The 121896-nt window shown below is 45.8% G+C and overlaps 4 protein-coding genes and 1 long non-coding RNA gene across 6 annotated transcripts; 3 read left to right on the top strand and 2 right to left on the bottom strand.

The window, feature by feature from the left end:
* Positions 1-442: 442 nt before the first annotated feature.
* Positions 443-8009, bottom strand: AHSG (alpha 2-HS glycoprotein). 2 transcript variants are annotated; one of them, XM_045811258.2, is made up of 7 exons: positions 7708-8009; positions 5356-5466; positions 4915-4999; positions 4383-4546; positions 3001-3102; positions 1774-1857; positions 443-1165 (listed from the first exon to the last, which is right to left on the bottom strand). In XM_045811258.2, exons 1-7 carry the CDS (start codon positions 7918-7920, stop codon positions 830-832), a joined length of 1095 nt encoding a protein of 364 aa, XP_045667214.2. In that variant the 5' UTR covers positions 7921-8009; the 3' UTR covers positions 443-829. The 2 variants fall into 2 exon arrangements, with proteins under 2 accessions (XP_045667214.2, XP_045667215.2); XM_045811259.2 differs by having other exon boundaries at positions 443-1150.
* Positions 8010-11273: 3264 nt separating this feature from the next.
* LOC148110217 (uncharacterized) lies at positions 11274-19152 on the top strand. The gene is made up of 3 exons (XR_015724158.1): positions 11274-12610; positions 13096-13166; positions 13946-19152. It is a non-coding gene; the product is annotated as an uncharacterized LOC148110217 (long non-coding RNA).
* Positions 19153-25124: 5972 nt separating this feature from the next.
* DNAJB11 (DnaJ heat shock protein family (Hsp40) member B11) lies at positions 25125-42835 on the bottom strand. The gene is made up of 10 exons (XM_045811218.2): positions 42557-42835; positions 39783-39939; positions 35083-35180; positions 33185-33317; positions 29568-29710; positions 28715-28797; positions 27993-28050; positions 26773-26884; positions 26357-26516; positions 25125-25588 (listed from the first exon to the last, which is right to left on the bottom strand). Exons 1-10 carry the CDS (start codon positions 42622-42624, stop codon positions 25524-25526), a joined length of 1077 nt encoding a protein of 358 aa, XP_045667174.1. The 5' UTR covers positions 42625-42835; the 3' UTR covers positions 25125-25523.
* Positions 42836-45569: 2734 nt separating this feature from the next.
* TBCCD1 (TBCC domain containing 1) lies at positions 45570-63308 on the top strand. The gene is made up of 8 exons (XM_045811216.2): positions 45570-45640; positions 48372-48750; positions 51671-51826; positions 55166-55532; positions 57387-57573; positions 57714-58211; positions 59237-59386; positions 61890-63308. The coding sequence occupies exons 2-7, from the start codon at positions 48415-48417 to the stop codon at positions 59364-59366; spliced, it is 1674 nt and encodes a 557-aa protein (XP_045667172.1). The 5' UTR covers positions 45570-45640; positions 48372-48414; the 3' UTR covers positions 59367-59386; positions 61890-63308.
* A 186-nt stretch (positions 63309-63494) lies between these two features.
* Positions 63495-71023, top strand: CRYGS (crystallin gamma S). Its single transcript, XM_087861479.1, has 4 exons — positions 63495-64335; positions 64607-64671; positions 69975-70217; positions 70656-71023. The coding sequence occupies exons 2-4, from the start codon at positions 64651-64653 to the stop codon at positions 70926-70928; spliced, it is 537 nt and encodes a 178-aa protein (XP_087717605.1). The 5' UTR covers positions 63495-64335; positions 64607-64650; the 3' UTR covers positions 70929-71023.
* Positions 71024-121896: the final 50873 nt, after the last annotated feature.

Genomic DNA, 121896 nt, shown 5'->3' with positions numbered 1-121896 from the left:
TGGATTGGCTAGAAAGACCAATCCTCTATCATGGAATGAAGTGTAGACAGTACAATCAACAGTTTTTGTAAACATACGTAATGAAGGGATATAATTAAAGCGAGGCTCCTGTGTTAATTACCAATCCCCCCCTTACCTGGATATTGGGGAAAACCAACGGTTGGTTTGTACAAAGTTCAGGCACTGTGTCCTCCTTTCACAATATTTTCTGACCCTCATGAAATGAAAAGAAGGATTTTCTCTTAAGGAAATGGGCTCGTTTTATGGCTTGTGAGCAGATCCTGGTCTAATTTTTTCCCCCTATGTATAATAATACAGCTGATTTTTGTTCCATTTTATTTCTATTTTCACTTAGATTTTGCTTAGGGACATTTGTGATATGGTTATTTTGAAGACAGATCACATGTGAGCTTGGAGGGAATAAGCAACAATCAAGATCACATTTCAGCTTAGAACCTTCTTTATTAAGGAAGGTCCTTCAGTCACTTTTATTAACAAGAAAATATGAGGTTGGCAAGAGCACCACTCAAAGTCCCAGTTCCAACTGTTTTTGTGAGGTCAAAGACGGCAGAGGACACAACGGTGGGGACTTAGCATCGAAACAACGGCCATCCAGTTGCCAGCCTTATACCTTCCGTGAGACCTACCACTGCCCCTCTGCTTCCATCCCCTGAAGAACGAAGAGAAGTTGGAATTGAAGACTTGATATTCATCTAGACCTGTGTAGCACCTGCTTTGATAGCAAACGAGGCCCCTCCCACACCCAGACTTAGACAAAATGGTGGCTATCTGTGTTCCTGGGCTAAACCTTCTCGTCTCTGACCTCCAGCTAGACCTTGAAGTATCGGATTCTCCCTGGGCAAGGGCGGAGCACTGGATCCGGAACAACAGCAATGCCAGGCTGCACCACCGTGGGGCCTTTCACCACGTGCACTGCTTCTCCTGAGGCCGACTCCACGGAGGCCGCCCCCGTGAAGGCGTGGCGCAGGTCATAGTGAGTCCGGTGCCCCGGCAGGAGGGCCTTGGGAACCGTCACCACCATGGGTCCCACCACCAGGGAGGCTACCGGCACGTCAGGCTGGGAAGGCACAGGCACCGCTGGGTCTGCCCCGGGGTCGACGGCCACTACTTCGGGGCCCTCCGGTTGGGGCTGCGGGAGCAAAGGCTGGAGGGAGGACCATGTCCAGGTTAGCTACCTTTCTCCTCACAGGCAAGGCCACTCATGCTTCTGGATGGAACCCCACCCAATTCTCTCACAGTAATAATTTTTATTGGCAAGGAGTCTGGCAAAAAAGAGCCACCTGGGTGCAAAGGATTGTCATCAGAGCCAGAAGGGAGGGGTCACTGGCCTGTGGTAGCCCCTTTCTCACCAGTGGTCTTGGGATCGGTGGACTGACACATATATCCCACGAGCAAAAGCACCCCCCCTTATAGCTTCCACCAGCAGCATCGCCTGCTTGTCACCTACACCTGCAGCCACGGGGAGCTGCCGGGCATGTCTGGCCACCTGTGCAACTCAGAATTCCACCCCCACCCCCTGCGGATAGAAAGATGGACTTGTCAACCTCACACTAGCATTGGCTCTTCCCTGCAGCCACTAGCTCGCGGGAGCGGAAGTATCCTTTCACTTGTTGACCATTCCATATACCCAGAGCTCTGGGTATATGTGGGGCTCAGAAGGACAGGGCAGCATGCCCTGTCAATACACTGCATACATGTTAAAGGATCGTTGTATTCTGAGGATGAGGGCAAGTGTATCCACGATGACCTTACCTGTGTTTGGAACACGGTGCAGGTCACGGCCACATCTTCCCCACCAATCTTCTCAGTGAGGGTTGCCTTACAGAAGCCATATTGCTGCCCACAGAAAGAGAAGAGTTATTTGAACTGGTTTAAAGAGTGGATTTTGTCCCCCAGTTTCACTGATACTCCAAGTCGAAGAAAAAAAACTTCAATTCTTAATTCCTTAAAAAAATTCTTTCCCTAAAGTTTCTAGTTTCTGCTTAGAGAAGATTATTACAATATGTAATTCTAAATAGAAGGCAGAAAATACAAGTAGGCTTTGGGATTGTAAGAGATCACCCATGAGGGGCGCCTGGGTGGTGCAGTTGGTTAAGTGGCTGACTCTTGGTTTCGGCTCAGGTTGTGAGCTCAGGGTCATGGGATTGAGCCCCTCATCGGGCTCCACGCTCAGTGGAGAGTCGGCTTGAGATTCTCTCCCTTTCCCTCCCCCTGACCCGCCTGCTCATGCTGTCTCTCTCAAATAAATAAATCTATAAAAAGAGAGAGAGAGAGAGTGAGAGAGAGATCACCCATCATCCCAGAAATTGTGGTGACCCAGGAAAACTTCTGTTAACATACATGTATTTCTTTTTTATTTTTAAACATATTAAAAATCATTTAAAGATTGGGATCATTGTGACTATACCATTTCATACCCTGTGTTTTTCACTCACTATAATATGATGACACCTTATATCACTCATTATTCTTTCAAAACATAATTTTTAGGGTCTATATAATTTTCTATTTATTGATGTACCATATTGTATTCATGACCCCCTCCTGTTGGATATTTGGGTCTCTTTTGGGCCACTTTGAATCAATAATAAATCATCTCATTAGCTATATTTCTGTCAAACATCTCTGATGATCTCTTTAGGCCAGGTTTCTAGAAATGGACATTATAGCACCAAGGACTTCAAAGATTTCATCTTAGAGGTGTATCTAGAAAATCTACAATGCACTCTTGGGACCTGGGTATGACTTGGCCTAATTAGGAAACAGCCTCTGTCTTTCTCCAAACTCCAGGGGCCTCCAGTGGGGAGATGACTTGGTGGCCGCTCTTGAGTGGGGAGGAAGGCCTGGCATAACCCAGCCCCACGGGGAGTGGGGATTTTTCACTGTCATCTCTTCTCCGAAGCCCCAACATACTAACTCGCTGCAAGGCCGCCCCGCTCTACGGCCAGTGTGGCTGCCCCCATGGCGTGGCCTGCTCACCTTTTCTGCCAGCAGGTTGCACTTGGCTGGGTCTGTGACGTCTTTAGCGGCACAGTCAGTGGCAGCCACGGCAAACTCCACATACGTGGAAGGTGGAAGAGGCTGAGGAGGATGAAGGAAAATGCTTATGAGGCAACATGACTTCACCAGGGAAGGCGAGGCTGGAGGGAAGGAGCAAGGGCACTGGGGTTGCGCATTCCAGGGAGCGCTGTATCCCTAGAACACACCGAGTGGCCAGGAAACTCGGCCCCAGCGGCTGCCACAGGCCAGTTATTGGGGCACTGTGCTCTGAAGTGCTTGTATACAGAGCTGAAGGAGGTAAAGGATCCACGGCCCACCCTTCCGAGCAGAGACGAGTCCAGAGCACCCACCTTAACAGACCTGAGTGGGAACCCAGGGCCCCACCCTCCTCTGGCCTTCCCTCTTTTTTTTTTTTTTTTTTAAGTTTTTTTGTTGCTGTTGTTAATTCCAGTCATTTAACATACAGTGTAATATTAGTTTCAGGTGTACAATATTGTGATACACAGCCTTCCCTCTCGGGGCTGCAATTTGAGTCCTAAGGTTCAGGTTACTCCAAGATGGGGTGGGCAAGTGAAGAGATTAACACCTCTCCCACCTACGGTATCATAGAGAGCAGGATCAAATGAAAAATCTAAAGAAAAGTAGAGAAGACACTTGTGCTTTTCTTTCTTGTAGTATATGGATGCTTACAACAATAAAATCGTCTGGGGTGGGGGTTTCTGAGAATCCCTCACTCTGGTTCGTCAGAATCACCAGCTACACGTACAGTGCATTTCCAAGTATGCCATGTCTGGTATCCAGAAGACCGGTTTTCTTAAATATTAGAATTCTGTTGTAGTCAAATGTGCTAAATAATCCACTATACAATTCGATTTTTTTTCAATGATCCAAAAGGCACTTTAGGGTCCTGCCACTACATGCCTATCTCTAAGTAGGCTCACGCCTTTACAAGTATCAGTTATGAGCGTGCTGACGATCCGTGGTGGTGCGCGACACGCACGTGCAAACCCGTGAATTACAGCGCGTGCTTCTGGATGATGCCGAACTCCCACCTGCTGCCCGGCGAGCCCTGGCGGTGATGAGAGCCGAGCAACCCGGGACAGGCAGCGGCTGGCTGTTTTATGTTGGGGTGACTCCACATGCGTGTGGTGCTGAGGGTTCCTTCTGGATCCTCGTGACACTCGGTGTCCTCCTACCGCTCATACCTCTAAGGCTCCCATCTTTCCCTTTTCTCCCACCGCCCGCCTTGCCTTCCTGTCGCTGCCCCTGCACCTGCTCTGTCCCCCACAGCTGTTTGCCCACCCCCATTCCCGAGGTGCCACCAAACCGCCCAAGGGTCTGTCCAAAGGTCTCAGTCTTACCACAAGCTGAGCCCGAGAGACTTCCAAGAGCCGGAAATAGGAGCCGTTACTCTGAGCGTTGAAGGCGGTCAGCGCGACGTCTACGGCGTGCACTACCTTGGTGTCGTTCAGCGGGGCCAGCAGGGGGCAGCCTGGGCACAACCTGCGCACGTCCTCCGCGGAGTCTGCGCACCGAGAAGAAAGGCACGTGAGTCGTCGTTCTCCACGGCGTTCATCCCGGCTCTGCTTATTTTGAAAGGCCTAGGACATGCTCCAAATGGCTTCAGCTGCTGTCTCTGCTTCTTACTAAACTTTCAGGTGGCTCCTGTCCTGCAGACATTTCTGCAGGAGCCCCTCTCATCGACGGGAATTTTCACCTCCTATGACAACAGCTCCTTACCAAAACAGTTTTACAATTCCAGATCCCCGGAAATTGGGCTCCTTCTTTTCCTCGCCAGCAGAGTGGCTAAAACTGCTTACACTGAAAACAGTTCAGGTCCCTTCCTCACTCTCTCCGCAGGGTAAAAATAAAAATAATAATCATCATCTCTACCTGGACTGGAATCGCATTTTGCAAACAATACAGAAAACTGGCCATCCTGTTTCAGCACCCGGAAATCACAGTCCCCTTCCACGGCCTGGAGAAATAAACCCACAGTGAGGGCTCGGGAGGGGGACTGGCCTTTCATTGCTCACTGGGAGTCCGGGGGTGGGGGTGGGGGTCCCTCAGACATGTTGTCAAAGATGAGCCTCGTGAAATCACCTTGACTGAGTGATACTGAAACATGATGCTCTCTGGTTTCAGAAAGGGCTACACGAAAGCTGCACTGTTGTAAAAATCCACCCCTGGGCAGTCAGCATCAAATGGTAATTTTAGCAACTGCACACGGGCTAGCCATGTAGGAAGAGCTGGGTAAAATGGGCCTGCACTTCGCAGAACCACCGGGGAACTGACTGGGGCGCCCCCTGCAGTCACCCTAGGAGGGGCACTCACATGCTCCACCAGCTGCCTCACGGAGCAGTTGGCCAGGGGGGTGGGGTCCAGTACGTGGCAGGTGGTTTCCAGCGTGTCTATCTCAAGCTCAAACACCTCTCCCATTGGCCGCTGTGGAGACACAGAATGAAGCGGTGAGCAGCCTATTCCTCCGGTCCCGCTGAGCGGGTCAAAGTGGGAGCCCCTACTGGGCTTGAAGTTGGCCCTGTCGGAGAGGTGAGGGAACAGTCATTCCTGTTAGGCGGCACCTCCCCCCAGCTCTGCCCTGGCCTGTGGACAGGACGATGGCCAGGGCTTCTCAGGGCTTCTCCTGTTGGCTGGGCAAGCTCTGGATGGTGTTTGCAAGAAAGAAAGGGCCATGGGTCGATGGGACCACAGCCATCACTCTGAGCTCTCTTTGGAAGCTAAAAATGAGCACTGTTACTTAATTTTTAAAATTTCACCCTTCAAACAGTGCTTTGCAAAAATCAGCTTTGGATTTTTCTTTTTTTCAGTCAAGTGGCAAAGTCGGGTGATGTAGGTTAATATCTTAGTGCCTCTTCTTCGTCTTCTCCACCCCCCCCCCACTTCTTTCTGCCTTCCCTCTCATCGTCTGCTTTCCCTCCTTCCCCATTTTCTTTTCCTTCCTAAACAGAAAGGCTGTCCTTGGCTTTTTGTCTTTGTAGATGCCTGGAGGCAAAGTTGCTGCTCTCTGCTGTCCCCTGCTGGGAACGAGAGGGCAGAGCGCGCCTCCCTTTGACCCTGAGTTGAAACTGGAAGTCACTGGTAGAGTTGGGGAAGAGTAGCAGGGAAGGCAGAGACAGGGGAGCTTGGTAAATCCTTGTCGTTGTTCTTGGCCGTTCATCTGTTTCTGTATCCTCTCCAAAGCCTGGAAAATCCAGAAGGTACAAGTATGTTGTTGTGGTGGTTTTTCTTTTAGTTCAGCTCTGCTTGCCTCTCATTCAGGTTCTTACTAGTACCCGAGGAAGGGTAGTCGAGGAGGAAGCTGTGTTTATGATGTGCAGACATGCTCAGGTTAAACCCTGAGAACACTCACAGCTGCAGTGACTAGGACCAGGTACTCCTGGTTTCTCTAGAAAAGCACCTCTCAAGCTCTGCCGTCAGCGAAAATTGCAATGTCCGTTCATTACTTTCCCGCAAATACACCTGTTGTGTATGTCCCCCCCCTCCCCAAATTAACAGATGTCTCCTCCAAACCCCCCTCCTGGGCTACAGGATGGTTGCAGCACTCCTAAAATCCACACTGATTTCAAATTTTTTGTCCCATTGTGAGATCAGATGTTAGTCCAGACGTCCTGATGTTTACCTTATTCTCCCCTCTGGATCGTAAATTTCTTGTGGGCACTATGTCTTTCTCACTTTTGTATCAGGTCGAACCATTAAAATGCCAATATTGGACTGCATCTAATACACAGAAATAGCAATTTCATATGGTTCACCTTAATATCTCTCGTGGCACCCGACACGGTTCTTACCCATGGAAGGCTGGTCATCAATGTTTGCTGAAAGAATTACCCCTCATCAGCTATAAAATCGAATTTCAAAGTCGGCAGTAGACATACACGTTTCCTCACTGCTCCAAAGCTCTCAACTGACCCCCAAGGCATATATATTTTCCAGCTTAATCTTTATTATCACGGGCTCCAGACTACATTGGTTACTTGTCTAGTGTGTGAAGAGGTAAACCCCATTCAGGCTGAGGTTTCTTTCTGGGATGTGGGTCCCTCTCTTTGGGAGGTAACTTGTGTAGAGGAAGAAACATGGGTCTAGAATCAAATCCCGGCCCAATGCTTCCAAATTATAGATCTTGAACAGCAACAAAACGTCCTAGTATGTCAGAGGCTCGGTCTCGTCTCATGGGAGACAAGGACAGTACCTACCACCCAGGACCGGGGGACGGGAGGGGGCAAGGAGATGGTGTGTGAGGAGTGGCCTGGCACTTAGTAGGTGGTTGTGAAATGCTAGTTTCATTCACTCTCAGTCTTCATCCAGATAAACAGAAGAAAAAAAGAGAAGTGAGTTCCAGTCAGCTAGAATCCCGTATCTTGTGCGTACGGTTTTCCAGCAAGCCACACTTTCTATTTGTGGTGTTCAAAATATCATTTGAAGCCATTTCTTGTCTTGCACACGTCCTCACCCATGTCCAGCACCCTCCTGAGACCCATGACTACAGCCCAGAACGTCTCCTCTTTGTCCCCCGCCCCCCTTGCTCCCTCCCTCCCTCCCTCCCTCCTGGGAAGAAACCAGAGAGTTTGCCCCTCCGCAGGTCCCTGGTACTGGGAGATGTGATCTTTGAGGCACCCAGCGGAGCTCTGCACGCAGCCAGGGCTCAGGCACAGCAGGATCACTTACCCGAGGCCACACTTTGACTTTGTCAATCTGGTTCAAGGTGTGCTTATAGCCTTGAAGCATGTGGCTGTTGATGTAATCCACGGCCGCCAGGGCTGCTTGCTCGGTTTCTGGGTCGTCACAGTTCGGTTGCCTATAAGCCAGAGCTGGCCCAAGTGGGACAGAACGGCAGCTACAGAGCTGAGCCAGGCAAAGGAGCAGGGCGAGGGACCTCATGGCTGCTCCAGAGAGGCCCTAGCAGCTGGGCAGATGGCTGGAAGCTTCAGGAACCAACCCAGGTGCTCCAAAAAGTAGGCTGGTGCCGGGCCGAGGGCTTTATTTATCTGTAGGAGCCTGCTGGAGGAATTGCATCAGGACGTGGGATGATTTCTGTTCTGGTTCCAAGTAAACCCCTGCAATCATCAGCTCTGGAAAAGCAAACAGGTTAGGACATCATGGGTCCCCAAGAAATCTGCCAAAGTCAATGCTGCTGGGGGCAGGTGGAGTGGGGGTGGGGAGGTGCTGCAAAGTCGGCTTGGAACATGGAGGGGATAAAGTGTGCGCCACGGTGAGGAGGGGCCGCCACGGCCAGCCTGTCGTGCTGTGACGTGGGCAGCAGAGGGAGTGGCCCCTGCTGGGACCAGGGCACGCCGTAGGGTCTGTGAGGGGAGAGCGGGGAGAGGCAGCAATTTGATAAAATCCTCTAACGTCAGAAAGAAGGAGCGCTGGGTGGTACACGCAACTAATGAGTCATTGAACATGACAACCAATACTTATGACGTACTATATGTTGGCTAACTGAACATAATGAAAAATTTAAATAAAAAAAAAAAGGAAGGAAGAATGATCTCCTCCTGGAGGGAAAACAAGGCCCGCCAATGTAGCAAAGATACAGATGTCTAGAGCAAGCAGGACAGAGCTAGCGGGGATGCTAAGATCTTGGGTAAGAGCCTTGAAGAAAAGAAGGAAGGAAGGAGATTTCTGCCTGAAGTGTGGAACAGGGGTGAGAGGAGGAGTTTCCCGAGGCAGGGCTGGGTGGGCTGCTCTGCTCCCGCAGACCACACTGCCGGGGCCTCTGCACAGACGGGCACCGACCTGGGTCTGCTGGATGGCTGGGTGTGATTGGTGCCCCCCATCAGTGCAGCAGAGGGGGGCCCTGGTCCAAAAGCCACTCCTTTAGCAAAGCTCTGGGTTCGAGTCCTTCACTGCAGACTGAGATGCTCTGGGGGCGGCTAAGAACACGAAGGCCTCCGCAATGCCCTTCGAAGCCCTAGCAGGATTAGAGTGAGTCTTCACGGCCCGAGCAAGGGGCCAGAGTGTTGGCTCCAGGCACGGCTTGTGAGTGGCCCTTGACAATCCCAGGTGTGACGTACAGGAGGGTGGGCAGGATAGTGAGAGGCTTGGAAAAAATCAGAGAAGGACCTGGCTTGGTTTAGCCGGGAGCAAAGAAGCCCTAACATGAAGTCCCACATGTTCTTCAAAGATTTAGAGGTCACCATTGAGCGTAGATGGACTTGTTCTGTTCTCTGATATTGAGAATAATATTGCATCTTGAAAAAAAGAGGGACCCTTTCTACAAGAAGGTGTCATCGTATTGATTTGCTGGGAGCCGAAAGGTAAGCAAGGGGGAAGTGCAATGGGCCAAAGAGGTAGATGGGAGGACTGTTTTCATATTTACTTGCAGGTGCTCCTATGGTCATCTGGAATCTTAAGGACGGAGGCTCAGCAGCTGGGGCTGGGGCTCCAGGTTCTCTCTCAGAGTGACTTCCTGGCTCTTCGGGACCCACAAGCTCTGGCCGTCTAGCAGGATGACCCTCAGGACACACGGTGACTTTCCATCCTTTTGCACCTTGGTGTGGATGCAATGCTTTTCTTTAAAGTAATCTTTTAAGATATAAAATGTGGTCATGACTAAAAATTTGGGAGTCACAAAAATATATGCAGGGAGTACATACTTCAGAGGTCATAAGCTCAGGTGTATAAAATACACCTTTATTTTCCACACACACTTGAATTTCTGAGTCTGAGCCCTCTTCTGTGAAATTTAATCTAGTCACTTATAGGTAACCTTATCTCCCAGATGTTTGGTTGCAATCCAGTCCCATTTAGGCTGGCCCCCTGGGGTCAGAAGGAAGCCTGGGGAGGGGAGTGGGGAGGGGGAGACGTATGCAAATACCACTTTACTGTATTTAGTGGGGCAGAGAGTGGTGTCTGCCTTTGCCTGTGCGGCTGGGGTCTGTGCTGGCCCCTTCTGCCAGGTAACCGTCTCTGCTGGTGCTCGAGTATATCCACCTGACATGTCCCCCTGGCCCCACAAGCTAATGTCCTGCTTGCCCCCATCTGGTCTATAGCAAGACATCCCTCCTGCATCCTCTAATCAGGGGTCCCTTTATCTCAGCCCTGGGACACTTTCTAGACCAAAAAAGGCCTTTTTTCAGCTAAGTACCACCTCCTTCTTAAACCTTGGAAAATTTGGCTATTGTGCCCACCCCAGGCGTGAGGGGCTTCATGAAGCTGCATTCAAGCCCATCCACGCAGACACTGCAGTCGTGGCCCCCCTACTGCTCTGCTGCTATCCCTGCACTGGGATGTCTCCCCATGCTACCCATGCGCCCCTCCACTGCCCCCCACCTCTGAAGCGAGGTTCACGTCTCCTCTGCCTTGGGACTCCGCTGCCACCCCAACCTAAGGGTGGAGAGGGGGGAGAAAAGAGTTCCCTTTGATCATTCTTTTTGCTCATTTTTTCTTTTGGTATCTTTGGTCTTAGATCTTCCATGGGTGACAGTTTCTAAAGCACAAGGTATTGTTTTGTTTCACTGATGCTAGAAAAACAAAGCCCGTAGTAAAGAGTAATTGATACCTCACCTGCCACCCTATCCCATATGAACAGCGCTCATCCACAATCTCATCTTCTAGAGGTAACGACGTCCATGTTTCTTTTTCTTTCTTTTTTAACGGTGTCAGTGGTCTGTTATATAGTCTTTTTTTCCATCTTGTCTTTTTTTTCTATGCAAAGAATTATTTTATATATAATTTAGATCACACGGCACATACAACTTTGTCTTCTTTTTTTCATTTAACATTGTAACTTGAATATATTCCCACGTCATGAAACTGACTTTGAAAACGTAATGACTGCCTAGGATTCTCTCGTGTGTGTCATAATGTATGCAACCACTTGCTTATTGCTTATTGTTGGGTATTTCTTTGTTCTCAGCTGATCGGTATCACATACGAACTGCAATGAACTTTTGTACTCGGAATCTTTGGCTATCTAGTTCTTTTTGCAGGATGGATTCTTACTAGTGGAATCATCGATTCAAATAATTTGGACATATTTAAAGCTCTCGGTTTTTCTGGCCCAATCATTGCCTGTGATCAGAAAGACCGTGCCGATTTAGGTCTCTACCGTTCAACTGGCGTAGGTCACGTTGGGTATTGTCTCTTTTTCTCTGCTACTCTTTCCATACTGATTTGTGTGGGAACTCAGATATGGGAAAATCATCAAAACTCTTTTTAAATGTATTTTATGAGTATCTTTGGTTATATCTCAACGACTTCATATGTCTAATACATAGAAACTGAAATACCTTTAGAGTCAAGCTGAATAAAATTGTCCCTTAAACTTTTTTTTTCAGTTTCCTTAGATAAAAATGTTGCCATTGACCTACTGACAATGAAGAAGAAAATAGACACTATTTTGGTATGTTTTCCAAGACACTTGTAGCAAAGGGTGTCCAAGGGAGGCTACAGGTACTCGCTGTGCCTGATGGCACCGATTTCAAACTGGGGAAGATTCTCGCATGCCGAATGCAGGCTCTTGTAAGTGATCTTGGGTTAGCTTCATCCACCTGGCTCCAACTTCTTTGCATGCCAGCAGGAGATAGGCATTTACTCCATTTTCTGCTCATTAGTCTCACAATTTTCATTCCTTTTCTGTGCATTTATCTGTGAGGCCCACATCAGTGTACTGAAGCAATAATCCCTCCCTTTACACTATGTCTGAATGTATTGAGGATATCAGAAGTTTGTTCAAGCTGGTTGAGGAGACCAGGCCCAAGGGCCCGAGGGCCAGAAGAGGGTCAACAACCTGCAGGACATGACCGCAGGGCGCTGGGCAGAGCTTGCTGGCTGGAGCCCCCATGCGGCTGATGGCGGAGTTCTCAAGATGGCAGCTGAGGATGGGACCAGGTCCTCTGAAGTCAAAAGTAGGGCTCTCCACAAGGGCAGCGATGCATGTGAACTCTTCTGAGGCTGACTCTGTGTTTAGAATTACCAATCAGAAGCCAAGAAGAGAAGGATTGTGGCGAGCTGGGGTCGGAGTTGCTGGGGGTCAGTCATGTTGGGGGCCCTGCAGGCAGACACGGGTCTTAGAGAGGAAGTGTAGACCTAGAAGGGGCTACAATACCAAGTCAAGCTTTGAGAACGGAGGTGAAAGCTAGAAACGCACCCTCTCATAGGACAGAACATGACAAGTGGACGTCAGCAGAAGCCAGAGGGACAATTGGTTTTCGCAGAGAGGAAGTCACAGTGGTTGGTGCTTTAATCCCTGGGCTGGATTTCTGGCTCTGCCCTTCTTGGTACTTAAAGGGCCTAGGCCCTGAGAGGCTGAGCATTAATTTCTGATAATCCTGGTGTTTCTTCATTCATATGGGCATTGAACAAATGTTTATCGAACACCCACTACCTGTGATGTCAGGGGCCTGGGCGCAGAGTGAGAAGAAGACACCATCTGCCCTAAAGGAGCTCACCTGGACTCATGTGGCCCAGCAACGTCTGACCAGCCAAGAACTATAAATTCTTATACAAAATTATCATAACATTTGTCTTGTGGAGACAGACTGGAATTTATTTCTCCAATGTAAAAACGTCGGTCAATGGAATGCAAATTACCCCTGTCCAAGGACCCATCAGGTTTTTTGTGAAGGTAACTTAGCCCCAGTTGCCCTGGGAGTAATTTGGAAAAGCTCTTTGTATCTGGTGCCAGCCCACCAGAATTGGGAGATGTGGACCTGACTACAGCATGGCCAAAATTATTAAATCACAGTGACCAGAGGTGATTAATTACTCCCTTTCTTTGGGTGGAGAAAGGGTTCTACGAGCTCTCCCCCAATCCTGCTCTCATAACCATGACCAGCCTCTGCAGATCTAAATCCCGAGAAGAAATTGTATTTGAGGGGACCACTGGGCGGCGGGGGGGGGGGGGGGGGGGGTAGGGCCTGGATTAGGGTGGGGCAAGGGAGAGGTGCACAGTTTAAGGAGGTGCTCGTTCTCAGGGTGGCATCTCCTTCAATTTTATGCCCTAGGCCTTGCCTGTGTCACACTTTAGTCCCAACCCTGGGGAAGAGGCTTAATCTAAACCCAGGACAGAAAGAGAAGTTTATACCTCATCACATCTCTCTACTCTTTCAGGGGAAGTTCTTGTATCCTTCGGTCTGGTGATGCTATGTGTGAAATCTGCCTCAAGCACAGTGATCCTTGTGGTAAGATTGTCATTATCACAAAAGGAACTCTGGCGAACCTTCCATTCTCTTTTGTTCAAAGGAAAACTTCCTACCATTCTTACTGTTCACTGTGGGCTTGACACCCATGCAAACGTCCTGTCTCACAAGAGGCAGGGTTAACCACTGTAGGGTTAAAGGAAGGATCAGGAGATTGGGCTTTCTGAGGCTGGACGGAATAGCTCTTCCTCAGGAAAATGTCATCATCCTCGCTAATGTTAGTGACTCCTTATTCTGCGGAGAGAGCGTTGTGCTTTAATCGCCATGACTTCCTGAGAGCTGTACTATTCTCATCTTTCCTCCTTTAGAGGAAGAAACAGGGGCTCAGAGAGGTTCTGCAACTTGACCACATCACACAGTGATGAAGCCTGGATTTAGCCCAATCATTTTTTCCTCTATTAACCCCAAACCAAAAGAATAGAGGGCCAAAGAGAGCTAGGAAGGTTGGCCGCTGTGCCTTGCTTATAAGTGAGCAAATCATTATTTTTAATAGTAGAAAACCCGGCTGTGTACTGTAGTTGAAGAAAGGTGAAAAAAATAGAAAACTCTACTGAGTTTGATTAACAATGAAAAGAATAAGTAGTTAGGTTATTCCCATAATTTCAGTCGGTGGAAAATATCTGGAAATCAATTTTGCAGAAGAGACTTTGACCTATTGCCTGAAGTGATGACTCAGCTGGTGTTGAAATTATCTTGACTTCAGGCTTAGAAGGTAAATAAAAGGTAAGATATTACATTATTTCTGGTTAAATGTTTTCCAGGGGAATGTGAGTCCATGGAGGAAATCATATCCATCGCTTCTGCTGGTTTCTGTCATCAACTTTTGATATCTTCAAAACAAGGTGAGTGGTACTTTCAGATGAGACGGAAGGTGAGAGGTGAAATGGCCATCTTCTAACAGGCCCCACGGTGTGCTTCCTGGGGCTCTTGGAAATGGACATGCTCAGAAGAGCTGTGCTTTACCACTGGAGGGTCAGGTGGTTCGAGTGAGGCCACTGAAGTCAAGTAACTCATCGCACCTTAGAAAATCGGGGCATTTCTTTATCTATCATGTAGATTACTGGGTTTGGAATGAGTCCTTTCAGCAGAGAGTCAATATTTTAGATTCTGTGGATCCATTTCTTGCCTTGTGTGGGGGTGTTGTGGCACTCAGTATGGAAAAAGTGGGGCACTCAAGACCACGGTGAACAGTAAGAAAGGGCACTCAGTGAATGACACACATTCATTAACTTCAAAGCAATTTCTTGGACACTTACATTGTGCGACGTGCGAAGGATGCACAGATGGGAGATACAATTCTTGTCCTCAGCTGATCACCGCTGGGTCTGGCTCTACAGGACCACGTTGGTTATTATGAACACACAAGAGAAACGTAAGCTGTTCCTGCCCTCAGCCTGCATTAAATCCCAAGGAACACAATCCCTGAATTGGAAAGGTTCTCACAGGACAGCAGTGTCTACGTGATTTTAAATGTCATATCCCTGCCACCCGCCTCCTGCCACCTGCCCAGCGCAGACTGGGCTCGCACACATGATTGCTGACCAAGAGGCACTGGGGCAGCTTCCCACTCAGCTCAGAGGCACCCTCCACTGTGTGGTGTCTGCTTGAGGGCATTTAGATACAGGAATCTCTCCGCCATGCTGGTAATGACAGAATCGCTCTAGTTACCAGGAAGCCTTTCCTTCATATTGGGTCAACACCTGCTTACCTTGTAACCTCACCAACGGATGCAGATTCTCCCCTCAGGATCTACACAGACTAAGTCAGTTCTATGGTCCATCTGTTGGGCTTTAGGCATTTAGAGGCATCCATGTTGTATCCCGCTACCCTTCTCTGACCTCCATCATCTCTTTCTTCAGGTACTTCTCAGGTGACTTAGTTTTGAGACCACCTCATCATCTTATTGGAGAGGCAAGCCTGGCACCAGTGGTTAAAAATAGGATGAATCGTCCTGTGATTGGGGGTCAAATGAATTTCATAGAGATCTGAGTGGGGGTGGACTTGTGCATGAACCTGTGTGCACAGGTGAAGGACAGTTCGGCAATTACTAGGCAAGGAGAGAGGCCACTAGCCACTCATATGACAGGAGGATTTCTCCTGGTTTCCGGGAACTTAATCCGGACTCTCAAAAAGAGTTAGCATGAGACCAAGAAACAGAGAGGCCATTCTAATCCATAGATTGCCTTGATTAGACTTCTTGAAAGTTGAGAGGGAAACTGTATGAGGTTAGTTAGTGGAGGGCCTGGAAGAGGGGAACGAGTTTCCATTCATCTTGAATCTGACAAAGCTCTCAGCTGGTAGCAGGTCTTCACCACTCGCTATCTAGATCTCTAGAAGTCATGTGGTGATATGGAACGTCATTGCTTCTGGCGTTCTTGTTCAAACATTAGAAGGCCACAACTCGAAATAGAGAAGGTGCTGATCCTATGGCCGGGGCAGGTAATGTGGGCAACGTTCTCTTTCTGTGCTGGGATTGTGCAACAGGCAGCCAAATCATTCGGCGGGTTAAGCAACAATTGAGTCTCCAGGACTCAGATTCTAATGGAGGCTGAGTCATGTAAGGATGGATACAAGCAGGAAGGTAAGGCTGAGTAAAGTGGAGAGGGGCCAGGTTGGCAGGGAGCAGGGAGGGGAAGACACGGGAGCAGCTTAGCTTGATCAGGAGCCCTGCCTTTGAAGCCAGGACCGACCCCGGTGCCACGATTTACTAGTGATGTGACCTAACGAGAGATTTAATCTTGCTAAGCCTTAGCTTCTCCATCTGTGCAATGTGGGCAGTAAAACGTGGCTAGTAGAGATGTGCTAAGGATTTAATGAGAACATTTGCAAATTCTCAGCCTAGGGCAGTGCACGGGGAACTATCAATAAATGGGGGCTCTTAATAACCCCCAATAGCCCACTGAATGCAAAAAGTGGTGCCGTGGGGGAAAAGAGACCAAGATATGGTCTTTGCCTTCAATTAGCCTACACAGAGGCAGCCCAGTGGCTAAGAGTAAGCACTCCTTAACTTTATCATCTTGGGAAGTTGCCTAACCTCTCTGAGTTGGTTTACTCATCTGTAAAAGGCATAATAACAGCAGCACATACTTCAAAGGATTAAGATCATTAAATGAGACAGTACACGTCACATTCCTGCAGCAGGTAAGTATCTATATTATCACTTAGAGTAAAGAAATAGAACAGCTGGGGGGCGCCTGTGTGGCTCAGTCAGTTAAGCAGCTGCCTTCCACCCAGGTTGTGGTCCCAGGGTCCTGGGATCGAGCCCCGCCTGGGGCTCCCTGCTCAGCGGGGAGTCTGCTTCTCCCTCTCCTTCTGCCTCTGCTCGTGCTCTCACTCTCTCTCTCTCTCAGATGAACAAATACAAAAATCTTAAAAAAAAAAAAAATAAGAACAGGTGGAAGAGTGTGACTGCGTTTTTGCCCCAGCATGCTGGCAGAGAGAGTGTGTGCTGGCAACTTCTGACAACAGGAGGGAAGGGAAAGAGACAGGGAGACGTAGTGGTATTGTGGAAAATAACCAATGGATTCTTCCCCGTTCCAGGTGCTAGTGGTCAACCCGGGAAGTCAACGAGGCAGGACTGAAGGACCGGGGCAGTAGGCATAGGACAGAGTGGCTGGGGGGCTCAGGGAGCAGTGCCCTCGGCTAAGTGCTGGAGAGGCGGAGAGCCAGGCAGGAAGGTGCTGGGGCGCCACACCGGGCTCAGGGAGGCAGACAGCTCAGGAGTTCCCTGGGGGGGATTTGAATGGGCATTTAAACAATCACGTTTGTCCAGTGGGCGTCACAGGTTCCCCTAGAGAGTCCCAGTCATCATTGGGCCAGCTAGCTGGGCGAGAATCCGGTACAGTGGCACGTGACCAGCACTTCGAAGGGCCCTGCCCTCGGTATAATACTCTGCTGCAGCCCTCCGGAAAAGTCTTAGTGAGTTTTGAACAAGGGGCCCTGTACCTTCACTTCACATCGAGCCATGAAATCGTGCAGCCGGGCCTATTAACGGTAAGTCGGACATAAGGAGAACCCAGTGCTATCAGCATTCACGGGAGAAGGGGAGACTCGTTCCCAGCTGAGGGTGGGCAGGGGAGAGGAAAGGAGGAGTCATGGATGAGGACACATTTTGAGTCTGACCCTGAAGGATGGACAGGGATCAGACAGGTAGAAATGAGAGTATGGCTGTCTGGTTGGAAGTATACTGGCCAAGTCAAGAGGTGGAGACGGATGGGCTGTGTGCAGGGAATGGTAAGAACCCTTGTAAGTGCGGAGCGCCTCTTCCTAGGGGCAGTGCCACGCTCAGCTGGTCTTTCAGGGGCAGCCTTTTCCCCGAGGCCTTTCTTAGTATTTCCTCCAAACGCCATTCTGCTATCTAGCAGGATGTCCAACCAGTAAACGAAATCTAGCCATGTTATTCGTAGGAACCAGAAAGCAAGGGAGAGGCAGGAATGGGGAGAGGCAGATATAACAAATAATCAAATAGAAACTAGTAATTGAAAAGTATGGTTATAGAAATAAAAATACTTAAGTAAAATAATAGATCAAATACAGACCAAGAGAAAATCCAATCTGGAATCCCCCGTGTCTAACTTGTCTTCCGTCTTTTATAATGCAAATTCTGCGGGGGCATTTGCACAGCAGGCTAATGGTGGAGGAGGAATTCTGACCAGGGTCCATGTCTTGTCCTCTGCCCACTACCCCACACGGCCATGGCCCCCATTTCATTCCATAGCAACGGGTTGCCCCAACGAGAAGCCTGGAGTGGTCCAGAAACAATGCAGGTGTTGGCATGTATAAAATCACCTAGAGTCCTGCCACGACACAGATAAGGGACAACACGAAAGGAAAAACGTGTTTTCTTTTAAACTTCTGTCTCGTCCTCAACCTTACTACCCTAAAATTGGCATTTATTTAAAATTTTATTTCTGTTAACATATGGATCATGAATGACATGCCAATATACATTTTGCAGTATTCCAGTGTGATTTGCATACAGACTAAAGTTTGCCCCTTGATCAACATGCTTTGATTTTTTGTTTATTGATTGATTGATTTTTTGATTTTTCTTTGCCCATGGTTTCTAAAAGTTGGAGGTTTCTCTCTCAAGTTCAATGGGAAAGAGTTCCATAGATAGCTCGTGGGTTCCGTGTGGCCCCAAAGCCTCAGCCTTCTCCCAGGCTGTCCGAAGACTGGTGGGACAGACAACAGGACACCATCTGTAGGAGGGGTGGGGGGCCTTCTGGGGCCAACTGAGCCCACCTCCCTGGAACAGAGCCAGGACTGAAAGGCCTGCCTGGTACTGAAGATTCCTCCCTGGTCAAAGGGAACAACAAAATATTGTCTGTCAGTCAGCTCTGTCTTCCGCCTGGTCCTGCTTTGAACTCATTGTCTGAGCCCCATTATGAGAAAGAACTGAAGAGGGGCTGTCCCCAGAAGACCTCAGGAAGTTCAAGCATTTCTGTTTTGATGCCTGTTGACAGCCTGTAACACAGAAGAGCAAAGAGATCTTCCTACCCTGCCCAGAACTCACTGGGGCCCTGGATGCTCCCAGAACAGAGCTGAGAGCAGGAAAGGCTGGTGTCTAGCAGTTGGGGTGCCCCGAAAGAGGGCCAGTGGTGCCTGGGGGCCAGCGGTGCTGGGGGGGGGGTGTCTTGCAGAAGAGTGTTGCTCTCTCAGAGCCCGTGTCATTGGATCACTGTCAGAAAACAATGTCCACTCACTCCAAATCACTATCAGACGGTATGTTTTGAGAGGTGGACAAACAATATGATATTTAACAAAAGACATGTGGGAGTATCACATTCCTTTAAAAAGGAATAGGAATAGGAAGTGGTTACCCAGGGCAGTTTAAACCAACAGAGAGCATGTCACCAGGACACTGGAGAGAGAGGGGGTGGCTGCATTATCTCTCTGTATAAAATCCAAAACTAACAGTTCAAGGCTGATTTACTTTCTGATGTAATAAAATGTAGGTCGGAAGTCAGTTTGTTATTCATACGTCTTCTGTCCATGGGCTCAGAGACGAGTGCGGGGGAAAGTTACTGACCAGGGAGCCTGAGACAGGGAGGGTGGGGGGCAGAGCCTGACCTCCATCAGCGACCCCCTTCCTTTGATAGGCCTGACTGCGGTCTCCTCTGTAGGCCATCAAATGCGACGTGAGTTCCACTTCGTGACATGTCAGCCGCCTTCCCTCTCGCCTCAGTCAGGCCCCCCTGAGCCCCACTGCTGAGGGGCAGTGTGACCCCGCAGGGCCTGCGAGCCTCCGTCCCGCCTCGCTCTGCCCCTCTGATGGTGTCAGGAACGCCCCGGAGCCCATGTCCCCACTGGGGTGAAGAGAACAGCCGTACCCCCAGGGAGGCTTTTTTGTGCTGTGAAAGGCAGTGGCAGGGTCTAGCTCTGAGCCACACACAGGAGAGGCACGCAATACCATTTTCAAAGAAGGAGGAGGGACCGGGTGATGGAGGCCATGGTCCAGGAGCGGACTCAGTGTGTCATTAGGCACAGTCTTCCCCAGAAGCTGAATGGTCTTCAGCAAACACTGGCCCAAGGTGCCTCCTTGTGTGCCCATGCCCTTGGGGACTGGCACGCCCCCTCCCTTCCCGGGGAAGCTCTGTGTTGGCGGGGAGTCTGAGCTGAGGCTCAGTGGGGAGGCTGTGGAGGGAACAAGCCTGCACCCCCACCCTCCATGGCTGGGTCTCCTCCTCCAGGGGCTGGCCCCTGACCGTGCCTGCGCCCCAAGGCCTCCAAAGGTCCTCACGTATACAGTAGCTCCTTAATAACTGTAATGAATCAATATTGTTTTCCTCTCCTGTTTCCCTCGGACAAAGCCTGCAATTAGTCCTAATTGTTTTTATACCAAATGAGGTCTGTGAAGTCTTCCGCGATCCAGCTCGCTCTCTCCCTTGCATGTAATTTTGCCCACTCCTTCTCGCCACCAGACACCAGTGGGCTTGTCTCGGGCTTGACGAGAGCACACACAGCCCCTGCCGGGGTCTCACGGGGCGGAGCAGGAGAGCTAAAATGACCTAGAACAAACTGGAAACAATGGCAGCCAGTCAGTCCGAATTTCCAGGCCTGACTCCTTAGTCCTCCGGTGGTACCACAGCCCCATCCCCCCGCGGTAGACAGCGCCCTCCCGTGGAAATGAAGAAACCTTGCGGGTGCTGGGCTCTCCCCTCTGGAGGGTTTTTGTAACAGGTGCCCGCAAGCTCGGACGGCCACCGGGCCTCTAAGACCAACCCGCAAGCCCGGTGCTTGCGTCAGCAATCAGAGCGGGCTGCTGTTCTAAACACAATAACACTGTTCCCAGCAACAGCTACTGTATTTCATTACATGAAATTAAAACCCTTAATATGTGTCTTAAGCAGATGCCTGGATCAAGACTCACAAAACAAATAACCACACAACAAACAGAAAAGAGAATAAAACAAGCGAAAGTGGGAGAACTGCACCAACATACAATCAGAAAAAATATTTTAAAAAGATATTTTTAGAGGACTTTAAGCCCAGCACCACGTAAGAGGCCTATATTCTTGGCATAAACGGATAAAGTTATTGATTAAAAGAAATGGAAAACTGGGAAATGAAAGACAATGACGTTTACAATTTATTCCTTTATCGTCAATGTAATAGACCAGGTGAATATATAACTTTTATGAAAGAAAGTCACTTTCTCCGTTTCCTATATAATCATCCAAAGTGGAATGTAGTTTTCAAGGCATGCCTATCTTTGAACAGGCCCGGGAGGGGCACGCCACTGGCCGGCCCCTGCACACACTCGCCCCGAACTAGTTGACCTTGGCCCTGCTTCCCTGGGCCTCCGTGCACTTTTCTCATGGACTGCGCCTTCAGGGAGCATTCTCCGGACTCAGCCTGGCTCTAGTCCCTCCGGTCCCTTCAGCCGTCCCTCTGTACCGGCCCACGACATAAATGACATGAGCTGCAGAGGCTTCTGTGCCAGCTGCCCCTTCAGTGCTGGACCTTAGCATGACCGACCATCCTGGTTTGCCTGAGACTAAGGGGTTTCTGGGATGTGGGACTTCCAGTGCCCAGGCAAATAGGGAGGAGTTGGTCACCCCAGTGCTGATGGGAGTCACACCACGTACTTTGGGGCTTGCCTGTCACAGCTGCGGGAGCGAAGGCCCAAGAGACCCGAGGCTTCCTGCTGTGTAAATGCCCTGCCGGTCGGCACTTGTCCAGGTGGGTTCTGGAGACACCTGCTTTTATCTCCTGTAAGGCTCTGGGGGTGTTTTGCTTTTTCCACCTTTTACTACTTAGTACATGTCCCTCCTAGCACCTTCCTCTGTGTGCCGGGAGCTGACTGAGAATGTAGTGCCAGTTCCAGTTGGTTCTCTGCAGAAATCCTTCAGCGATGCTCCTGTTTGTTTTCCAAAGTGAGGGGGGGGGGGTTGTCACAAGGCCAGAAAGCCGCACATGTGCAGGTCAATGTATGTTTTACACTATTCGACAGTGGGGAAAGCCAACCTGTTAGGGTTTCAAAAATATGTTTTACCAGAAACGCAAATCGCTTCAAAAACAGTTTAGTCACATTTATTACATAACAGCAATAACTCTTAGTCAGCTCAGGCTGCTGTAACAAATTACCATGACTGACACTTTATCTTTTATTTTTTATTTTGTTATGTTATGTTGGTCACCATACAGTACATCCTTAGTTATGACTGATGTTTTACACAATAAACATGTATTTCTCACAGTTCTAGAGGTTGGGAAGATAAGATCAAGGTGCTGGGGGCCCAGTGTCTGGTGAGGGCTCGCTTTCTGGTTCACAGACAGCTGTCTTCCTGTTGTGTCCTCACATGGTGGAGGGATCCTCTCTCAGGTCTCTTCTTGTAAGGACACTAATCCCATTCATGAGAGTTCCACCTTCATGCCCTAATTACCTCCTAAGGGCCCTCTGAATACACCTCTCAATGCCATCATGCTAGGGATTAGGTCTTCAAGCTATGAAGTTTTGGAGGGGGGCACATTCAGTCCATAGCAATAACTAATATTTAAAGAGTGCTTATGGGGCGCCTGGGTGGCTCAGTGGGTTAAGCGTTTGCCTTCAGCTCAGGTCATGATCTCAGGGGCGTGAGATGAAGCCCTGTGTCAGGCTCCAATCTGAGCATGGAGCCTGCTTAAAATCGTCTCTGCCTCTCCCTCTGCCCCCCCCCCACCCTCTCTCTAAAAAAATAAAGAGTGCTTGCTACACACCGAGTACTGTGGTAAGTTTCAAATACATCATGTTTGATTGTCAGAATATGAGGTAGGGGAGGAGACTGAAGCTCAGAGAGGTTAAATTCTTTATCAGGGGACACAGAGCTGTAATTGGCAGAGCCAGGATTTGAATCCAGACAGTCTCACTGCACAGTCAACACTTGGACTCAGAACTGCAGACTTGAGGGTGTCTGGGTGGCTCAGAAAGTAAGCATCTGCCTCTGGCTCAGGGCATGATTCCTGGGTCCTGGGAGCGAACCCTGCATCAGGCTCCTCTCTGCTTCTCCCTCTCCCTCTCCCTCTGCCGCTCCCCCTGCTTGTGCTCTCTGTCTCAAATGAATAAATAAAATCTTAAAAAAAAAACAAAACAAAAAAAAACCGCAGACTTGGGACTGAGCACGATCACGCTTGAGCAAACTGCCGAGAACCCTGCAGATTCACAGAGTGCCTTCTGGGCAACTGTGGGGCACATCAGTCAGGGGATCGTCTTCCTGGACCTGTGTCCAGATCACTGATGGGGCTCTCAGTTTCTACAGAGAAAGTTAGATCGAATGTATCTGTGTATTCTAGGAATTACCCAGAGTTTGGCCAGATAGTCTGAAATTCCATGATCATTCTGGATTCATATGCGGCCACCAAAATTCCAGGGATAACACGCCCATGGCTAGGAGCCCATAGCTACTTCACAGCTCAGCCAGTTCCTCTTGAAAATGAGCCACAGTGATAAGGTCTCAGCTTGAAACTTCAGATTCACCCAAAGGTTCATGCTTCAAAGGCCACCGAAGAAATAAAAACCTCATCGTGTGGTATTCTGTGGCAGTTTGGGTTTGTATCCCCTTTGATCAAATTCTCTGCATGCTGGAAATGACTGCCTGGCTTCAAGTGCCGGTCCCACCACTTGTAAGCTGTGAGATGGGACTTAATTTCCTCATCCGTACACCGAGGGTAACAGTCTCCCTTCCACATAAATGAGCTCATCTGTATAAAGTACTTGAACAGAACCTGGCCCATAGTAAGCACTCAATAAATATTTTTTATTCAGTAAGAGGACAACTTTTCACTGTTCCTCACTTGACAACTCTGTAATACATAGAACCTTCCGGCTTGAAGAGAACATACATATGACTGCTACAACCTTCAGAGCTGGGAACCCTCTCCGCAATGTCCCTGGACAGATGCTTACCTTCAGTCTACTTGGTAGGGAGCTGGCTGTGTCAGGGACCAGCACTCCAATTGTGGATGGCACTAACTTCTGGGAAAACAGTATTACCATAGTGCAAAAAGCTTGGGCTCTAGAGCCTGCTTTTAAGATCTCCCCATCATCTCCACCACCACCATTCTGTCCTCATGGTTCATAACGAGAAAAATCTACAGACCTTTGATACAAATCTTTCCATATTACAGTGTGCTTCAGATAAAGCTGAAAGTGAACTGACGCTCAAACGATCAAAGAATATTCTTTTTTAACTTCTCAAATCATGGTCATCTGGACCATGAATTAACAGCAGTGACAAAGCCCCATTAATACTCTTACTTGTAGCAAGAACATTATCTCTATGGGGTTACTAGCCAGGACTGGTACCTCAAGCTGTTAGTATGTGACTGACTCTTGCAAAAAATCTTAGAAAGAGGGGGACGAGCAAGTGCAGAGAACAATCAAGAGTTCTCTTGGGCTAAGAAATGTACGGGAAATGCTGATTATTTCTACAAAATGTTCAACTAGGTAGGTAACTCAGCACATAATGAACATCAAATGTACAAAAAGTCCCCTGAACTCAAATATGGATTTACATGGTTTCATTTGAATTCCAAAATAGATTCCCAGCATTTCAAATAAGCCTTTTAGTTTTGTTCTTTTCCTTCACAAGAGAACACACAGTTGTACTCAAGTCCAAATAGTATCTGACTGAGGTTGCAAGTGTGCTGCTGTTTTTCATCTTGTTCTTAACTGTTCTAAATCGATGACGTTTTCATTTTTTCCCCCTATTCCACTCATTTTTGTAAATCGGGGGTGAAACGCAACAAAATGGCAAACAGTAGCACTGGCTGCCTGAACAAAGGTGGGAATGCTGCTGGAAGCCCACGGATGATGGGAGGGCAGCTCCACACACCCTGTGACGGAAATCGTCCACCACTGTCGAGTGGCTCACTAGCTGAGGCAAGTAGCCCAAAAGTACACAAAGAGTGGTGTGACGGGCCTACAGAAGAGCGCGGGAGGTTCGAAAGTCAGATAGACTCAAGTCACGTGCTCTCTGGCTCAGGGGCCACTAGGGGAGCCAAAAGTAATCTGCAGGTCTGCCTCACATTCATTTTCTAGAGCGAGTGGTAATGCTAGTTCCTAACACAAATCAAAGGCTTTTTAATCGTGAGGACAACTGGATTGTATATGTGAATAGTGCTTTCTAAACAGCAAAGTATCCATATCAGCTTATTCTCATATCAGAGGAAATAAACTTTCTCGGGGACTGTTAGATCTTTGTGTAACCTTGACTCATGTACCCCAATCTCTAATCTACTCAGTTTCTTCAAGCTCTTTTCTAGAAGATACTATGTGTGTTTAATTGGGCATAGGGACTGGATCATTACCACCTTTTCCAGGTTTGTGTCTATCTTGCCTGATGGGAGGACAACCCAACTAGTTCACAGGAAGTCAGGGGGACACTGGGCGCACCGAGGGAAAGTGACCAGATGGAGACGGAAGGACAACAGGGTAGCTAAACCAACAAGAAACAGGAGTCAAGAAAAAAATAGCAACAAAATGTATTTAAAAACAGACTTCTCCAGTTGGCATTTTGAATGAAATAGCTAACAATGAACTCCAACCCTTTATGTTGTGTTTCTTTTGCTCCTGGAGTCCTCTTGCGGCTTTAATTCTTGAAACTCAGGCAGCAGCACCAGACATTAAATCCCCAAAGGGAGAGGTATTATTAAACCTTCTGCTGGCCATTCTTTTCTGAACACAAATGGACAAATTCTTAAGCCCTCTTATTCATCTCATGATGATCATTAGGAGAAAAAAATTAAGCCAAACTTGCATATTGAAAATAAGAACAAAAACACACACAAAAAAAACCCCTGTAGATAATAAATATCGCTGATTCACTTATTTTAAACAAAGTCCAATTTTATTCACTCTTAATATCCTTGCAGTCCATTGTATACCTTTTGCACTGATCCTTGGTTCAGCAGCTGTTTGATACCTAAAGGAAGAGGGAACAAGTGATTCCATCAACAAAAATGTGATTTCTCTAGAGTTTAAAGAGCAGGTTCCATTGCGAGGCTCACAAAAGGCCATGTGACAATCGTGGATCCCAATTAAACAAAGAACTACCCATGTTCGAGTTCAGTGCGTGGGGGTCACCTCCACCCCCCACAGGCACATGCATGTCCAAGATGGCCCCTGGTCTCTTTCTGTCTCTCAGGCACCAGATCACACACCTCCCACAAAACCCTATCAAATGAGAAATGAGAAGAGGCCATCAAAATGGAAATAAAGCTCTTCAGTTGTCTTCCATTCCTTCTTCTTTGTCCTCTTTTCAGTTTTGACCTCTTTCACCGTTCTCCTTCTTCTTCCTATTTAGGACGCACCAACTGGGCCCTTGCCTCAAGCAGCCATGGCTGACGCCACCCCTCTCAGCCTCTAGCCCTTCTAATGTATACCTCATCCTTCCCTTTATGGTTTGGTCCAGCTAATTTGTTTTATGTGATTCCATTTCACACTCACACCCACACACCCTTGGTTCCAAAGCCCAGCTCACACAGCCTTTTATAAAATAGTGACAGAAGAATTTTGAATATCTCCTTTACAGAAAGTCAAATTCATTTCCTGGTCCTGTGTTTGATGTCTGATGTCCCTGGAGGGTTTTGTTTGTATTGCCCATCCTCTTTAACCGCTGTTCTCATACTCACATACCACAGACACATAGGCACGCACGCTAATTCTCTCTCTCTCTCATTCGACTGCTCACCTTCTCTTGCTTCCTCTGTTAACTGTTCTTTTGGAAAATCCACATCGAAAGTGATTATCAAAGAGCCCTTGATGTTGTTGTTGTCAAAGTTGGGGAGCCCTTCTCCTTTTTTCCATAGCTTGGCTCCTGGTCTGGTGATCTTATCCCGGGAGATATGTACCTAGAAAGCAAAAGGGTATGGAACTGAACTAGGACTAGGACTGATACTCTTGAAATTCTAGTGAGCACTGGTGTCCAGAGCTCCTGTCACAGCTCAGCACAGCAGCAAGGATGAAGGGACAAGGGAAACACCATTAGGACATTGCAAGCCAAAGAAGTATGTTTTCAAAAGAAAAAGAAAAACCAAACATGTAATCTCCAAATCACCCGCGTGAAGGCTTTAAAAGGGCAGGAGGCAGGAAAATGGGTCTGTTTACCTTGTGGCCGTCCAAGTGAGGAATATCCATATCAAAGCCCACCAGAGACTCGACTAGTGAGATTGTCACATTTGTATATAAATCATCTCCTCTCCTTTCGAATATTGGGTGTCTAAAAACAGAACAAGGTAAAAATCATTAACTTCCATCTTCCTTTGGAAAGTGTTCAAAAGGGTTTTAGAAAAATCTTGCAAAAGGATGACTACCACTCCTTCAAACCATTAGCATTTATTAGATACTCCTTTCTGTGTAGTACTAATTGAAACTATGAAATTGTGTAAGATTTATTAAATCCTATGCTTAAGAAGCTAATAAATCAGGAGAAGGCAAAGCACATAAGTAAAACTATGAGTAATTAAGTTATAGAAAAGAGAAAGACAACTTCTGGCAGTGAGGGCTGGGTGATGGGCATCGGGAATGCGTTTGGGAAGGTCTCCAGAGCTGGGCTCAAGGCCAGGTCAGCTCTAGAGATGCAGGTAAGGTGGAAATGGGGGAGGCGGGGGTTGGGGTATGAGGGAATTCTGGCAAAGACCAAGACCCGAGAAGGTACCAGGTTTAATAGCATGTGTTCCAGTTTCTCTGGGAAGATGTGAGAAACATCAAGTAGGTAAGGAAAGCTGGGGAGAGTCCTAGAGGAAAGCAGAAGGGGAAAGTCCTAGGCAGTGAGGGCTCATTTCTCCATATTTATGTAAGAAACTTGTTCCAAGGAATCCTTAGAAGCAGAGGTATCACTGCTTTCCAAGGTGGTAACGAGAGAAATAATAAACCAGAAGCCCGAGTCCCGGGGAAAATTCTTGTATAAGCAGCACTTCATGCTGAAGAGAAGCTGTATATTATGTAATAGAAGGTTCTTTCTATGTAAAGTCTTCCATCCCTGAAGGGTGCCATGCTTCCTCAGTCGAAATCTCAGGTCTCCTTGAGTCCCATTCGTGTTTGCCTCTCTTTTACAACTCCTTACTTGTCTTGTCGATGCTTTCCTTCCAACACCTTTTGGATTTGTAGATCCGAGTAAATATGTTAACAGCTCAATCCTCAGCCCCAATCCCAAATTTTCGGTATTGATGCAGAGTTACAAATGATCATTTAGGGTATGAAGGGCACAAAAGGGCACAAAAGACGGAAAAGTTTAGCAGTGTCCTGGTGGCTATCCATCTGTCTCTAACCCAACTCATCTGAAAAGCGGGGGCTAATGAGAAGGCCTCCAGCATCCGATCACTTACTTGACAACTTTGATTCGGAACCGCAGGTCCCCTGGCTCTCCATCCACGTGAGGCTCACCTAGTCAGAAGACATGATGGCATGTGGTACGTCATACAAGACGCACACCGCAAATCTATCTGCAGTTCACGAGAATTTTTTAAAGCCACTACCTTAGGTGTGGCCTATCAAGTCTACCTGTGAGAGCAGTGTCTCTAACTGGTTATATCAAGTTTCAGACTATTAGTGAAGATCACCTGTGTCTCAGGCACAGCAATAAATAACTTGACCTGTTGCCTAAACAAAGAAAGATTCATTGATTTCTTGACCCTAAAGTCTTAAAGCTTCTTTTCTTTCAGAAACCTTAAAGGTGAGGTCTGAGAGCATCTTATTAATGCCAACCAGAGCTACATATCTTCTCTCATTGCTGAGTTAAAATTAATCCATTAGGGTCTGAATAACCTAAATTTTGATATAACTTAGTCTACTAGATAAAAAGTTACTACGTTGTAACTTTTGGCCGTGATATTCTAAAGATAAACTGTAGTGCTACGGTTTAAGGAGAACATCCACGAAGGCCATGAAAGGCTCTCTGTGCCCTAAAACTGATCGAAGAGTGTTGGAAATGATACACGCATTTACTTGGTGGCTGTTAGGATATGGTGTGAGGTGGGGGTGGCCGGTATTCACAAGCACACAGAGAACAGAGAATTATGACAGTAAAACATCAGTATCAGTATTTCACCTTCTCCAATAAAGGGGTACTCCATGCCATCTCTCACCCCGGGTTCTATTTCTACCTCCAGTGTTCGTTCTTCATTCACTAGTCTGAGACAAAGAGAATTTAGAAAGAAAAAAATGAAAATACAAACTAAACCCCACATACACATAACTGATTTTTTCTGTTCTATCAGAGTTTTTCTTAAAAGACTATTCCGTATCTCTAGTTGACACAGCCATCTGAGATCTATTTACATCTCCTACATGCCAAAAGCCAGGGCAAAACTACTATATATTATATAAACTTGTAACTGTTGCCTCCAAAGAAGCCTGCAGTAGACTGATTACTCTGAGCTGAGTGATTAATAACAGAGAAAACTACTCATACTTATGTAAATTTGCACCTGGAAGGACAGGAATCAGAAGCAAAGTTTATCTCATCTTTTTCCTGATCCCACAAATAACTGATCTAGTTTTGACATATATATAATGTACAGTTCAATTAAATAGTTACGTTGATAACATAATCAGCAAATAGTACTTCTCTAATCTGAAATGTTAGCTGGATATGTATGACTGCTCTGCTATTCCAAGCAGGAAAAATGAAACATTAACATTTGCTAAGTATATTCAGAAATAAAGGGCACAGCTTACTAGTTCAGAAACACAGAAGGAGATATTTAGAAGAAATACTTCTGGGAAAAATAAAAAGGTACATGTCTTTGCTCTATCCTTTGGTGGAATGTGAAAGAGAGAGAGAGAGAGAGGAGGGTGTGAGGAGATGGGGGGGAAATCTCGGTATGGACCATTAGCACTTTATTAGACAAGTGAGAGGATGCAAGTGTCTCTTGGTAGAACAGAGAAGGTGCTCCACTTACTTGACATTAGGGCACTCGTCACAGACCACCTCCTGGGTCATCTGGAAGCGCCCTGGGCCCAGCTGGGTAGTCCTCATCTCTTGCCGGCAGTTGCATTTTCGTTTGCCCGGAGCCTGCCTTGCCACGGGTTTGTTCCTAACTACCTAAGAAGTACATAGACAACATTAGCTTTTCTGTAAAAGAGCCTTTGGTTTCCTTAACTGATGAGGGCTGCACTCGTGCTGGAGCTGGAACGTTCCTTTCTCTGGCAAGCTATCCCCCAGGGAGACCTAATGCTGACAGAAGCCTTTGTACAGGAATGAAGCAAACGGATACTTAAATGACTCAACATCTGAAGCTGGAGAAGAGAGAGGCGATTAAGAAAGAAGAGAACCGAAAAATAACGTGTATATCAGCATTTCTAAGGCACAACCAAACACCACTGAGTTAAAGCAGTTCACAGAACTGCTATCTTTTAAGAAATCTGAGCTGTGCAAAGCACAACCCCTGGAGAACAACCAGAGCCTTGAAAAGCTGGTATTAGCTGCTGCCATATCATCAGCTATGATAAATCTAATGAAAACACTTCCTGGTTTCAGGCAACTCCATCTAGGACGGTTTCCCACTGCGATCTTGATTCAGATACTTAACAGGTGAGGGACACAACGATCAGCTCTCTGTAGCTGTGTGCAATGATCCCTCAAGGTTTGTGGGAACCAATACACATGAAGAAACGTATTCCTGGCTTTGCCTGTTTCATCAGTCAAACATCTAATCACAAGGCACGGGTTCATGCCGCAGGACGACACAAACGCTTGAGAGAAAAGCCCCTGACAGCCTACAAACACATGAAAGCCTAGGCCAACGGAATAAATGACAACAACAGTAATTAGAGTAGACACTCTATACCACTTACTCCGTGCCGAGCAATGCTCTGATCTTTTACATATATGAACTTGTTTGAGCCTTGCAACAACCTCATGAAGTAGATGCTGGTATGGTCTCCATTTTACAGGGGAAGTAATGAAGGCACAGAAAGGTTCAGGAACATGACCAAGGTCACGTAACCAATTCACAGCAGAGTCAGCATTCGAAATCAGGCAGTCTAGGTCCAAAGTCTGTGTTTTTAACTACTATGCTCTCTCAAGGTCATTTTTCCTTGAAAAAGAATTTTCCATGGGGCCATTTAAATGGCAAGGTCACTGACATCCTTTACAACAACTGGATTTTTGTTTAGGGACACACTAACTGCGAAGAGTGATGTACACAGTGTATTAGTGATGACTGCAGACAACAGCTCCGGAGGGAACATGGGAGCTCATTAGGCTCACCTCCTTCTCCCACCTCAGCAACCTATCTTGCTCTTGAAGAAGAAACGGCCCAAATACTTTCAGTGCCCTTTCCCCCACCCTTCAGTCTGAACCACAGTATTAGAAGCCAGTGCATCCTCTGTAACCATCCAGTCCTCTTCTTTCAACTATTAACAGCAAAAGCACAGCTAAAGAAAATGCTTCTTGTCAAACTGGTACATATGCATGGACTACTGGCTATCTCTTCCAAAATCCTCGAAAAACTAAAAGAAAACATGGATTCCAGGAAATAATAAACACACAACTGGTTAGAAAACTTGAGAGATGGAATGCGGTTTTGAACTGGCATGCGTACTGGCGGCTACACCTCGGCAGCTAGCAGGGCCGCTGCGGACACCCTAGAGAAGAGTATTTGAAGTTCTGCTTCCATCTCTCTCCTAAACTGCCTTGGGACAAGCACTGTTTGGCCCCCCTCCTCCAAAACAACAGACCCCAGACACTAAACAAAACCAAAAAAACCTCCAAGAATACAAATAGAACACAGTTAAAACCACTACTCAAAGGCTTGCCCCAAGACGCTTTCCCAGGGAAAGAGAGTTGCTGATACCCATAGAGGAAATACAAGCCCAAAGGCCAAAGAAACATCTAGACACCCGAGGAGTCCAACTATACGTCCCCCACTCCCCAGAAAAGACAACAAACTGAACAAAACATATATTTTAAGCAAATGTATTAGAGAAGACAACCGAGAATTTAAAATAAGCATGGTAATATTTAAGGAGATAAGGGAAGACATTAGCAATAAGATAAGAAATAATGTAAGGATCCAGGAGAGATATTATGTATAAAAACATGAATTGAAATAAAAACCAGACAATGGGGTATTATTTAGGATGGACACAGCTGAAGAATATAGTGAGCCGAAAGTCCAAAATAAGGCACTCTCCTAGAAGGAAGCAGGGAAGGCTGAAGAACTAGAATTGTTTTTGTTTTGTTTTGTTTAACATTTAAAAGAAAGTTAAGATCAGATAGAAGGAGAAATGCCAACAAAGAGGATTATATATTCGAAAAAATAACAGAGATAAATTTTCCAGAACTAGAAAGAGATGAATAACCTCAAATGAAAAGATCCCAAAATTTTAGTAGAAAATACAGGTGACTTGATTTCCGATTTTAGGGTAGAAAAGAATTTCTTAAGACACAAAAACTAACCCTAAAAGAAAAGACTGATAAATTTGGCCACCTTAAAATTAATGACTTCTGTTCATTTTAAATAAATCTTCAATATAATGAAAACAAAGTTACAAGCTGATTGGCTATATTTAGCCAACAAATGTTAATAGTAAGAATAAGCTATTCTTAGAAATCACTAAGAAAAGGGCAAAAAAATATGGGCAAAATATAGACAGACATTTCACAAGAGAGTAAACAAATATGGCCACTAAATATATGAAAGTGTGTATCCTAATTTTGAACTAAGAAAATGCAAATCAAGACCACAATGAGACAAATTCTGCCCACTTGATAGGCAAAAATGGAGAAGTCTAACAATTCAGTTTGAGAGAGGGGGCAGATCCACAGGAGCTCTCACAAACTGGCGGTGGAAGTGCTGGCAGTATTCAACTGAGAAAAAAATATGGAGTTACCTTGTACGAATGAACATTGGTTCATATTACCCAGCAATTCCACTCTCCCGTATATGCACCCAAGAGAAATTTTTGCTCACATGTACTTGGATATATGTACAAGAATGTTCGTAAAAGCACTGTTAGCAAGTGAAACAAAACCCGGAAATAACCTACATGCCTGATACAATGTTGTCATGATAAAATTCTGTTCAGCAGAATTACAGCGACAGCAAGAGGCACCAATCTTGGTAACGTAATAGTGAGTGAAAAAAGCCAGTCCCAGAAGATAAGGTATGGTATGATAGCATTTTTACAAAGTCAAAAACAATAAAAACACAACATTATTCAGGTATTCATACAGATATAATACAACAAACAAACAAGAGTGACAAGGGAACAATAAAGACAAAACGCAGGATAGTAGCTAGCTAGCTCTGAAGGGAGGCAGAGGAATAGAAGAGGGAAGCAGCATGTAGTAGATACAAGTGGTGGTCTTCTTGTCGTTCGTTCTTGGGCTGGGCGATGAGTTCATGAAACAATAACTGTGCATCATGAACTGAGGATTATGACGAAGACAACTCAGTACATCTGGTCACTCTCCCGACCCCCAAAAGAGAGAAGGTACTCAGAAATTTGTTGTGTTTAGTCAAAAGAACAAGTTCTGGGAGTTAATATAAATAGCCGCATTGTTTGAACTTACTTCCACAAAATTTCCTGCATATACTTCTTCCAAAGTGACTTCTAGATCTACGATAATATCACTGCCTCTTGGAATATTTCTGTCTTGCTGACGAGGGGTTCCTCCAAACATGAAACCAAAATCTCCAAAAAAGCTGTGGATAAGTGTAAAATCATCAGGAAAAGAAAGCAGAGTTCACGTCTTCAATGATTTAGTTTTCTTCACATGGATACGATATTGTGTCCTACCAACATATTGTATAAAACCTGACATTTTAATACATCAGAGTCATACATCATACACAATTTTTAATTTATACAATATCAACTATATTGCCCCCACCACAAAAAAATTTTTCCTTTTAATAAATATTGTCCAGACATATAGCACAGTGCATAGAGTGTGCTGATGAATTCAAAGTTGGGCTTTGTCAATGAAATAGTAATCTGTTTTAATATCAAGGAATATCAGGATATAATGGACTTATGGAGAAAGGGCAGAGTATATAGAAGCTCAGGCAATGCTGACTCTAATGGTAATTTTGAACATTTGTAGTGTTCACTTTGTATATTTAGAAACAAGTTTTAAAGAAGCTACTGTTCTGTATAAAACTCTTGGGTACATAATTAAATAGGCTAAAAAAGCATCAGCCTTAGTAGAATTCTGGGCCTTAAGGAAGTTCTATTCTCTACAAAACCAAAATCAATTTTTGTCAATAACAAAAGCATCACTTTGAATTAATACAAACAATGACTTTCAAATGTGCAGGTATTCAATCTTAATGTTAATTTTTGATGTTAAGAAGCCTCAGATGTTAGCATAGTGATGACAACTAGGTAACTCCCTCCCACCCCACTAACTAACCAAACTTGGCGAATAGATTCCCTGAATCTTAAACAAAAACAAAGAGGGAGGATTTGCCGGGGTGGAGGTGGAGGTGGAGGGGAGGGGGTGGCTGGTGCAGATGGGAGCTTTCTCTTTCTGGTATCACTTCTAATAGCCAAGGGGAACAGGACACTTTCCTAGTAGGCTACAACAATCAAATCAATCCTGGGGAAGAGAAGGATTTCCTAATCATATTACTCATACATCTCCACAAGTCCTGAGAAATCTACTGTCACCCCCAAATACTAAATGGGGGAAACTACTGTATGCAACAGGGACTTAATTCTTTTGGGAAAGGGTTCACAAAACACTTTAAGAATCTGAAGAAAGCCATAAACCCTCTCCCCATAGGAAAGTATACTCAAACATTTTTTTGTTTACAACTTGATTTGAAACCCCAGATTAAGATCTTCTATAGCTCATCCAGGCATACAGAAATTCACTAAGAGGGGTTCAAAGAGCGTGAGGGAAAGCGTGTATTATTCCAGCCATTTAGCACTCCCAGAATGTCATGTGCAACAGGAGATAAAGGGCCGCTACCCTAATTCCTTCCACCAATGCCGATGACCATAACTGTCCCTCTCTTGTTGATATATGAAAAAGAGGCAGTTCTCTTGTTGATAGAATGAAAAAGAGGCAGAGGGAGTAGGAATTTCTCTCTCTCTCTCTGTTTAGAATAATTTTGTGCATTAACAGTTTGCAGATTCTAAGACAGAAAAGAGACAACATATAGTGGTTTTCCAACATATAGGGAAACCGCATATAGGGACCCCCCAACATTGTCAGGGTCAATTTGGTTGACACAGTAAGCTGGATGGACAGCACTTTCAGTGCTACCTGTCTTTTTTGGAGCTTTACGAAAATAGAAGAGTGCATTCCCACGGGGAGGAGGATGATTGACCTTTTGGTCACGAATCAGTTGAGTTTTATTCTCATCAAAACCTCCTGACCAAGGGAGCAAGGATAAATCTTTCATAATCATCCAATGATCCATTCTCAGACACTAACACTTTGCAGATGGGCAAGTTACTTACTGTGAAAAAATGTCTCCATGGGAGCTCTGATGACCATCTTTTAATCCCTCTTCACCATAAGTATCATATTGTTTCCGTTTCTCGCTATCTGACAGAACCTGGGGACAAAAGCCCGTGGAGGAAAAGATCATGAGTTGGTAATATGCGATGAAGGTACATTCATATTTATGCCTTTTTTTAGAACTCTGATACTGTGTCTAAGATTTTTGTGGAATGCAGTTCTCATCATGTATGGTATTAAGACACGTACGTATTTTCTTCAGCAGACTACATTCTTTGACGCACTGTCCATTTTGGAGCTTCCACAGTGCTCAATTCATGTCTTTACCAAAATTGGCCCAGTCACATAAAAATGCCATGAGATTCGCAATGTGGCCGTGAAGGGGAGGGCAGCAACAGGAAAGACAGGAGATGAATTCCTCAGGTTCCTTCCCATGCAGTTTGGTTCTTGTGCTCGTGTTGTTCACCTGTACGCTACAGTAGCTCTCTGAACCATAGATTAGGATAGGACTGTGACAGACTGTCATTAGTGACAGAAGCAATAAAATGCGACAGCCTTCAAATCCGTTCAGGCCTACACGTCCACACCATATAGGTGCCTCCCCTCATACACATTAGGAGACTGACAGGTCAAGGGAATCCAATGATAGGCCCTTCAGAAAGGTCTATACTGCTATATCTTCATATTCCCTTTTCCATTTGGGGGGTATGTAGAAATCCTTTTGCAGAAGAATGCTGTCTGCCATATAAGTTTAAGTTTGTAACCTTCTGAGTCTGAATTAGAGAGAGTAAAACAAACAAACAAACAAAAACCACTGCTCTGTGAAGACTGCTCAAGGACTATTTCACAGCTTGAAAAGACTGGGCCCATTCCATTTATAATACTGAAGAATATAAAAACAAAATAAGCTTCCATACTCTTTAAAATCTGCTTTCAACATGCCAAAAAAAGTGAAAGTTTCCCATCTATTTAGAGAAATCTGAAGTATACCCACACATATAGTTTTGACAACTAAATAATTTTATACCTTTGTTATTTTAAATCTCCTATTTGGACAGCAGATTGAAGGGGAAGGTTATTTCAAACCCACACTTGCACTGGCTCAGGAAAAGAGAGGCTGGAAGGAGATGGGGCCTTGTTGACTCAGCAAAAGAAAGGGAAGACCTGCCTGGCATATATAAACAGGATACACTTTTGGCTCCAGGCTGAATGATGTGTAAGAAGCCACTGCAAAAATTTTCTTTTTCTAAATTTATCTTAAATGTTATAAGAAATTGAGTGTATGAGAGACAGCAATTCTTTTTTTTTTTTTTTAAAGATTTTATTTATTTGTCAGAGAGAGAGAGAACGAGAGTGCACAAGCAAGGGGAATGGTAGGCAGAGGTAGAAGCAGGCTCCTTGCTCGATCCCAGGACCCTGGGATCATGCCCTGAGCCAAAGGCAGATGTTTAACTGACTGAGCCACCCAGGCGTCCTGAGAGAGAGAGAGCATTCTTAAAAGCAGAGACAAATGGGTTAGTTCAAAAGTGGCTAAAGTACTTGACTAAAGGCACTATGAGAGTTCACGTGAAAAAAATATTTCGGTAAATATCCTTAAAAAAAATTAGCTACTTCAGGTAAGTAGAAATGGGCAGAGTTAACTTAAAAAAAAAACAAACAACACCCAAAACTATTATCATGTGATCTGGACTTCCAATATGTTTACTTTCAAGTCTCCTGTGGTCTTGTCTTGACAAAGAAATGGACCCCACATTTGGGTCTATAAGAAACACCACTCCAAAACCCCCAAACAGGGACACCTGTGTGGCTCAATCAGTTAAGCATCTGCGTTTTGGCTCAGGTCACAACCCAGGGTCCTGGGATTGAGTTCCGCACCAGGCTCCTTGCTCAGCGGGGAGCCTGCTTCTCCCTCTGCCTGCTGCTCCCCCTACTTGTGCTTTTCCTCTCTGACAAATAAGTAAATAAAATCTTTAAAACACACACACACACACACACACACACACACACACACAAAACCCCCAAAGACTATTTTAAAGCCTCTTTATGGAGAGCAGAGGATCCTGGAATAACCCCCCCAAAACTATCCTTAAAGTTATCTGTTACAATTCACTTCCTCCTCAATTTTTTTTGTTTTGTTTTTTGTGTGTGTCCTTTTTTTTTTTGTCCAAGGAATGTGATTTTATCCCATGGTCTTGGAAACTATTTTATTTTCAAAGGAAAATAAAGGTTCTTGGATGACTGTCCAATCAACCCTGAGTCTCAACTAATTAAAATGCAGCAGTAATCCTAGTTCAGTAGAGAAGACGGATCTGTATTCACAAAAGACTCTTCTACTTAACTGGGATTTTGATTTGTGAACACTAATTTATTTAAGGACCAAAGGCAATGAAGTGAGTGATACAAAGAAAAAAGAAAATTTGAACTAGTGACTAGAAAGGTTCTTAAAGTTAAATAAACTGCAATCTCATGAATGATTTATGTAGAGCTTGCTTAGGTCACAGCTAAAGAACATGGCAGACTCTTTAAATTTTTTTTCTTTTTTTTTTTTTTTTTAGAGACACACAGAGAGAATGAGTGAACATGAGAATGGTGGCTGAGCGGCTGAGGGCGAGGGAGAGAGAGAATCCCAAGCAGGCTCCACACTCAGCATGAAGCCCGATGCAGGGCTCGATCCCATGACCCTGAGATCATAACCTGAGCTGAAATCAAGAGCTGGATGCTCAACAAACTAAGCCACCCAGGCGCCCCAACATGGTAGACGCTTTAAAGAACATGACAAATTCTTAGCAACAGTTCCCTAAAAAACATTTTGGACTATAGGGTTCTTAGCAAAAATGGGAATATTTATGGGAAAAATAATGCAAAATATGGAAATCATATTATCAACAAGAACCAAAATGTTACATATAATTCAAGAGAGTCCACCAACGCTCTCAAATTTATTTGTGGGCCCTAGGTTAGGAATTTCGGTCCTATAGGATCCCTGAGGGTGTCAATAGAAGAAAGTGGGACCCATTAGCTCTAGATTTCTCCTGGGTATAAATCACTGCTTTAGTTCAGTGGATTCTTTAATCTAGGCTTTGGGATCCCTTCCTTTGGGGTTTTTCCCACTACTAAAATATTTTTCAGATTTGGTTCCAGCCTTCTCACTATCCAGGGATTTAACTTGAATTCAGAAGTTTAGCTCCATAACTTTCAGAGTTAAATTATTTTTTCCTGTGTCCTTTTAGAAAATGGGAATCACTAGAGTGATAATGCTGCAGTGTGTAACTGAAATCTGCTAAAAAAGCAGAACTTAAATGTTCTCACCATAAAAAGAAACAAATAAGTGAGATGCTGGATGTGTTAGTTATTTACATGGGCAGAGTCCTTTCACAATGTATACATATATCAAATCATCATGATGGACACTTTAAACATCTTATAATTTTGTCAATTATACCTCAATAAGGCTGAAACTCCTCCCCGACCAGGATCTCTTATTCTATTTCTAGAGGAAAAGTGAATTGCAACATATGAAAAATAGCTACCTCTTAATTTAATAGATGAAAGATTATTAGAACTTATTTATAAAACTTTTTCACCATAATGTTAAAAGAGTCTCTGTACAAGTTTTCCAAATAGTAAGTAATTTATTAAGCATTCAAAGAATATTCCTCGGTGTAATTAAAACTGAAAAAAAAAAGAAAAGAAAATGGGAATAAGAATATGCCCAGCTCTACTATATTTCATGGTATCCTAGTGCAGATTAAATGAGATGATACTGATGAAAAAGTATCTTCATCTCCTGATTAGAGGCTGCAAATTACAAACTGTAGTTGTGTTTTGTTTGATCTGCACAAAAAAGAAATTTTTAAATTGAATTCGTTACCAACATTTTCCAATCAAAAGAATTACATAAAAATCTGGATTTCCACTTCTCTTGAAAAACTACATGATCTGGCAACACTGTGTTTCCATTTGCACATGGCAAAAACTGGCTGGGGTTGAGTAACAGCTGTCCCCTTGAAAATGGGCAAGAAGGCTTCAGTTTGTCACAGTCCTCCTCAATCCCTGTTGATTCCCAACATGGAGGTAGAATATTCACTGTCATGTTCTCTTATAACTGCCCTGCATGTTATGTGTCTGGTCCATGCGGGCATGTGGATTTGTAATCCTCACTTAGATTTTGTTTCTATTTCTGGCTCTAGCTCCCACACTGATTGAATGATGAGCCATCTACTCATTAATCTATCAATATTTCTTTCTTTCTTTTTTTCATCTTTTTCACCTTTACTCTCCTTAATCAAACAAAAACTAATATGAAAAAATTAGGAAATAGCATATACTAATGTTAATTTTCAATACAGCACCCAGCACTACTTTTAATCTATTGCCTATTTTTAAAAAGAAGTGACCTGGGGCACATGGGTGGCTCAGTCGTTAAGCGTCTGCCTTCGGCTCAGGGTGTGATCCCACAGTTCTGGGATCGAGCCCCCCGTCAGGCTCTTCCACTGGGAGCCTGCTTCTTCCTCTCCCACTCCCCCTGCCTGTGTTCCCTCTCTCACTGGCTGTCTCTCTCTCTGTCAAATAAATAAATAAAATCTTAAAAAAAAAAAAAAAAAAAAGTGACCTGAAAGAAGGGAGTGTTACTTTGTGTTACACTGTCTTTTCTCTATCTGTAGGTTTTATTCATACTTCATCCTTTTTCCTGACTCACCTCATAAGCAGCACCTAGATCCTGGAATTTCTCCTGAGCTCGAGGATCATCAGGGTTCCGGTCAGGATGAAGCTGTAGGGCTAGTTTCCTGTAGGCCTTTTTAATGTCTTTTATAGAGGCACTGCGAGGCACCCCTAAGATCTTATAGAAATCTCGCCTGGGGAATAGGGAGGGAGAGAGGGTACTTCATTAAAGAGTTATACATCACATTTTTAAAAGTGAAATTTGTTCCTTTATATTTAGGTTTGTGTATGATCAAAAAGGTAGGAAAATGAAAGTATACATGTGACACACAAAAAAGAATGACTAAAAAGAGAACACATCAGAATTTGTCATGAGTCATATATTTAAGTAGTCACAATGAGAGGCTATGCACTTTTCGAACTTTGTTAGAATTATTCAAAACATCTGTGGTACACTTCTCTTAGAACTATCTTCAGGCAGAAAACTATTTTATTTATGGTCACACATTATTTTCAACCAATAACCGTATGATCAAATTAACTCTCTCTTTTTTCCTTCCCTCGATTAGTGACTTCCAATGACTTCTGGCTGTTTCTAAAGGTCAAATAAAAACCAAAGGATGATTTTCTTTATTCAAAAAGATTACATCACACAAATGTTCGAATAGTAGCTTTGTTTGGAATGTTAAACATGAAGCGACCGAAATTAACTTTAGAGGTTAACATAGAGGTTAAGCCAAAATCCAGTAAGAACCCTGAAGAAAGAATAACATCCGTTTGGATGTATGAGTTGTGGTGTTTTTTTGCTAAAAGTTAGAGAAAGTATCAATCCTGCATTGCTAGTGGTTATGCTGGTTTGTCTTGGTCAAGTCTTAATTATAGCCAGCTGCTGAAGCCCATATGCAGAAGCCTAAAAATCTCAGCAGCTACAAATACACATATGGCATGAGCTGGGAGATAAGGTACAGATTCACTGACCTCCTTGCAAGGGACTATGTTGGAACCAAATTAATTATAAAAGGACTCTTTGCAAGAAGGGCCAATGGATGGAACAGACTATAATAAACTTTCAGGGCAGAGACTGTACAGCCCATAGAAGACACCAAAAAGTAATCGTTGAATGAAATGAATAAATAAGCATGCTCACAAAAACCTACTCCTATTGCCAGCGTCACTTTAGCCATCAAAAATTATTCTGAAAATGCATTTCTCAACACAGGGGATGGGAAAGTTGTTCACAGTGGACATGCTAGTGTAGTAGTGATGGTGATTTTAAAATGCAGTGGGGATAAAATGCATTGGGGTCCCAGGTGATACAAGACAGAACATTCAAAAAATTATTTCAAGAGCTCTTAGTCTCATTTTGGAAAGTCATTTAATCATTTCAGGTATAAGTTTGTAAAAGTATCACCTCCAAGGGATTTCACAAGAATTAATTAGATGCTTTATCCTCCCCCCAAAAATCTGCAAACACCCCTGAGATCTCGAGACAAGGGCTAAATAAATCAAAAGGTTCACTAAAATTAATAACAAAAGAGCTGTTTAAAGAATGAGGCTTACTTAGAATATGCTTAATATAAAAATGGCTAAGTAACAGCCCAGAAAAATCAGGGAAAAGATGACTGGCATAGTTCAGCATCAATATTACAGTTCCCCAAAGACTTCTTTATAAAAAGGCTTGTGTTTAAAGCTACAGAATTAACAATATTCATAATGACATTTTGTTTAAACATCTTTGGATATGTGTTGCTTTAAGTGAAGTACTAACAAAAACATACTAAGAAAAACAATAAAGCATTACCTAGAAGAAATTAATTTTTTTTAGTAATTTAAAATGTTTCACAAGGAAAAAAATGACAAAGTTCAAGCATATATGCACAGGGAAAAAAACTTTTAAGAAATAACAAGCACTTTAAAGTTTAAAGCTTTGCTAAGCAGCATCTCCTCCAGTTACAGAAACTTACAAACTGTTAGAAGCTAAGACTACAATTTCCCCACATTCTAAAATATGAGCCTGGCATATCATATCCTGTGGTCACCAGACTTTAGGATCACAGATCTAAAGGCTGGAAGGATCCTTAAGAGTTCAGGTGGCCCTACTCCCTTCATACAGGGGGCACCTTATTATCTTCACGTTACAGATGAGAATTTAGGTGGCTCTTTCGGAGGCACAGAATTTGTAAGTGGGGTGGGGATGGGTGGTGTTGAATGCTAGTTCACTACCTGTTGGCGAAATGCTCTTCGCGTTCATAAGATCATAAAGCTTCTCAAGAATATACCATGGAGAGAGACAGTGAAGCATGATGAGGCTTAGGCTGAATTATCTCAAGAAGCTGAGAAGTACAAGAACTCTCCAAAGAGTCTGCCTTGCTCCCTCAATCCAATTTCTTTCAGTCCCAGCATGGCTTCCCTACCTTTTCTCACTTCCTCACTCAGCCTCCCATCATAACCCACCCACTTTAATGTCAGCCCCCCCCCCCCAGTGGCTTGTTGCAGGCTCAACATTGTATGGTCTTCTTCTGCAGCTCAGCAGCAACCCCACCCCCACGGGGTGTCTGGCACTGCATCCAAATCCCACTCCTTTGGGCAAATCTAGCTCTAAGGGCCTCTGGACCTAAGCCCCTCTCACTCATGCCACCCACTGCTCTCCTCTCCACCCCGCCAGCCTGGCCCACACGACCCATTCTTCTGCCCCTACCGCCTCACCTCAGCAACTCCCCTCTCCACTCACTCAGTCTGGCAATGCTCCCTCATCCCCAGCCAAGACTGACAGACTCACGGGCCCCGTGCCCGTGGGTGCCTGTTCCTCACCCGGCGATCACGGCCCCAAGGAGGTACAGCAGCAACAGGCAGAAGGTGCCCAGGTTCTGCGGGGCCATGGTTTCTCGGTGCCGGCCTCTGTGCCGGTCCCTAGCCCACACGCTCCTCACAGCCTCCGCCGCCGCCGCGTCGGCTCACCAGCCCACCCGGCGCTGAGAGGCCACCTCACACCGGGGTCTCCTCCTTGGTCCGGAGCGACAGCTAGCTCGCCCCCTCCTCTGCCAGTCCACTTCCCGGGAGTCCCGAGTCCCCGTGAGAGAAGCCCCCAGCAGGCGAGAGCCAATCGCTGGTCGGGACATCACACGCGGCCGGCGCCTCGCAGCCAATCAGCGCAGTACACTTCACCTCCGAGGCGGTGCGGGCGGCCAGTTAGGCCTCCGAATTGCAGCCGCAGCTCCGGACCAATTAGAGGAGGAAACGTCAGACAGTCGCGCCGCCGCAGGAATCCGCTCAGCCCCGGTAGCCGCGAGTCGTAGAAAATTACGTAAAAAGGCGGTGGGCGCGAACCGGTGCCAAGAGAGGGCACCCGAGGTACATGAATTCCCTCCCGCCCTCCACCTCGGACTCTCCACCAATCACAAGGCTCCTCCTCCAGCACTGACCAATTACGGGAGGGAGGGTTTATCTTGTTACAAGTCTGGGAATTTCATTCATATTGAGCTTTACGCTGGATGCGGGAGCGGAGGGACACGGGAGAAATGGGCGGAGACAATTACACGAAGGCGACCGGAGGGCGGACGCATTGCTTAAGAGATCTTATTTACCCTCTTGGAACAAGGCCGGAAGAAAATTGCCTCAGTTTCACCAAGAGGCCGTGGAGGCAGACAGATTAGATTCGGATTCAGCTTCCATCACTTAACGTTGAGAACATTCCCCTTCCCTTGCCCTCCAGTCTAGCCTTAGCTTTCTTTACAAACCTGAGGCAGAACATTTTACTGGCAGTGTTGTGAAATTTTAATGGGAGAAAAGCTGTAAACCGTCTAGCACAGCGTCTGACACAGTAAACACACAATGAATAACTATTATCACACTTAGGAGAACTCTTTGATTCCCCGCACCTACTGTTCATGACAAAATTCTAGGTGTCTTCCTTGATTCCGCCCCCGTATTCCCGATCCACATCTTTGCATTTAAAATATATCTTGAATCTGTCCATTACTGTACATCTCCAGTACCTCTCTAGGCCAAGTCACACCATCACTTACCTAGCAAGACCTCCTAAGTGGTCTCCCTGCCTCCACTCTTAATATTTTACTATCTCTTGTTAACTCCTGACCCCCAGCCCCATGATTTTTTGCAAACAAGTCAGAGCATGTCATTCCCCTGCTCAAAACCCCGAATGGCTTTTCATTGCACTTAAAATAAAACCCCAACTCTTTAGACTAGCTTACAGAACTCTGTGTGTCTTAATAAAGCTGGAAAAAAAAAATCTTAAAGCCTAGTATGATCTGTGCCCTCACCTAATATACTCCTTACCATGTTCCAGCAAAACTGGTTTTCTTTTTCTTTTTTTAATACATCAAACTTGTACCTCCCTAAGGCCTTTGTTCTAGCTGTTCTCTCTGCCTCAAGCACTCATCCCTTAGTTTCTAAACATGGGTGACTCATTTTTACACTCAGATCAGTTGAAATGTCACTACTTCAGAGAAGACTTCCCTGACCAATGAAAAATAGCCCCTGCTGAGTCCCTTATTCTTACACCATCCTATTTTGTTTCCATCCCTACCCCCCACACTCACACAACTGTATGCCAGTTTCAAGAGAGCATGAATCTAGACTGTTCTGTTCACGCCTGAAGAGAACAGCATCTTAGAACGGAGCCGGGCATAGAGTAAAAGTTGTTTCCACTGTGATCTTCCTATGCTGGCTTCTTATACTTAAGTCCTCAGATCGAATTCCACATTGACTCCCTCCTCCCCCCTCCAAATTTATAGCATTTATTAAATTCTGAAACTGTCCAGTTTTTTCCTTAATATGTATTATCCATTCTCCCTACTAAAATATGCACTCCAGGAAGGCAGAGATCTATTTTGTTCACTGCTGTGATCCTAGTGCCTAGCACTGTGACAGACACAGTTGTGCTCAATAGTAATCGCTGTTGCAGAAAACAAAGGCATAGAGGTGACAGAATCTGTCCAAGGTCACTGAACTATTTAGTGGTGCAGCTTGAATTCTCACCCAGCTCTGTTTGAATCCAAGGTCCCTATCTGCTCTTGGCTTATACAGAGGTAAGGGAAAGACAAGGTTACTGCTTTCAGGAAGATGCCTACTGGAGGAAAGAGGCCACATAAAAGAGGAACTAAATTGCACTTTATGGTCTTATTTACCTTTGTAACTCCCACACCTTATACAAGCCATAAACGAACTAAGAAAACAGGAAATGGCTAAAAATCGTTAAGTGGACGCTTCGAGGAAGGAGTGGTCTTCTGCAAGGTGGAATCCAAAAAAGCTTCAAGAAAGCGGTAACGTGGCGGGAAAGCTAATAAAGCTAGCCTGCGGGTTCTTTTGTTAAGGAGCTAATAACCCCGGGGGCTCTCGCTTCAGACCGCCTGGGTTTCTATGCTGGCAGCTCTCTTGCTGTGACCTTAGGAGTGTGTTACTTCTACCTCTCTTCGTCCTAGTTTAGTTGTCGGTAAAACAACCGCACTTAACTTAAAGGGCTCTTGGGAAGACTGAGATAATGCACATAAAGGTGCTTTACACAGGGCCGGCCCGCGATGAACACTATAAATGTAAACTGTCATTGTCATTACATTACTGATCAAAGCGTGCTGACCTTACCAGCAGCTATTGGCTGACCATAGATGTGTAGAGCAATAGAAAACGTCCTACTTCTCTGATTTGAAAGGCACGCCGGGTCTGGCTCCAGGTCTCAGCACCGAGGACCCTTGGCCTCAGCCACGTATTTCTCAGCCCGCGGGAGAAGCGGGAGGCCGCTCTAGCAACGTGGGCCTCCAGTTCTCGGTGGTGCGAGGCCTGGCGCTTGCGCAGTGGGTGAGGCGGGCGAGGGGCGGGCCGGGCGAGCGGGGCGCGGCGGCGCGCGGAGGGTGCGGCGGAGCGGCCCTGCCTTCGCAGGTAACCGCGCGCGGGCCGGCGCCAGGGAGGGTCGGCGGGCTGGGGAGGCTGCCCTTTGGATCGCCAGGTCTCGGGTCCGCTACGGAGCCTGCCGGCTGGGGCTTACCGGTTCCCAGAGCCCGGCCCGGGAGCTCATGCGGCCCGGACTAAGACAGCGTAGGAAGTGGCGGCAAAGCCCTCGGAGGACGGCTGTGGGTCTCACGCCCATCTCCCTGCCTGAAAAACCCCCAACCCAGCTCTCTCAGGGGCTGCTTTTGAGAGGGAAAAAGGCCTTGTTTGTTTAGGAATTTAGCCTTCTCGAGTCTGAGTTCATTCCCCAGGATCTGGCTTTCGATTGCACACTTCAGGAATTCAGGATCTCACAGAGCAGCCTCTTTCTATCTTGGGGCGAACTAAGATCTTCCTCTCATAACTTTCATCTCTTGTCCTCAGAGCAGCGCTAAGCCATTCCCGTATACGAAGACAGTTGCCCTTTACCCTCTCACACCTTTCTTTTGGGTTTCATGCTCCCACGTTCCTTTACCTGGCCCTTATGGGGCCTCACATCTAAGGCCCCTCGTTCTGGTAATCCTTTTCTGGATCCACTCCCATTTTCCAGAGATTTTCCCAAAACCGTGTTCCTAAAGTACATTTGTAAGTAACACAGTTCTCAAGTCAGACAGACTTGAATTCTAATCCAGGGTCGTGCCAACCTAAGTATGTGACTTTGGGTAAGTCCCTTAACTTCTCCAAGCCTCAGTGTGCTCATCTGGAAATGGGGACAATCATATTATCTCTAGGTGGTTGAGAGGACGAAAGGAGGTGAAGAATGAAAATTATTTAGTGTGCTACCTGGAACACAGTAAGCACCCAGTTGATGTCAGTTATTTTTGAACAGATAATTCCCCCCAAAAGCATGACAGTCTTGGAATCAAATGGAAAGTATAATAATAGCAATAAATAAATAAATAAATAAATAAATAAATAAATAAAAATAGCATTTTCCATCAGTCATATAAGAAAGGTTTTTTAAGTGATGTTACTTAATGCTGAGGAGTGCTCAATGGTCAAATGGTACTTGATGGTACCCTGGTCAAGTGGTAGTACAGTTTGATACAGTCATCTTGGAAAGTGATGGAAATACATGTCGGGAGCTTTAGAAATGTCATTTACTTCATTTCACCAATGCGTATCTGAAAATTTTCTCAGAAATAATCATAGTGCAGAAAACATGCAGAAAGATGGTAATTATAGCACTATTTATAATTGTGAAACATTTAAACTTTTTGTTTTATTATTTTAATTGAAGTATGGTTGATATACATTATATTAGTTTCAGTTGTATACCATAGTGATTTAACAATTATATACATTACAAAATACCACAGGGGCGCCTGGATGGCTGAGTTGGTTAAGCCTGGGACTCAGTCTCAGCTCAGGTCTTGATCTCAGTTGTGAGTTCAGGCTTGGTGTTAGGCTACACACTTAGTGTGGAGCTTACTTAAATAGAACAAAACAAAACGAAAAAACACACGCAATAAGTGTAGTTGCCATCTGTTACCACACAAAGTTATTATAATATTATTGACTATATTCCCCGTGCTGTACTTTTCTTCCCTGTGACTTACTTATTTTATAACTGGAATTTTATACTTCTTAATCCCCTTCAACCTTCACCTACATTTAAATTTTCTACAGTGGAAAAATTTAACATATACAAAAGTAGAATAGGTAAATAAACCACCGTGTGCTCATCACCTCACTTCAACAATAATTAGTATTTTGCCTATGTTGTTTTTGTGAAAAATTTTAAACCTACTTAATGTCCAAAAATAGGAGAACAGGTGAATAAACTAGGGCACCTTTATTTAGAGTGCAATGAAGCTTTTAAAATAACAGAATTGTATATATGCTGTTATCACAAGTTTGAAAATGCAAAAGCTAACATCCAATCTGTGTAGAAAAAGAGATGGAAAGGAAGTACAATTGACTAGTAACTAGTTTCCCTTTGATGGTGGGACAGTGGATGATTTCCTCCCCTTCTATTTTTAGATATGGTATAAGTATTCCATAAAAATTATGTATTGTTGTTACAACAAAGAAACAACAAGCGAAATCTGAAAGCATTGCACCTGAAGTAAGCACAAGAAGATGCCAGCGCAGGCTCACTGTTACAGAGACTAAGGGTGATCTATTTCCGCAGCCCACGCTTGTGTGAGCATTCGTCCGCCACATCATGTTAGTGCTTCCTAGTGAACTCTACGTCCGCTAACATGTCTGAATCTTTAACCCCCATCCTCTATGTGTAAGTGATTTGACTCTGACATTTTCTTCCCCTTATTTAGACTAGCATCACCCTCAGGGTAGGCAGAGATTTCCTGTGAAGAGATGACTCTCTCATTTCTTCTTTTCTTCCTTTCCTGAGCAGGATTCCAACTCATACTTCATGCATTTATACACTCTCCTTAAAACAACCACTTGGAACAATTCAAGTAAGATAATTTTGTTTTATCACAAAATTTTTCTTGTTCAAATCCATTATAGTGACATCTGACCAAAAATTTATTCTGCACTTGGTTGATAAACTAGATCTGCTTTTTAAACTGACATGGTACATCTTAAAACAGTGAAGGGAGGGGGTCACCTTAAAGAAAACGTATAAATGGAAAAAACAAACAAAACAACAACAAAAAGAACATGTATAAATGAGTTTTGTTTCAAATCAATGTGTGAAAAAACTTTTGTTTACTAGGTATGCCAAGAAGCCTTATCACACAGATGTCCTTCGAGATAATATGGATAAGTCCGGAGTTCTCCTCTGGGTGAAAGCAGAACCCTTTATAGTGGGTGCCTTGCAGGTGCCCCCTCCGTCCAAGTTCAGTCTTCACTATCTCAGGAAGATATCCACGTATGTGCGAACCCGGGCCACAGAAGGAGCTTACCCACGCCTGTACTGGTCTACATGGAGGCACATTGCATGTGGGAAGCTGCAGTTGGCTAAGGATCTGGCGTGGCTTTACTTTGAAATATTTGATAGCCTTGCAGTAAAGACACCAGAGGAGCGCCTGGAATGGTCTGAGATTCTGTCCAACTGCATGTCTGAGGATGAAGTTGAAAAGCAAAGAAATCAGGTATAGATTTATATGTATGTATATGTGTATTTAACTCTTTTTATAATAAACAGAAAATAAGCTATCTTTACTTTTTGTACTAGCTGTACAGTGTGTGGTTTTAGGTAAATGACTATTGTGATCCCAAAGTGCCATTTTTTTTTAACCATTCCAGTTGCAGTATTTAATGAATTACCCCTTACTTAGCAATCCCTATTCACCTACTTCCAAAGCAATAATGTTACAAGAACGCTGTAACCCTGACTTTGAAAATATTTTAAGGTGAGTGCGTGGTGATGAATCATTGATATATTACAGTCAGCGAACCTCACTATTTTTAAGTGAGCATCTTCCATGTGCTGGGATTCAAAGATGCTTGGAACAGCATCTCTGCCCTCATGGAGCTCATGGACTAGTAGGGGAAGTTGGTGTGTAAAAAAAGTGCTATTTGATAGTGTGGAATGTATAATAGTAAAAGCGTGCATAAAGTACAGAAATAAGGAAGAGAACGGTTAGTTCTGGTGATCAGGAAAGACTTCACAGAGAAAGTATATTAATCAGAGTAAGCTCGTTATAGTAACAAGCAATCCTGCCATTTCAGTGGCTTAGCACAGTAACATTCACGCAGCAGTGTAACAACAAGGCATCTGGTTGGATGAGTCTCTAGACTGCTGTTGTCCAAGCAGTGACTCTCAGGGATCTAGTCGTCTTCTATCTTTTGGAGCCACAATGTTATTAGCTTTGCTGCAGTTAAAAACAAACCAAAATGAAATTCCAATGGTCTACAGTAACAAAGGTTTGTTTCTTGCTTATTTTACGTGCAGCCTGCACTTTAGCTAGGGCTAAAGGTTATGGCTTGGCTCTATGTGTGTACTCATTTGGGGACCCAGGCTGAAGAAACATATTCTGTATAGGTCATGCCTATTCCATGACAGAAGAGAAGAGCAGCTGAGTAGGAGAAAACTCATGATGCCTCTTAAAACGTTTGCTCTGATGGGACATAGACTATAATTAGTTCAATTCCATTGGCTGAAGTTTTGTTATATGTCCGTGTCTAAAATCAGGACGATGGGGAGGTAAACTACCTCGCAGGAGGTAGGGAAATCCCATGGCCATGGATCAGGCTGTATAAGCCTCCTAGAGGATGTGGAAGTGAGTAATTGTGGGTATAATACAGTTTGCCCCAGCCATGCCCACTAGGGCCTCAGAGTCCTTCACTTCCATTTTTTGCTGGAGCCTTTTTGGGAGACTTGAAAGTGACATATGTCAATCCACTTACATTCCATTGACTGCAACCCAGTTATACCATGTTTAACTTCACGGGAGGCTGAGAAATGCCATCTAAAAGTGTGCCCAGGAAAACAAGAAAAGGTATTTATTTAGTATCTAGCCACGCTCTGCCGCATGGGGTAATATCTAAACAAGGTTTGGAAATTGAAAAGTTTGGCAAGAGAGGAAGGACATTATTGTTACTCATTAATTAAACATTGAGTGCCTACTGTGTGTGAGGTACAGTAGTGGGTGCTGGATACAGAGATGAGTAAAACCTTCAAGAAGCTCCAGAGTTTTTGAGTGCTTATTATGTGCTAGATTCTATGCTAGTTACTAGGAATATAAAAATGAAAAAGATGAGGATCTTATAGTTTCACGAAGAGAAAGGTAGATGAATAATGATAATATAATAAATTGTTAAATGGAAGTATGTATAAAATCAAGGAATTTTGCTGAGTAAAAAAAAGCCAATTCCAGAAGGTTATGTATTGTATGATTCCATTTATATAACATTCTTGAAATGACAAAATTATAGAGATAGAGAACAAATACGTGATTGTCAGGAATTAAGGAAGGGGTGAGGGTGGGAGGGAAGTAAGAAGTAGGTGTGGCTATAAGAGGGCAACATGAGAGATCCTTGTGTGGATGGAAATGTTCTATAACTTGGCTGCATCAGTGTCAACCCCCTGATTGTGCTACTGTATTATAGCTTTGCAAGATGGGAAACTGGCTTCAGTGTACACGGGATCTCTCCATTAGTTCTTACAACTGCATCTGAATTTACAGTTATCTCAAAAAATTTAATTAAGAAAGTAAGCATTAAAAAATTATGTAGGCTCATGGGGTTCTGATTGCTGGTTGATTAAATAGGTTTAGGTGGTCCTGAGAATCTGTATTTTTCAATTCCTTACTTATAGCAATTTTGAGTCAGGTTGGGAAGCGTGGTGAATAGAGCTGTAGTAGCAGATGTATGACGTTTTTGTGTCTCTGTCTGGGTATGGAAACGGGTACATGAGGATAATCAGGAGCTTCAAACCGTACCCTTCTTCAAATAAGAAACGACTTATAAACATCTATCAGACCAGTAGTATTTTTTTAAGTCAAACACTCTTTTAAGAACTTGACGAAAACCTGAGTCCTCCTACCCCCCAAAATGTACATACACCAAAGACTTACATACAATTTCAGGTGTTGCATTGATACCCTAAACTTTATTGATAAGTCTGTGAGCCTTAGGTTAGACTAAACTGCATATTTTTGAAATTTCCATCTTCTTTTCTTCCATTTATTTATGCAAATGACTAAAGTTTGTCTTTTTTTTGACTGCGATTTTAAACTTCTGAAATACTATACTTTTAAAAAGTACGTACTTCATCCTCTCCTCTCATCGATTTTGGGGAGAGAATGCCTATGCCATAGATGCTACATAGCTTTCCGAGAAGGTGAGTGACTCTAGTTTAATTAGTTTTATAAACTCCTATATCTGGGTATCAGAAACATACATATCAGATGCTAGCAAGTTTCCTTTTTTCTTTTCTTTCTTTTTTTTTTTTTTTTTTTTAGGATTGGCAAACTGTTGTGAATTTATTTTACTGTATCTAATTAGTTGTAGACGAGGGACTGATGTGGTTTAGGACATGTGTTCATCATTTCTTTTCTTTTTGGCCAGCTTTCAGTGGACACCCTACAGTTCCTGCTCTTCTTATATGTACAGCAGTTAAACAAGGTCTCCCTGAGGACATCTTTGATTGGAGAAGAGTGGCCTAGTCCCAGAAATAGATCTCAGTCTCCTGACTTGACTGAAAAATCCAGTTGCCATAATAAGGTACTGTTTAAATTTTGGCCTCCTTCTTTGAAAGGGACAATTTATGAGGGAGATGATTTGCCTTCATTAAAAATTGTGCTGGGATTACTTATATAAGCCAGTCATTTGCTGGCGTGTTTTGTTTTGTTTTGCTTTTTCGTTTCTTTTCCTTATTATAAAACAAAATAAATATTTGCAGCTAGTCCAAATAGAGAAGTAATTTCCATTCATTTCTTCGATGACACAACAATCACATGATTTGGGGGCAAATTATTCACTGTACTCTCATTAGCATTCTCATTTTTGCCAATGTTAATGAATTTGAATCTACTTATTTGACTCAGTTAGGATACATGAGAAGATGTAGTGTCTGCAAAGTCTGTTGAAATTTATTGAAAAAGTTTCGAGAAGAATATCTTCTCATGTGTTTAAGTGCTGTGCTTTGGTATACCGGAGCTCAGCATGCTTATGTCATATTATATGATGCAACAACCTAGAGGTTAAACTTAACTGCCTCACATTGTGAGTTCTAGAAATTGTGTTATTTCTTCTTTCTGTTTTTATAAAGAAAACGGAAACGTTTTACCTGTTTATGTAAAAGTATTCCAAAAAGCTTTAAGTAAAGCATAGATCTAGTGTTACTGCCGTGTGCAGGTTCTGTAAAAATGGTCTGAGGCAAACAGCGACAGCAAAATCTTCTCTGATATTTGGCACTTTTATAATCTCCTTTTTCAAGTAAACCTGTCCACCCTTATGTTCCATGGTACGATTCCCTCCTGGTTTTACTTCTCATTTTTCCTTCTCACTCTTCTTCATGAGCCTCCGCACTGGTCCGTACAGGCCGCTACTCCCCCAGGATTCTGCCTGCGGCAATGTTGTCTTCTTGCTGGACGTATTCTTTAAACATAATTCTTCTCTTCCCATGACTTCACATTTCTCAATGACTCCTGAGTTTGTCTCCATCCTAGAGTTCCCTCCTCATGTAGATGCCCTATCTATACCTTAAATTCAGAATGTCCAAGTCCAGATGTATTAGGCCAATCATTGTCTGTCCTCTCCGTGTTGAATGGGCACCATGTCAAGATGGTGTTTGGAATTAAGGTAGTCTGCATTCAAATTGACTCTGCCACATATTATTATGATTTTAGGCAAGTCAGTTTACTTTCCTAGGCCTTTGCTTCTGTTTTGTGAATGGGGATGATAATGCCTATTTCTGAGTGGCTGTGAAATTTCAGTAATACATCAGCATGAGACTTGTTGCGTGGTAACCATCAGTATATGGTGACTCTTAGTTTGTGCTACAGCATGACCTCTCCCAACAACTGATTAGACCAGAGATGGACACTTGACTAGAGTAACCCATTCATAGATATGTATTTGAAATTGGTCTGATTTGGATTGATCACCTGGCCCAATCAGTGCCACCAGGAACTGAAGAAATTACCAGTTTGTGCTGGGTGCTTGAGCTGGACGCTCAGGTAGCACTGGTACGAGAATAGCCACCATGTTCACGAGTGACCTGGAGTTATGAGGGATTAGAAACCCTGAGGTAATCAGAGAAAAAGAATAGAATGGAACAGACATGGAGAGACACTGGCGTCTGAGAGAGAACCAGGCTCCTGATGGCCTTCCAGTTCCAGTTCTGATGAGGCCTACCTGTACTTCAGTTTGGGAGATGACTGTGCGTCACTACGGTAAAATCTCCCTTTATCTGAATTGACTTATATTCCCAAAGCCAGAGGAAGTTACCACCAGCTACCCATGCTCGTTCTCTCAGCACCCATACCTACTTTTTTGTCAAGTCTTGCTTATTCTGCCTCCAAAATAACTCTGATTTAAAAATCTGTCCCTCTTTGGGTGGCTGGCTCGGTTGGTAGAGCACGCAACTCTTGATCTCAGGGTTGTGAGTTGAAGCGCCCCACATTAGAGATTACTTAAAAATAAGATCTTTAAAAATAAGGTCTGTCTCTTTTCTTCCTCTTATATAGGCCATACTGACATTGGTGGGGGGCTTGATTTCTATAATTAGGTCCTACCTGGTCACCCTGCTTTTAGTCTACACTCCACCTACTACACTGGACTTTCTAAATGCAGAAGGATTGTATCTGTTTCCTGTCAAAACTCCCATCAGTAATTATCGTTGTCACTGTTGTTTTCACCTTGCGGTCCATGGAGCCGCCTCAGGGCCTACTATGGGTGAGGGGATGCAGTAAGAGAGATGAAGAGCGACAGCTCTGCTTCGACATGTTCTATGGTATCCAAATGAGTGTTTACTAAAAAGAAAAAAGGTATAGCTATTTAGAAAATAGTTTTAAAGTCCCCGGCACATGAAATAAAGCCCAGATGCTTTAGTGTTTCATGCAGGCCTTTCATGATTGGTCCCTACCTGCCAGTTTTCTGAACACGGCAGGTAATTTTACTGCTGTGGATCTTTGCATATGCTATTCCCTAGGCCTAGAATGCCTTTTTTCCTTGTCTGTTTGCATAACTACCAACATGAATCAAGAATTTTTTCTAATAGCACTCCATGATGGTATTTTTTCCCCAAGAGGGGTTCCTTATTCCTCTCAGGCTCATAGCATGTCTTTACAGATCTCTGCTGTAGTTCTTATCTCATTGTGTAATAGTTGCTTGCTTGTATTGTCTTATCACTACATAGGCTTTGAGTTTCTTGAGGACAAGAACTGTGTCCTATTCAATTTGCATAATTCATCACTTAACACTGTTCATACTGCATAAGAGATATTCAAGAAATATCTCTCGAATGAGTGAGCCAAGTCATTGAGACATCTGCCAACTCAAAGCTTATTCCAAAAGTGATAACTTCTCTTAAATCTAGCTACTGTAAGGTCAGTTGCATTGTTTCATCCAGTGGAATTTGAAACTCCTCCTGTAATATGAGAAGGTAACTAGAGAAACCCAGTGTTTCATGGAATGAATGTCCAAGGTGGCTATTTTTATGTTAGATCTGAAACTTTGAGTATTTACTAGTTGTGGGATCTTGGGCAAGTTTCTTAACCTTTCTGTATCTCCAATTCCTCATTTGTAAAATGGGCATGGTAACGGCATCTTATGCAAGATGGTTGCTAGGATTAAATATGGTAAAGTTTATACAACGCTTTGTGGTTGGCATGCACTAAGGGTTAGCTGTAGTATTACTTTTGAATTAGCTAAGGAAGGGAGAGAATCTGTTTATGCCTATCACATAATATTAAAAAATCTTTATAAGACTTATAGTGTGGCCTTAAATGCTTTTTTAGGAGGTGAGGCAAAATAGAAATACAAAAAAATTAAAATATAAAATTTTCAGGTCTTGTAAAATCTGTTCTGTTAAGAGTGCTTCATTTTGATATTTTTTAGAACTGGAATGATTACAGTCACCAAGCCTTTGTCTGTGATCATCTGTCAGATCTCCTTGAGCTGCTTTTAGATCCAGAACAACTCACTGCATCATTTCATTCGACCCACAGTAGCCTAGTCTCTCGCGAAGCTGTTGTGGCCCTCAGCTTTCTTATTGAGGGTACAGTGAGTAGAGCCAGGAAGATATATCCCCTTCATGAACTCGCTCTGTGGCAACCACTGCATGCAGACAGCGGCTTCTCAAGGATCTCTAAGACCTTTTCTTTCTACAAGCTGGAAGCCTGGTTGAGAGCCTGTTTGACTGGGAATCCATTTGGTACATCTGCTTGCCTCAAGTCTGGAAAGAAATTGGCTTGGGCTCACCAAGGTATTTTTTCAGTATTTTAATCTATAGTAAATTGAATGACAACTTAAGGAACCTAGTGTTTTCTGGTGCATTAGTAATCACACATCTTCTGTAGAAGACCTAAAAATATTGCCACTATAAGAGAGAAGAAGGGAACTGCTCTCTTTCGTCTATGACTTTTTCCATCAAGGCAGCAATAGTCTGAGAGAGTCGATTTCAGAGTCCAGGTCGTTCTGGTTGCAGTTAATGGATCTCCACGTTCAGTCAACCGTCTCTTTGCTCTGCTTTTCTCTATCTGACTCTTTCTCCCTCACCCTCTCACGTGCTCATGTGTTGAGGGCCTTCCTGTTTTCTCTGCACCACAGCCAAATTTGGCCATTCCACAGTGACAACCTCAGAGAGTTGGTGTAAAGATGGGGTCCTTTTTAGATACACAGACACAAACAGATTAGACTTTTCTGGATTGGAAATGTCAAGTTACAGTAGAGAAAATCTGTCCTTGGTTGTATCAGATACCTATTCCTGACTGTCCAGCGATGGCTAACAGGATAGTTTCAGGGGCTGTATGACTTCTGGGGCCCAGGTATAAGTTTAAAGAGAAGTAGATGCCTACATTGAGACAAATGCCAGGCAAAATTAATGAAAAAAACAAACAAACCTAGACTATACTTCCACAATCTCTGAATTTCAAGGATAAAGAAAAAATAGGTTCTGTGTAATTAAAAAATCAGTTTTGTGTCAAACTTCTATAATTTGGCATATTTTTATAATTTGACGATCATGAAAAATGATTCAGCAATGTCTACAGAATCTCAAGCAAAAAGATTGTGATCCAAGAATTCTAAATCCAGCCAAGCTATTGCTCTAGTAAGAGGTCACAGACTTCCAGGTATCTAAGGGTCCCATAAATATAGAGGATATGCTACATAATTCTTGATGGTGCTTAAAGAGTATAGGCTCAAGCAAGCTTTTAAATGTCATTACAGTAGTCACTAGTAGGTAAAAGGGGATATCTAAACTCTTAGGATTATATCAAAATGTCAGCAGAGGTGGATAATAGGATCACAAAAAATTGTATCTTCTTTTACCACTCGTATTTAAAAATTGTCTCCAATAACCATGTATTACTTACTTAATAAAAGGAAACATTAAGAATTGTTTTTTTTTTAAAAAGTAATAATATACTTATGTGACCTCCTCATATTTGGCCAGTATTCTTTACAGGGGTGTCCTACTGGCTCTCAGAGAGGTGCCGTTTGAGAAGCTAGTCCCATCACGGTGAGACTGTATTAGGAGGGCAACCCCTGCACAGAGTTTTTGAGTGTCAGTTTGCGCAAGGGACTGTGCGTGAAAGGAAGATGTGCTCTCAGTTACTAGCGATGCAGGGATTAAAGGCATGAATCCAAGTAGAATTCATGGAACAATGTGGTAAGTAGCTTAGGAAGGGTTTGAAATTAGTGTTACGGCAATTTAAAGAGATTATTTAAGGATTGGGATGATAAATTAAGGCAATTTGGGAAAGATACTTGAGTTATTTGAGTTGGGCCAGCTCTGTCCCTAGCCATATGGCCTTAGGCACATTACCTGAAAGATACACAGGGAAAAAAATCTTAGATCTGTAGGCAATCTTGAATGGACTAGAGGTTTTAAAAAATTTTTATGACAAAAAATTATGAAATATTGCAAACATACAGAAAAACACAAGGAACAGTATAGCAAACACTTCTTTACCCAATGCCCAGATCTAATGTTTTCCCAAACCTTACACGTATCTAATTTTAGACACTTATACACGTAGACATATGTAACCTCATATGGTTGGTTGTTTTTCTTTGATTTGAAACGATCTCATTTATTTATGTTTTTCTTAAATAGTTGAAGGGACGACCAAAAGAGCTAAGATTGCTTGTAATACGCACGTGGCCCCTAGGATGCATCGCATGGTGGTGATGAGCCAGGTTTACAAGCAGACCTTGGCCAAGAGCTCAGATACTCTGGTGGGGGCACATGTAAAGATTCATCGTTGCAACGAATCTTTTATATATCTGCTCTCTCCCTTACGGTAAGCACAATTCTGATATTTTGATCTTTTCTGTGGACTCGGATTGATCCTTTTTTGCCATCAGAGAATGATTTTGTAGTCAAATATTCTTTTATCTTACTCTCATTCAGCGGAATTTACCTCATTTCTTCATTTTTCAGATCTGTGACCATTGAGAAATGCAGGAATAGCACCTTTGTCTTGGGCCCTGTACAGACTGCTCTTCACGTCCACAGCTGTGATAACGTTAAAGTCATTGCTGTTTGCCATCGTTTGTCCATCTCTTCTACAACAGGCTGCGTCTTTCACGTTCTGACGCCTACACGCCCACTTATTCTCTCTGGAAACCAGGCAGTAACTTTTGCCCCTTTCCATACCCATTACCCAATGCTGGAGGATCACATGGCCCGGACCGGCCTCGCTACGGTGCCTAACTATTGGGATAAGCCAATGATTGTGTGCAGAGAGAACTGCAACGCAAGTGTCTTCCGACTCTTACCACCTTGTGAATTCTATGTATTTATTATCCCCTTTGAAATGGAAGGGGACACTACAGAGATACCTGGGGGCCTTCCATCTGCATATCAGAAGGCACTGGGTCAAAGAGAACAGAAGATACAGATCTGGCAGAAAACTGTGAAGGAGGCTCGTTTGACAAAGTGAGTGTTTTCTAGAGAATTTGTCTTATGTACAACTCTATGGGAAAACAAATTAATCTGTACATGTTTACAGCTGTACTAAAGTAATAAAAAAGATATAACGTGTCTTTTGTTAAGGTCAGTATTCCAGGCTGTTTGGTTGGGGGATGGGAGCAAGTAGGTGCTCAAGAATTAGACTCCCTACTTTCCAGAAGCTTTAAGTTGATAGAGAAACAACTTGTATGCATGAAAGATTATATATAGAACATGCCACATGATCTAATACTTAAATGAATTGGTTTTAGTTTTTAGCTCTCTAAATTGTATTGGTGGTTCTCAACCTCGGTTGTACATCAGTCATCCAAGGAGCTTGTTGGAAATACAAATTTCCTGACTCCACCATATCACAGACAAACTCTCCAAGGGTGGATTCCTAATGCTGCTCCATAGACTAGTGCTAGTTTTTGTCCAGGTTTTCCCTAATCCATGGTAAAATGTGAAAAATAAGTACAGTAGTACAGTGTTTTAAAACAAAGCTAAATTTAGTCCACTTAAAATAAAGTTTTTCCTGAAATTATATCCTTCCTAAACTTGGGGTGCTAAAATATCTTATTTTTAAATTACGTGTTTGTGGTAGTAGATGATTGTGGTTTATTATGTTTGCCACAAGATTTTATTTCAAGGGTACTGGTCTTTGAACTCTAGAAGCCAGGGACACGCTATATGGTTAATAGAGCTTCAGAAAACATCAGTGTGGGTAGTCAGGGGAGATTTATGGGGGAAGTAGAATTTGTGTTGGATCTGGAAGAATTAGCAGTGTTTGGATAGGAGCTGAGGACTGGGCAGAATACTTTTGTATCTGACCAATCGGGGTGATGGTGGGCTCCAATGTACAGAACTGAACAGAGCAGTTATTTGGAGGGAATAAATGGATAACTAGAAATAATTTAATGTCTATCCCATTAAAGTACTTTATAATCACCTGGAGTAAAATGAACATGAATTTAGTGTTCTTACATTTTTTCTGCTCTTGATGGCACTTTTAGGGATCAAAGGAAGCAGTTCCAGGTACTTGTGGAGAATAAGTTTTATGAGTGGTTGATTAATACGGGACATCGCCAACAGCTGGACAGTCTTGTGCCCCCTGCCGCAGGCTCCAAACAAGCAGCGGGATAGACTCGCACATGGAGACACTGGTGGGCATTTATAACATAGACCGCTTCCAAGAAATTATCTTGGCAAAACCTTACAGACATGCAGAAAAGCTGTGCAGAATATTATGTTACTGGCCACTGCCTCTTTTTCTCTTCCAAACCCACTTGTATGTATAGGCTTTACATACCTATTTTTACCGCACTTTACAGAGAAGACCAGCCAAACTGTTCCATAGGTGGAGTCTATGGAATAATGGGCAAATATAATGGCAAAGTTTTGTCTTTTTTCTTCTTGCCTAGTACAGGTTTTCTACTGTCCAAAGATTCTACTTTCCCCACACATAGCTTTCAGTTGTATTTCCACTTTCTAACACATCTCTCATCTTTCCCATCACCCACACACGAATCCATTAAGTTAACTGATCTTTGTTAATTGCCCATATGACTATTCATAAATTACCAGAATTAATCCAAATGAATTTGGATTTGAATACTGATTTGAATACGGAACTCCGGAAGATCACAGATCCAATAGAAGAGAACATGGATACAGACAGATTTTCTAGAAGTCATTTAATCCAAATATAAAATATTATTTTTTTAAAAATAGAAATTACTTTTCTATTTTTAAGTCTTTTTAAAGACTAATAATAGAAACACAAAGGATATCAAATAGTTCACAGAAAAATACTTACATACACAAAGATAACTTTACAATTAAAGAAATGTAAGATACTATTTTTCCTCTGTCAGATTAGCAAGGATCAAAAGCTGGTAGACAACACTGGTAAGGCATTTTATTTACCACTGGGGAAAGTGTATACATTTGTACAACATCTTTGGAGGATACTTTGACAAAATACAAATTGTAAATGCACACGGTTCTTTGACTTAGCAATTTCACTTAGCATGTATCTTATAGATACACTCATGTAGGTAAAGATCTGTTTAAAAAATATGTTCATTGCAGCATTGTTTGAAATAGGTGTAGACTAGAAACAATCCCAGTGCTTCCCAGTAGAGGGCTGATGCCTAATGCATTGGTTCACCCGTGTTAAAGAATGCATCTTTAAAAAAAGAATGTGGTCTGTCTATAGGTGCTGATACTGAATCTCTAAGCTGAGGGTTTGGAAGGGTGAAGGCAGAAGAGGCGGAGTAAAATATTGCCTTGTGTGTTTGAAAAAAGAGGGATAGTTATCACACATAGTTATATGCTTATTATATGCCTTAAAAACTTCTGAAAGGACATAAAGAAATTATTTTTATTTTTATTTTTTTAAGATTTTGTATATTTATTTATTTGAAACAGAGTGAGAGCAAGAGAGAGAGCACACAAGCCAGGGGAGCAGGAGAGGGAGAAGTGGACTCCCCACCGAGTAGGGAGCCCGACATGGGGCTCGATGCCAGGACCCTGGGATCATGACCTGAGCCAAAGGCAGACACTTAGCCAATTGAACCACCCAGGCGCCCTGGACATAAAGAAATTATTGAAAGTGTTTGTCTTTGAGGAATGAGATTAGATGTCTAGGGTGATTGAAAACTTATTCTTAATTTTTGTTGATATAGAATTCACATACCATGAAATTCACCTTTTTAAAGTAAAGGATTCAGTGGCTTTTGTTAATACAGTCACAGTACAACCTTCACTACTAACTAATCCAGAACATTTTCATCACCCTAAAAACAAACCCCATATACACGGACAGTCACCCCTTATTCCTCCACCCCCTCTTTCTCCAGTCCCTGGCAACCACTAATCTACTTTTTGTCCCTTGATTTGTCAACTCTGGACATTTCCTATAAATGGAATCATTGGACATGTGGCCTTTGTGCCTGGCTTCTTTCACTTAACATCATGGTCTTAGGGTCATCTCTGTTGTAGCATGTGTCAGTATGCCATTCCTTTTTATGGCTGGATAATATTCCATTATATGAATATACCACACTTTGTTCATCAGTTGATCTGAGATTTGAATTGTTTCCCCTTTTCAGTTGTTTTTACTTTTATTGTGAATAATATTGCTATGTACTTTAGTGTACAAGTTTTTTTGTAGACATATATTTTCAATTCTCTGGGTATATACCTAGGAGTAGAATTGTAAGGTTATAGGTTTAACTTTTTGAGGAAATGCTGAACTGTTTCCCAAAATTGCAAAAACTTTATTGTTTATAGATTGTTTGCATTTTCAAATGTGTATTCCTTTTTACAAAAAGGAATTTTATAATACTTATTTAATAAATGCTGAGATTAAGAATCGGGAATCTGATGAAGATTATCCAAAGGAAGTGGGAACTATGAGAAGGTGAAATTTTAGTTGGGCTAATCCTGATAGCCTGCCACTTTTTCACGCCTTTTCTTCTATTATGAACTAATGTGACCCTCAGAAAAAAGGAATAGAATTAACCTTAAATCTTATGTATTTAATATTCTAAACTCTCACCTGACCTTGATTTATATGATTTTGTAAATACAAGTTTTTTCTTATTATTTGCATGAAAGCAATAGAAAATTAAGTTATTGATATTTTTCTCTTGTTATCTACAGGGCCCTGGAAGCAGGAGGATGCATGCAAGATGGTACACATCTTGAAACTAAATGGGGAACATGCTCTTGCTGCTTAAGAAGCAATGCGGCTTTTTCCTTCTTATTTAAGACCGTTCCTTGATTTCCATTCCACACTGATGTATTACTGCTTAGGTCGAATTTTAGATGAACTTCTGACTATCATATAAACATATTGTTTATAGAAAATCAGAAAGCTCATCTTTGTGTTGCCAAAATGAAGAAGTTGAGGAAGACGGTTTCATTGTAGGTTAATATTAAAGTGACTGAATGTAGATTTACAAGTAAATTTCACATTTTAATTTCTATGATGAAAGGATCTCATCCTTCCTAGAGTTGAATAAGAGTTTCATAGTTCTTTGAAACTATTTAAAAGGAAATTGCTACTCCTTTTAAAAAATAATTGGAATGAAAATATAGTTTGTTGGTGTATAAATATAACAGAAATAGTTTTATACAAAGATATCTTAGTCCTTAAAACTGTGAAGCAATGAAATTGTGTTAAAATCTTTATTTTTCATTTTCTGCTTCAAATTTTCAATAAGCGAACTCTAAACGGTAATTTTCTCCTTTTGATAAAAAGATAAAGCTTACTTTTAATTTTAGAAAAGGTTTTATGAGGGAGGAAAGAATTTTTCCTCTATCCTTCTAGGTTCTTTTGGCTTTAGTCTATTAATTAAATGGACATAAGACAGATTAACAGGAAGAAAACAATTTTAATTACATATCTGTGGGAGACTCATAAGAATATGAGTCCCAGGAACAAGTCAGGCAGTTGGTTTATATGCCACCCTGAGCTAAGGAAGGGAGTATGGGCCTTGGGCTTCGAGGGGAGGAAGGTAATTCACAGGATGTTAGGAAGAGCAGATGTGTGGCAGTTAGATGTTTGCCTTGTCATACAGATGGGCCATTCAGATTAAAAGTTCCCTCTGGTAATAGCTTTTCTGGGCCAGGCCCCCTATCTGAATTATTTTAGGTAAGTTAAGTTTTTCTTGAATCTGCGGGGTCTTCGTCACCTTTAGCTCAAAATAGTCCACATGCTACAGTAGCACGTTTTGGGGTCATGTTTTCTCCCTCTCAGTTACCAATGTCACTTTGTGATGTTATCAAAATAAAGTTTACATTTGATTGGGAAAGCTGTATTCTTTAAGATAAAGGAAAAAGAATTATTAAATTATTAAATAATTATTAAATTATTAAATGAATCCACTGATAAACATTGTTTTCTATGCTCACTGGTCAGTGAATTAGTAATTATATCAAAAAAGGGCTTGATCTCAAGTGAAAAATTAACTCTCAGAATGGGTGTTAATTCTTACTGAGGTTTTCATAGTTTTTATTTTAAGATGAAATTCAAGAGAGAATTCAATAAAGAAACACTGGAGTAACTGAAGTGTGTTCTGGAAATTGCTGTTGGTTAATGAAATTAATGGTATTACTTACTTTCTTTCCAGTTTACCAAATTTAGAAAGCTAAGCACATAACTTACTAATTTGTTTCTCAGTAATCTTCCTATCAAGGCACATTTACCGTTTTCTGAATTGACTATAATGTATCTTGGCGGCATCCCATTTATTGGAGAGCTTAATTAATGAAACCATGAGGAAGATGGACTTTTAGAAAGAATATACTTGACCAAGAAAAAGAAAATGGAGAAGGATTGATTTGTTGTTTTTTGAATTTACATAAAATGTAATCTCATTCCAAAAGTCAGAGGTGTAATAGGTGCCAAGAAGTGTCCTCTGAACAGGTTCCCATAGGATATCATGGCAGAAAAATGCCACCAAGCAGGCGGCACGTTGGGCTTAGCTCAACCTTGGCAGGACCGTAATTCTCACGGTAGCTTTCTGTCTCTCAGGCTACGTTCTGTATAGCCCTTTCTTGTGGATTGTGTGTCCTGCATGTGTGTCCTGAAAAATTTTCAAACTTAAAGAACAGTTTCAAGAATCAGAATCCCCACACACCCCTTGTCTAGATTTACCGCTTGCTACCATGTCGTCACATTCACTTTACCGCTCCGGACAGTAGAAGTATTTTCGCTCAACAATTTGAGTGTAGGTTGCAGACATCTTAAAACTTTACTCCGAAAGACATTAGCATGTATTTCCTAAAAAATCACGACATTCTCCTATGTAGTCAGAGTATAAATTACTAAATTGATTAAATTCAGGAAATTTCACAATGGCACCATATACAGTCTGGATTAAAATTTTTGCTAATCCTCCCGAAAATGTCCTTTGTAGTGACATTTTCCAAACATAAGATCATGCATTGTGTTTAGTAGTCATTAAATTTTGTTGCTTTGGAAATGTCGCTTCTGTTCAGAATTAGAGGGTGGTCTTCTGACTCTCCAGCAAGCTCTATTGAAGTAAAAAGAAGACCGGGGGGATTTCAAGGTGGCGGCTTGCTAGAAAACCAAATTGCCCAGGTAAGGGGGACTTTTTTGTTTTTAACTTTGAAAACTTTGGCTGGGTTTTGGTGCCTTGACTCAGCAAAGTCTATAATGCAGCAAGGCTTGGTAAGCATTAGAAGGGGTACTGAAGCTTTCCTTTATTTCATAATCCCAATTGTTTTTCTAGAAACCATCAATAGCCTCTAAATGACTGACTCAATTTTTGGATCCTATTCTCATGACTAAGCAAATGTTTGATTTGAAACCAGCCCAGTATAAATGTCTCTGTGCCTCTAACTCTCTGTAGCCATTCTGGATTCCAGCACTGGGGAAACCAACCTATGCACCAAGATGTCTAAATCTGGAACCAAGGTAAGAAAGCGGCCATACTGATTTGTAGCCTACCACTTTCTTGTCCTTCGTACCTTTCCTTTCCCGTTTTTCCTTTCTTTTGGAATGTTTCTTCTTTTCCAACGTACCTAAAGATACATTGAAAGAAATGTGGAGAAAAGCTTTTGCTTCTTTGCCTGGAGGTGAGTATGATAGTGGTTTGCAGGCTGGGATTGGGAGAGAAGATTAAGAAATGCTCATTATATTTTCTACTCTAACAGAATTCTCCAAAAGTTTATTTTTCTCCAAATTTAATTTTCTCCAAATAAATTCTCCAAAAGGGTTTATCTTTGTGTGGGGGGGCGATGTTTAATACTGTGCAGGTATACAACGTGTAAATATCATCATGATTTCTGCCTTCCAGCAACCAATATTCTATGAATTTTCCCAGGAGTAGAACTTGCTGATAAAAGGAGTACATGGAGTAGAAAACTTTTAGTATTTAGTTAAAAACTCTGCTCTGTGCAGGGCACCTGGCTGGTTCAGTCAGTAGAGCATGTGACTCTTGATCTTAGGGTTTTAAGTTTGAGCCCCATGTTAGGTGTAGAGATTACTTAAAGATAAATTCTTTTTTTTTTTTTTTTAAGATTTTATTTATTCACTTGACAGAGAGAGAGACAGCCAGCGAGAGCGTGAACACAAGCAGGGGGAGTGGGAGAGGAAGAAGCAGGCTCCCAGCAGAGTAGGGAGCCCGATACGGGGCTCGATCCCAGGACCCTGGGATCACACCCTGAGCCAAAGGCAGACGCTTAACGACTGAGCCACTCACGCACCCCTTAAAGATAAATTCTTAAAAAAAAAAAAAAAAATCTGCTCTGTGAAAGTTAGCCTCAACCAGTAATGGTCTAAAAGACCATCAAATGAATTAAATCCTACATATCCACTTCATTCAAGCAGTTACTGTTACCCATTTCCTGAAATAAGGTGCTTACTTACATTAGGAAAATTGCCTCTAAAGTATTTGATTCACAGTTAGACTGGAAATTGATTCTTAGGCAGGGCTTTAGGAATGAGGGCAACTACCTTCATTCTCTATTTTAGCTCTTCCACTGACCAGGGAGTGTAGGCAAAGCCATCTGTGCCTGATTTCCGCCCCGCCCCCCAACTCTTTACTTTGAAAAGTTTTGAACCCATTGAACCTTAAAAGAATAAGAAAGAAATGTTGAACGAATGCTTGTATATCGCTCACTTCTATTCTCCAGTTGTCAGCCTTTTGCTATATTGGGTGTCTGTCTCTCTCTTTGTACATTTGACAATAAATAGACTTAATTATTTTGCCATTTTTAAGCATGTATCTCCAAAAATAAACATACTAGCGTTATCTTGTCCCCAAAATTTATAACAAATATGATACATAATATTCAGACTATAATTAAATTTCCCCCAGTTGCATCTCCAAATGTGCTTCATGGCTGGCTTTTCCCCTGATACAGGATCCAGTCAAGCATCATGCATTGCATTTGGTTGCCGTGTTTCTTTAACCATTTTTTCCTTTAGTGTCTTTTATATGGAACAGTCACCCTACCTTTTTGTTGTTGTTTGAGTCATTAACATTTTTCAAAGTCCAGACCAAGTGTCTTGTAGGAAGTCCTGAAATCTGCATTTGTCTGTTTGTTTCCTCATGTTTAGATTCAGACTAACCATCTTTGGCCAGAAAGTTACATAGGCAACATCAAGTACTTCCCATCATATCATGTCAGGAGGCACCTGTTAACTTGTTCCAGAACTGGTTAGTGCCTGTTTTTTTTTTTTCCACTTGGAAAATAAAACTAATAATCATACTCATCATCTTAAAGATTACAGGAGACAAATGAGACAGTGTCTTTAGTGCTCTGAGGTTCTTGAAAGTAGGCCGTGCAAATCCCACTGAAAGGAATTGTAAGTCCTTAGAGGAATATCCATAGGCCTCGAGGGAAGTCTGTTACAGAAACCTCTTAGGGGCGCCCGGGGGGCTCAGTCGATTAAGTGTCTGCCTTCGACTCAGGTCATGATTCCAGGGTCCTGGGATTGAGCCTTGTGCCAGACTCCCTGCTCAGCGGGGAGTCTCCTTGTCCCTTTCCCTCTGCCCCCCTGCTTGTGTGCTCTTTCTCTTTTCCTTTTTCTTAAATAAATAAAAAATAAAATCTTGAAAAAGAACCCTCTCAGACGAAAATACCCCTGCTGCTGCCATAGATTTCCACAGTAGTAATAGTGTGCTCTCTTATTTCTTGTAGATGCGCTGTTTACGTGGCTAGCTAATTTGCATGCTAGGCCAAAAGAGCAAGTTAATCTCTTTCTCTATTGCTTCTCCCTGTCCCTCTATCTTACTAGCAATTTAATCAGAGTTATGGGCTTGGCGAAAACAATGCATTTTACTAAAATTGTTTGTGTTACCTCTGGAATACTCAGCGTTTTTATTTCTGCTATATTGGATTAGTAGGCTATTTTTCAAAAACTAAATGAAAATGAGAGGAATTTTGTAACAATTTTAGGGAAATCTCCAGCACTATTTCTTAGTCTTCTCTAAAAAATTTTTTGCCCAAGATTCTCAGCTCACCATAGATTAGATTTCATGGTTCTTCTGCAAATGGAAATTGAGTAGAAGTACAACATCCTCTGGGCTCTGAGATTTGGAAGGTCTCCTGCTGAAAGGAAAGCTTGGTTCTGGAGCTCAGTAATGCTCCATAGCAATACTGTACTTCGTTTCAGCCTTGGGATGGTTGGCTAGTCTGCCAGAAGGGTGGACAGCAAGGTGACCTTATAGAACATGGTGTATATTTCCACTTCTGAAATATAGATGTTAGCCAGGCAAATGTGCAGAGGGCACTAAGTGTGAGAAACATTCAAGTAAAAAAGGTATTAACTTTATTTCCTAAAACAGATCCCTTGCAAAGCCTCTTTTTTGGTGACTAGTTGTCCAAAAACCAAAGGTAAACTGAATTAAAGTTACATTAAGGAGTTTAGAATCTATTAATTCTTAGTGAAGTTACCTTAGTTTTCCTTAAGATCTTTCCACAGGCCTTGGGGAAAGCTGCTCAGACTCCATTGTTCCATTACTAAGAGAGTAAATGGTGTTTGTTGAACAGAGCTAGCTGTGCAGGCGGGAAGACAGCAAAGGGAGATAAGATAAAATGAATCACAGGTCACTAACCAGGAGTTTTGCTCGGCAGTCCATTCACTTGCCTGCAACAAACTGGTAACTAGCTATTGACCTTGGGCAAGTCATGTAACTTCTTTATCTGTAAACCGTAGCAAAGGTTTATTGGCAATTGTGAACCAGATTAAACTAAGCGCTTTATTGGCATTATCCCTCCTCAGAACAACCCTCTGCCCTGGATATCGTCATCCAGTCTTACAAAGGAAGAGCCTGAGCTTTAGCGAGAGGTTCAGTGGCCTAGCCAAGGTCCCAGAGCTAGTAACTAGTGGTCTGCAATTTCGTCTTCATCTGTAACCTGGGACCCCATGTATCTCTCAGTCTGCTGCGCTGAAGTGGGAAATGGAGCTGGAAGAGAAATTTGGGAGGGGAAGAAAGGAAATGAAGGAGATGATGTAGGGGTGGGAAGGGGTAAGGAAGCTCGTAGGGAACAGGAAACAGGAGAGGGGAGAGAGACAGGAAGGGGAGATTAAGGTGGAAGGAAATCACCATCAGTAGGCTATAATCTAGAAAGCTACCCCTGGGGTAGAAAACATTGAGGTTTTGTGGCCTTCTGTGAGTCATTCTTGGTTTCTGCCTCTCCATCATTCCTTACGTCTGAGCAGTCACCAAATCCTCCATTCCTTTCGACTGTGTGTTCCCTCCGTGTCATTCAGCTAGCAGTTGCCGTTTGCTGGCCCGCACCAGCTCTCACCGCACCCACAGCAACCATCTGCTTCCATGCACAGACCGGCCCACCGCACCGCGCATGGCGTCACCAAAGGGATTCTAGCACGGCGTCCGTGGCAGGCTGCCGGCTTTATTTCCCAGCACTTCACCATATACTCTGTATGCACCAGGCTCGAGGAACTGCTTGTCGCTAGAGTGGGCCATGTTCTTTTATTCCTTTACGCCTTTGAACAGGCAATCCTTTTCCATTTGCCTCCGGAAACCCCCCCGTTATCCTTCAGTCTTCACCTCAGAGATCCTCTCAAGACTACCTGGCTCTACTCCTTTCCTATGAACATAGTGCTTGACATGGTTTTTCTTCTTTTAAACCGATAATGCAAATTAGCCACAAGGTGGCGGCATAACGCTAGGGAATTAACTGCCTGACTCCCTGACACTTGTGCTTTCAACGATAAACTAGCATTTATCTTGGATTGTAGAGTTCTAGAACGAGAAGGGGCAAACTCTACAGTCCATTTGGGCTGGTGGTTTTCAGAAACTGCGTTACGAATCCCCAGGAGTGCCTGGGAACTCTATCTCCTGTTGCAAACGGGAACGTTTTATTTTTACAGCCAGGGCTTCAATCTAGTCTAGTCCTTCACCTGACAAGTGGGAAGCAGGAGTCCACCGAGGCAGCTTGCCTGAAGCAGTGAGTCTGACCTTAGAGATGCAGCTCCAGAGCCCAGGTTTATCATTTCCCGGTTCTCAGGGCTGTATGCTGCCATGCCAATCAGAGGTCTCAAGTTTACCCCAAAGATTGTGGGAGAAACTTGGTGAGAGTTTGAGGCAAAGAACACTCATGACTTGTCATTTTGTTACTTTGTAACTACTCTGTTGGCAATACAATAAAAATACAGAGCATGAGATATTGTCATGTGTATGCTCTATATCCATCTAAAATAAGCTCTCTAAAGCTAAGGTCTGCTTTATTTTTCTCTATGTATCTTCCATATCACCTAGAGTGAACGTCTGCATTTGGAACTCACTCATCTTCAACCAACATTTATTGAGGGTTTGTCCAGTGCTGGATACAGGGGTCCATAGCTTAAATAAGGTTTGGCCTTTGCTGCTGGAACAAGTCTAGAAGGAGTCTGATGGGAGAGAGATATATAAGTGGATAATTTGTTTTCTTATGCGTTAAGTACCGTGAGTTATGGGATCAGAAAGGAGGAAGCCATGAACTTGGGTCTGGCTTATCTTAGTGGCACTCTTTTGTTTTGCTTCGTTTTAAGCCTTCAGAAAGTTCTCATTCCTGTTGTTGACAACTAAAGTTGTCTGCCAGAAGAAGGTGGGTGTTGTGAGGTGAGGTAGAACTCTATACTTCCTCCTCAGAATTGAAGAGGAAGGAATTTCCAAAGTGGGGAATATGTCCTTGGTCTTTATTTTATCATGAATAACGCCGCCCAACTCCCCAGTTCTTGTCTTTGTTCGCCCCACGCTTCAGATCACTTTCTATGAGGACAAGCACTTTCAAGGCCGCCACTATGAGTGTGACTGCGACTGTGCAGATTTCCACATGTACCTGAGTCGCTGCAACTCCATTCGAGTGGAAGGAGGCACCTGGGCCGTGTACGAAAGGCCCAACTTCGCGGGCTACATGTACATCCTACCTCGGGGCGAGTACCCCGAGTACCAGCACTGGATGGGCCTCAACGACCGCCTCAGCTCCTGCCGAGCTGTTCACCTGGTGAGTCCAGGGCCCCTCCGATCCCGCTCCTTCACTCGCTCGCTCGCCTGCTCCAGCTCTCTCTGTCTCTTTCCCCTACTTCCCCCCTCCTTTTTTTTCTTACTTTTATGTGAAACCATTTTCTTAACATTTTCCTACCCTTTAATGGGGTGTTTTCTTCTGTCAGCTGCTGAGGCTTACATAAAACCTAAGGTCAGTTCATCACAAGACTGAATACACGAATTATTTCCAGAGCACTCTCTCTACCTCCTGAGTACTTTAAGGCATTAAGTTTTTCTTACCGAAAGTCGGCTGTTTCAGTCAGTACACAGTGGGGATGGGAGATCAGATCGCCTAGCTTTCAAGGTGGTGGGTTCTGAACCACACCATTCTCAGAGTTCTTGACCTGTTGGTGGTTTTCATAATCATCGTGGTTTATTTCCTCCTGTGTTTTTCCAGTCTAGTGGAGGCCAGTATAAGATTCAGATCTTTGAGAAAGGAGATTTTAACGGTCAGATGTACGAAACCACTGAAGATTGCCCTTCCATCATGGAGCAATTTCACATGCGAGAGGTCCACTCCAGTAAGGTGCTGGACGGAGTTTGGATTTTCTACGAGCTACCCAACTACCGTGGCAGGCAGTACCTCCTGGACAAGAAGGAGTACCGGAAGCCCATCGACTGGGGTGCAGCTTCCCCAGCTGTGCAGTCTTTCCGCCGCATCGTGGAGTAATGATGTCGATGGGGTCACGAGTTTCTTCCTGGGGGCTACATGCTGGCTGGCTTTGTCATCCAAATGGGCATCCTAAATAAAACAACTGGCACGCATTCCACTGTTGACTGTGATGCCTCTCCTTAAACACTCTGAGGGACCAGTACCGTAGTGCCCACCACAGTGGGCAGTTACACAAAGCAACTCATCCTTCAGATTGCCAACCGATAACTGTGCCGAACAGACGGGACTGCATTAAAGGCTAGAACATCACACTGCCATGTGGTGGTTCTGCTTGCTTAAGTTCGGTATTGATTCAGCAGGTGCAATAGTAATAGCCACTGCTAATTGAGTGCCTTCATTATTCTATTTTCTCTTCCCAACAACCCTGTAGCAGAGGTAGTTTATTTGCGTTCTACAAATAAGAAAACAGAGGCTTAGAGAAACTAAAAACTTGCCCAAGTTTACCAGCTGGTGATCAGAGGAACCGGGGTTTGGTCCAGGATATTTGTTTCCACAGCCCCTGTTCTTTTCTCTTCATCTCCAACTCATTCATTCAACACCTGCCAGCTGGGGGTCCGCGTGCATAATGGAAATACAAAACGCTGAGAAATGTAAGAGGCGGAAAGGGCAGGGTCCCCGTAAGTTCTCATGGAGGAGACAGAATACCTATCAAGAATGGACAGTGAAAACAGAGCCATCACTTGAAAATTTTGGAGCCATAAGTCACCTGAAGGCCTTGGTTTAAGATTCAGAGGTTGCTGGGTCAGTTACTTCTCAACTTTAAGCTCAGTCTTTCTGTCAAAAGCACATCTCAAATAATTTGTCCTGACTTTACAGTAGTCGAAATGGAGTTTTACTGAGTTTTACTCACTTTGAGTAACCCCTGAGATTTTCTGTTTAATCTTGATGAAGAGGAGAATGGTGAAGGAAACCCAGCATCACTGGGAATACTTAGTGAGCATCTGAGGCAACCTGGGGATGTTCTGGATGCACCTGTCTTTAAAAGAGAGGGCAGAGCCCAGGTCTCCTAGGAGCTGTTCCAGAAAAGGACATATTAGAACTGCTACTGATACTCCCTTTGTGTGCACTTCCGTCTATACTCTTGTGTGTAGTGCATTCTCTCCCCCAAATATTTTTTTTTCATTTTGTTAACTTCCCCAGCCCTTTGTCATTTTCTCTGTTTTGAGTGAGGGACCTTGAGAGACTTGGGTAAACATAAGGGAGGGAGGCAAGATGAACCATAGACGAAGAATGGGAGGCCACCCACTGAGCCACAGAGAGCTCTGGGCCTCGTCACCCTACCAGGAAGGGAACTTGCTTTATCTCCAAAATGAGGGAGTTGAACCAAGTGCTCACTCAAGTCCCACTGAACGTAAACATCCTAATTCCTTGGAGGTCAGGAAGAGGGTGCAGAAAGGCTAGCCGATGACCAAAGACCACTGACACTTCCAGCGGCACAATTTCTGGAAATGACCTCAGAGGTCTTGCCCCTCCTTTTCTGCAGAAGAAACTGAGGCTGTGGTAACCGTGCATTAGGGCCAGCCTCTGCTCTCCTATCAACTGCCGCCATGTTCCAGGCCCTGGGGCGTCGGTCACAGTCTGTTCAAAACAACCAGGGGCGCCTGGGTGGCACAGCGGTTAAGCGTCTGCCTTCGGCTCAGGGCGTGATCCCGGCGATCTGGGATCGAGCCCCACATCAGGCTCTTCTGCTATGAGCCTGCTTCTTCCTCTCCCACTCCCCCTGCTTGTGTTCCCTCTCTCGCTGGCTGTCTCTATCTCTGTCAAATAAATAAATAAAATCTTTAAAAAAAAAAAAAAACAACAACCAGAAACGCACTTCTGGCAGCAGGATAGGAAAACAAGTGTCAGGATGACTTACCTCAGTCTCAGGGAAGTAGAAGATGGCTTTTGACAGATAAAGCAGAATCATCATTTCGGGATGTTGGATGCCTCTTGGTTCATGCCCTGATCCAGAAAGGGATTGCCGCCATTCTCCCCGGCGGTAGACATGTCAATCAACTTGCACTTAACAAGCATTTTACTAGCAATTGACTAGTAGAGGTCAAAAACCTTTTATGTCCTTATCTATCAATCAATCCCACTTCCAGTAGAACATTCTGCTGTTCCATCCAGCACAAGCCAGCATCCACCTGTCACGCACAACAGAGTAGCACCCAGGGTTGTTATTTAGAATGATTACCTCCCTCTAGCTTTTATTGTTTTGTCTCTCTGAAATGGGGGATCTCAAGAAAGGAAGACAAGGGCCTATTTAGACCATTTCAGCCCTGTTTCCATCCCTAGCATTCCTCTGAGGCAAGTCGTTGAATATTTCCGAGATGTAGACCCACTTCCTCAAAATGCAGCATCTGGGGCTCCTAGTTCAGGGCTCCAGGGTAGGGCTGCCAGACTGAATATGGGACAGTATTAGTAAATCACAAGTACTGGGATATAACTAACTATAGAGACAGTATAAGTATATCCCGAGTATTGCATGGGACATAGTTACACGAAAAAGGATTTGTCATTTGTCTGAAATTCAGATTTAACTGTGCATCCTGTATTTTTATTTTCTGAATCAGTCACCCCTGTACCTGAAGGGCATGTCAAGTTACACATGAGTGACGGAGGACTCGAAGCACAGGGAGCGGCACAAGCTCCGGAAACCGGAGACGCACGTCCCACAGCAGGGCAATGACATACAATTTTTCAGAAACGCTATGAAGCAACATAGTGTGTCTGCAGCCGGATTTAGCCTATGGACCACCAGTCCCCAATCCTGGCCTGTTGGAGAGCTCTGAGTATCAGAAAATGGTGTTTACACTGAGTCACAACCTGCTTCCTGTAACTCTGAACCTGCTTTCCTTCTAGTTCTCATTCCCAAGATAGCCCTCCCGTAGGTCTCCACACTCTCATTTCTAGGCTGAACAATTCCTGTTCCTTCCATTGCTTCTCCCTTGGTGTGGTCAGCACCCACGCTCCTCATTCTGGTGCCTCTCTTCTGAGCTGTTCGTGATGATCTTTTCCCCACTGCTCAGCCAGAGGCTGACCAGATGACACCTGGAGGATCGTGTCCAGATCTTTCCCCTTCCTTTCTCAGATAGGCCCCGTTCTTGACGACGCTCGGCTCTCCCGGTGCCCTCCCACCAGCCCTGATATAGGCCTGGTCAGCCTTTTCTAAGAACTGGCATTCCGGCTCCCAGTCCAGAGAGTTCCCTTCCTCTCTGGAGGGTGAGAGAGAAATGGATTCAAATCCTCCCACTTCCACACGGGAGCTCTAAGTCACGTTAATAGAGATAACCTCAACTTCCTTACCTGGAGCACAAAGGTAACTCCTACTTTGTGGGTGTTTGAATGAGACCATACATTAAAAACACAGAGAACGTATGGCCAGTGCTCATGCTTATGGTAGTCGCGGCCTGTAAAGGCTTGAGCGCTGGAGAGCAGAGAGCAGTTCCTGGAGAAAATGCCGGGTGAGGTGCCTGGGAACTTCTGGTCAGAGCATTTTTGTCAGCTGATCAATACCGAACCTTTTTTCGTGTGTGTTTTGGTTGGAAGACACCTTGTGGAATGTAGACTGTTGATGCGTTCACACTGCAGGCCTGAATGAAGACCGACAAACGGATGCTCTCTGTAGGGCACATGGCCGCTCTCTGAGGAAAGCTTCCTCAGGAACACCAGACAGCACTTCAACGCTACATCCGGGGGTGCTTTTATGTAGCGGAATCACCAACCAAGAGGGAAACGAGGCAGAAAACACAGCACTACATAGACAGCAACAAAACAAACAAAACACGTGTTTACAGTAGGAGAGCTGAAACCAGAAGGCCGAGCCTTCGTCTGACCTCAGCTGGGAACACGAGCACGGGGTGACTCAAATTTTTTGCTGCTCTGCTCATGTCCTTGAATGCCCTTGAAAGTACCATGAGGAGTGATTTTGGAATTAACAGTAAATTTTAGTGAGTGGGCGAATTCGTAAATACAGAACTTGTGCTTCACCACTATGGCTGGCGTGTTAGTACCATTTTCCTAGGATTTAAGTACCTCTGTTACCAAATTGTTTGGGGTTTTTTGCTTTGTTTTTTACTTGTCTCGCTTTTTTTCATACCTCTTTCTATCCTCCAGTTGTTTTCAGAAAAGCACCTCTGCATTTTTGGCACATGCTTCGGCGTTGGGAAGGCATACATCAGAACCGTCCAACCCATCCCACTGCCTTGAAAAAGAGCTACAATTCTATAGGAGTCTGGCCTCCTCTCCGCTCTCTCATTTGTCTTACTCCCACCGGTTTCCAAGGGCGGCAGGGCTGTCCCTAGAGCTCACACAAATCCCCCGTCTTCTAACTTCTACCTTATCTCTCTTATGTGGGGACGTGATGGGGGCAGTGAGTCCCAAAGCCCCCTTCCAGCCCTCCGGCTGACCAGCCTGTGGTCCACGCAGGAGAGAAGGATCCCTCGTGGGCGTGTGTGACTTCAACTCAAGGCGAACCTCTCTGTCCACAGACAGACACCACCCACCTCTTCCTCTTCACTCAAGCCTCACACTTCAAAATCAGGGCATGTTAGAACTGGAGGGGCGGGGGGCTTTCCTGTACACCGCAACAACTTAGTAAGGCATAGGGGCGCTTACTAACCCCAGTTTACAGACAGGGAACCAGAGCTGAGACAGGCTAAACAAGTTGTCCAAGGTCACTGATTCCAAAGCTCTTGCTCTTTCCACGGCCCCACGCAGCCTCTGCTTCTTAGTCTTCACAAGCCAAAACCAGCACGGGACATACGAGAGCCTAAGAGAGTCATGCTATGCCAGTCATAGCATGGACGATTTTCTCTTGAATGGCTCTATAAAGACATATCCACATGCCCTACAAGGCGCTTTTTAAAGTGTACGACTCACGGGATCTTAGTATCTTCACAGATCTGTGCAACCATCACCGCAGAAAGAAACCCTATACCCTTGAGGGATTGCCACCTTAGCCCCCCATTTGCTCCCAGTCCTGAGCACTCACGAATCTGCTTTCTGTATCTTGTAATTAGGTATCATATACTAATTCACTTATTGTACATAATCACATATAATTACTTCTATATCAGTATTTAATATAGATACTTAATCTAGACATTTCATATAAGCGAAATCCTATATTATGTGGTCTTTTGTGGCTGGCTTCTTTTATTTAGTAAAATGTTTCCAAGGATCACCCACGATGTAGCATGTATGAGTGCTTCATTCCTTCCCGTGGCCAAATCTTCTTCCTCCGTATGGATGCTTCACATCTGGTTTGCCCAGTCGTCAGTGGATGGACATGTGAGTTGTTTCTACCGTTTGACTATTGCTATAAACAGTTATGGACAAGTTTGCATGTAGACACATAGGTCCTTTTTCTTGAGCGTATAGCTAGGAGTACAATTGCTGGGGGCACGAGCTCCTTCTTAAATGCTGGCAGCCTGTGGGGCCTTGAAGCCACACAGACCTAGTGTCGCTTCTGATTCTCCTGTTTTCTAGCTGTAGTCTTTCAGCAAATGCACCTCTTCTAGAGTGAGCCTCCTCATATGTCACATAGAGATTTGATTATACCTCCTTCCCCGTGGTTTTGTTGGCATTGGACGAGATAACAAGGAAGAATTCTCAGGCCAGTCAACAACCCAAAGGAGCAGGTGTTCCTTAAAGGCAGCTGTTTTAAAGTCTCCCAAAGGTGGGATCCCTGTAGAAAGGGGCCTCAGAAGAGCTGGGAGGGGTGAAAAGTTTGGGCACCCGCGGGCCGGTGGTGTCTCCAGCCCCTTCTTGCTCTAAGGATCAAGGACTTAGGTGCCCCTGAGTAACTGTGAGGTCCTGCTTGGCCAGCAGGTGGAGTGGGGGGAGGCCATGGTGGGAGCTACAGGGGGGGGCGGGGGGGGTGGGGAGAGCTCCAAGCGCCTGAGGGGAGTGGCTCCCTGCCCAGAGAGGTGCTTATCCTCCCTCACTTCAGGTCTGCCCGGGCTTGGGCTGTCCCGTCGGTCCTCTCTTATCTCTGCTAAACAATCTCATTTCCTTTCCCTTCGGTGCAATGGTTTCTCATTTCCCCAGCACCAGTGTGGCCCTTTGTGAGTCAGCGACCTCGGAGGCTCAGCACCCTGGTTGAGTGGTTCTGGAATTGATTAGCTGGGGGAAATCCTGCCAGCACTTCGCCTCTTGGGAGCACGGCCCGCAGAGATTTGTTCCCATTGTTCGTACCCCACCTCCCTGAACGGGCCCCATTAGCCTGTTCGCTGACCCGTGGGGCCGGACAATGGAGGGCCCGGCTGTAGTGCTGACCCCCACGGTTTCTCAGTGCGCACTGGTGGTGGAGCGAGCTCAGGGTAAGCTGGGGGACCCCGACTGGCCTGGTGCTCCAGGATCCCATATTCAGGACAGACGCTGAATCTCTAGACGGTGTTCCTGTGAGCAGGAGGAGGGGAAAGGGGGCTGCCTGCCGGCTGGTTATAAACCAGAAAGAAAAATATCGCCACCACAAACAAGTTTGGGGGGCCTCCTCTAAAGGCTAGGGGGCCTTGGCATTGGGAGGGAGTCACATTGTCGTGCCTGGCTGCCTGTGACTCAGAGCCATCCAGCAGCAGCTCTCACTGGCTCGTGCCGTTGCGGAGTTCATAAAGCCCTTTCTCCTATGCCTCGGACCCTCACCGCGGTCACGCGAGAAAAAGGAAGAGTTCTTGTTATTCCCATTTGACATGGGAGTAAATTGAGTCACTGAAAGGCTATGCGACTTCAGGGGGGATTACAGACTTCCTAGACCCCCAGAGTCAAGAGCAGCCCTTTGGTGTGACAGGTGCCGAAAGTCGTACCCATGGCATGACAATTTTTAAAAAGCCATTGCTCTCATTTTTATTCTAAGTATAAGGCATACTTTCAAAGGAAGTGGCTCCTATGATTTCATGTAACGTAGTGAGATATAAGACTGGGAAGGATGTGCGAGCATCTGCGAGCCCACATCAGAGAGATAAACAGAAATGCACTGTGTTTATCGGGTGTTTTCTATCATCTTCTACCCTTCTGCCCTCTGTTTTTCTGGTTTTCAGTTGGGCCCCACCACAGGGGAAACACACTCATGGCATATCCGTCAAACAAAATGGAGGCACGATGGCTTATCTGTCAGGTATACTCCCTTATAAGCAAATCCAACCCATGAAAAACTTCAAATTTGCCAAGCGAGTAAATTAGGGGGAAAATAGTCATTTAAAAACAACGACCTATGGAACTCCTTAAAAACACACATTCAAAATTTCAAGAAAGACTCCGCATTCATAGAAGGGTTACTATTAAAGAGTTGTGGGGGGGTGCCCGGCTGGCTCAGTGGGAAGAGCATATGACTCTTGATCTGGGGTTATGATTTGGAGCCCCACGTTGGCTGTAGAGATAACTAAAAATAGGCAAGCAAAAAACTTAAAATAAAAAGAGTTGTGTGATGAGAGAATTTATTGGGTGGTAGAAGTTGAGGCATATCCAGATTCATCAAAGGAGGTGTTTTCGGTCTGTGACGTTCTCCTGCTGTTCTTCAGCCCTGGAAAGATGACCCACACTTTCCCTGCCTTGGGCCTGCCCTTAAGAGGAGCCTACATCTCACTGACTGCAAAATACAAGAATGTTTTCTATCTAAATCTCTGTCTGTCTGTCTCTCTGAGTGAAGGGTAATTACAGGAGAGGGTCACCTGGGTTGAAATGGACCCCACAGACCAAGGAAGAAGGAGAAAATCACAGCCTCTGTCCTGGGAAACCAGAGAAAGATGGTCTGAATGAATTACTTATTTACTTATTTGGGGAGTTAGCTTTATTAAGGTATCATTTATAAACTATAAAACTCACCCTTTTTAAAGTGTTAGGTTTGGTGAGTTTTGACAAATGTATACAGTTGTGTAACCACCAACACCATCAATACATAGAACATTTATATGCGCAAATTCCCTTCTGTCCCTTTGCAGTTAATCCCCTCCCACCGTCCCACTCTGGCAGCCACCGGTCTGCCTTCTCTCCCTGCAGCTTGCCTTTTCCAGAATGTCATATAGGTGGAATCATGCAGCATGCAGCCCTCTGTGTGCCTGGCTTCTCTCACTTAACATAATGCTTTGGGTGCTTCGTGGGTTGCTTTTTACACGTCGTTGCAGATATCCGGTTTATTCTCATTACCGAGTAGTAGTCTATTGTCTGGATGTAGCACGTTTTGCTTTACCATTTGTCAGTGGAAAGAGATTGGGTTGTTTCCAGAAGGACTGCTTTGTTTATAATTGCTTCAAATTATGCAAGGTGGGGATCTAGCCAGAGAAATTTCCACAGGATAACTCTGTTCTTTGCCTTCTCTCTCCTCGGGTGATGGAGTATTGGGAGGTGCTTCGAACTGCCTGGAAATCCTGAGTTGGCAAAATGACACTGAGGGAGCAGTACACGCCTGCCTAGGCTTCCTGGGGACCTTGATTGTGTCAGTCCCGGTCCTGAGTTCAGAGGGTCTGGGCAGAGCTGGCCTGGCCTGAGCCAGCAGACCTGTCAGGCCCAGGCTCACAGGTGGTGGGCCGACCGGGGAAAGGGCTTGCTCCTTTAGCCTCTGGGATACAAGGGTGAAGATTGCGAAGACGTTTCAAGGCCCTGGCTGGAAATACAGGCCAGCTATGGGAAAAGCTTAATTTATAGTTTCTAAATATTTAGACATCTGGCATATGCACCTCCATTTATACCCTTGCTCAGGCCTTCCAAGGTGATGGAGGCCAGGTTCCTGGTTGTAACTGGGACGGGCATCTGGGAGCTTCCTCCTGAACTGCTGTAAGCAAAGGACCGCGTTGGCCCCAGTGGCCCTCTAGTGGTTCAGGGAATAAATTCTGTGTCTAAAAGCACCTGCCTTGCTCCCAGAGGGTAGCTTCTGTGCTGGGAGAATCTTACCTCACTCATTATTCCATCTGGTTCCCTGACTGACAGCAGCTGTCAGGCCAGGAGAAAACGATCCGTGCCTGGCAGTTCTTCTCGGTGTCCCCAGCCTACAACCTCACACAGCCACCCCCACGGCAGCTGTTTCCTTCTCTTGGTCCCCCAACACCCCCCACCCCCACCCCCACTCAGCACCCTGGTCACTACAGATACCTCCGCCTCAGACTGAGTGGGGGCAAGAAGGACCAGAGGGCCAGCGTGTACTCAGCCTCCACCCTGCTCCCAGCACACTTCTTTCTGTCTCAGAAATATCAGGGTTCGCTGACATCTTGTTCCAGGTCCTCTTTACTGCCGATTCTTGGATGGATTCAATTTCTTCTCCCTCCCTCTGTGTGAGTCTCACATCTATGTCCCCTAAGCCTGAGAACCAAGCCACCATCCTGTCCTCACCCACCCTCTCTTCTCTCATGTCCGCTTGAATTTTGTAACCAGTCTGCCCTCCAAGCACTTCTCAAAGCCTTCCTTCTGCTCCCCTCCCTGCCTTGTGCCTTTGCCCCAGTCTCCATGTACTGCCCGTGCCCCAGATCCTTCAGCCTTCTCTTCGACTCCTCACCAATGGGTCAGCCTCTTTGCTTCCCGAGTATTCTCTCCAAAACACAGTTGTGCTTGTGTCACTTCCTTGATTTAAACCCTTCTAATGGGGGGTGCCTGGGTGGCTCAGTCAGTTAAGTGTCTGACTTTGGCTCAGGTGTGATCTCAGGGTCCTGGGATCGAGCCCCACAGTAGGCTCCCTGCTCAGCGGGGCGTCTGCTTCTCCTTCTGCCCCTCACCCCACTCGTGCTCTCTCGCTCGCTGGCACACTCTCTCTCAAATAAACAAAATCATTAAAAAAAATAAACCCCTCTCATTAATCTTTCAGGTTCTGGCTGTTCTGAACCAACTCCAGACATCTAGAACCATGGCACATGTCCCTGGTGATAGAGTACACTGCGCCAACGGCCTCAGTGTACAGTTGCTCAGTATGTGCACAGACCATCCAGCCAAGGGGAGGTGCTCAAGTGCAGCTGGAGAAAGGGGCACCTTCTTTCTAACTGGGACAAAGCCTTATCTCTTTCTATTCCCACAGATCCCTCATACACACACTGTCCGTCCCTCCCCCTTAATATACTGCACTCCTGGTGAATTGCTGGGAATTCTTCAAAGGTGCCATGCTGTTGCCTGCCGCCAATAACCCTCCCTGCCTTTTTGCCCGTGAGTCTTCTCCTCATCCTTTATAACAGATGTCCCCTCGGAGGAGTCTTCTCTGGCATCTCCCCTCCCAGGATGGTGACACATGCTCTTCCTTGCTCCTATAACACTCCACCCTCTTGCCTCTGTCTCAGTTCTAGCATCCCGGGTCATAGTTACCTATTCACCTTTGCCTTCTTCTTTGGACTGTGAAATTGCCCGAGGTCAAGGACTGTGTCTTGTCCAATATGTCGCCAGGGTAGGTGTTTGTCATTAGGTGGGCATTTATCATGCACCTACTATGTGTGGGGGCTTTGTGGTCTGTTGCTAGAACTGGTGGGCTAGGAATGATGAGAAAGATTTCTCTTAAAGATTTCTCTTAAATATTTCAATTTGAGCATAACTGGGGCACCTGGGTGGCTCAATCAGTTAAGTGTCCGACTCTTGATTTCTGCTCAGGTCATGATCTCAGAGTCCTGGGATCAAGCCCTGCATTGGGCTCCATGCTCAGCAGGGAGTCTGCTTGAGGATTCTCTCTCTCTCCCTCTCCCTCTGCCCCTTGCCCCACTTGCGTGTTCTCTTTCTCAAAGAAATAGATAAATCTTTAAAAAAATAATGGAAAAATAGAAAAATAAATTTGAGCCTCATTTATTAAGAATTACAGCAGAGATCTTCAAAGTCATCGCGGGGAGATAAAAAGGCTCCCCATCCTCCAAGTTCTATATACCTTGTAGAAAACAAAAAGACTCTTATGTGAAGAAATGAGTTAATAAGCAGGAGTGGATTGGTCAGCCATGGGATCTTAGAAAAGTCAAGTCCCAGGGACAAATGTTGGGCGAGAAGGGGGGTGGTCGGTCCATATGCTGTCCCAAAGAGGAAGCCTTGGAGGACCTTCAGATTTCACTGTCCCACAGGTGAAGCAGGTAGGAGACACACGTGTAGAGCCTGGGTTCACCAGCCGGCAGCTGCCAGCCACTGAAATTCTTGAACGCCCCTCCTTCTGAGCCCAGGTTTTGCAGATAAGCTTCTGATTCTGACTTGGCTTCTACGTATAACGTGACCGCCATTGGTCATGACAGCTCGAGGGTTCTGGTTCCTGTGGTGGTCAGTACTCACTGGAAACTACTGACTCAGAGGGGCCCGTCTTTACCATGTGCACAGAGGCTAGCCTCTGGACTTGCAAGGCTGGAGGCCAGATCTGGGACCGGGACAAACTTACCAAAGCCAGGAGAGATGCTCTGTGAAAATCTGGGGATGCAGACATCATCCCCGTTGGGTGACATGCCAGTGTAACTGCATAACTACGAATGAGAACCTTGTTCTATTTGGACAGGCAGCCGAGTGTACTGGTCGACCACTCAGGCTCTGGGGCTGGATGACACGGGTTCACGTTCTGGAAAGTTACTTCATCTTCCTGGGCCTCAGTTTCCTCATTTACTTGACGCGAATAGTAAATAGACTACTTAGCTAGTGTCATTTTCTCCACACCTTAAGCTCATTCCATCCTCAAATCTCAGCCAGAAATGCCAGGAAGTTACTGGCCAGGAAAAGAAAGCTGGGAGAGGCCCACCATCACAGGGCCTCAAGTGACAGAGCCCAGACTCAAACTTGGGTGCCGAGTCTCTTTCTGCTGTACTGGCTACCTTAATGTGCAAGATATCCCGGCTCCCCGCTCCAGTTCTGGGCCTTAGACCTGGCAGCGCCCCCTATCGAGGGGAAGCCCCCATGGGCAGCCGGCCGGCCTCCTCAGATGTTTCCACAGGCTCAGGGGAGGCGGGGCACATGTGGGCTGGCTTATTTCTGGTGCACGCAGTGCTTTCCCCCTGTAAAAACACTGGCATAGACCTCTCTGTTTCGAAAGCAAAAAAGGTTGGCATTTTAATAAACTTAAATATGATAAAAAAAAAATCATTTCAGGCGATGGTAGCAGGAGGCGCAGAGCCCCCAGGGTGCTATTAGCAATTTGGCATTTCCATTTCCGATGGGAATGTTAATGGCACTCTAGAAGCAGTGCCATTATGATTAAGACATTGTAACTGTAGAAACTTGAAAGTGTGAACTTCAGCATAGGAACAAATGCAAATATCTCGCCAGAGCCTGTTGTGTACCTAAGTTTCTGATGGCTTCCCTTTGCAACTAAAGTTCTGATCTCATTGCCAGGAACACCTAGACGTTTCCTAGGATCACAGAGTCTTTGAGCTCCTGGGGACATGAGACCATTTAGTCCATAACCACACCTCGCAGAGAAAACTGTCTGCCAGAAAGGAGGCATGACGTGCCCAAGTTCACAAAGGTCATTGTGGGGGGTAAAGCCAGGGGTAAAAGTCAGGCCTTTCTGCTCCCAGACTGGTGCTTTCTCTCTTACACCACGCTGCCTCCATGTGCCCATCTCTGAGCCTCTGTTTCCCCCTTACAATGGTGTCTTAGTCGCTCCGGCTGCTCTAACGCATTATTATAGACTGGGAGGCTTAAACAGCATTTACTTCCCAGTTCTGGAGGCTGACAAGTCCAGGATCCAGTTTCCAGTGAGAGCCCACCTCTGGTTTGCCGATGGCCATCTGCTCGTTATCTTCCTGCTGCAGAGAACCGAGGAGAGGAGGTCTCCAATGCCCTTCAGGAGGGCTCCCCCTCACCACCCAGTCACTTTCCAAAGCACCCCCCCCCAAGGCCATCACATTGTGGATTAAGCTTCAACATACTAATGGTTTGGGGGAACACAGACATTCAGTCCTCTGCAAATGGGAATGAAAAATAATTCCTGGATTTCAGGGTTGCAAGGACGAAAGGGGGTGGTTCGCGTGAGTTGTTTGTGCGCTGCAGAGAGCATACCCTCGCAGGGAGGCAGAGAATAGGGTGGAAAGAGTATGTGTTTTATAGACAGGCCTGGGGAGGCGGGTGTCCTTGCTGTCCGCCTGCTTTCTCTGAGTCCCGATCTCTATAAAATGGGATGATCCCATCTCCGGCCTAAAGCTGTTATGGCACTTCAGTGAGATATTTTATGTAAAATTCTAATTCTCTGTCAAAGCTAGAAAATGCTAAAATCTCTGCCTTTCCTCAGCTCCCCACCTTTTGAAAGGAGCACTGAAATGGGACATGTGGAAATACTGCTAGAGCTGGAAGAGTGTTGTAACAGGAATTGGCTCTGATGAAACACACAGGGCTTTTCCTTTCCGAAGGGTGCCTACCATTTCCAGAGGCGTCCGTGAAACCAGCTTCGTGGAGAACAGGCAGAAATGACTTCAGTATTCAAAGCAAGCAGGCTGTGCTATTTATGGGAGCCTTATTTGCCTATGTCAGGAACGGCTCGGAGTTTGCCATATTTACAACCAGGATCAGTCGAGCCCCCCAGGGAGGCCAAGCAAAGGGGGAGTGGGGGGAGGGGGCTGCTAGTCCTACACGTCACCCTTTTCTCCTCCCCGGCAATGGCGTATGGTATCAGTAGGAGACTCTTGACCAGATCTTATGTTTTTTTTACCTGTTTTTAGGCCCAAAGTGTCCTGCTTTTTTTCTTTCTACTCCTTATTTTCTTTTTAGAGGTGGTACAAGTGTAAAAACTGCACTCGATACACAGAGGTGTTTGGTCTCCCGGTCCCTCCTCTACCCTGATGCCCTCCCCTCTCCCCGCCAACAGGCTCCCGCCCATACCATGTTCCCACGCAACTCTTCAGGAATATTCTTTCATTCTGTTCTCTTACTTAATAAAGACTTACTGAGTGCCTACTGTAGGCTTTGGGAATAGAGCAGTGATAAAACGGTGGGACGTTCCTGCCCCCAAGGAGCTCCCATTCAAACGGTCCCTCCCTCCTTCCCTTTCGTGTATGTGTTCTATGCTTTCTCAACCTCGTCTGCTTCCTCTTCGGCACACCAGTCACTACTCACTATACACACTTCTCCGTGCTTTTTCTTTTTGCTTTTTCCACTTCATACTGTACCTGGGAGGTTAATAACGGCCACGTGTAAACCTAGCCCAGAAGCTTTTCTGTTTGAATCGCCTGGGCTCCAGACATGAGCCTCGGCCGGAAGGAAGGTAAAGGCCTCAAATGACTCCTGAGCAGACAGAGGTGAGAAGGAAGGGCGAGCAAGACAAGGCTGTTTTGGGGGATAGGCCTTGGTGATCAAGTCTAGATTCCTGCAGGAGGTTTCGTGTTGAATTAATCATGGTTCTTTATGTTTTCAGTGTCAGAAGCCCAAACCAGCTTATCTCTACTTTCTGTCCTCCTGCAGGAACATGGTGTGGGGGAGGAGGGTGGGGTGGAGGTGACACTGAATGAGAGAACAGAATGGAGAGCCAGACAAAGGCTGATGGAAGAGCCCAGCATTCCAACCTGAGAACTCCTGCATGAGGACCAGACTTCATGGAAGCCAGGCCATAGCAGTCTTCCCAGGAAGCAGAATGAGGCCAACTGGCCACACACGGCGGCCTGTCACCGCCAAGGGAGGGCCAGTTATTTCTGAAGGAGCAGGAAGGGAAATATGGCTGACCTCAAAAGAGGAGGCGGATTCCCACCCGAGGCAGAAGAGTCCCAGAGAGCTCTGGGAGGAAGGCTGAGTCAGGGCGACCAGAGGAGCAGAAGACTTGAAACCCTCTACAGGGCGTCCTCTGTACAGGCCAGTGAGTCTCGCTCTGAGGGAAGTGCAACAGAAAAAAGAAAGTCCTTGCAGTATGAATTGTACACCCACAGAGCCTGTTTTCCCGGAAGCCCAGGCCCCGTGGGCTCTGGGGTCAAAGATTAATGGGAAGAGTTTCCTCAGCAGTCCCAAGAGCTGCCCCTGCGGGAGGGAGCTCGCCAATTACAGTCCCTGCTCCCAAGGGGAAGAAAACTGTGTGCACGGCAGTGCTTAGTGACAGATAAGTGAACTTAACTTTCCTCTGGATTCGCTAAGCGCGTGGCCTGGAGAAAGCTATGAGGGGAGGTCCCTTCCATGGGGTTGTCACCCACACCTCGATTTGTTTATTTGTGGCCTGGATTCCAAAATCAGTAATGCTACTAACATCACTAACATCACACGTATATGCACACAGAGAAACACCACACACACACACACCGACAATGTATTGTATTTTCTCCTTACAAATAGCTCCTCTCCTCCAGGCTCCGAGTGCTTTATGAGTCGGGACTCCGTCTTACTCACATCTCACCTCCCGTGCTACTTAGTCCCTGGTACATGTAGGTCCTCGGGAGGAGTTTGATGAATGAAGCACCAATGACCATCTTCTGGAGCTGTTTGAACCACACTGGAAAATCCCCAGTTCATCGGACACTTCCCACAGGCTTGAAGCCCCGTGTGGGTTGTTCCTCAGTTTTCTCCAGGTGATGAGTGTGGGAGGTGTCAAGATAAAGTCATCTGTAATAGCACCGACTGAAGAAAGCAGATGCCCTTCCTGGATGATGGTCCGCACTTGGGCAGAGCAAAGCCACATGCTCACAAAGTTAGGAATCCTCCCAGTGGCCACTGCGGCTACCTGGTCTACCCGAATACTGGAGCAGGGAGAATGGTCATCCACTTTCTAGATTATTCCAACCTCAAAGGCAGAGGGGTCAACTGGGTGTTCACACTTTATTTTATCTATACACTAAGCGTTTTTGTATTTCTTTGCAAAAATTCTTCCCACCTCTATTGGACTGGAGCAAGGATCAGGTGGCATGGGGCAGAAGGAGGTGGAATGTAAGACCACACGTTTCAAAAGGCTCTGAAACTATCCCACTCTCCTTTGGGGTGTGTCCTTGGGTAGGTGATCTCATTTCATTTCTTTTAAATATTCCACTCGCTTTCCTCATCCCACCTCACCCCCTTGCCTGGGACAGCCATGTTTCTGAGAATAGAGAGGAGGTGATACATCCAAAAGCAGAAGACTGGGAAGCTGGGCTTTAAAATGAAATGTGCTCAGTGTGTGTGTTTGGTTATTACTTTCCTCAAGCTGGGGCTTTGGAGGGCATTGCTGGCCCATGGAGCCCAGCACCCCAGAGGCCCACATGCAGGGGCAAAGCAGATAAACCCAACATGTTGAGAAGGCCATTTTTGAGTGCCCAGAAGAGGGATCTGGGTTCAGCTCCAGCTAAAAACGATAACATGCATTTATAGAGTACAGACTGTGCTAAGCATTTTCATGGATGATGTCCTTTAATCCTCATACATCAATCCTGACAAATAAGGATTATTACCCCATTTAATAGAAGAGCAAGCAGATGTTCAGAGATTAATAACTCACCCAAAGTCACACACTTGTATGTGGCAGAGCCAGAATTCAAATCCAGACAGTTGGAATTGAGAGCCAACACTTCACATTGTCTTACCACTTTGCCGTGTGTTTGAGAGAAATTATTTTACTTGCCTACGCTTCCATTTCCTCACCTACAAACATGATCATAGTAACAGTACCTACATCCAGGTTGCTGAGAACATCACATGGGGTAAGGGGTCCGGAGCAGTCAGCACACAGAAAGCAAAGGGTAGCAGCAATTATGATTATTGTAAAGGACAAGCATTCCAGATCCACACCCAATGGAGTTTCTTCCCACTCTGTGCTGACGGCCAGGGCTGTGCAGTCTTCAGCCCTCGGAGCTCTCCAGAGAGGCCCGGGCTGGACTTGACCCCTAAAGTCTCTAACAGTGAGAAGGAAGTCCTTATTGGTTGCCGTGTGGGGCCCTTCGTCCAGCCATGACTGATGCTCCTGCCTCTTGCTCCCTGGAACCAAGGCTGCCAGGCTCAGAGGGGACACCCTGTCCAGCACCCGGGGGACAGCAGTGGGTGGTGGGTGGTCCTTCTAGTTGCCGTGCTCCTGCGGAACAGATGGGGCTCTCAGAGCTGTTCGAAGGTGGCAGCTTGATGTGTATTAACTGGCAAACAGCTCATCCCGTAGGGGCGGCCTGGAAGGAGCCCTGCAGTTGTGAGTTGGCGAAGGGGACCGCAGAGGGAAGTTGGCAAGCGGGGTGGCACTGTGTGGGCGGAGGCAAGGGCCGCGCTGTGGGCTGGGTGGGATGCATTCAGAGGTGAGGAGGTGAAATAGCTCCGCTGCAAGCCTGCCTGGCCCTGCTCCTTACCAAGGAGGCATATTGGCTAACAGTTGCTTCACGGGTCTCCTAGAAACAGTGTCACGGAGCCTGGATCCGTGTGGTGCTGTCAAGAGGTCTCGCAGCCCCTTTGGTGCTATCTGCAGACAGGAAACAGTGGCCGCAGGTGGAGGGAGACTTGTCCAAGGTGCTCAGTTACATCTCTTTATCCTGGTCAACAGTTACAGCAGTCTCTATAAATAAATCCAAGTGTTCAGTCTTTATTTTGCTTTTTAAAAAAGTTTTAGGGGCGCCTGGGTGGCACAGCGGTTAAGCGTCTGCCTTCGGCTCAGGGCGTGATCCCGGCGTTATGGGATCGAGCCCCACATCGGGCTCCTCCGCTATGAGCCTGCTTCTTCCTCTCCCACTCCCCCTGCTTGTGTTCCCTCTCTTGCTGGCTGTCTCTCTCTCTGTCAAATAAATAAATAAAATCTTAAAAAAAAAAGTTTTAAAAGTATGGCAACCAACACAAAGGAAGTTTTGAAAGAAAAGGAAAAAAAATCATGCAATACCCTAATTATGATCATTTTGTGCTTTCATTTTCAGGCTTTCAAAAATATATGTTTTTATTTTTTTTTATGGAGTTGCAATCACAGAGGAGAGACAACTCTGCTTTTTCATTTAATGGAGTGATTTTTCCTCATGCTGCAGTCTTCAGAGTTGCCACAAAAAACCATGCCCTGTAGTTGGACAATAAATCAAATTTTCAGGACACAGAATTGAGCTCAAGCAATTTGACTGTTCTGAATTTAATTATGACTTCCTTGGTGACATGTCAGCATCTGCCTGGTGTCCCTCCTATCCTATAGGGACAGACCAATTCTACGAAAAGATCATTTGTAACCAAAATGAGAAATAGGACCGGGCAGGAAACTGCCTGGGTTTGCCTGGAACCCCCAGGCTAGAATGGGATGGGACTGAGGCAGAAGTATTTTTTCCAAAGCTTTCAGACTCTTAACATGCAGCTGGAATAGAGAACACTGGGGTGACAGACAAATCCTTAGGAAAGTCCTCACCACACGTCACATAGAGGACAAGGGCTGATTAATTAGAATCCTGTCCTACAACAAAGCTGAGACTTTGTCATCTGCATACTGCGACAGCTGCAATCTGAACAAAACATACTTAAAATTGTTCTGCCGAATATGGCCAAGAATAATGGGAGGGTCGTTCGATGGGAAGGGAATTAAGGTGATGGAGGGAGGTCTGGGAGTGTGATTTCAATGGGGTGGGTGGTTACCTACAAGATTTATTCCCGGCCCACCAGAGGGCTCTGATGGCTTCCCGGTTCTCAGGCTCCACTACGGTTCAAAGGCCTGGGTTGGCATCGTCCGGTGAACTAAGAGTGTGCAGCAGCCATCTCAGCTGGGCCCGCAGTGGATGCCCAGGGCCTCCCCTCCTGAACCAGAATGGGCAGGAGCCTTCCAGGCTGCTGGGGAAGTGGACACTCGGCCTAGAAGGCTCCAGTCCTCAAATGTGTGTCTCTTGTCAGTGAGCGAGCAATGACAGCCACCTCTAGCCTCTTCCATCTCTCTTCTGTTCTGTTTTTGGAAATTGTCTCCGAAGTTTTCCTTCCTTCTGGTTTGGAAAGCTTTTTGCCAAGACTGGTTTGGTACATTCAGCTTCCCTGGTCAAGACTGTGTGCTCTGGGATTTCCTTGATGCTCTGTGTCTGGGCCGTCTTGAGGCTGCCTGCCTCCAGCAGCTGGAGAAGGGAAAGGAAATCAATTCAATTCAGCAAACACTGTCTGGACATCCACGCCATGCCACGAACAGTGACTGGCACCGGTGCCAAGTAGATGAGTGAGCAAAATCCTTGCCCCTCCTCAGTTGTGCGTCAGACTATGATACGTCCTTGATGGTCACAAAGAGTTGTGAGCCCACGGGAGAGGGTAATTCATTCTGTCCCAGGGCTCAGCAGTCTCTACACTGAGGAGGGGGGATCTGAGCTGTACTTTGAAAGAAAGAAGTTGTTCCAGAAATCTATTGTTGCATAACAAACACTCCAATCCTTAGTGGCTTAAAACAACAATCGATGATACTCTCTCAAAGTTCTATGGGTCAACTGGGCTCCCTGGGAGGTCCTCATTTTGAGTCTTATATGGGGTGACTGTCAGGTTGCAGCTGGGGCTGGAGCCATTCAAAGGCTGCGCTGGGCTAGGCACCCAACATGGCTCCAGTCTGAGATGGCTGGAACAGCCTGGACTGACAGGGTATCTCTCTGTACATGGTTTTCCAACTTGGCACAGCATGGCAAACAGAGTACTTGAACTTCTCACATGGCACCTGGCTTCTCTCAGAGCATCATTCCAGGAGACCAAGGGATAAAATGCAAGGTCTTTTTTGAGCTACCCTTGGGCATTACACCACGGCACTTCTACTGCATTCTATTGACCAGGCCAGATCCAAATGGGAGGGGATTACGTGATACTTGGGAGGGCCGTGATGACCAGGAGGCAAGGCTCACTGGGGAGGCTGTTCTGAATCTAGCTGCCACAGAGGATAGGGTTTCAATATTCAAGATGAGAGGAGAAACATCTCCTTGGCAGAAGGGACCACGTGAGCAAGGAACAGGAATGTGTGGGGAAGAGAGTGATTTTAGTTTTGATCATTTTATATCTAAAGTGAAGATAAGACCAGAAAGGTAGATAGAGGTCTGGTCACAGAGGGATGTGGACTTTATTTTATAGGCAATAAGGAAGCACTGCATTTTGCAGGGCTGGAAAATGCACATAATTAGATCAGTGCTTTGTGTTGGGCACCTTGCAGCAGTCTGGAGGGCGATTTGGAAGGTGGGGGAGTCTTCTGGGGGCAAAGTGACCACTCAGAAAGTGAATGCAATATGCCAGGTGAGAAAAGATGAGAGCTCCCCCTGGGGCAGGGCAGTGAGACTCAGTGGGACAAGGGGAGGGGAGGGATGCAAGGAATGGTTCAGGAACAGAATGAACACAGTGGGGCCATTAAAATGAGGAAGAGGATGAGAGTGGGGTTTCTAGACTAGGTGACAGGTAGGAAAGAAGGCTTGAAAGCTGTAACAAATCTGCAGTATTCAGAATCATCAGCCTGCAGGTGGCAGGTGGAAGCTTTGGAAAAGAAGGGGCACTGGGAAAGCGTTGTTATTCTAGGGATGTAAGAATCTCCTGGGGGACTTATTAACATGAAGATACTAGACTCTGAGAGTCTGGATCAGAGCAGGTGTCAGTAGGGCCTGGGATGTGCTTTTTTTTTTTTTTTCAAGATTTCTTTATTTATTTGAGAGGGGGGAGGGGCAGAGGGAAAAGGAAAGAATCCTCAAGCAGACTCCCCGCTGAGCACAGAGCCAGACCTGGGGCTCGATCCCAGGACCCTGAGATAGTGACCTGAGTCAAAATCAAGAGTCAGACCCTTAACTGGCTGAGCCACCCAGGTGCCCTGGGATCTGCATTTTTACCATATACCCCAGGTGGTTGTCATGCTGGTCACAGGGCCACAGTCTGAGAAATCCTTAGGCAGGTAATGAAGACCACGCTGCTTAGTACATGGAAAAGGTGACACTAAGTTTGTAGGAGGAGGATGAGGAGTCAGAGAAGGAGTGAAGGCAGTTTTTAGACGAATCCGTCTTTGCCCAGTCAACGGGAGAGAAGGCTCCGAGAAGGGGGGAGTGGGTAGTGAGTCACATGCTTCAGGGAGATTAGATGGGATAGAGAACATTCTCCAGGGTTTTTTTTTTTTTTAATGAGGTCCCTTTTGGCCTTGTAGTAGAAGTCAGGGTACAAGGGACTAAGGAACAAATGGGGGTGAGAAAGAAGGCGGGTAACTCCTGACAACTCTTTCTAGCAACGTGGGCAGGGAAGAGAAGGAGAGCGTAAGGACCATGCTCCAGATCGGTTGAAAGGTATGTCCTGTCAGGACGAAGGGGGCCTGAAGAGGAGGCAGATGGTGAAGGAGAGAGAGAGAACATGAGAGGGAGGAAGGGGGGAGACAGTAGGAGAGCTTAGTGATAAAGACCAGGGGCTGTTGTAGGTGCCTTCTCACCCTGATTGACCCTCACTGCTATGTGACCTTGAGCGGGTGACAATCTCTCTGAACTCAGTTTCCGGTCTGTGCAGTAAGGATGGAAGCACCGACCGGCCGCTGGTGGGAATTAGCGCCCTCGCGGGGCCTGGGCTCGCTCAGCTGCTGTTGGCGCTGCTGCTCCGGAGGCTGGAGCGAGGGAGTCACTGTAATCACACAAATCAGACATCTGATACTAGAGAAGTAAAAGGCACCACCTTCGTAAAAGCTGTATTAGAAAAATTCCAAACGTATACAAAAGTAGAATGACATGATGGAACACCCACATTCACTCTCTCTGGATTTAGTAAGTCCTAACCTTTTGTCACACTTGCTTCAATGATTGCTTTTTGTTGTTGCCAAAATATTTTAAAACAAACCCCAGGTCTCCTACCGTTTCACACTTTTACACCTAGATGTAAAGCATTTCTTACACCATTGCAATTACACGCCTAATAACTAGGTGTTCCCTCTTTGGTAGCCTCTAACGGCCAGTCCACAGTCAGGTTTCCCCAGTTGTGTAAACAGTGATTTGTTTAATTCAAGATCTGAAGCGTGTCCATGCACTGCAGGTGGTTCTTGGGTCTTTGAAGTCTCAATCTAGAACGGTCCCTCCACCCCACTTTAAAGCCACTACATTATTGAAAACATGACACGAGCCCGTTGCTGGGCAGAATGAGTGGATTCGTCTGGTTGCTTCCTCACAGTGCCACTGAACTTGTTTCTCTATCCCTTGAAATTTCTTTAACTAGAGATTAACTTGAGAGGCTTGAGTAGGATCCCTTTTTGCAGGGGAAGCACAATTCATGGGTGTACTTTGTGCTTCAGGGGTAAAGCTTTCTGCTTCGTGTGGCAGAGATCCCAGCCTTGGCTACTCATTAGAATCAGTGGGGGCACTTTGTAAACAACTCCCTGTGTAGGCTGCACCCAGACCTTTTAAATCATAATTAGTGGGATGGATCCAGACATCAGGACAGGTTAAAGCTCCCCCAGGTGATTCCAATGTGCAGGGGAGGCCCAGCCCCCGTTTCATCTTATCAGGATGAGCACGTGTTGTTGGCTCATTCCCAGCGAGATCGCTAAAATGGAACAATGGGGGTCAGGTGCTGGCAGCCCTCTCTCTCCATGTAAAGTGCCCCATTATACACCATCTGATTGTTTCATCCACTGGTAATTCTCACCTGCACCAAATGGGATTGTAGGAAGATGATGTGTTAATTCTGTATTACATTCACAATTTTTTTTTCTGGAATTCTATCGAAAGGAATTCTCCCTTATCCACCTGGGCTATTTGGTTACCTCAAAATATAATCCATCTAGGCAACGGAAGATAAATGGTTCATCTTAATCAAGAAGAACGATCATATCTCTTCTGAGACCATGGGAAGGAGGTGAGGGTTGAAGATGCCGGCATCCTTCAGGTGGAGATCAGGGGAAAGGAGGTAGAGTTCCCATTGTACCGTGAGGTCGGGTCACCTTGGTGGTGAAGGAGGCAGGGAGAGAAGAGAAGGCTGGGTCTGAGCTGTTGGGAATGTGGCAGGCAGTTAATTTCCGGGGAAAGGAGTGCTGGGTGGTCAAGGGTCCAGCTGGGATTAGCGTGTGAGTTTGTGTTGGAACCAGTGGTGGCAAACTTGTTTGGTGAAGTTCGGAGGCCAGCACTGGGATTGGCAAGGTGCGTATTGAAGGACAAGGCAGTGAGGGAATCAGGGTGCAGGGTGCGGATTTCTCTGTGCATGCCTGTGGTTCCCCATGGCTGGACCTCTGCTTACTTGGGTCTCCTGTCACATGCTACTTCCTGCAGAAGCCTCCCCTGACTTTCTAGGGGAGAAAGCCCCCATCTCACTGGTAGCCCCTTTTCTGTGCTCCCACAGCCCCTGGATCACCCCATCCCGGCCTGTGTCAGCAGCAATGGTTTGTTTAGTCGTGTCTCTTGTTGGGCCCTGAGTTCTGGTTGAAGTCTGTGGAGACACATCATGGCTGTGAGGGGAGGGAGTTGTTGAGAGAAACACCGGGAACAGAAAGCACTTTAAGAAACCCCAAACATCACTATCCGTCTGGGTAACTGGGTGACACACACAACCTGAGCTTTCGCATTTTTAAAACTTGGGTCCCCTTGTACCAGCCCCTTCAGAAGTTTCCCACACACTTGGAATAAAACTGACTGTGGCCTGAATGTTTATGTCCCCCTCAAATTCATATGTTGCAACCCTAGTGCCCAATGAGCGGGTACTGGTGGGTTGGGGCCTTTGGAAGCTCATAAAAGAGGCCCCCACAGCTCCCTCCGCCCCCCCATCAGGTGAGGACACAAGGAGAAGTCTGTGACCCAGAAGATGACATTCCCCCCACCACGCTGGCACCCTAATCTCAGACCTCCAGTTTTTAGAACGGCAAGAAATACATTCCTGGTGCTTGTAAGCCCCCCCTGCTGCGGGGTTTTGCTGAAGCAGCCCTGACTAGGACGAACCTCCGATCCTCCTCACGGCCCACCAGGATCTACGGGATCCGCTCACCGTCACCCTCATCCAGCGTGGCCCGTGGCCCGTGGCCCCAGCGGCCCCTCTGCCTGGAACTTCTTCCCACAGTGCCAGCCTGTCTCCCTCACTTGGTCAGGTCTCTGTTCCGATATCCCATCTGCAGAGAAGCCCTCCCTCACCACGCCATCTCTGTCTCTGTCTGCCCTTCCCTACTCTCTTCCCCCTCCCAGCACCTGCGTCCCTTGGCCCGCTATCGCACACTCCGTGGCTCTTTGCGTCCCACCTGTCTCCCTGAGCGGAATCCGACTGCCATGATGGTAGTTGCCAGTATGTTCTTGGCGCCTAGAACAGTGCCTGATTTGAGGTAGATGTCCAAAACTTATCGTTGGATGCATGTATATATACATAGTGCTTTCGAAAGGTAGAGAAGAACTGACCTAGGAATGGGGTGCATGCCTGTCTGTGTTCCCCTGCACCCCCTGGCCCCCACAGGATGAAGCACTGAGCCCCGGACAGAGAGGCAGGGCCTGGCCTGAGGCAACACCAATATCCTTGGCACAGAGAACAGGGCCAGGGACGTGTCCCAGGGGAGGAGAGAGGGACTGAAGAAATAAGAGGCAGGAAGTTGCATGGAGCCAGGGGAAGGGGCTGTGGCCCAGGGCATCAGTCAGCGGCGTGCAGCCTGCTGTGGTCTAGATGCGGAGCCCAGCCCAGGGACAGCGGTGGGAGAAGACGCAAGCCCTCTCCTTAAGTAGACCACAGAATGGGGGGAGGAGTGGGGGTGGTGAGAGCTCAGCAAGTAAAACTGGGCGTGATTGGTGCTGGAGGCCATGGGGTACAGGGTAGGAGGAGGCATCTGGAGTCTGACCGAAGGGACCCAGATTCTGGCTCTGCCTCGTAACTAGCTGAGTGATGGCCAACAAACTCTGTAGCCTCACTCTGCCTCAGTTTCTCCATCTGTAAATTGTTGATAACACGGCCTATTTGATAGCATCGTGAAGATTAAATGAGCATCTGTGTGTCTATACACACGCGCACGTACACAGTATACACACACACGTATCTAAGCACGTATGTATCTTAGAACAGTGATGGAACACAGTAAGTACTATATAAATGCTGGCTGTTATTTATTATTATGGGAAGAGACCTGCATATGGAGAGAGTGAGGTCACAAAGTGAGGAAGGGACCATGCGTAGTAATGATGCAGGAAGAGGCAGAGAAGCCTCACAGAGCACGGGGCCCTGAAGCTGAAGCCTGAGAGGTGAGTCGATTGGGCCTCCCACTGTGGGGAGGGCACCCTGTGAGGGGAGTGGGGTGGGGGACTCCCAGAGCACCTGCCCTTCCATGTGACATCAGTTCAGAGGAGACACGGGTGTGACAGACTGTCACTGACTGGAGCACAAGGTCTGGCCGGAGGCAGAGTGCGGGGCTTAGAGACAGCCTCAGGGAGCCCCCCGCCCCATTCCGGGGGTCCTGACTGCAGCTGCCAGCCTGTCCAGGGAACTGGCCACAGGATGGCTCTACATCTCCAAAATAAGCCAGGGCCATTTGCAGACTGGTTGTGATTTTTAAAAGGAAGAAATACAATTTGCTGGTGCTGGAGAAGACATTAATTTTGTTATGTGGCCTGCATGAGTCATCCAGGAACAAAGCAAGAGAAGTCAGCACACTTTCCACAGCCCTGTGTGCCATTTTGTGCCTGCCCGGGGTGGTCATTACTTCGGGCAGCTCAGATCTCTCTCGTGGGAAGGTCCAGGGCTAGGCCCCTTTAAGCTGGAGAAGTAGGTCCTTAAGCTGGAGAAGTAGGTCCTAAACCTCCTGGGTCTACACCGCACCTCAAGCCCATTTTGCAAGCCCAAAAAGGGGTGAGGGAGAGACACCTGCCTCCTTCTGCTGTGTGGTAGGATTTGGGCGCCAGCCAGCTGTGTGTCCCGCCCGTGGCTTCTTCTCATAGGACCTTGGGCAGGTGCCATGATGCCTCAGGTCATTCAATTTCTCATCTAGAAAATGGGGTGCGGGACCCCTAATCGGGGCTGTGATGGGGATGAAATGTGACAGTACAATGCCCAGGACCTGCTGGAGGTGTGCTCGGTGAATCTTCGCTCTGCCCCTCCCAGTTGCTGAGGAGTATGATGACAGGGGCTCTTCAGCTGTCCTTTTTTTTTTTTTTTTCAAGATTTAAAAAAAAATTTTTAATGTATTTATTTGCGAGAGAGAAAGACAAGCAGGGGGGAGGAGCAGAGGAAGAGGGAGAAGCAGACTCCCCACTGAGCCTGGAGCCCAGGACCCTGGGATCATGACCTGAGCTGAAGGCAGATGCTTAACCCACTGAGCCACCCAGGCGCCCCTCAGCTGTCCTTTCTCGAAGCCCCTAGGCCAGCTCGTCCTGTTTCTGAACTTCAGTATGGGATCTGTGAAGAAGTACTTGAACTCGGTTCTTTTTATTTTTTTTTTTAAAGATTTTATTTATTTATTCGACAGAGATAGAGCCAGCCAGCAAGAGAGGGAACACAAGCAGGGGGAGTGGGAGAGGAAGAAGCAGGCTCATAGCGGAGGAGCCTGATGTGGGGCTCGATCCCATAACGCTGGGATCACGCCCTGAGCCGAAGGCAGACGCTTAACCGCTGTGCCACCCAGGCGCCCCTGAACTCACTTCTTATCTTCGGCACTGATAGTCTAAAATTCTATCAATGGGGCGAGGACAAACGTGCCTGAAGGGGACATAAAGGACGTGTTTGTACTCAGCTAGTTAAGGCTCGGAGAGGTTATTAATGGGGCTTCACCCCGTCAGAGGCCCAGCAGTCTGGGTCAGTGATTCCAGTGGACGGACAGGACTGCTTGGATTGACAGTGTGGTTATTTATTGAGGGTGGAATCACAAGTGGAGGCTGGAGACAAGAACGAGAAGGCCCTTCACCACACCTGCCATCAGCTTCTCGTGGGAAGAAGCGGGAGGACATGAGCTGTGTCTCAGAGCAGGCAGTCTGTATGCATCTAGAAGGAAAGCCCGACCCCCCAGGAAGGAAATATCAGCCTTCTTTCAGGCCCAGGTCAAATCCAGCCTTCTTTAAGAAGTAGGCAGCCTGGCCTTCAGGGAAAAACATGTGTCTGGAACTTAGATTGCAGGCCTGATTCTACTGCTCACTGGCTATGTAACTTGGGTAAGTCATTTCACCTTTCAGAACCTCATTTCCTCTGTCTGTAAAATGGGCATGATAATAATCCCATTCCTCACAGACTTGTGTAGATTCAATGAGGTAAGGGCAGTATGCTGCACACAGTAGGTGCTCCACAAATGGCAGCTGCAATAAGCCTCTCTAGGGCCCCTGTGGTTGGAAAGTCTCTTCTCTGCACTTCCAAAGCAGCTGATCTGTGCCCTCAGAGACTCAGGGCCAGACACAGATCGGCCTTCACCTCCTGGTGAATAAGCTTCTAGGGAGTGAGACCTGCTTCAAATTCACATCTGATCCCCTCAAGTGCCTGGCATAGAGTAGGTATTCAATTAAAGCCTCCTGAATTAAACGGAAGACAAACTCCAAGAGAAGAAATCTCATTTCTCTCTTTGCCAGCCTCCCTCCTAGCAGCCAGCCAGGTGCCTGCGAGCATGTGGGACTGGGCAGCCTGGCCCTTGGAACAGAATGTGCCAGGGGGCCCAGGTCAGGGAACAAAAAAGCAGTGGGGGAGAGGCGGGCCAGCTGCGACATGCCCAGGGGCCCCTCTTCTGTCTCCCTGGCAGTAAATCATGAGGTGAGACAATCCCACCCGCCAGACCTCGCAGAGGCCAAATCGGCTGTTCCTCTCGTTGTCATCTGTAACGGAAGCCTCCAGCAGAACATCACAGTTAATTGCAAAGAAGGGTGAGTCACACAAGGCAGCCTGAATGGAGAGGGTACTCGTTGTAAAAGGACAAAAAGACCAGCCAGAGGCTGCTAAAGACCAGCATGGGGCTTTCGGGGAGGAAGGGAGTCACGGTCCTGTGTCCTCTGCCCCCCGTTATGTGGCAGAGGGACTGTACATGGGTGATTGCCCTTTAAATATCTTTTGTTATTATTTTTTGAGATTTGAAAAATACAAAAAAAAGTGCAAACCATAAGATGTCTGTACACGTGATGATGATTTAATCCTCGTGACAGTGTGGGAGCAGGAAACCTTAGCCTCATTTCCAGACGTGCAAACTGAGACCTGCAGATTTTGTGGTTTGCCCAAAGTCACAGTGGTCACCGCGTGCTATGAAACAGAGCCATCTGCCACCTGGGTCCATGCTCTCTTTTCTGTAATGTGGTCTGGTTTGATCCCCCAGACCTTCAGTATCCCAGAAATTCGACAGCTTCGGGCAGTGAGGTCCCGGCACCTCACGACGTAATCCTCGTGAGCCCTGAGTCCGTGGCTCTTCTGTCAGTGTAGGCATGCCTCGGCTCTATGCCCTTTGCAAACTGACTCGAGCCCCAACAATAGCCCCAGGAGGGAGGTACCATTATTGCCTTCACTTTGCGGATGAGGACAGAGGGGATTGGAAACTTGCGAAGGTCACACAGCTGTTGCTAGAGCTGGGACTTGACCCAGGGGGCCACCCCCTAAGGGCACACTCTTGTCCACCTTCCCGAGAGCCTTCCCCAGGCAGCCCACCATGCTGCTGCGTTGCTCTGCTTACAGGACTCCTTATTCCGATCCAAGTCTGCTGCCCTAGAAGGTCTAACCACAGTATCAGTTTTGTCCTCCAGGGTAGAAAAAGCCCACCCCCTTTTAGACACAATGGTGCTTTAATCCTGCCCACTTTGCTCTTTGCCTGCACCTGAATCTCATCTTGCACGGATTCTGAGTTCCCTCTGTCTTTTGCTGTTGATGGGCCTTGGGGGATCCTGAGCACAGGAGCTTCTAGACTACTGTTGGGCGCTTTGCCCTTTCTGGGCTTCCGGCTGCCCTGGGCGCTCTATACCAGGCGTCCCTTTGGCTGAGAGCAGAACAGTGGTTCTCAGCAAGGACTGGGTGTCACCCTGGGGCCCAGACGCAGAAAGGCAGTCCCGTCAGCCTCCTGCCCCTGCTCCAGCACCCGCTCGAGTGGGAGTCCCCCTGACTCCGAAGTTGGGACAGGCTTTGTGAAGCTCCTTGATGGCAGGGCTGTGGGTGTTGTCCCTTTAGGGGCCCCCCGGGGGCGGGGTGGGGGATGCAGGCCAGTGGGGCGTGGGTTGGGCCTGGAGCCAGAGAGGAGCTGCAAAGCCAACACGGCTAAGTCAAGTGCTCTCTGTGCCTGCAAGTCTGGCACCTCCCACCCTCCCAGCGGAGAAAACAGCCCCGAGGCAGAGGAGGCCCCACGGGAGGGGGAGGAACCGGCTTCAGTTTTCAGCTGGAGACCCGCTGCAGCTCCAAAGGGACCCATTGTTCCGGGTCCCTGGGAACCGTGGGGTGGGGGTGGGAGTTATCAGAGACTCTTGTAGGAGCTGCAATCTGCATTTCATTTTATGGATTTATATTTGCTTTGTTCCTTTCCCTTTGTTTTCCCAGAGTTGCTTTTGGTGTAAATGTTTCTTTTGAAAATTTTTCAATAACACGAAGGAGAGAAGGCGGCCTCCCCCAGCCCTGTTCCATCCTGATGATTCCTAAGTGGCAGAGCCTAGCCAGCCACGCCGTCCCCAAGCACAAGGTGGGCAAGAGTGAGCTGCAGGAGGGATGGGAAGGGCCGGGGTTACTGAGCCCCTTCTAAGTGCCAGGAGCTCCCGGTGCGTAATCAGATTTTATTCTCCCCATGTGCTGCAGGTAAACTTGATTTTTCTCATTTCGTTTTTCAGATGAGAAACACCGAGGCTCAGAAGAGTTGAGTCACTTGGACTGCCTCCTGGTAAGTGGCAGAGTCAAGACTGGAGCTCAAGTCTGACCCCAAAGCCTCTCTCACCCCCGTGGGGCCTCTGGACGCAAAGGGGAGAGGCAGGACCGCTCCCGTTCTCTGGCCCAGAGCTGACTTCCCCCAAACCCTTTCTTTTCTCCTCCCTTGGAGGATTATGTGTTTCAGCCCCTCCCAGCAGGGTGTATGAGAGCACATCCTCAGAAGTAAGACACATCAGTGGGAAAGAAGAGGAAACAGAATGTCGGAGTCTGGAGGGCCCAGCCCACCTAGGCAGATACGCCCGTCGGCCAGGCTCTGTTCTCAGGGCCCCTGGGAAGGGCACACGTGATGGGAGGTCGTCAGTGGGCATGGGGTGTTCCGGCTGAACCAGGCACACATCTCTCTGTTCATCTGCCGGAGGGAGTATTGTCCAGGGGGCCCCGTGCAGGTAGATTTAAGTGTGACCCGCACCCCTAGTCACTGCTCGTCTGTCTGCTCAGCCAAGCCAAGGGGTCCGAGTGTGTGGGACTCGCAGAATGACACCACCCTGGGATGTCAGAACTGGCGGGTCCACTGGGATTATCCCATCCAACCTCCCTATGTAACAACACGGGGAAGTGAAGTCCCACAGCCGGGCTACCTAGCCTGCTCCAGATCCCAAGGCTCTGGGAGAGCAGCACCATTCCTTTCCCAGCGGCTTAACAGCTTGAGTGTCAATCACAGCACCTGGTTCTGGCTCAGACTCTTCAGGAAGGGTCCAGGGATTCACATTTTAACCCCCTCCTCCAGGCGATTCTTAGGCACCCATAGAGTTGAGCCTGGTGGCTAGGCCATGCAAATGGGATTAAACGAACTCGTTCTTATCGTGTTTCATTAAGCAGGGCTAAGGGACTGGCCTTAACCACCCTCCTGGGTCCGCAGGAGTGCAGAGGGCGGTGGCCCAGCTGGTGGCTAAGTAGGCCGAATGAGGCACAAAAGGTTACCATTAGAGGGCTCTGTCCCCTCTGGCTCAACACAGTCCGCTCAGCCGCGTCACTCCTTTACGTCCCCTGCCTGGAAACCTAAAGTTTGCCCCTTGGAATGGAATGACAAGGACTGGCCAAAGAGTCAAAAGACCTTGGCTCTAGGTCCGGCTCCGATGCCCACTGTGGAAGCCCGAAGCACTAACACACATCCCTGCACAGGCCTCGTTTTCCCGGGTGTAATGCGAGCTTGCACTGATGGTCTCCTGCCCTTTCCTGCTCTCACATTCCAGAATCCTGTGACTCATCGGTGGTAGGCCCGCCTCGGTCAGCTGGTGTCCTCCACTGCACCCATATAGGCCCCGCTACCCGGACCCAGAAGATGCTTAACAGAGGTTTATTATCAGAAGAAATTAATTTGGAGGTGTAAGCAGGACTTGTGGGAGTTTGTTTTAGTCGGAGACTGACTCAGGGGCCATAGGCATGCAGGAAAGATGTTCTCCTGGGAGACGTGTTACATGAGCAGTTTATTGAAACGCAGTGTCTCGGAACCTTGTTTTATCACAGACACGTGGCCCTGTACAAGCGTGTGCTGAAACAGTCGACTGTTGAAGCTGGTAGGGGGAGACGGCAAGGTCTCCCCCCCCCCTCGAGTGAGGGGACAGACACCAGGCAGCAGTGTGAGCTGGGAGAGAGGCAAATGACCTTCCAGATACACACCTGGCTGTGGTGAGCTGGCTTCAGAGACACATACTGGGGCTATCCTGATTTATTTATTTACTTTCAAAGTATATTTATTTATTTGGGGAGGGGAGAGAGAGAGCTTGAGCAGGAGGAAGGGCAGAGGGAGAAGCAGACTCCCCGCTGAGCAGGGAGCCCCACGTGTAGGGCTCGATCCCAGGACCCCGGGATCATGACCTGAGCCCAAGGCAGTCGCCTAACGGGCTGAGCCACCCAGGCGCCCCGGCTATCCTGATTTAAAAAGAGCCATGGACTTTGGGGCTATATTGCATGAGACACATAGAAGGAATTACTGCAGCTGCTTGTGGCTTCATGGAAGGGTGTGCTTGACTCAAGGCCGGGCTAGAAGGGATCCAGAGCCCTGTGTGGCTGCCGAGTCAGTGCTGCCGGTTCCCCAGAGAAGGTAATGCCTGCTTTCAGGAATAGGGACCATCATTCCAGAGCTCAGAGCCGACGCTGGTGCGTGTGGGATGCGACTGGGTGCCCACGGGCTAATTGAAGACCACGGAGTCTGTAGCCGGCTGCCCAGGTGAAGGAACTCCAGGAGGGTGTCATCTCAGCCCGAACCAGCCCCCAGCTCTGCCTGCCTAGCTCTGGGGCCCACCTGAGGGGACTCACGAAACAGCTCGCGCCGGATATTCTTTACAACTATATGCGGTAACATTAGTTTTTACTTTCTTCTGTATTCTTTTGCGTCTTCTCCAAATTCTCTACCTTGGAAGTAAAGTTACTTTAGATTCAGAAGATAATCCGTATTTTAAAAAACTGGTTTTCAAAATAAAAAAAAAAAAAACCCAAAAAACTCATCTTGTTTTCAAATGAGAGAGACCCATTCAGGAAAAAGAAGGTGGTTTGATATGCACTCAATCGTGGAAAAGGTCAAGAAAACAACCATGTTCCTCCTTTCTCAGACAACCGTGCTCCTTCCTCCAGCTACTGACCGAAAACTTGACACCCAGGTGCTTCCTACTGTCAAAATGTGCCGAGGGCTCGGGATAAGAGATCCTGCTCTCACCCCCCGGCCCAGCCTGTGGGTCAGACTTACACGTGTCTGTTGCACCGGCTGAATCTAGAAGGCAAGGTAAAGACCTCACTGGGCACTGAGTCTGGTGACTCACATCCAGCATACCTGGGAGTCAGTGACAGCAAATTGCAATCCCCTGGAGCTCACACGCATCTGTGCAGCAAAATCCTTGCAAGCAGAGCTGCTAGGAGCAGTGCGTAGCAAAGGAAGATTCTGAAGGTTGCATGAACCCAGGAAGGCGCCCATGTTGCGCTCTTGGCACACTGGGAACAAGGCCCCGAATTCCATGACTATTTAGTGGGTTAACGTTACAGTCACAGTCTGCCATACCAGTAGCGAGCACACTGTATACTTCCGTACTAGTTGATAAATAGCCTCCTGGCCCAGCTGCCTCGGGACGCTGTCCACAGTTTGGCTGGGGTCCTGCGCACCCCAGTTCTTGTCTGGGGCTAAGGTCCATTCTCACTGCTGGCATGGATCAGCTTCCTCACAGTTCTGCTGGACACCACCTTGGCTTCCCCAGGTATCCAGAAGACCAGTCTATGCTTTGCTTATTCCTGACCCCAGGAAACCCTAGGTAGGTGCCTCACAGGAGTTACTCTGAGATTCCCCAGACTGTTGGCCCCGTGAGCCAGCCTGCCACAGCCCTCATCCCTGTATCTTTCCTGGCAGAAGTGGGCCCAACCCAGCTGGTCCCTGAGGCTGCAGCTGGCCATCATCAGCCAGTGCTCTCTGGAGTCCTTCTTAGATGGCCACCTGTTGCATAACACGCAGGCTCTGGGAGAACTGGGAAGAGAGTTTCCATTATTACCCTGGTACACATGGGGTGTTGCTAGTGCAGGGACTAGAGAACGGGTGACACTAGCTCAAGGGAAGAGGATTTATGTGGAAGATTCAGGGGAGCCTCAAGGACATGGAGGCACAGGAATCATACTGAGGTTTCGCCTCCGTCCTTCTCAAGCTCTAGGTGGCTCTATATTCAAGGCAACTCTGGTTTCTGAGAAGCAGACATCCAAGAACCTTCCCTCGAGCTCAGGGGTTGCAAGCACCAATCCTGACCTTTGCCAGGCAGGTAGCATAAGCATGAAGCTGGCCAGATGGCGCAGAGTAAGGCCTGGTGGAGTTTGGTAGACAGGAGAACACAGGGCCCCCAGAAACAGGACGCTGCTCCCAGGCTCCCACTCACTGCGGCTGGACAGGCCCTGCGTTACAGACTTTCTGGCTGTGTGTATGTGACATCTCCCCAGTTGTAAAGACTGGTAACAGATTCACAGAAATATGGCTCATTATGTGGTCATACACCATGACAGTCTATTCCATGACTGCCCATTATGCAGCTTTTTAATTGCTCCTCCTTTGACCTGACTCGTCCTCTCCCAGCTGCTGAGTTCTTTATTTAATTGCCATCGAGGCTCCTAAGAAAAGAAAGCAAATTGGCCTGGCTCGACCTTTTGGATCAGATCAGGCCAGGCCATGATTGGTTGCCTTTAGGTCAACTGCCTCTTCCTGCCTCATCCAATCAGCTGTAGCCAGCCAGCAAGAGGGGACCTGGGGACAAAATGGGGTCTCTCAGGAGGGTTTATGGACCTAGACCAGTTCCCCCTTTATACAGGCTGCAGTTGGGGGGCCTAGCGAACATGTCGGGGACACGCGTGTTATCTCAATCCCCAAATCCTCTGTATTTGTCAGGGTTCTCCAGAGAAATAGAATACACGTAGCGATAGATGTATGTTAAGGAATTGGCTCATGCAATTGTGGGGGCTAGCAGGTTCAAAATAGGGTGGGCCGGCAGGCTGGAAACTCAGGCAGAAGTTTTTGCTGCCGTCTTAGGGCAAACTTTCTTCTTCTCCTCCAGGAAACCTCAGTTTTTGCCCTTAAAGTCTTCAATTGATTGGACGAGTAACCTCCTTCACTTAAAGGCAGCGGATCATAGAGGTCAGCCACATCTACAGATGACCTTCACGGCAGCACCTGGGCTAATGTTTGATTACACACTTGGGCACTATAAGCTAGCCAAGTTGACACTCCGAAGTAATCGGCACACAGCCCCAGAAGGGAGATCTTGCTTCTCCCATTTGACAGATGGAAAAACTGTGGTCAAGAAACACGCCCATGGTCAAAAGAGTGGTGTGCGTCAGAGCCAGTTCTGTGCTTGGCTCTATTGTCTCCAAAGCCGACCCCTTAACTCCTGCACCCTCTGCCTCGGGTCAGAAATCTGAGTAAATCTGAGCTGGCTGTGTAGACTTTCTACGTTCTGAGAAGGGCTTTGGGGAAGAGACATTTCAGCTTCCTTCTGAGGTAACATTTGCTTCTCCCTTTTTTTCTTTTTTCCCATGACTCCTCGCATTTCCCTTAGTCCCCGTACCCAACTGACAAAGTGGTTTCCTTGTCCACTAGTAAAATGATAAAAAGGATTTAAACTGCTCTCTTCCCCTCTTGAAAAAGCTTTCTTCCCATCAGCTAGAAGTGGGAGGAAGAATGCAAGAAAACAGGCCAGCATTTCTAGCTTTTCAAGCTGCTTTTCAATAATAAGGAAAGGCAAAGAAACCCCCAGAAGTGGGCCTGAATTGTGGTAAGGATCTTTCCTCCTAGAGAAAAGCCTCTGCTTCCCAGAGGGGGCTCAGTTATTTATTTAATCAGCTTGCTGGAGTACTTTCTCCAGTAAAAGATTTTTGAGCTGGAGTGGCCCTGAAGTTGGGGTCTCCCGTGGAGTGCATGCTGTGCTAATAATGGGGTTGATGACAATGACACTTCTACACGTGCACATTGCGTTCATGGCTTAAAACGCACTGACTCATGCAGTGGAGGCATGCTCCATTTCGCTGCTGGATTTCTCTCGTCCCAAGGTCCTGAGTTCCCAGCAGGCATGCCAAGAGAAATCTCTGGTGTCTCTGGGAGATGGGAGATGGTGCATTCTTGATTCATAAAAATTCCTAGAATGTAGGAACCAGAAGGACCTTCCACTCAACTCTTTTTTTTTTTTTTTTTTTTTTTTACAGATGAGGAAGCTGAGGCCCAGAGGGCCTGATCGGGAGCTGTACTTCAGGATGGACCAGTCTTTCTTTCCCCGTAAAACTCTCCTGTCAGACCTGTTTTGGGCTGCCCAAGAAGGAGAAGAACGTGTACCCAGTCTCCTGGGGCAGGCAGCGAGCTCTATAAAAAGGATGATCTGTGTGTTTATTCTGCCTCCTGTTATCTTTGGCGTGGCTTTGCATGCCAGTCCTTAACCCTTTACAGAGCTCAGGCCAGTGTCTCCGCGGTGGATTAGGGAAAGGGCAAGGCAGGCCCTCGGGAGAGTGGGACCTATGGGAAGTTCTTAAGAGAGTGGATAAAAGGAGGTGAGCCAGTGGAGACTGAGGAGTCAGAGGGAGAACTGGGGGGGGGGTGGTGAGAAAGTCGTTTCTCGGGGCTCCCCCCAGCAGAACAGCCTTCCTGACAGATTTTCCTTATTTGTCTCTAAAGGGGATTTCAGATCATTCAAGATGGACTCAAGTGGTTGCCAAGGCAACAGTGTTACAGTCGTCACTGCCATGGAAACCCTTTCTGTGGCATAATATAAATATTTTCCTTGAAGAACGAGACGGGGAGCTGAGTGGGTGACAAGTCATTTTCTAATGCTCACGGGCTGTGGCCAGAGCGTGCAGTGGATGGGAGGAAGGAGAGGACCAAATTAGCTCAGATTCTATATAATTCACAGAACAGCCTGGTTTTATTTGTTTGTTTTTAGATTCAAGAGCCAAAAAAAATGGAGGGGGGGGGTGGCAAAAATGTCGACAAAAATAGTCGATAGTTCTGAAGTGGAGGGAGATAAAGCATTTCCCATTCTCTCTGGTTTTTCTCAGGGGCGGTCTATTAGACTAGCCCCTCAGAAGAGGTGGGGAAGGCGTTTTAAAGAGTTTCCAAAGCCTCCTCTTCCTCCTTGGGAAGGATGAAGCTTTAGGGGAGAGTACAGGAGTACCAGAGACTTCTAGGGAGCAGAAGCTCAGGTAGTGACCAAAGAGAAGGGATGTTTTTTGCCGTCGTGTGCTGTTTCAGAAGTGAGAGCCACAGAAAGGCTGTCCCCCCACGCACCAGGTACTGTGACCACGCCAACATGGCACTCAGCTTCCCCAGGAGAAATACCTGTCACCCACGTGGGGAGACAGGACCAGATAGATGATCTCCACTGTACAAAATGAGTGGCAAAATGAGCCCCAAGGGCTGCAGCTGGGGGCCAGTTGGAATGACCGGTCACTGCCCCGCTGCTGGGCTGCTCTAACTTCCCTCCCTCCTAGAAAACTAATGGCAAGGCCTCTGCCTGGCTGTCCTCCAGGTGGTTTCTGTTGTGGGAGATTTGCTGGCTTCAGTGACTGGTCGGGGAGCGGGGCCTGAAGGCCAGCACCATCCCTCCAGAAAGCTTGCCGGCCGCTCTGCATTTCTTTGCTGTGGGCTAAGAGGAGGAGAATACAGTGGTTCCCTCTCTAGTCAGGGAGCCTTGGCAGAGGGGCCTGGCCCTGCCGCTGACCTTGCCGCTGCTCTCCATAGAAGGGTGAAGAGGGAGGCTGGGTTTGCATGGACACTCACTCTGTAACAAGGTGAAGAAATCGGCCCGAGAATGTTCGGAATGGTCATTCCAGTTATCTCCAGCTCCTGGGGTGGTGTCCGGGAGTGCTCTCAGTTGTGTGGTATTAGGAAGGGGTTTTCATCCCCTCAGCCCTGGGCTCCTGTCTGCACTGGGGGACTCACAGTTGATGGAGCAGACAGTAACCAAATCTACGAAATGGTTTCAGGTTCAGAAATGGGCCGTGTATACTTACTTAGCAATTCTCGGAATGCTGAGGACCCTCCTGATAGCAAGACTGAGAGAGTGTTAGAATATATAAAAGAAGAACCACCTCTTTCATCACGTAGTAAAACGAAGGACCATGTCTGCTCCAGGACACGGCTGATTTTGTTTTAAAGAAATCATCAGGTAGACTCATGGATGATGGATCCTTGGCAAGATTTTTTGTTCCTCCCGGTGACAACAGCTTTATTGCTGTTTTTTGGTGTGTATAATCAACACACGCTCTTTGGAATAATTCTAACAACATCAAAAGTGTAAGAAAAAATTTAAAAATTACTTAAAATCCCACCACCCTGAGATGATCCCATTAACCATTTGTTGATAATATTTTGTATACACATAAACATGTATCATCTAACATAAATGAGATTGTTTCATGCATACGGTTTTGGTTTTGGAGATTATTTTTTTTTTAATGTAGTCTTTTGCTGGCTGACCTCCCTGCTTCCCTTCTGCATGCCTCTTCCCCTGCATCAACCCTCCTTCCCATTCCAGGCAACCCATGACAACCAGCTTGTGTACCAGGCCCTAGGATACAGACCAGGGAGGGGGGAAAATATGAAAAATATACTCTAGAAAATTCCCCCAAGTCTTCTGCTATAGATCTAACTCCTTTTATTAACTGAGTTTGTGGTAAATTCTTACTTTTATTTATTTTCCTTTTGTTTGGATTTTAACTCTGGTTTTTGTTGGCCACTTGAAAAAATGTTATCAAATATATGGTTATTATATCCCCATGGATTCTTCTATTTCTATCAGAAAGACTCCAAAGGGAGGGACTGTTGGATGGAAGAGAATATGTATTTCTTATTTTAGAAAATTGAGCAAAGTTGATTTACAAAAGAGTTACTATCACATTTCTACATACAATGAAAGACAGCATATGGGGCGAGACTTACCCTTGCCTTCTCATAAGTAGTAGCTGTTTTCCTTCTCTTCTACTTTCTATCATTCTGGTTGAAGCTAAGGCGATATAATTTTTTTTTTTTAGATTTTATTTATTTATTTGACAGAGATAGAGACAGCCGGTGAGAGAGGGAACACAAGCAGGGGGAGTGGGAGAGGAAGAAGCAGGCTCATAGCGGAGGAGCCCGATGTGGGGCTCGATCCCAGAACGCCGAGATCACGCCCTGAGCCGAAGGCAGACGCTTAACCGCTGTGCCACCCAGGCGCCCCAAAGGCGATATAATTTTTAAATGTTGCATGTCTCTGATTTTTTAGGGGTGTCGGGCATATGTTCATAGATCTATTGGCCACTTTGCTTTCCTGTAAATTGTCTTTTCACAGATTTTGGCTCTTCTTCTCTACACATCTTAAAATACTTTTTAGTCTGAAATACCTTTAAACCAAGTAGAGCCAGTCACATGATCGGTTGAGGATGTCAGCCTTGGTCACTTGGCTAAGGTGGTGTCTGCCAGGTTTCTCCCCCACGAAATTACTATTTTTCCCCAAGGTCAGGGTTTCTTTTGACCTCAGCTGAGCCACAGTGCCCCACTCTCAAGTCAAATCTGGGTATTTGTATTGTATTGCTCAATGGTACGGTAGTGGGAAACTGACGCTCCATATTTCGTTCTTTTGGCTACGCAAGTGTTTTCACTGTTGAGCCAGGTAGTGAGTTAGAGTAAGTTTTCATTCTTGTATAGCCCTTGGTTTTTCTTAGACTTTATAATTAATTTGTTTCGTATTTGCCCACTTTACTACCATCTACTTTCACCACCAAACATTCCACCATCCTGAATTATTCCAGTCAAAGTTCTTATTTCTAAAGTTCTTATGTTCTTATTTTGAGTTGTAATATCATTTCTTATGTGTCCTGTATTGTTTCCTTCAGTTTCCTTTTGTTTTCTGGAGATTTTGTCTCCCCCATGTGAGAAGTATTCCTCACATGTCATATCCTGGGCTATCTATTCCTTTTAAGAGCAAAGCACAAAAAAGCCACTATGAAGCTCCATGGTTTATGGATAGAGCCTGTCAACGGATTCACTTTTTCTTTAGGATATTCAAACACTGAGCCAGATTTTGCAGACTTTCAAAGAATCGTTCCTGTTTTCAGACCAGAGTCCGATCCCTCTTTCTCAGCAGAGCCTCCAAATCCTGAGCCTTTCAGGACACTGTGGGTTCTACCTAATTCCAGAATTTTCTATGACAGACTCTTAAGTTATAATTTACTCCTTTCTGCTAAGTCAGTGATCTACCCATCCTCCAAAAATTCATCTAAATGTCATGTCTGTTGTTGCTGCCCTGTATGTCCTTGTATCCATTTTTATTCCTTTACTATCATTTTGGCAACATTTTGGTAGGGTAAAGAAATGAACACCTGTGGCCAATCAGCTTTTTAAAACAAATTCATCACGTGAGTTCTAAAAACATTGAGCCTCAAAAAAGAAAGCAATCAGGTTTTGATTCCTTTCTCCCAGAAAGCTCCTTGCCACTTGCACAATCGTGTCTATTTACTCCTCAAGGAGATCATTTCCCTAGACCAAAAGCTATCAGTAGGAAGATTTTTAGCGACTCAAAGACATATCCTGTTATATTGACAAATGGAGGGGATGGGGAGGGCGAGATGGGGAGCAAACAAGATGTTGGAAGGCACTGGAAGGAATGGAGCGAAGGAAGCAATGAGAGATTACATAGACTAGAGGACATGAGAGGAATGGAGAGGTCAGTACCACCTTTATTCTTTAAATCTCTCCTACTTTCCATCCTTAATATCACTGTCTTAATTTACTCGTATATTGTCTTATACCCGGCCTGTCACAATGGTCTCCCAACAAGTGTCTCTCCCTTCACTCTTGGCTCTCAAATCCATCCTCCATATGGTTGTGTTGTGCCCTTGTTTACAATCATTTATTGGCTTCCATAGCCCTCAGGATGAGCTCCAGGTCACTCCTGTGACATACAAGGCCGTCAGTTACCTGGCCCCTGTTTGCCTCTCCAGCCTTCTCTTTCTCTGCTTTTTGCCACGAATTCCTTATACCTTTTCCTTACCCAAATCTGCTCATGTTTTCCCTCCAACTTGGGCTGCTCCTTGACTGGTTAATGCCTGTTCCTTCTCTAAGATGCTCAGATATTGCTCACCTCCCTGAGGTCCTCTATCCCTGGGCTATGTGCTCCCCACTGGGCTCTCAAGACAACTGTTGCCTCCATGTCCAACTTGTGCACACGTGTGTGTGCTCATGCACGTTTGCATGTGTTTAAACGGTTGTTTACTGTGTGCTTCCTAGTCTGTGGGGTTCTCAAGAGAAAAAACTGCATCTTGGTCTTCGATTATCTATCACTTAATAAAGTACTTTGAACATTACAGACACAGTATTGAATAAATGAATGAATGAATGAGTGAATGAATGAATGAATGAACTGTGGAAGGAGTCATCTAAACGGGATGCCTACAAAAATCTTCCAGTCAGGGGGTTGTCTATAGGTGGAGTTCAGCCCTAACCAGTAGAACCAAACATGAAGAACCTTGTTGAATAAAATAAAATAAAATAAAATAAAATAAAATAAAATAAAATAAAATAAAATAAAATAAAATAAAATAAAATAAAATAAGAAATTGCCATATCTTATTCCAAAATAAATTTCTGATGGGTCAAAGACTTGACTTACAAAGAGAGAAAGAGTCATAAAAGCACAGAAGAAACGATGTGAGAATTTTGTACATTAGAGTGGAGAATGTTTTTCTAACCATGAAATAACATCTAGAAGAGTTAATTCTGATGGTTCATCTATATCCTTTTTTTTTTTTTAACTACATGGGGAAAAAATGCCATAAATAAAGGGAACAGACTAACTGGGAAAACTATTTGCAACATGCATAACAAAGGGCCAATTTCTGTGTTATAGAAAGAGCCATAACAACGATAAGACTTATAATCCAATAGGAAAACAGGCAAAGGTCACGTACAGATAGTTTGCATAAAAGAAAAGATAAAGGACATTTGAAAGATGCTCAACTTTATTTAAAATAAGAAAAGTGTAGATTAAATATTTGGAGATTCCACCTTCAATCAGGTTGGCAAAGATCAAGTGGGTTTGGCAAAGGTGTGGAGAAACAAGCATTCCCACACATTGTTGGGAGGGATGTAAATTTATATAACTTTTTTAGAGGACAATTTACCAATCTCTATTAAAATTGAAAATGTACATACTTTGGATCTGGCACTTGTACCACAGGATGCACCTAAGGTTGAGGACTATAAATTTAGGGACACCAGGATATCTAATTAACAGAAGTTGAGTAATTAACAGATATTGAGGGCATGGTCCGTACAGAGCTCCGTGTTAAGTGTAGAGATACAACAATGAGCACAAAAGACAAGTTTCTGCTCTCAAGAAACTTGTAATCTATGGGGGCACAGAGACGTCGGTTAAATAGTTGTGTTGTCTAGATGAGTGCTATGAGGGTCTGCGAGAATGCACCTAAAAGGAAACTGACGGGGGTCCTGGAAGGCTTCCTGTGTAAGACATATCGCCACTGTGAGTCACATTCAGAGGGCTCAAGTTTGGTGGGAGACAAAGCCAAAAATCACAGCACACATTTTCAACCGTGGTTTGACATAAACTAAGGGGCTTAGGTAACACACATCCTTAGCCCTACCCTTTTCCACCTTTTCTACCTTGTCAAAAATTAATGCAATTTAAAGAAGGAAGGAGGATAGGAAGGAAGGGCACTTAGCTTCTTTGAGCTTCAATTTCATTATCTGTAAAATAGGAATAATAGCACCCTGTAGGGTTATTGGAAAGGTTAAATAAAAGAATGAGTGGGTCTCTACCAAGGAGGAGCGATGCAAAAAGACTGACTTGTTTATCCAAGTCATTTGAGGCAGGATAATTAACTAAGAACTAAGAACTCATCCTGTCCTTAGATAAAACCACATTTAAACCATCCCACGCAAGGGAGAAATTTTCTTTCTTTTAAGATCTGAAGAAGAAAACATACAGCATTTTTATAAACCAATCCAGGGTTTAAAAGTAAACCAATTCTCTGTGTGTTAGAATAATAAGATCTTAGACCTAACAACCTAGGAAATAATAGAACATGGGGAGCAAATGTAAGGACTTGCCCGAGGTATCCCCCCTTGGTGCATGGGGTATTCTCTCTCCATTGTGTCTGTTTTCCCCCTTAGTTGGCCTAAATCCTTCTGCTTCACATTTTTTCTTTTGTTTAGAATATCTCCTCACCCTTCCTGTAACCCTCCATATGCCCAAGCATTGGAGGAGGCTGGGGCTAGAATAAGATTAATATCCTCCATGCATCCTACCTTCAAAGGCTTTAAAATTGCAGGTGCAAGAGGCAGACGTGCTGACAATTAGAAATAAAGTGCTTTCTTTTGTGGCATGGGAAGAATCTTTGAACATACTTCTCTATGGAATAAAAACTATTTTTATATGTTGAATATGCTAACTATATTTAAGTTAATTTTTAAAATCTTGCTTAATTTACTATTTACATCATCCGCCTGACCCTTACAGACATTTACATTTGTGCTCCCAGCTAATAGCTTCTAACTGACAAGGCACAGGAAGATCTGCAATTTTCCTCTTCCTATCTGTGAGGAAGGGAGGGAGCAGGTATGACTAATAGCTACCATTTCACAAAGCTCTGCTGGGGCCAGAGAGAAAGTGGGGGCGTTCCGTGCGCGGTGCACTGGGAATAGCCCGGGTTTTGAACTCGTCCTCCTCGGCTTGAATCCTGGCTCCACTACTTCCTCTGGGATTTTAAGCAATTGTCTGTCTGAGCCTCAGTGTGCTCTTAGGCAAATTTGTGGATGATACCTCCGATTTTGTGGGGCTGATGCAGACTAGACATTCATATTAAAAGTGGAGCGGGGGAGGCGTTCGGTGGCTCAATGCCGCTGTTCCACAGTTCCGCGCTGGCCCGGCAGTGGTAGCTTGGACCCAGGCCAGCTCCGGGCCCAGAGCGTCTTCCTTGCAGTGTTTTGAATGCTCTGGGGAATGCTGCTTGTACCTTTTAGTGTTGGGATGGTTTGGATTGCCAAGAGAGATTTAAAAACATCTTGAAAGTGTTTTTGTGACAATCAGGTTTAATTCATGCTAAAAGAATTAGTAGGAGACTCACTCCTTCTCCTGCTCATTTTCCTCCTCTTTAATGTTCAGGCACAGGGGACCTGAGTGGGCTGCAGCCTCGGGGATTCTCTGTGCAATCCTTGCTCGTGCTTTTGCAAGGGCAGAGGGAACAATGCTGGGCTGTAGGCATCAGTGTTCAAGGCTGTGAAGTGGTTCTCATATTTGAGTGTGTATTGAGATGGGGGGGCATGTGTTAAAGATACAGATTCAGACCTGCTGAATTAGGAATTGGGGGGGGCCACGAATCTGCATTTCGACGCCCTCTCTGCAGAGTACATCTGATGCAAGTGGGTCCTCCAGCAGCACTTTGAAAAACAGCCCCTTCCCTCCCCCAACCCCATCCCCTCCTTGCATCTTCCACAGACGGGTTTTGACCTACAGTCACACCATTTCTTCTGGAACTGCTTGGAGGCAGCCCTTGCCTGTGCTGGACTGCTGTGACACTTGGAACGGTTCTTCCTCACACCCACACTTCCCCACTACTTCCCCAAGCTGTTCTTCACAGAGCTGGTCTTTCTTTTCTCATCCGATGGGCCTTCAAATACCCAAAGCCAAGATCCTATCTGTGACCCATCCCCCCGCCCCCCCCCAAGGCTACCTAGTCCCAGGAGTGATTCCAACCCAACTGTGCTGGTTCTTGTCCCTTTGCAGGGCATGTCCCCCACCAGATCCAAGTTGTCCTCCATTCCCATAGCCTCCTGCAGGTGTCTTTTCCTTCCTGCCTGACCCTATCAGTGCAAAGTGGGAAGCCCCTTGAGGTCAGGATACCCCGTACCTCCTACTGCCAGCATCCGCAGTGAAGAGCTGGTTCCAGGACCCCAGACCTGCGGTCCCAAGCGGCCAGAGCAGCTGGGTCTTCCCGGAGAACTTGGTCTAGCAACTGGCTGAATTTCCCTTCAGAATGGGGGGGGGGGGGGAGGCGGGTGTTCTCTACATCTCAGGCTCCCTGAGAGGAATGGCTCCTTAGGCTTCTGCCTGCAACCTCCCTTTGCCAGGGCTTGAGCTGGGTCCAGGAACGGATCCATCTCGTTCTCCCCCGCCCTTCCCTCTGAGACACTGGCTTCTTGGCTCATTGACAGAGAAAAACCCGAGCAAACTGATGTGTGGGTACCACTGTACCACTCGGTTCCGCATGCGCAGACTTGCCGAAGTCCAGCCCGGGATCCACATCACGTACCTGACCCTCCCCCGCAGGCAGCGGGCGTGGCCGGTGCAGGCACAAAGGACCCACCTCAGGAGGGGCTCTGTGGCAGGTTGAATGCCCTGCCGTCACTGCTGTGAGTTCTTCATCATTGCATCTCGGAACATATGCTCTGTAGAGGAAGTCTGATGGGACAGCGGAGCAGAGTGTGTGAGCAGAAAAGACGCCGGGGAGGGGGCACCGTGCTGTGCACGGTCCCAAGTCTGCTGCCGCTGGCTGGGCAGCCTGGAGAGGGTGCGGGGCCAAGACTGGCGGCGATGACAGTGCCAGTAGTAGCAGAAGCAGTAGTGGTGGCCAGGCCGCCAGGCCTGGGGCAGGGGCCCGGGGTGGGGTGGGGTGCATGAGGGCAGCAGCAGCACCGCTGGTGGGAGGCCAGCTTGCCTGTCTGGTCCCAGAACCCATCCCCGGAACATCTGCACAAATATTCAGTCTCTGGCCTGAATTCTGAGATAGGAGCTGCCAAAGCTCAGCCAGTAAACTGTCAGTAAATTATTGCAAAATAAAAGCACACACATTGCAAGAAAGTGTATTGCAGTTACTAGAATTCTTCAAAGAGCTTGACAACTCGGGTTTCGAGAACTGCTACAACATTGCAAAGTAAATAGGCACAGCCTTAGAGTAGACACGCTCCATGGAAAAGACCACTACTTTCATAGGAAGCTTTAGATGAACCAGTTTTCAACAAGGAAGTCAATTGTAAAATTAATTTTCCTCGTAATTGAAGATACAGTGAGAGAATGCATAAACAAATGTTCTAAATTATATAAAATCATGAGGCCACTTTCAGTTTCTTGTATGACTTTAACAAGTCACAGGAAATATCAGAGGAAACTTTAAAATGCCACCATATAAAATGACTTCAAAATTAAATTCAGACTCCAAAAAGTAGTTTGTATGAAGAGTTAAATTTCTTTAGAAAGATCATTTTGTGCGAATCCTCAGTTCTAGGTGTATTAACGTATGGATTTCAAAATAATTCATCAGGAATGCATGCCAATGTCGCCACAGCCCATAAAGTCCTCTTAATAGCTCGGCAACAGCTGCATCATCAGAAAGATTATTCTCAAAATTAAAAAGATCAGTTGTCAGCTTGTAGTCTTACATTTGCCAAGAGTAACTCATTGCCTTTAATTACATTGAATAGAAATGAAATCGCTGAAAATATAAATGAATTTGCAGAAAAATCTTATGATCAGTCAATATACCACAGTAATAAAGTATTTTTATTTATTGTATTTTATAAAATGACATCCAAATGTTATTTTTGCAAATTATAAATTTATGGTGCTCCCCACATACTGCTATCACCCTAATTATGCTTGATGTTTGATACGTAAAAATAATTTTAAAAGAAAAGGCTTTATATTGTAGTACCTTTAATGGCCCCTTTTCTCCTGCTCTCTGAACAAGTGGTGCTACATTTTCATTGTGCACAGGGCGCAACAAATTCCACACATCACCCTGCCCACAGCTCTCCCTGCAGACCACGTGGCCAGCTCCTCTGGTGTTCCTTTATGTCCCTGGTGTTGAATCCTGCTACCATCTCCATGCTTGCTAGCTCTCTTTCGTGGCAGTCCTTCCTAAAGGACTGCTTGCAGGCCCCTGCGGTGTTCCTGCCAGTGTGGAGACGATGCACACTCCTAACTTGCACCCGCCCAGCAACACACGTCCCTTCGCACACCTGGGAGTCCAAGCACCTTCCCTGCTTGCTGTGGAGCCACGCCTCGTCTATTCTGTACGTGTGACTGTGGTTTGGGACCCTAGTGACGGCCTTTCCGTTTATCTGATTAAATTCCAAATTTTCCTAGCTTGTTGAGATGCATTTAGACTCAAATTCTGCTCTCTGATGCCTTGGCTTTTCCTCACAGTTCCAAGGTGTCTCAGATTTGATCAGTGTGCCTCCTGTTTTTATTTTGGCTGCTGATAAAAACGGACTTGCTGGAGGGTGCTACGGAATACAAGAGAACACAGTACCTGCAATGATTTAACTTGCCTCAGGCCCCTTGCCTCTCTGCTCTCTTCTCTTCCTCTCTCACCTGTTTTCCATGCAGCAAGTAGGCATAGTGCCTCTTTGAAGGCACCTCTTTCATTATCTTCCCCCTTTTAGGCATTCCCCTCAGGATGTCTGCACTGAGGACTAGCTCAGGGTGAAATGGCGAAGTTTGCAAAACTCTCTCTCTTCCTGCTTCCCTTGTTTTCAAACCTCCAAAGTCACAGGGCAGACAAGAGGCCACTGCTCTCTGCTGTTCCTCAGCTGTTGGCGGCACCCTATATGTCTTCTCCAAACTGGGATACCACCTACCAAATCTGCAGCAGCAGGAAGGAAAAAGGCAAGTCAAATGCTGAGGTCCTTGGGATTTAATTTCCCTCCTGGGAGAAATTCCTTCAGTCTGATAACGTTGTGCAGAAGACATGGCTTGGGAAGACCGTGTTATCTCTCATATTGGATCCCTGGCAAGTTGGCTATACATCTCACTCAGGTTACAAGGGTTACAGAAAAATAATGCCGCAGGGTTGCAGGGTTCTTGTCTCATAGCATCAAAAAATGAATCTCACGGACAATAAAGGGTGAAGTGAAGTGAGTTTATTAAGTGAAGGCGAAAACAGAAAGGAAAGGGAAAAAAGCTCTCTTGAGTGAGAGGGGTCCTGAATGGGTTGCCGCTGAGGGCTTTTATGGTCAGTCTTTTATAAAAAATTGACCAGGGAACGTGGTATTATCTTGTCCATAGCATTTAAGACAAACAAGGCAGATTTGTAAATATCATGAAAATATCCCGTCTATATTTAGAACAAACAAGGTGGATTTGTTATGTTCCCTTCTCTCTGATTAATGTCTCATCTATAACATTTCTTCACATCTGAGATTTCTATGAGCCTGGTTAGTAGCCTCCTACCTATCTATCCCTACCAAGCCTTGCCTGTCCCTTACTCAATAAGAGCTTGGGCTATAGATAGACAGGGAGGCAGGAGAGAGTAAGATTTAATTTCCTGTTCCTTTAGATATTATGCCACCACCTTTTCCAGATAGAAACCATTCCATGTGAGTCCTTGCTTCCAGCCTGACTTCTGGCTCCACCTTCCAGACAAGCCGTCTCTTACCTCTGAGTTGGGGTTTACCCACACCTACCAGTTCTAGGGTTCCTTGGCTAGAGCTGACGACAACTCCAATCTTCATGCTACTCTCTAACTCCAGTTTCTGAACTATGCCTGGCTAAAGCCTCAGAACCCACGAACCCCCTAGTTCACTGACCCCAGCCCCACAGCTTTGCTTTATAATTTGGCTTCCATGGATCCCCTGGTTCTTAGCCGCCTGTCTGATTCCTGAGTCACGACTCCTCTCCAGGTGTAAGCTTCACTGCTTTGCAGCACAAACTGCCCCTGTTGTCCTGGTGCACCTCCTGCAGCCTCCGACATCTTCCATGCTGGTGGGACAAAGTCACAGCTGTTCCTTCCTCATCGTTTTACTTACAAGCCACACAAGTTCCTGGGCTGCACTGGTCCGAGTCGTGAACTCTCGGGACAGTCTCTTAGAAAACAGACTCTGCTAAGAATTCCAGGAAAGGTGCTCCCCTGAGTCAACTGGACATTACCCTTGCCATTCGCCTATGAGCAACACATCCTGCTTTCTTTTGTAGCCAAACCAAACCCCTTCACTTTTACATTGTGGGCTGTGAACAGATAGGCTTTTTGTAAATCAGACAATATCATAAGTGATCCAGAACGACACTTTATCAAAAGGAGTCGTGGGAAAACTCTTGCGAAGTCAGAGACTTACCTGCCGTTATTTAACTCTTTCCCAAAGCTGAATTTTCATGGACTGGTGTCCTTTAAGCAGCACATGGGTTCTCTGCCACCTGACTGCTCCATTGGCTGCTCCGTGAGACTCTTTGCAGCAAGTCCACGATCAAGGCGTCTCATCCAAGCCGCATGCCTAAGCTACCGCATGGATGCATTTAAGGAAAACCAGTGTTTCGGATGCTACGTTTAAATGTTGAAGGTCCTTCAGAAACATAGCTTTAAAAATGTTCAAACTAACGGTAATTTCAGACGGAGATTCTGCTGTTGTTTAGCACCAGGAAAACAGAATATCCGGGTTACAGATGAAATCGCAGTGGCTGCTGTGCTTTCAACAACGTCCCCCTTGGGGCTGGTACTATGTACTCTTGGAAGAACAATCCCGAATCTTAGGCTGCCTATTTGGTAAGTCACCTCTCTGCGCAGGTCCACACTTAGTGGTCTCTAGCTGCAGGCAGCTTGAACACTGGGACAGGGGGCCTGGCTCTGGTCAAGCCCTCTGCTCTCAGTCTTGACCTTTTCTGGGGCCCAGACTTAGAAGGGCCCTGGAGGGAGGCCGAGGGTGACGTCTTGAAACAAACAGGGAGTTACAAACTGTGCCTCTGGCCCAAACGGCTGATGTACTTGGCAACTTTTTATCCTACTCAAATAATACCCACCCCCCACCCCCCCAGAGGCTGGCCCTTTCCCGTCCTTCTCCTTCAACTCAGAGGCTCCTCAGACCGTCCTTGACATTCAGGGCAAGGGGGGACCTTTGGAGCCAGCATGGAGGTAAAGGGAGCCAGGGACCCCCCCCCCCCCGCCCTTTTGCATAGAATCTCCATGCAGGTGTATTTATTTGAAAGTGTCCCAGGGAAGGAGCAGAGGGAGGGCTGAACAGCTGGCTCTCCTGCACCCTCCTGCTTCTGATTTTCCTCCTATCTGAGGGACCATCAGAATCACAGGGCTTGTGCTTCCAAAATAAAAGCTGAGACCTTCCATTCTTAGAAGAGTTTTCAAGAAAACACACCTGAGTCCTCCCACATACTATGATCTTCCAAATGGAATATCAGACCTCTTCTCTACCCCTCCCCCCAACATACGCATGTGCACACGTGTGCACACGCACACACTCACACACACACACACCTCTTTTTTTCCTTCCAGTGCAGGAGTGTGACCACATGAAGGAGGGAAGGACTGGTCTACACTGGTATCGAGAAAGCTCAGTGGTGCTGTTCTCCCTCTAAGGGGGCAAGGGAGGTTCTGGAGAAATCCAAACCAGTAGCTGCTTCCCAGTAGGGCAGGATATATCCAGGTTGTATACTTACTAGCTGTGTGATGTGGAGCAAGTTATTAATGTAAAATGGGAAGAATAGTAACAATAGCTTCATGCGTGGGTCTGCTACTGTAAGTTAATACCCTGGCTAAGCTTTCTCCAATTATCTCATTTAATCCTCATAGCAATCTGGTGAAGAAGATACTGTTTTCATCTTTTATTATTTTAATGGTGGAAAGTCAAGAAATAAAAACATATTATCAGGGACAAAAGTAAATCAAGTAATGTTTCTAAATATTATCTCACTACACACAAGACAGAAGAATAAATTATTTTCATGGTTGACAGGGTAGGTTCTCAACCACCCATCCATCCATCCATCCATCCATCCATCCATCCATCCATCCATCCATTCACGAATCCATCCACCTGGGACCCCACAAGCCCTGTGTTCCTGTTCTGTAATGCTCACCCCACCAATTAATGCTGTTCAATCCTAGCGTTTTAGGTTTACGGGGAGGACTGAATGATCCAAAGATAAACTTGACATTTGCCCAATGGCCAGGCCAATTTATGAACACAAGAGTTCAAGGAGAGGGCTAGGGTAGCCAGCTCCCCCAGAAATTCCACCTGTTGGCCGGGGGCAGTAGGAATTTGCCATAGGTAGGGAAGTCATCCCTCCTGCCCGCACACTTAGGAAAGCCGCCTAAGTCTTGGCCTCTGTATGTGTGATGCATGAACTTAAAAAATTCTTCTCGTCCTCATCTTTGCCTACATCCCTGGTGGGAATAGATTTGTGGTAGGCTTTAGATAACAGCCTCACCGCCTTAATTTTATTTATCTGATAAGCTTGACTCTGGAGATACCAGCTGTAAGGTTATGCAAAATTGCATAGAAATTATTAACTCTTCAGCTAAGGGTTCTACTACCCTCATAACAGGACTGCAGAGCTGACTGTAACAATTCTGACTTTGGGGCAAAAAACTCATGCAAGGCCTGCACAAGAGGCACCAAGAGAACACTGAGCTGGAAACCGAATCTCCCAGGGCAGTTTTCTCCACTGGCTTCGCAGCCTTCTCCATGCTCCCAGACCAGTCATGGGCAGTGAGTCAGCTCAGAGCAGACACCCCTTGCGGTGGCTGTGGGCGACATGCTTCTTCCACTATTTATTAGACCGTCTGTTGTCTCCTCTGGGGATGGCAGGCCTAGAGCAGGAGAAGCTGCTGAAGGGTAAAAAAAGTAAAAGGTAAGATAAAAAACAAAGGTAAAGAGAAAGGGATAACAATAGAAATGAGCAGAGGTTCTTGCGTCCTGGGCAGGTCTAAGTGCCTAGATACAAAGATTAATGAGCCCATTGTGGTCAGAGGTGAGAGGAGGTTGAGCTTAAGGTGCTCTGATAAGGATTGGGCAGGGAAGGGTTAACCACCAAGGCAGTGAAGGTGGGCCAGCTGCTGGGGGGGATTGGGAGTGAAAGGAGAGCAGCCAGGCTCGTGGGCCTAGGGATCCAGAAAATCTGGAGGACCTGGCAAAGAGGCGGCAGGTGTTACAGCAAGTGGGAGAAAGGGTAGAAGTTCCCACAGGTACTTTTAGAGTAGGCAGTGGGAT

Source organism: Ursus americanus, chromosome 4, assembly GCF_024610735.1.
Source record: "Ursus americanus isolate L20-20 chromosome 4, mUrsAme1.1.p, whole genome shotgun sequence".
Classification (NCBI taxonomy): domain Eukaryota; kingdom Metazoa; phylum Chordata; class Mammalia; order Carnivora; family Ursidae; genus Ursus; species Ursus americanus.
This window is presented reverse-complemented; position numbering and strand designations above follow the sequence as displayed.

Bases quoted from the DNA above. Each gene is read 5' to 3' on its own strand.
- AHSG (XM_045811258.2), bottom strand. From the start codon at position 7,920: ATGAGGTCCCTCGCCCTGCTCCTTTGCCTGGCTCAGCTCTGTAGCTGC. The intron at 3,103-4,382 runs GTAAGACTGAGA...CATCCTCCTCAG, and splicing joins TCTCTCGGGCTCAGCTTGTG to CCTCTTCCACCTTCCACGTA. The intron at 1,858-3,000 runs GTGAGCAGGCCA...TTCTGTGGGCAG, and splicing joins GCAACCTGCTGGCAGAAAAG to CAATATGGCTTCTGTAAGGC.
- TBCCD1 (XM_045811216.2), top strand. From the start codon at position 48,415: ATGGATAAGTCCGGAGTTCTCCTCTGGGTGAAAGCAGAACCCTTTATA. The intron at 48,751-51,670 runs GTATAGATTTAT...CTTTTTGGCCAG, and splicing joins TTGAAAAGCAAAGAAATCAG to CTTTCAGTGGACACCCTACA. The intron at 57,574-57,713 runs GTAAGCACAATT...TTCATTTTTCAG, and splicing joins TATCTGCTCTCTCCCTTACG to ATCTGTGACCATTGAGAAAT.
- DNAJB11 (XM_045811218.2), bottom strand. From the start codon at position 42,624: ATGGCCCCGCAGAACCTGGGCACCTTCTGCCTGTTGCTGCTGTACCTC. The intron at 28,051-28,714 runs GTGAAATACTGA...TCTTCTGACTAG, and splicing joins GTACCCCTTTATTGGAGAAG to GTGAGCCTCACGTGGATGGA. The intron at 26,885-27,992 runs GTAAGTGATCGG...TTCTGTTTTTAG, and splicing joins TTCCGAATCAAAGTTGTCAA to ACACCCAATATTCGAAAGGA.
- CRYGS (XM_087861479.1), top strand. From the start codon at position 64,651: ATGTCTAAATCTGGAACCAAG. The intron at 64,672-69,974 runs GTAAGAAAGCGG...CCCACGCTTCAG, and splicing joins TGTCTAAATCTGGAACCAAG to ATCACTTTCTATGAGGACAA. The intron at 70,218-70,655 runs GTGAGTCCAGGG...GTGTTTTTCCAG, and splicing joins CCTGCCGAGCTGTTCACCTG to TCTAGTGGAGGCCAGTATAA.